The sequence below is a fragment of the Apteryx mantelli genome, chromosome 1 (genome assembly GCF_036417845.1).
Source record: "Apteryx mantelli isolate bAptMan1 chromosome 1, bAptMan1.hap1, whole genome shotgun sequence".
In the NCBI taxonomy this organism is placed as follows: domain Eukaryota; kingdom Metazoa; phylum Chordata; class Aves; order Apterygiformes; family Apterygidae; genus Apteryx; species Apteryx mantelli.
In genome coordinates this window covers 135,325,168-135,445,292 of record NC_089978.1, presented here as the reverse complement: position 1 = coordinate 135,445,292, position 120,125 = coordinate 135,325,168, and the positions used below count along the sequence as shown (strand labels likewise).

Below are 120,125 nucleotides of genomic sequence, written 5' to 3'. Positions count from 1 at the left end.
CACTACCAGGCAGCAGATAATAGGGTTTATGTGTATGTGTGGGTGAATGTCAGAAACTGAACTTTTGAACTCTCAAGCAGAAGCCTGCTACTTACTAGCTGTAACCAGTTTGGACTGGTTGTAAATTTTGATAACACCTGAACTAAGTAAAAGTTAATAAATTAAAAAAGAGACATGAGACAGAACCACCAATTGGGAGACCGATCATGTGTTGCGCTTCTCCACAAAGACTAGATTGGGAAAACTGGGGGCCTGGTGTTCCAGAAAGAAGAGCTGGTGCTGAAAACAAAGATTCCTGAAAAAGATAAGGGGTCTTGGAAAGAGGAAGGGGACCCAGAAGGAAGGTGAAGATTCTGGTTGGAGGAAAGATTCTGGAAGTGGGGAAAGATCCAGGAGGTCAGAGAGCTGCGCAGGGATGAATATAAGGGGATGCCTAGGGACCTTGGCTGGTAATGCTTGAGACAGCTAACTGCAGCACAGAACCAACACCACTTTCTGTCCCACCTTCACAGATCAGAAGTGCACTGAGGGGGAGCCAAGGGTAAAAGCTCTAATCTTGTTCATTCTTAAATAAATCCCAGTATCCAGATCCAGTACAGGTTGTCACTTATTCTGTGTCACCTGTGACACCTAGAAGGCTCTTTCTTCTGAGCTCTGTGTTTATGGAAAGAGATACATTAGTATTTCAGTAATACCAAATGCTGGTACCAGAAATCTAGTAATTGTGTGGAAGAGTGGAATCACCAACATCTACCTGTGCAGAAAGTGTTTGTAGTAGAACAGAAGATAAAGTAAACAAGATGTTTTTGTTTTTAGAGAAATAAGATTTAAACTACCAGCATAGTTTAATGAACAATTTAAATAGGTGGGATAGCAAGAAAATATTAACCGGTTTATATTTTGGCTTAAAAATAAAAGGTAAGAAGAAGAATGTTGAAAGTTTTGTTCTATTTTGTTTTGTGGAAAGGGGAGTGAAAACAATGAATGGAACTGGATTTAGACAAGGTATTTTACAAATCCAAATTGAATGAAAATCACTGTGTTAGTGGAACGATTCAGTAAATGAATACAACTAGTAATTTCAAATTGATTTTGTTTCCCCATTTGTCTTTATAAAAAGTGATAGATACTTAAAGGATTTGACTGTAAAAATAGCCATTGATCTTTTTTTTAAAAAAAAGATGTACAGAATGGCATTGAAAGAAGGCATGCTTGCAAAAACATCAAAAGATTTGTTTGACAATCTATAAGGTAAGGTATACAACATTTTGTAAAATAAAATTTGTGCCTAGCTGAGACTCCTCCTGTACACTGTTGACATGTTGCAGGCAGCAATGTATTGTGATATTCTTGTCATCAGGGTATGAGAATTCTTCACTACATCACCTCATTAAATTATTAAGCTTAACGAAATACAAGAAAAGAAAATACCGTCTATGTAATGGATCTTCTTTATTACACAGTTGTGATGTCAGCAGAGTATATGTATAGAAAAGAAGTTTCTTTTAAAGGGAAAGAATTATACAAGAATCTCCAGAGAAGTTATAATCAACCATTAGGCATTAGCAGCCTTGGTCTTGTTTAGCTTCACAAAGAACACTTGTAATGCTATTTGGCCTAGCGCTGTGGCTATTGCCAATTCAGCTTGTGGTTGTAAAGCGTCAGTATTCTTCTGTTGCCGTTCATCTGCTTTGGCGCCTTGCTTATGGTCACTGTTACATATCACTTAAAATGTCCTGGCTATTTTGCATTATTATGCCTGTGTACACAAATTCTTAAGAAGACACCTCCTGTATAATTCACTCCATCTTTCAAAGAATTCAGAGTTACATTCACACTTCTCTACCTTGCAAAAAATAACTGGAATCCTTGTTTTTTAGGCTCAACTTTTTTTTTCTATTATCACTTCTAAAAGTTATGATCTTAAGCTGCAAAATAAGCACAGTTCAGCTTAGACAGTAACATTTCTGTAGAAGCCATGCTTTGACAAAGATGAACATCTTGCTATATTGCGAAAGTATCTAGATTTTGATCTGTTATATATTCAGGTGGTTAACAAAAATACACAAACTAGCATGCCATTGGCACTCAGATGATCCTAAACTGGATGGAGTTTTTTGGAAAGTCTACAAAACAGAAATGACGTAAAGGGTTGGGGGAAAAGGTCACATGTAGAAATAATCCAAACTTATTTAATGCGAGGGAACAACCTGGGAAGCTATGACGTTGCCCTAAGTAGCTGGCTACTTTGCCTAGATATATAGATTTCCCTGATTGAAAAGCTTTACAGATAACAGAGGGAAAAACAGGTGTGGGAAGAGCTGTAGCCCATATTAACTGCTCTGCTGCCCACAGAGCTCTGGGCTTGCTGCTGCCTTAGGATATAGGAGATGATAGCTACCACTCAACCAAGAATGTAGCAGTTACCACTACTGCTCTGTGCTCTGTTTCTCAAGGCAGTAGTCCAGAGCAGTGCTCTGCCTCCACCCTTTCTCCTGTCTCTTTGCCCTCTTAGTTACTCCTTGCTTTTCTTGTGACAAAGACCCAGAAGACACAAGAAGGGCAGGAGGCAGGATCCTTACCTTATGCCCCTACTGACATTCCAAGATCCTCAAAATCCCATAATCCCTTCCAGACTATGCTATTAAGTAGCTTTGGACTAGTTTTAGCTATAACAATTTGGGTATCTTTAGCATCATTATTTTGTTGTTTCAACTTCCATATTTCAATGTAATCTCTAATCAAATATTATATATATATATATATATATATAACTACCCAAGGAAAATGAGAGACCTTTTCACAACAGTTCTAAGGAATGAGAGGACATGTATTTAGATGCTTACTATAGGCATTCTTTGCGGGGATCTGTATATCACTAAGAATGTTTCAAAACATAAAACTCACTTCTGAGGATGATGGGGAAAATTTTTAGAAGGAAAATTGAAATAACAATCTATAAGAGCTGAAACAGATACAGCTTGGCTGAGTGCTGGTTATGCCATTGGATGAAGATTTGGGAAGGTACAAACACTGGGAAGAAGAGGATTTTGCTATGGTGAAGTATCATGCCCAGAGAATCAGAAATAATGGATATACTTGAGACATGGTATAGACTTGAGACAAATTATGTTAAATGTGAGGACACCATGTACTTTAAACAAAGAATAGTCTTTCAAGGACTTCTGGGGAGAGCTTGCCCTATCAGGTATTAACACTTCACAAAGTTGTCCCTGAAACAGGTGATAGTAAATAATTCTTCTCAAGTTGCAAGAAGGTTCTCTCGTCTCTAATTTTGGTCATTCTTGATTTCCGTCTTCATCCCTAGTCTCTCTGTCATTGGCCCCCTTTCTCTCTATGGTCCTACACTTGACCACTTCCAAATGCAGTGAAGAGTCACACTGCCTGAGAAATGAGAGGAAAACCTCACCACCTGTTAATTTACTGAGCTGTCCCAGTGCCAGGGCAGCAGAGAGATATTAAAGCAGGGAAACGGCTGCTGTGTCCAAGCACAGATTGAACAGGAGGGGGCAGGGAGTCTCTGGTTACACTCTCCCTCTCTGGCTTTCCCTGGCCCATAACCTTCCCTCTCAGGGTGCTCTGTGGGCTTTTAGCTGAAGCCTGGCATCTACTTCACTCCATGATTTTGCAGAGGGGACCAGAAGGGAAGACATTGCCCTGAACAACCCCTGCTCTACAAGACATTGCTTCTGGAGATATGACTGGGGATGCCTCTCCAACAAAAACATTCCGATACCAACAAACTCTGGTGAGTACAATACCTGCAGGAAGACAGATCGTTCCTTACAGGACAGCTGTTCCCTTCTCTCCTTAAGGGGCTAAACAACTTCTTTCCTTACAAATATCCTTCCCTAATTTGTTTTAGGAAGAACTTGTGACAGTTCTGCCTGAGCAGGTGACCCAGTACTCAAAGACAGTACATTCTTCTCAAAGGCAGAAATGAGGCCATATTCTCTTTTTCTCAGTATGAAAATGGGAATAGTCCCTAATCCCCAAGGGTAACAAATTGACATCATTGAATTCACTGGACCAGAAAAAAGAATGCTGGAGAGACTCAGGGCTGAGCTGTAGGGACGCTTAGTCTGCAGAGTTGTATGGAAATGCAGTTGCTGGTTGTGAGCTAATTTCCTTTTTACAGACTACCACAGATAACCTGGATTCTTGTTCTTCCTTTCTTCCTAGAGCTGCAGTGCCCTCTGTCTCTTAGGCCCTAAAACCTTTCACCGCCCTTTCTTACGGCTCCCAAAAGAGGTGGTTAAAATTCTGAAATGCTAGGTGTTAATGAGTGCCCTGAGGTCATTACTCTGCCCTGAGAGTACAGACTATATTGGCCTATGACATGTTTTGGGCACATTTGAGAGGGATCCTTGGATGGAGACTGGTGCCTCACTTTCTGGTTCAAGTACTTTAAGAGATTACTGCCAACTGGGAGAATTAAGATTAATTGCATCTCTTCATGACTCCTCAGACTTCTCTGGACAAGCTGAGGTAGCAGTTTGCACTATATCTCAGAAACCACTTCCTTTGATATTTGAAGTGAGAATTAGCATCATCCCATCCAGTTTGACTAAAAAATAGCATGAATAGAGTCCTGGCCTCTAAAAATGAATGATGGTAGCCTGTTTGTACCTGAGCATGCAAAGTTTTGGTAGCAATGTATGAAGACAAATAAGACTGTGGTAGAGCTGTTGAGAATGAGATTTCATCTTTGAGTTAATACAGGAAAGATAGAGATCCTCTTTATATAAGACAGAACAACTGGTTTATGCAGGAGATTGTATGGTTGCCTGTGGGAAGAGCAGGCTGAATTGAAGACCAAGATGGTACCTTTCAATCCAGCATTGTCTGCTGTTAAGTCTTGCTCTTGTGTTTGACCTACTGCCCTGCAGATGAATGAAGAATTTTCTGATTTTTAGTGTCACCCTAGAACTCTTCATGGCTGAAAGCTTGATTTCAAATCCTGACGTATAATGGATGTAAATTTCTTAGAGCTTCATGAAGGCACACCACAAGCACCCACCACCTTGCTATTCCAGCTCAATAGAGTTTTACCAAAAATACTGTTAATCGTGGATAAACCCAAAACTTTTAGTTCTTTAACCGGAAAGATGTGCAATCTGAGAAGCAAAGGTTGAATTTTCAAAGAGAGTGCCTAAAAGTGCAGAAAAATACCAATAAGCTTGTCAAGTTATTGCCCCCTGAAGTCCTGTATTCTGTTCCTTACTCTAGTGTCTATTTGAATAACCAGTGCTTGGATTAGACAGAGTAAGTACTGCCTTTATTTCTTCTCTCTCCCCAAGACTATAGTACTTCAAATTCCATTCAGTGAAGTTGCATAGCTTCAGGACCTTGGGCGTAGGGAGTGATACCCCCCCCCACAGATCCTGATAGCAAAGGCATTCTCCAAGGATATGGGGATGGGATTTAAATCCTTTGGGAAAAGCAGGAAATTGAATTCAAGTCACACACATCCCAGATAGGCCTTATGATCAGGAGGCAACTATGCTACCACCTATTTCATTAAAGAGGTGGCTATAGATTTAGACATTCTTTGTAAATGATCATGTATTTGAGTCCCTTAGGGATCACAAAAAAGCAGCTAGTTAGTGGATCGATGCTAGCTAGGTGCTGAATTGCTAACCTTGTACTCCTCTGCATTTCTTGAAACAAGAAGAAATGAGGAACAGTTATAAGGATTAAGTAGCAGGTGAACAGGGAACTGTAATTCTGGATGTAAGTGCCTCAAGTGGATCTCAGACAGCAGCAGAGGGCATATGATCACTGCTAAACTAATGCTACAAACATTAGTTTTCTTACATAAAGCAGTCACATTCAAATGTCTGTCTGAGTCCATATTCATGGACAGCTGATACAGCCACTCTGCTCCTCTCTTCTGTTTTTGAAGTGACATTATTTAGCTTCTGTTGTTTTTGTTGGGTAACGTAAGTATTCTATTAGAGGCTTTAATACTGGTAGTTGTCAGCCATGTAGCACTGCAAGTGGATTTTTCCCTTTAAAAATAATTAGAGAGAATGATCTGGTGATAGATCTTGAAAGGAGAAAGACTCTCTGGGCATTCTGGCCTGTAAGTCAAAGAGAGAGGGTAAGTCATCACCTGGCCTCAAAAACTGTAGGAATTATTCCTATTTTTCTCTGTTTTAGAAAATCTATGGCGGTGTCACAATCCAATAATTAAGTCACTTACGAATCCTTTATCCCTTGGGATGAAGAGAGACCGTAGATTGGGCAGTTGCTGGCCAGCCTTTTAGGCCATGAATCATCTACATCAGAGTGCTGACAAGTCAGTTGGCCACTTCCTGTCCTTTCAGCCTTTCTGTCCTTAAAGCATCTCTGCTTATTTCCGTAACATGGCCACTTTAATCCATTCCTCTCCTCCTGGCTCATTCTTTTAGCCATTTTTCTCCCAGATTCTTTTAGCCTTTTCTTTCCCAGGTTCTCACTACCTCTTTGTCACTTCTTCTTTTACCATTCTCTTGTTATCCTCCCATAACTTTCTCTCACACTTTTCTTCTGCTGTGTCTCCTCAGTTTGTTTCTCTGCTGTTCTTGCTCTCAGTATATATGAAGCCAAGTGTTAGGTTTCACAGCTGTGTTTTTCACTGTGCCCTCCTCACATCACTGCCATTGGATTCTGTTCTAAAAATATCCCATGTGACTCTTTCCCTGTGCTGTCCCAAGGCAGTGGGGGGATTCTCCACAGCTCCCCTCCTCTTTTTCTTTTTGAAGATGTTGTCAGTCATACACAAAGTAATGTTAGAAGGGAGACCTGGGAAACTGAGGTCATGGGAAAGATCACTTGTGCAGAATCCTATTGCTAATACCAAAGCTGGGGAGGACAAAACAGGCAGACAAATATAGGGCCAGGCTCTACAGGCCAAGTAGTAGGCTGCTGACAGTACCAGTAGAAAAGAAAGGAATACTTCAGTTTCTTGCTCTCTGGTTTAAAGTGCAGTCATTTAGGAATATTATCTACTGCTATTAGGGAACAATTTTTAGCTTCTCATATTCAGCCTTTGGAGAGGAGAGAGTCACGTCTTGTACACTGGTGGTACTCACAGGGCAGCCTCTACTGAAACTAACAGTAGGGAAAAGAAGAGGTCCATTGCCCCTTTTCTCAAAAATCAGACTGGAATTTAATACTTACTGTAGCTAAAGGCTCCTCCCCTACTCACTCTGCCCTCTACTTCCCCTTGGTTCAGTATCTACTGCTGCAGTTCTGTAGGCATATTTGAATGTCTGCATTCTCTTCTCTCCCCACTTCCTACTGCCAGGATCACAAGAACTGATATCTTGCCCTGCCAGAAATTCAATGCAAAAATCAGGTCTACTCTTGGCTACATGGTATAAATACCTGAGGAGTTCAGAGGCATTCCCCTACAATGTACATATACCAATGGAACTCTCCCTGTAACTGTCAATCAGTCCCTGGGCAAAAAGAGGACTGTTTTTGTCCTGTGAGACTGTGTCTTCATCACTCATAGTCAAGGGAATATATCAGTTTTAGAATTCCTGCAAGGAGCAAAATGTTTTCAGTGCTACCATGCCTCCCAGGAGAATGGCAAAAGGGCAAGCCTGACAGACGCAAATCCATGGGCCCTGATGGGATGCACCCACGAGTGCTGAGGGAGCTGGCAGATGTTATTGCTAGGCCACTCTCCATCATCTTTGAAAGGTCCTGGAGAACAGGAGAGGTGCCTGAGGACTGGAAGAAAGCCAATGTCACCCCAGTCTTCAAAAAGGGCAAGAAGGAGGACCCAGGAAACGACAGGCCAGTCAGCCTCACCTCCATCCCTGGAAAGGTGAGGGAGCAGCTCATCCTGGAGGCCATCTCCAAGCATGTGGAGGAAATGAAGGTGATCAGGAGAAGTCAGCATGGCTTCACCAAGGGGAAATCATGCTTAGCCAACCTGATAGCCTTCTATGATGGAATGACTGGCTGGGTAGATGAGGGGAGAGCAGTGGATGTTGTCTACCTTGACTTCAGCAAGGCTTTCCACACTGTCTCCCATAACATCCTCATAGGCAAGCTCAGGAAGTGCAGACTAGATGAGCAGACAGTGAGGTGGATTGAAAGCTGGCTGAACGGCCAGAAAGCTCAGAGGGTTGTGATCAATGGCACAGAGTCTAGTTGGAGGCCTGTAGCTAGCGGTGTCCCCCAGGGGTCAGTCCTGGGTCCAGTCTTGTTCAACTTCTTCCTCAATGACCTGGATGAAGGGACAGAGTGCACCCTCAGCAAGTTTACTGACAATACAAAACTGGGAGGAGTGGCGGATACACCAGACGGCAGTGCTGCCATTCAGAGAGACCTGGACAGGCTGGAGAGGTGGGCGGAGAGGAACCTCATGAAGTTCAACAAAGGCAAGTGTAGGGTCCTGCACCTAGGGAGGAATAACCCCTTGCACCAGTACAGGCTGGGGACTAACCTGCTGAAAAGCAGCTCTGTGGAGAAGGACCTGGGAGTGCTGGTGGACACCAAGTTAAGCATGAGGCAGCAATGTGCCTTGTGGCCAAGAAGGCCAATGGTATCCTGGGGTGCATCAGGAAGAGTGTTGCCAGCAGGTGGAGGGAGGTGATTCTCCCCCTCTCCTCAGCCCTGGTGAGGCCACATCTGGAGTGCTGTGTCCAGTTCTGGGCTCCCCAGTGCAAGAGGGATGTGGCACTACTGGAGCAAGTCCAGCAAAGGGCTACAAAGATGATACAGGGACTGGAGCATCTCTCTTATGAGGAAAGGCTGAGAGACCTGAGCCTGTTTAGCCTGGAGAAGAGAAGATTGAGAGGAGATCTTATTAATGTGTACAAATATCTGAAGGGAGGGTGTCAAGAGGATGGAGCCAGACTCTTTTCAGTGGTGCCCAGTGACAGGACGCGAGGCAACGGGCACAAACTGAAACATAGACAATTCCATCTGAACATGAGAAAAAAACTTCTTCACTGTGAGGGTGACAGAGCACTGGAACAGGTTTCCCAGAAAGGTTGTGGAGTCTCCTTCTCTGGAGATATTCAAAACCTGCCTGGACGCGATCCTGTGCAATGTGTTCTAGGTTACCCTGCCTGAGCAGGCGGGTTGGACTAGATGATCTCCAGAGGTCCCTTCCAACCTCAACCATTCTGTGATTCTGTGTGATTCTGTAATGGCAGGGAACTAGAAAAATGAGAACAGAATTAGGAACTAGCTTTTTCTCAAAATACCATGGATTTTAAGTTTCTAGTAAGGTGGAATACACATGGTATCTGTTGATTCTGGATTACATGCAGGTTAAAGGGTGATTTGAGTCTAGATTTACTTCTCTACAGCACCAGCCCCTAGAGACAAATCATGTTTATAGCCGTCCTATCTACCATCTTCACAAACGAGTTACATAAGAATCTCCCCCACCAAATGACAAAGCAGTGCTCTGTCCATCGCCACATGGGAGAGATGTTCAGTGCTGCCCTACCTGTTTAAAACACGGGGATAGGATATTTTCACAAATTTTGCTGTGGCTGTAAGCTTTGCTGTGAGACCTGGCAGCTGCTGGAAGAATTTCTCATTCCCAGTTTATATTGCCAGCAGACCTGCTCTTTCCAATCCCACACAGCCCCGCTGGCCGTAGCCTGCATGGCAGTGGTACTGCTGCTCCAGGAGGTGGCAGCAGTTTCATGGGGACAGGCAGAAAAGCAGGTTTTCGCCCATTTCTAGCCTTGCTCAGGAACTGGGCTCTGCCATGAAGGAGACTGGAATTGTCTGTTTTAATATGTTATTTCCAAACACTGCAAGGATCCCAGGTATGAAGTGGAGATCCCGCACTCGAGGAACTGGCTAAAGAGCAGCTCGGCTGTCTCTCAGCACTGCAGTTGTCTCTTCTGGAGAAAGCTTTCACAGTAAGAACACCTTGATACTTTAGTGAGATTGCTCAGCTACATGTTCCTTATTTACAACGCCATAAAATTGAAGCTTTTTGGAGAATTGTACAGGCTTCCAGGTCAAGCAAAGAAATGGCTTGGGCTGGCAGGACGCTGATCAGTCTTAACTCTTGTCATGGATCTTGTCCTGGAAAAAGTAAAAAAATTTGCTTGTGGGTAAATGGCAGAAGGGGACATGCCACATCTGTTCGAAATCTAAAGCAGTGTAGCTGAATGTGGCATTATGCCAAGGATCATTTTGAATGTTCACTAACTTAAGGGAGACCATAAAACAGCAAGGACTCCAGGGGTAGCATGGATGCAAGCAATAAGTGTTTATTACTCTTAGATTAATTTCTCAGCCTAATTCGCTATAGCCGGGCAGCTAAATCTTATTCTATGCATGCTTCAGGTTCGCCACTAAGTTGCTGTCTTACAGATACTGATCCCTCGCTGCCCCATCAGTCGCAGAAGAATCGCAGTGCAGGTGTCCCCTTCTCACCAGGTGGAATCCTGTGGTCAGTCCAGCTGTCCGAAGCAGGATCCACACCATGTAGGATGGCATTAATCTTGTATAATTCCCCTGTTGTTTTCCCCCAAAGCAGCACTTTAAACCAATCACAAGCCAAATTGTCTTTTTATCCAATCAGGTTCTGTTGTTCCCTTACAATTTTGTTTCTATTTCTTATCGCTATATTCCCACAGAGCTCTACCAGAGTTGAGCGTTTCTGCAGTGTTATTTTATTTCTTATCACTACATTCCCACACAGCCCTGCAGTGTGGTACCTCAGGCCATAGACACCCCAGGTGATTGCCAACTGATGGGTTGCACTAGCATATCCTGCTGTAGTCAGGGCTGTGCTGTCCATGAGTCCCACTCTTGCCTGCAGGCCTGTGAGAGCTGAGTGCTATAAACTTTGTTATGTGGACAACGAAAGTACCTCGTTGCTTTGGCAGCTGATACTTGCATGCTAATTTGGCAGTATAGCAAATTAAATTATTGGAGACAAGTTTATGGTGGGGATGGAAAGACTGCTTGTAGTAGCATTCCTGATATTTCAAAAAGTTAGACCTGTTGCTAGTAAGACTGTCAACAATGGTGTAAGAGGAGAAACTGGGATGCAGAGATTACTGCCCAAGCTGTACAGCAGGTGGCATACAAGGTGTGAGAAATAATGCATCAATACAGAAATGAGCAACAAATACAAAATTTTCAAGAAACATTTGGTGACTGTCGTGAATCTACACAAATAACAGCGAACTATGTTGGTGTCCTGGAAAGCTTGATGTAATCACTGCAGAAAAATAAGCTATTTTGTTAATCTTTCCTTTAGTGAAGTAGCAGGAAGTTGCTGCTGAAGTTGCTGCTGTTAATATTGATAAACACTTCCACATACCTGCATGATACAATAATATTTTTTGTTAACTCGTCTATCACAGAGGGAGGACAAGCATAGGCTATTAATGTTATAGACTAGCTCTCTTATCTGAATCTGCTCACTTGAAGTGTTTTCATTTACTATTAAATGACTTTAGAACTACCTGAGGAAGCAGACCATGTTGCTGATTCTCTGCAAGAGAGCATAACTTACAATGGCATACTATGCCTTTGTATTTGATAATGGTACTGGTCTCTGCATTGAACATTCAATTAACGAAGAGATCACTTAGGAGTTGTTACTACAATCCACACTTCAACCATTGGATGCTAGTAAGAATACAGCTGAGTTAAAGGATTTGTTCACAGTATTAAAACTGAGCCATCTATATCTGTACAACAGACTGCTGCCGCCTGGTGAGGAAGTCAAATCTCATGTGCACTTAATGGAAAAAAGTAAAGCTGTTGTGATTGACAGCTGTCCATTTCCATAAAATATTTGTCAAAGGTCATGGATCAGGCATGTTTGCCTATCAGCTATTGGCATTGAGAGTAGATTCTAAAATTTCGTAAGAATACACAGCTACTTCACAGTACTGATTACCTGCTTACACAAGTGTGCAGGGCACCTTTACCTTTTCAAAGAAACTCATCACCTGCAGTTCATTATCATGAACAATCGGTTTAACCCCAAGACCTCATTCTTAAACAGTAAATGTCAGCTTAAATAGTAATACTTAGCCTGTTCTTGTGTATGCAAAGCTAGAACATCTGTTCCCCCAGTCATCACTATACATTTATCTAGACTGAGTTTCATCTGTCAGCCTTTTTAAGCTCCTTATCCAGGTCTTCAGTCAGCCTTTGCTTTTACTACTCCCAATAACTTACCAACAAACTGTCAGCCTTTTCCCAGATCAGAGAGATCTTTGATATTACATTCCTGGCATCTAGTTTATTTTCAGCAGAGGACAGTGCACTGAATATACACTGCTTTCAGTTCCAATTCCATATAGAATTAGGGCATGGTGAAAAACTCATTGCAGTTCATTGGAAGTCCACAAATGCTCTAAGCCCATAGAGTAAAAGAACTGCAGGCTCACCTAAGCTTTGCGGGAATGATAAAGGCAAATGTGAGATTAGACACATCTCTGCTATGCAACATAATAGTGATAGAAGAGACAGTCAGGGTGGTAGAGGGATTTTATTCCAACTGTACATGAAAATCTTTCTGTTCGGGAAGGTTAATCAAGGCCTCAGTAGACATCTCCTCTTGCCTAAGCATGTGTTTTAATGCTTCATGTGAAGGTGTACATTACAGTTGAGATGATCTGTTGACTGCCACATGCAACAGCTTCTTACTTAATGCTGCTTCCCTGACCTGTGATGAACTCATTCAGAGCACAGCACCAAAAAGTTAAGCACATAAAGACATGAATGCTTTTTTCACCCATTTACCTTCCAGAATCCTAAGGCCAGGCATACCAGAGCTGGCGAAAACATGAGAATGTGACTGTCCTTTCTTTATGTGGCTCACAACTGTGAGACAGCTGCGAAGGTTCAGTCCAACACAGAAAAATCTTGAATTGTTGTGTGTTCTCCCCTCTTTTTTCATAAGTGATCTGAGCTATTCTTACCCCTATGACCACTACAAAGTTCTTTCTTTTTTCTGACTGCCCTTATACCAAAGGATAAAACACCAAACTTGAGACTCTTTTTGGAAAAGGGGAATAAGTGAGAATAAGAAGTTCAAAGGCTGATACATCACTGGCTTTTGATAAGGCAAGTGTGCAGTGTGACAGGTAACCTGTTCTGCTTAGGGCTATGGTGAGTGGGTTACTCCAGCCTGACTAGCACTCTCCACCCCATGCCCACAGAGAGAGAGAGTCAGAGCATCTGCAAGAAGTAGGCCTTCTCCACTGTATCTGTCACTATCTATTCAGTTCTACCCTTGAGCTGCCCCATGTCACCTTTATTCTTTACTGTTATTGTTCTGTCACTTGGGAAACTGCTCCATTATTGTAGGCTTTAGAGCCACCCAAAGGAATAAATGTGTCAAGGAAGAAGAACCCTTAAAGCACAAATCCCAACAGTTTAAACTTGTGAGGCAGTGCCAACAACTCCCCAAAGCGCCCCACTGGGTCAGCATTGGTGAGCCTGGCCCCACTCCTTTATCTCAGCACTATCTTGGGAAACAGAGATATGGGTTGATGTGAACCCCAGGGATAGGACAAGTATTGAATTGACCTCTTTGATTTAAATGTGCCAGTCCTGCAAAAGAAAGGGAAAGAATTCACATATCCTCAATTGGTAGCAAGAGATTCACTGAGTACAGCTTGCTCATCATTTTTTAATGTGCTGTTTCTTCTATCCTCATTGATTTTATACACTATTCAGCCACCTAACTTCTGATCCCTTAGAGAACCTGATATCCTCCTAACGAGTACGTAGTATAGTGTATCCTACACTCTCAAAATTAAAACACCCTAAGATATTCTGGCACACCCTTTCCAAGTCCTTTCCCAAGGGTTTTTGACTCTTTCACAATCTCTATTTGTTTTTACTTCCAACACAATCCCTGTTTGTGAGTCTAGTCTTCTCCCTCCTTCTCACCACCTCCCCAGATCAGTGTGCTTGGATCTGTAGTAAATGGATCTTTTCTAAAGAAAAATGAGCAATTATCAGCTGATGAACATTTTGCTATGGAATCTGGATGATTGTGGGATTGACACAGGTGATGAAATAACGGTACACCAGCTAACTTTTTGCTTTTCAGGGTGAAATTTTAGAATATATCTAATATGATCTAGTGGCAGGTAGCTACTAAAGGGGCTTATTTTCTTCCGTCTGTCTTTGGGCATGCTTGGGCATATTGCCTCTGTCATGTTGGATCTCGCGACCGTGGAATTGCACGGCAAATTGGCTCAGGCCATTGATCAAATAGAAATCTAACCCATCAAAATAATTAGTTTTCCATCAATCCAGTTTGCTTACCATACATGATTGCTCAATCCCCATGCAAGGAATAGAAAATTATTTGGTAATACAACTTCTTGCCATGGAATGTTGTAAAAGGTGATTTTGAACAGGAGCGATGGACTTCAGCTACCAAAATCAGGCTGCTGATGCTGAACATCGAGAAAGCTATGAGCACACTTGTGGACTGAATAGGTAGGGGAAACTAAATAATCAAATAAGAAATAGAAAACAAATGGAGTGCCATTTAAATAGAGTGCCAAAACAGGAACCAAAGCAGTGGTATACCTGCTTCTATGCAAATGCTAGAAGCATGGAAAATAACATGTAGAACCAGTGTTTCTGGTCCTAACAGAAGATATCGATATACTAGGCATATTAGAAACTTTGTGGAAGACAATCAATGGGACATTGTAATACCAGAATACAAAATATTCAGAAGGATTAGGTGAATCATACTAGTGACAAAGATTTACTATATGCTAATGAGAACTTAGATCAAACTAACCAGCTCATTATCAGAATAGGTTGAAATTCCAGACCTAAATAGGAAGAGTATAGTACTGGATTTGTATCACCACTTTCTGAACCTAGACTGCAACAGTGTGGTATGCTGATAGAGATCAGAGAGCCAGCTAGGGCAGGAACTACAGTAGTAACAGAAAACTTCAATGACACCCATATAGATTGGTCAAAGTTCACACTGGGATGTGAAGTAGACACAGTCAGTGATTGTGGAACAGCCAATTAGGAAGTCCACAAAAGGATATGACTTGATACTGTGCTAAACATCCAGCTTGGTTGAAGTACCATGCTGTAATAGTGACCACAATGTGCTTGGAGTCAATATCCCTGTGGGAGCAACAACGGTCAAAAAAATCCACTGTAGTAGATCGAACAGAAAACCATGTAAAAGTGAAGAAGCCTTTTATAAATCAATTAGGAAGAGCTGCATGGCTAAAAATGAGAAACATTTACAGGAGGCATGGAGGTTACTGAAGGACACCATATTGGTATACAAAGAGAAGAGATCCACAAAGAAAGCCCTGAACTTGTCTCGCGTCTGCTCCAGATCCATAAGAATGCTGTCCTCTACCAGGATGTAGATAATGTGTTTCCTGGCATCCTCTTTTTCTCCAAGGTGTAGAAGAAATATGTGCTGTGATCCATCTCCCAAAGGAGCTGGATAAATGACCAGACAAAAGCATCCTGGGACAAGCAAATTTCCAAATCCTAGAGCTCATCCCACTTCTCCCAACATTCACTGCAGAAGGATGGCTCACACAGACAGGCAAGCACACATTCAGCTGCAAAACCTCCTGTTACAGCTGCCCTATTGCCATAGCATTCTGCTGGCAGCTGCCTCCATGTGTAGCTGTGGCAAGAAAGCCAGGTGCACATTCTTCCTATTTCCCCCAGCCTTTGGCCGATGGGAAGGATACCTGTCTTCCCACCAGGCCCTACAATGCCCATATTGAAATGCCAGTAGGCCAGTGAGAAGTGGCAGCAGACCTCAGAGAACAGATGGTTGCCTGGGAAGTACAACAGCCCAGTGTCAGAGACATGGGCCTGTGAAATGTTCCAGTGTGAGATGCAGATGCTGTGTAGCCAGGAGTGCCTGTTCTCTTCCATTTGGAAGTAGGTGAAAGAAACACTATTGTCTATTGGAGGCAGCAACAGGTGTCCGTCAGGGAGTGCTGATCTCCCATCTCCCTGGTGATATCTGCCTCTTATTTCCAGTGCAGCTTTGTGGTCCAGGGTAGAAGTATAACTCACAGCCGGGGTCAGACATTCCTGAGCACTGCTGAGGAAGGCCTCCTGATAAAAATCACATTGGAGGTCTGGTATCAGAACACAGATATTAAAGAAGTTAATGTACTTCCAAGCAGATCTAAATGTACAACAGTTGATCTAGCACAATCTTCATCTTCCTCAGTATCCAAGACTATAAGTTAAGAGAAGACAGGGTTGTAATGACCCATGTGGCAAACTCAACATGAAACTGTGTAGTCAGACGTGTGTCCAAGTGGTCTTGCCACAAAGGACAAAGGGCAACAGTTATTATGCCCTTATCATGTTTTCTGGGTTCCTCCTGAGTGGCAGTGACACTGTATGATCTTTGCAGCCTTTGTATTTTTCTCTGGACAAGAAAGGCTCAAGAACAGGTTGAACTGTATCACATGGTGTTGACTCCACGTCAGTGTTGTGGCTTTGTCTGTGGTATGTGCTTGGTGAAGTCAGGAACCCATACAATGCCTGCAAACTTCTTCCTGTTATCTGTAGATTTGGATTTCATGGCTGTTCTTAGTTTCTTGACTTCATGCACATGCACCTTTCTTTTAACTCCTGCTCTGCCATTTCTTCTAGTGCCTTTACATAAACACACTCTCATTCACTCTCTGTGCAAAGCAATGTAATGTTTCCGTCACAAATCTGTATAGGATTGCCACTCCAACAGAGATGACCATTAGGCAACTAAAGTAGACCACATTTTCCCCCTGCATCAGCTAAACTTGGCAACTGGATTCATGAAGGTCTCCTGCAAGAACACAGTGAAGAACCCCTCTGCCCAAAGGAAGGAGAGTACCCAGCCCCTACCCTGTTCAAAGCTTACTAAAGTGGTGTGGGGATTGGCTAGGGAGTCACAGGCCAAGGTCTGAGAAGGAGCTCCGTGGAGCTAGGGTTTGGAGGGGGCTGCCTTCCTGTAGGACTCACCTGAGGTAGGAGATGGTGGTATGATCTGGGTGTTCTACACTGTGTTCCAGGCAAGCAGTATGGGGTTGCCCCAGTCCCCCCTCAGCACCAGGCCCATCACCCCCTGACAGAGAATACAGAGGAAGGACTCTATGGTGTTGGAGCAGTGGTGGCTGGAATAGGGCAGCCCTGACTCACTCTCCACCTGAAGCCAACAGGACCCTGTTGAGCTTGAAGGAGCACTCTGTAGCAGTACACAACTGCTGGACCCCACAAAGCAGCAGTTGAACCTGAATGCCTTCAAGGTCCCTGTAAGATAGCCATCACCTCTGCTGTTAAGCACTTTCTCCTGGTTGGGTGACCAGGAGGAGAAGGAGGGCAAATGACAGACTGTCCCTACGTGGTCCTAGATCAGAGAGAGTTTGTGAAAGATGCTCTGGATTGGGATGGGATCATGTGGCTGTGGCCCGGGTGTATCACGTAAGCCAGCGCAGACCCTAGCCACAGTTAGGTGGCTTTTGCTATGATCTGTGCTAAGGAGTGATACTGGGCAGCAGTTCCTCGGTTTGCAGAAGACCCACTTTTTTTGGCAGGAGAGCTATCATGGCCATCTGGCATGAGAGGCAAAGCTCTTCACTCCTGAGAGGCTCAACCTGGCAGAGCCTGGAGTTTTGTTCCTGGGCATGTGGTGGAGTGTTTCTGAGATCTCAGCCACAGTGAGAAGGAGCTCCAGTGAGTCCTGGTCAGCCATGCTGACCACTGGGTACTTTTACTCAGCACATGGCAAATACAGAAATCAATGTTATCCAAAGAGAAGTGAGCTGCAGAGGAGGCCCTTGTTTGTTCTTGCATCTGCTCTGGATCTGCATGAGTAGTGCTATCCTTTGTCAGGATGCAAGCAATATGTTTTTGTCACCCCTCTTCTTCTCAAGATGTGGAAGAAGCAAGTGCCATGATCCATCTCCCAGAGGAGCTGGATCTGCAACCACGCAAAGGTGTCCTGGGCCTGATGTTCTTCCAGGACCTGAGGCTTGCCCAGCTTCATGTAGCACCCACTGAATTGCTGGGAAGCCTGCCTCTCCAGCCCCAGAACATCCTGTTCATTCTGCCATGTCCCTCCACTGGCTTGATGACTTCATGTAGTGGTAGAAAAAGAGTCTGGCCTGCAACTTCCTACTCTACCTTCTAGCACTGTTGGGCCAAGGGAAAGGCATGCCTCTTCTCTCATCTGTTGATCCAGAACTCCTGAGAGGCTGCTAGAAAGTCCATATTCTCTAACAAGCTGTTGTTAAAATGTAGTAGACCAGCCCCATCCTCTAGGAGGTGATGCTGACTGCCATGGGTGGTAACATAAGAAGAATAATCTTGACACATGTTGTGAAACATGTGGTGTGAAACAAATGCCATTCAGTCAAGAGTGGGTCACAGTCTGCTACTCAGATTCAGACGAAGGAAGTACAGTCAGCTGGGTGGAGTTTGCACCAGGATGAGATCTTCCCAGGGACACCTGCTGTAGCCTGATATCTCCCCCTCCCAGTGCTGTCCGCTTGGTGATGTTAAAGTCCCTATCCAGGACTAGGCACTGGAGGATCCAGACAAACAAGGAAGGCAGAGATATCAGTTGGTAGAATTATAAATGTTCTGGGCCTGGTATTGGGGTATGGACATCAACTGGTTTACTGACCAGCCTTTCTATACAGACTGAACAGTGCAGCAGGTGACTGGGCATAATCTCGGTGACATCGAGCATCTTGGACTGTATTTCCAAGGTGAACAGGGTTGCCATTCCACCAGAGAAGACCATGAGACAGCAAAAGTAGGCTGTGCTTCTCTACCCTTGCAGCAACTAGGCTTGGCAGTTAGATCGGTGAAGGTCTCCTGCAGGAACAGGATGGGGAGTACCCAGCCCCTACAGAGACCTACCCTCCAGCCCATGGGGTTTAGTGATACGATTCTGAGCTATTTCACTAGGAAGGAGAGAGAAGGGGGCTAAGGAACTTACTGGCCAATGGTGGTGGTGCCTGTGGTACCAGCAGTGCTGTGCACCAGCAGGTACTGTTGCCAGACCTGGGGGCCCCAGGGTACAGGTCATGATTCTGCCCCATGGGTCCCTTTCCCTCCCTGATGGGTCCCCATCCTCACTGATGAGGATGAGGTTGTAATCTCCCGTGGCAAGGGTCAGCTGCATCTTCTTCCCAGAGCAATGAGTCTCCAGCAGGTGGCACAGCTTGTCCCTCAGCATGATGGGGCTGAGGAGCCTTCAGACTGGTGTAAGCCCACAGTGCTTGTAGTGCCCCAAGGTCTCCAGATTGGGGCATTTCTGTCACTCTCCTGCTTAATAAAGATCCCCAGCACAGCACAGCCAGTACATTTTGGTCTGACTCCTCCCCTGATGCAAGGGCAAGCAGCTGAGGGAGGTGCGTAACTCTTCTGGGGATCCAAGGGAGCTCATGAACAGCACCCACCTCTAGAGGTTGTTTCATGTTGGGGAATATGTCCTTGGGGCAGCAGGGAAAATCATGGGGTGGGTTTAGGGGTAGGGGTGTTGGTGGCTGTGATACTGAGCTATGGCACCACCCTCACAGGCCCGGGGGTGGGTGATTGGGGCAGGGCTGGTGACCCTGTGCTGGTAGCTGTGCCTGGTGAGCTCAGCCCCTGCAGTCTCACTGCTGGCAGGTCTTTGGCACATTCCCCAGTTGCTTGTGGAGTTGCGGTGCTCTGTCTAGTGGGGATGGCCCAGGCACCACTGGCAGCCTCCTGGGATTGGGGATAGTTTCTCCCTCAGTGCCCTGCACATCTGGAGGGAGCCAAAGGCATCGTGGGAGCTGCACTGGCATCACTAGCATGGAAAGGAGGGTGTTGGTAGGGAGTAGAAGGAGAGGGCTTCCTGAGGTCACCCGGTAGTTAAAGGGAGAGGTTTGTCATCCGCCCATGGGATGGGGCCACCCCCAGGGCCTGTCTTCTCAAAAACAGTGGCCCATAAAGAGGGAACTTAGGAATTTGCCTCTTATGGCCAGTAGTGATGGCTATCAATAAAAACAGGATCTTAGAATGTGAATTGCAACTTGTTTTTCAAATCAGGCAGAAGAAACCTCTAAACTCAATAACCACAGAGACAATTTTTTTCTCAATCTTCCAAGTAAGGAGGTTATGATGGACCTGAAAACCCACTGAATGACTGATGAGCTGTATAGGCAGAAGAGATTTGCCTCTGCTTCCTCCATTTTCACCTTTATCTATTTCCTCTTCGTTTCTTGAAAACATCAGCTACTTCATGAAGGATCTGTGAAAATTTCATGAGCAACATCTGTGCTTTTTTTCTTTTCTGACTGATCCCTATCAAAATGTACTGTAGACTTAATACCACCTGTGGAATAGAATAGAACTCTGCTGCAGGTGGGAAAAAGTTGAATTACATCCCAGACCAAAGGCAGTGTCCAAATAAGAGACTACAAACATCCTCATTGTTTTTAGCTGACTCCACAGACCAACAAAACACATGACATGTAAGGTTGTGAGCACAGTAATTAAACATGCAAATATGACATCCAAAAATCGGTCATTTCTCATACCCAAACTGAGTTTAACAGCTTCTAGTGCTTATCTCAGTTGTCAAGTTAAATGAAATTTAAAATGGTTCCCATCACAAGATTTGTTTATCCTCTGCACTTTCTTTTTCACTGGTGCATTTTCCTTCCACCACTCCTGACTGTAAGCCTATCAGTCAATAGCTTCTAGTGTTGATCTACAGCCACTGCCTGGACTCCTGTTCCAGGTTTAATATTCTCAGACAGAATGGAGAGCAGTTGTCAGCCCTGGGACACAATTCCATTTGTAGGGCACTTCCAGCACTTTATTCTACCAACCTACCTTCGCCTGTGCTTGAAATACCAGTCCACTCACATACCTGTCCTTTTGATATCTGGAGACTGTTGCTCCCTCATGGCCCTGGTGTCCTTTTTGCACCTTCTTGCCTTTTGTGACAGTCAAAACTGGCTCTTGCTGGTAAGTATATAGCAGCTTTGGTTTAATGAGTTCTGCAGAGCAAAGACTTTCTTCAGCCTTCATACCAAAGTGCAACCCAGTACTCCAATCTGGATGCACTTGCTGCATGTACTTCTTTCCTTCCCCCTACACTTTCCCATCAGTCAAAGCAGGGGGCTAATAGGGAGGGAGTCCAGTGAATGTCATGCTGTCTCTCGCTATCATCCTTGTATCAACAGCTAGTGATAGCAGGAAAGGTTATCACCACAGGGAAACTGCTTTGGCCTTGTTTGTGATGGATTTATTATTCTGGCTGACAAGAGAACTACTTTTTTTCTCTGTTTGTGTTGGGCCTTATCTCTGGTCATATTACTACTGGGGATTGTGTTATGCAAAACAGGGAAGAGAGAAAGAGACTACAAGACCCCCAGTGTGCAATCTGCAGAGAAGAGGGGAGAAAGGAACGAATCATCTGCAGACCATGGGCTGCCTACCACCTCTCAAGGATATCTTTAGCTGAGAACAAAATACAGGGCCTGATAAAGATGGCCTAATAGGGAATATTCACCATTTCAAATAAGAGTTCATCATCTGAGTACACAGCTAAAGAGCAATTGCCCCAAGAGGCTGTAGACTCTCCATCCTGGAATAACAACAAATTCCAACCTTGGAGGCATCCCTAATGAGCTCGATCACTAAGGATGAATCTGCATTTCCTAGACATTACTTAGCCTCTTCTGCTACAACTGGCTTCAAGCTGATTACATCAGTAATGTTTGTGATGATACATTATTCTCCTAGAAAATAATGAGGGGTCCACTGAGCACACTTTAAACAGTTCATCGAGTGTTTGTTAGTTCTTACTGATTTGAGCTGCATTTGAATGCCTAATACAGCAGCGAAAAGCTTTCCAGACTGTCAGTGAGATGCAATCTAATTTTATTCTTTCTCTCTCCTTTTTGCTTTACTTTTTGATACTTGTATACACACTGCGTCTGTTTTATTTGTTCTCAGTTTATTCAGAGACAAAGAGGGCAGATCACATCTTACCCCCCAGTAAGACAGTGACAGTCGCCTCTTCCTTTGGAGAGCTATTGAGCATATGCAAGAAACAGATGATTTAATGAGACTACAGGGTGCTGTAGGGTGCTGTCATAGAGGGGACTGAGGGTTGTAATTTAAGAGGAGGGGCAGCTGTAGGGGAGGAGCTATCCAAGCCTTAGAGATGGTGGAAACAATTTCTCAGGCAATGGAGGGTGAGTGCAAAATTTTAACAGCTCAGAAGGTCATCGAGTTAATCACAGCCAAACTGGGCCTGGAAGCAAGAATGTACCCTGCAAGGTTGCAGTGGGTGGAGAAGAGTTGTGTATAAACTATGTACTTATTCCTGCACTGCCAGACTTAGACACTTGGAGTATTCTCTGTTTAAAAAATCAATTATTCTTGTTTTTATTCTAATAAAGACTGCTCTTTTTTAGACTTTAGAAGCCTGTTGATCTTCTCTGCAGAGCTCTCAAGGAGATCTAGGCAGATTCACCTTAAAGGTTCTGGATGACATGGGATCCACTCATAAACCCTAATTTTGCTGTCTGCTCTTTCATCTAATTTTTTGTGCCTTGCTCTGGCTGCTGGGCTTGTTAAAGTTCTCTCTGCTTGTTCTTTTTCCTCTCAGTTCCAAACTGTGGCCATACTGCAATGTAAGATAAGACAACCTCAAATTAACTAACGATCTATCTTAGGTACTAGCATCAACGCAGATATGGCTTTGTTTCATTTTATTTTGGGATGAATTTGCACAGTGCTCTATGCAGACCATCAGAGTTGGGTTGTTTCTGGGACCTAAACCTGTTGCTTTAAAGCTCACTTGGTTTTTGCTACAATCTGTAATACAGAATGTCATATCATGATCTGTTCAAGTTTCTTTCTAGGCTCATCTATTTCAACATCTACTTTAATGGCTCCTTTGTGTCCTTTTTTTGCCTATTAGTGTTTCTCTGGTTTCAGTCCTGAGATCTACCTTTTCCCCTTCCACCTCTCTTCTGATAACTTCATAATTTCCAAATCTGAGTTATGAAAGCTGATGATTCTCTAAATCTGCCCTGTTTCTGTCAATTCTCCTCTATTCAATCTAGTAATAGTGGGTACATGTCCTCTTGAATATCTTCATATCATCTTCTGCTTTCTCCATCATGAGAGCCCTTAAACTTTCTGGACTTTCTTTCTACTCTTCACCATGAAGTCTATCCATTTTTTAAGCTATCTTTGAGAGTCCTCTGTCATCATCTCTTCTTATTCAGTTTTGTTCACAATGTCCTGCTGCACAGCTTAAATTCCTCACTATTGCTACTGTTCAAACCTTAGTCCATGCTCTATTTCTTTATTCACTATAAAAGCTGTCTCTTTTCCCTGTCTCCTTCCCTCCAACTAACTCTTTTCAAAGCATTCTTTCTCCCCAAACCTCTGATCACATCCTACAGCTCTTTGAAGCCTCCGTGGGTACCTTGCCTCATAAAATGTCCCATTCAAGCCCCTTGTTCTCACCTACAAGATATTGCTTTATCTATGGCCATTGAAGTCTTTTTCCTGCCTTCCCATGCTTTTTTGCTCCATCTGTGTCTATTGCTTGAAGTGAAGTACACTTGTTGTGGCCTCTTCCTGTCCTGCATCACATCCCCTTCCATGTTCTCTTTGTCTATTATTGTTTCTGTCTTTATCCCTTACTGCCTCTGTTACTGTGAAGTAATCCTCCTTTTGTCACCCTTCTCCTCTTTCTCCTTCAAAACTCCCTTTTTGCCTTTCATTTTTACAGTTTCTTTTGTCTCACAACCACTCTTTTACATTGTATCTCCTTCACAACCTTATGGACCTCTTGGACTGAGTTCTCTGAAGCACAGAATATGGTTTGTTCTTTATTTATAAATTACTCCTTTCTGATCTTTATGCGTGATTCTGAGTAACAATAACTGCCTCCACAAATTCAACTCCTGTCAGTTTGGGGCAGTAAAGGAATCTGCGTCACTCTCTCTTGTAATTTCTGTGTATGTAGTATTGATGTTGGCTGTTAAATAGATGTTACGTTTCATTCCAGAGAAGTCCGCAATCTAGTGGTGGGTCATGAGGTCTGTATACAGTGAGGCCATTAAGTGCTCTAGATTTTTTAGGATGAGGCTGCTAGAGAAACATAAAAAGCACTAGTATAAACAGAAGGCTTGGAAGTTAGTATGCTGTCTGATAATTGTGTGGGAAAGGCACAGGGGACAACATTAACCTTGTCCCCCTTGATTAATAGCACTGTGATTTCAGGTGATAAATCTCCCTAGTACAGAACTATGAGACAAGTGCTGGTGTTCAAGGTCAGCCTGTATCTCCATCTCACTCAGTCATTTCTTTATCCCCCCCGCCCCCTCATACTATCAGAACTTTCACTATATAGGCAGTAGGGTGGGTAGGCTGGGGACTGTATTTCTGCATTCTGAAAGACATTCAGGAGAAGGGAACAGAGGCAGAAAGAGACAGGGAGACAAGGCAAAAGGGTGAGACGTGAGACAAAACTGGGAAAAGAAAGGAGAAAGATAGATGGCTGACTGGAGAAGAGACCCATCTGGGGTGAGACCTCTAACTTCTATTCCTTTCTTCTTATTATTTAAGACCCTGCTTTAGACTGTAGCTGTAGTTCCATGCATCATGAAGGTGTCCTGCTTGAAGGAAGTACAATGGAAATGGCACTTTAGTGTCCCTCTAGGGACTGTAATACATGAAGAATGAACTACTATACAAGAAGGTGGAATACCTTTCCTCTTGTGTGCTGTGGGGCAATCTAGAAACTGTCCTACTGAGGCCTTTGCATCTTTTGTGAGTTCTTTCAAGAGGTTTAGGTACACCTGTGGGGTTGTGAGAAGTCATATCTACAGGGGGTCTATGTTTGTGACTAGCACAAAGATGGTTATTACATCTTCCTCTGTCTTTCATGGTCATCTAAAATGAGACTTTTGTGCTGGTCTCCTGAGTCCATTGGCAACCTTCTAAGCAACAGCAATACCACCTTGCTGTGTCCTGCCAGAAGGGTAGTGATAAGTCTTGGTAGCCGAAAGGAGGCAGGGCAGAGAGTAGGATAGATGGGCAATAGAAAAGATATATAGAGAAATTATGGCAGGAAATTACAGAAAACATGAAAGGGGAGGTCTGAAAGCACCTGTTCAGCCACAGTGCAGAAAGGCAGATCTTTGCAGTTGTACTCAAGATTCTCTGTGCTTTTGGGACTTTATTGGTCTGAAAACATGGATATGACAATAGGTAGAGCCAGAGCAGTACCTTTCAGTAGACCAGCTGGGGCAGCTGGATAAAGTAGACAAGCTGTTGGCTCTACAAGTTCTTCTTCGTGTCTGAAATAGAAGCAGCATAGCTCAAAGCTAAATATTAGTTGAGAATAGTTGCTTTGAATTTAACTGGATTAGTATCAGTAAGACTATCTGTGACAGAAGGTTGTTGGTACCTTCTGGAATAGAGAGGATGTTAACAGCACCAAGAGTGTGCAGAAGATAGGTAATAATATGTCATAAAGCAAATAACTCTACAGATAGCATATATTTTGTCATTCACTGGAACTGTGAATTTCATTTCTCAGTCTTATCCTTGGAAGACAATGTCTGGGTAGAGAGATCAGAGGTGAAGAGATTGTTTGATGAGAAGTATTCTCACACGGGGAATTAGATAAATGTTAGGTCTTTAGCTGCACATGTAGGAGTGTATACATAAACCACTGTGTGTATAGTGATTGTTCAGTTTCATCTGCATAGTTATCATTCTACCATTTGGTGCACTGGATGAGGTGTATTACACTACAGAAAGGACAAGTGAGGATACACAGGTTTTGTGGGTTGTCTTTCTCATGATGACAGTAAAGGTTTCTTGTTCGAGTAACATCTAGAGCCATTTGCTGAATGCTGGGCCTTGGGGTCCTTCATGCTCTTAGCGATAAGTTGAGTGAGGCTGAGACCTGTTTGGAGGCTGAGAGGGACACAGTATTGGAAAATATCTTTCAAGGTAGGATCATCTTATTTTAGGATATAATAATATAATGATTTTCCTTGGGAATTCACAATAGGATCATATATGACAGGCAGTAGTGCTTGGTTAGCTGGCAATAGGAGGTTCTTTTTCTACTGAAGCAATTTCATATGTGTTATTCATGTGCATCTTGAAAAATGAGAGCTAGAAGAGTGCCCCTCTGAGTAAAGGTTCTCTTAGTTTACTGAGGTGGGTGTGATTAGTGTTCTCTTCCAGGAAATGTGATAGTGACTGAGGATCTGGTGCTGTATTACAGTTTTGATGTTTGCTGGATTTTAGAGTGGTTGGTCTTTAGGTTTTCCATATATCTGTATTTTATACACTTTTTCTATATTTTATACACTATATAATATACGCTATACACCATTTTTAATGTAAGCCACAGTGTCTAGATAAGTGACATTAGTCTTCCAAAAACATCTTGATAGGCTGAGAATGGTTAATGAATTTATGATGGAAATCAGTGAAGGTGTCTGGAATTTCTGTGCGGATAATAAAGATGATATCTCTGTATCCTAGACACAGTTACTTAGAAACTCTTCTTTTAAGTGTTTCATATCAAGTTTTGCCTACTGACAGGCCACAGTCTTCCTGGAAATATTGCATATTGAAAGTAAAGTGGGTGATGGTGAGAATGAAACAGATGAGCCTAAATGTTCAGGGCCAGCATTGATCTGGCTTTTGTAAGTTTTCAGAGCTTGCTTGACATGCAACATGGTGTGGGCTGTTAGTGGACAGACTAACAATATTGCATAGTGACCATATAGGTATTGATGGGGAGGTGAGGAGGTGGTTTATGGAGGAAATCAGGTACATCTTCCTCTTGAAGACTTTCTTTGTAACCTGCACTGGAGGATCAGGCAGAGTGAGAAAAAGCAAAATGCATCTCCAGGAAAGCTGTTGCAGGGATCTGCAAAATGGAACACTTTGGAGACACTACGTGCTGTGAGGCTGCTGTGTTGGACCAATGAGAGGATGTTTTGCCTCTTTCTCCTATCCTGCCTATGAATCTCTTAGCTTTCAATGCGAAAGTCTGGGGAGCCATAATTCTGGAGAGATGATAGTTTCTGCAAGAGGAAGAAGAAGGAGCTGGCAGTAGCTCTTTTGTGTTTGTGCCTGAGGCATGTGGGAGTCTTACTTTTTTGCAAACAATTCCTAGGATCTTGAACTCACTTCTCTGTGTTGATTAATAGCCATCAAAAGCCATGCAATCACAGGTAGACCACTGACAGCATGGGAGGTGTCTCTAGGCCATGTTGCTGGAAAATGATTCTCATTCTTATTACTGTTTGGTAGTTCAATGGCCTTGGCTGAGCTCATTGCTTTTCACCTGGCTGAGAAACAAGTGGCAGATGGAGAGGGGAAGCTGCTGAATGCTCTGATCTGTGTAAAAGTGAGCATCAAGAAGAAGAAATTTCTGCGTATACCCATAATTGAATACCCACAGAGCGATCTGGTTATATTCTCTAAAAGTGTTCATCATAAGGACAAGTGGAAATGCTGGGATTTAGTAATAATGCCCAGCAATTTATGGAGGTGCTGGAGTTCTCCCTTAGGACTTGCTTCTTTTGTGGACTGTGGACTTGAGACTTAGCAAAGGTGTCTTGGGTCACCAGATGTGCACCCATCTTGTTCTGTCTCGCCATAGCAGCTGGCATTATCATCTTTATGACTGCTTCTCACTCTTTTGGAAGGCTGGCGTCTGGGGAGAGAAAGAGGAAACCCCCTGAATTTTGTTCCCATTGCAAATATGGCTTGCTCAGGACAAGGAAGATGTGCAGGAAGAGATCTCCTGGAGAAGTACTCTTGCTTCCTCCTGTCTGCTTTGTGACTCTGTATTTCTAGCTCTCTCTTTCTTACTGCCTTCTTTTCTCCCCCTCCTCTTTCTCTCTCCTTCAGGAGTCCCCCATGGCACACACCTGATATTCAGTCCTGGCAGAGTTAGTGCCTTTTGCTCAGATCAGATGTGGCACTGGGGAATCATGTGACAGAGGAAGGTTGCTATAAATATAGTTAAGCCCTGCAATCACTGCCTTTGGGTGGGAAGAGAAGAAACTGAGAGGCACAAGAAGGAGGAGGGGCAGAGAGAAAGGGTGTGCAGGAACAGAACAAGTCAGAGTGGTGTGAGGAGAGAAAGAAAAGAAGGAGGGAGCAGAAGAAAGAGTGCAGAGGCCGTGCTCAAGGCCAGACCATGAGTTGGTTCTAGGTAAGGTCTAGAGTAGCAGCTCTGTTACAACTGAGCATGAGGTAAAGAGTAGAGGTATGGAGAGCTCAGAGCACAAGACACAGGAATCCAGATCGAAATCAGCTTTGTGGGGGGGCACACCGCAGTACAACTATGTCTGCTTTGAGAGATGCACCCGTTACGGGATACCTTTGGAGGCAGGACGCGAGGCCAGGGGGACAGGGGACGACCTGCACTATCTGGAGAACTCTCTCAACCACCCACAGGTAGGGCTGGATAATGGGGACCTTTATGGCAGCGCAGGTCTCACTGGGAACACATAGACTCTTGGGGCTCCTAGGATGGTGCTGTAGAGTGCAGAACCCTGTCCATTCCCAGTCCTACCAACTCTCCCCTTCTCTTCTTGGCTCCCAGGTCAGGCATTGACTTTTACATACTTACATCCAGGAATAATACTGGCATTTCAAGTCAAGAGTTATTTCCATCTGCCATGGCTAAAAATAGAGTTAGAATGGGCAACCTGGGATGCGGAATCAACCCATTAATGCATTTGTAGCATCAAAGAGAAACTGAGGCTGCCTTCAGCTGCATTGTGATATTAAGTAGAGAAACAGAAGAGTGAACAAAAACAGAGAGAACAGAGCTGTATAGATGGGTATCCATTGGCACAGCCGTATAGGTGAAGTCTTACAGAGCTCCATTCTGACTTTTCCGTGACCAGAGAGCAGTTCATGCTCACAGACCCATACATGTATATTGATAGTTCTGGTAGCTCTTTTGGGAGGTGTAAGTGAGGGATTTTCTAACCCTTACACCTGACCTGACTCTTGTTCTGGTTCATACAAGCAGTGGTTTCAGAAAAAAGTGCTTGGGACATAAATGGACTCTGGCTATGGATCTTTTTCCCTTGTCCTCTGTGTCTCCTCTATCTCTCCTTTGCGACAGCCTCCTGCAAAGTGCAGGGGTGGGAGGGTGTGTTTGTATCACAGACTTGGTGTCTTGTTTCTTACCACTCTGCTCAGACTAAGCTGGCATAAAAGAACATTATAACGATGAAGGAACTAGTCCAGTGATGAGAGAGAGAGAGAGAGAGAATATGTGAATGTGAAATTCATACAGAGAAAATATGACTGGAGGTTTCTTGAATCCCCTTCCACAAACATTTACGTGAATGATTGGGTGTGGGGGGATGCATAATCTCTGAAGGAGTTTTGTGATTTGGTGATAGGAAAAAAGCATATTTGCCATAAAGAAAATCTCTTCTAGAAGATAAGCATCCCAATGGGGATCATGGGTGCCATATTGCATGGATTTGGGAACCAGTCCTATGGCCATATTCAGGAATTTCTCTTTTGAAACTAGCTAAAATGACTGAGAGTTTGCAAATGTCTTCTGCACTAAACTGTTTCAAAGCCATTCACTGGCTGATATGGAAGCAGCAGCCAAAACTGGAAGGTGTCTGGAAAGAGGGCTGACTTCAGTAGTTTATGCTGTATTTACACTAACGTGAGGCAACAGTTTGGCTGCAGCTGTCACCCTAAGTGATTGAGTGCTGCCAGATGAGCTTGGGTAAGTGATGTGATGGAGGGGTGCTGAGGTCCTGCCAGCAAATGGGGTATGTTGGAATTCAGTGCTTGAGGAAAAAGCATTTGGAGTGAGCAGAGCAGGGACAGCTGCTGTCACCTGGCTCCTTTAAGAGCACCAGTGTTACCCCTGATGGCTAAAGCCAGCAGCGGTGGCCCTCAGTACCCACTGCCACAGGTGGGGCACCCAGGCTGGGAGATGCAGCCCTGGGGCAGGAGGGGCCTAAGTGAGTGGCTGCTCATGATGAGGAAGTGTCTCATCTCCATCAGCCATGCCTGAGTCCAGAGCTGGCTCTAGGTAGGTGTCACAGCTCTGCTGGGAGGATGGCACATGCCTGGCATGTGGAGTGCAAATGGAGCAATGTCTAGGGCCTGAGGGTTGCGGCAAGATGTGCCTTGTGTTGCAGGGACCTTTAGTGAATTATATGAAAAGGGGCTGTGAGGTACAAATTGTTTCTCCAGTAAAGCACAACCATGCACAAAATACCCCAGTTTACATATATCCACCCCATATGATATTCCCAAATGCCTAAGACCACTCTCACAAGCAGGCACAGATGACACAGTGAGGCAGTACAACCTACCTCCATGCTCTTGCTTCCTCTACAGAGGCATGCTGGTCACATGAATGTTGACAATCTCCTGCACAAAATAGCAGGCCATCAGATGCGTTCCCCATGCATATCTTCAACCAGTAATGTCCCCAAACAAGCATGCGTATGTGAACATGCTTTGCAATCTCGAACTGGGACGTACATAGATTTACTGAAAACATGCCTTAGAAATATATTTACATAAACACTTGCATACACGTGTATGAACATTACATTTATGTATACAGCCTTGTATGCAGACACATTCCTGCAAAACCAGGCTTGCTGTGCATATGTATATATTGTTATGTATTTGTGTACATGCAGATGAAGTATAAATATGCATGCTAATGTACACATCTTGTACAAACATGCACACTTATGCTATTTACATGGAAAACAACCTGCTGCACATGTTTTCATCCATTTCCATGCAAAGTAACTCTTAAGGTTTCTTTTCCCCACTGTGATGTGTCAATACCTGGCAAGAGAGAGATTTTAGAATCTGTGGAGTTCTCAGACCACTGCTTGTTGTTCTGATAGCTATTGTGTCATTTTCTTGTGCTAGCTATTGTCTTGTGTTTTATATGTAAGTTGGATCTGTGATTTGACTGGGTTTATGCAGGACCCAGCACAGTGGAATCTTGGTCTTTGACCTTGGATCATCTAGTAGACCTAGCAGATATTAAATAATAAAATAATAATAATAGTAGATAATAATATATACATAATTACTGACAATTAAGATAATAGAGAACAGGCATACAATAGATGGTAAAATATACATTGGTAAAAATATACAAACCGGTACATGGTAGGATTTGGGATGTTTTTTTTCTTTCTACATCAGAAATAAGAGCTTTTCCTCAAGCAACTGCAAGTGGTGAAGTATTTAGGTGTTATGTTATTCGTGACTGCAGAAAGGATGTTTATGGCAGAGAGCTCCCTTAGAAATGCACAAGTGTAATGCAAGGGACGTGTAATGGATAATTAAGCAGTGCAGTTTTATAGAACAACAGACTCTCAGAAAGATTTAGGTGACTTAAATACCTCTGGAGGTCTCTAGCCCTAACACCTGCTCACAGCAGGGCTGACTCCAAAGAAGATCAGGTTGCTGAGGGACTCATCCAGGCAAGTCCTGAACTTCTCCAAGAGTGGCGATTCCCCAGCCTCTCTGGGCACATGTGCCAGTGCTGAACCACCCTTGGGAGGGGGCAGATGGGGATATGTTTTCCTTACATGTAGCCAGACTTTCCCTTTGTTGTAAGTTGTGCCTGTTTCCTCTTGTCCTTCATTGTGCTCCTCTGAGAAGTCTGGCTCTGTTGTCTTTCTAACCCCGCATTTACGTAGAGGGAGCTGATATTAGATTTCCCCCCTTTGCCTTCTCTTCTCCAGGGAAAATCACTATTTACTTGCTGTCCCATCCCACCCTAGCTCCTCACATGTGCCTCCTTGGGTCTATGTCTAAGCAGTTGAACCTAGACTTTGTATGGATATTTAAATTTACTTATGAAGTGTGGTTTTTGCAGGTCTTAACTTTGAGATCAAATATAGCTACTCTTTTGCTATCTGCCCATAAAGAACTAAGAAAAATCATTTCAGGAATGGCAGCATGGCCGCAAGGCAGGAGTGAGAGGAATGAGCAGTCTGTAGAGCCCAAGGCTGCCACAATGGTCAGGAGGAGAAGATTAGAAACAGCATGCACTGGCAGTGCTGGAGGTAGGGAATTCAGCACTAGAGTATGCTGTGTAGAATATATTGTTTAGTCTAAATGGCATGAGAAATAGCATGGGCTTTGGGCTGAGAGGAGAGAGAAGTTTTATGCAGGTGTTGAGCATCACAATAGCTTCCAGAAAAATCTTGAGATCATGGTGGTGTATATATTTTTACCCTGAGATTCTGCGCAGCTTTTTCTCCAGTAACTCAAGTAACAAAGCTTCCCCGTCTTTTGGGGAAGACAAACCCTGCTGTTTTACAGTTCAACATTAATAAATGTTTCCTCCCTGAAAATGAACTTTACCCAAGCTGTGCTTTCTCCCTGGATTTTTTTTTGTTTTTTTCCCCTTAACAGTATTTATACCTTCAGCTGCTTGTATACCATTATTGTGTTCCCACTTACTCATCATTTGGCCAAGCTGGACATAATATTACCTTTCTGACTTATCCCTCTAGATAATAATTGGTATCTACTAAAATTCTCTCCTGTTTTTCTGATGCTCAGAAACTCCGTGTTCCATGTGTTAGAGAGGTAGCGTCAGAAGAACAGAACAGTGTAAGCCTTATTGTATTTTTAGTTCTACATGTCTTCTGATGGAATGGGTATTTCTGACCTAACCTAATTTTGCTAAAAGGTCACCTCCTGATTTCCAGATTCTTACTCTGTCCCACAGTCTCCTACAATTTGAGATAGTGCCAGAGTCCAGAAGCAGCAAAGCACGTGTACGAAACGTTCTTTTAGTTGAGACTAACTTGTACTCCCAGAACAAAATCTTCATCTAAGATCTTCTTTGTGTCCTGAGACAAACTCCTTTTTTTCCATGTCCTGAGTCAACCATTTTCCAGCCTGACTGAATGAGTGAATTAGGATGCTGTACCATGACTTTTACCCTTTGTACTATTATATTTTAATGCCCTCCCATGTGAGAAAAAGGTGGAAGACTCTAATTTGAACTTCATATTTGGCATGGATTTGAGTTTATAGTTTGAATTAAGTTGTATTTGATATGAACTCATCCCTTGTGAGCTTGTGATAGCAAATTAAACATTAGTTGAAATGACTGTTAATGTGAAGATGATTTATGCAAAATCTGTTACTGCTTGGCATTGCTGGCTGAAATAGGCATCGTGAGGGAAACAAGTTGCACAATCTGCTGTTTAAGACTGGATTTTATTTGTGACAGCCTACCTTGTATGTGAAATCTGTCAAGTCCTTCAACCTGATGTTTCACTGCCTTGTTCCATATTATGGGAATCAGAGAATGGCCATCCCTCACTGCTGAGAGTCTGCATTGCTTAATTTGGTGCTTGTGGTGATAAAAATGATGGAGTTAATAAATACATTAAAATCTTTCAGTTTCCAGTACAGTGATAAGTGGAAGAATACTTTCAGATAGATGTTCAGATAGGATGAATCTGTTTAAGGGACAGCAGGGAAGCTACCTCCCGGTGTTTTCTGGGAACAAACTATTGTGCATGGAACAAATGTCAGCTGATGAATATATGCAAATAAATAAACTGCTTAGGACTTTCAGTCATATTTGCTATCTGGAGATATGAATTGATTCAGCACTGGAACAGGTGCTCAGAGAAGCTGGGGAGTCTCCATCCTTGGAGATGTTTAGAATTTGCCTGGACAAGATCCTGAGCTGCCTGATCTAGTTTTGGAGTTAGCATGCTGTGAGCCCGGAATTGGACTAGAGACCTCCAGAGATGCCTTCCAGCCTAAATCTTTCTGTAAGTCTCTGAATCTATTTGATCCCAAATTCTCTCTCAGGTCAGCTGCATTATCCCCTTTCTACAGTTGATGTCTGAGATCATGGAAGTCCCAAGGGAACATGAGCAACATCTCCTATGTCACTTAGAAAGGAGATTAAGCAAAGCTGTCAAATATAAGCATCTCCTAAACACATGTAGCAATACTTCATATGTCTCAAATGTCTTGTGATTGTCCAGCTGAAGTGTCTAGTTTTGCTGATCTGAACATCGCTCGCTCTCCTCCTACAACCACTCAGAAAATCTTAGAGAAGCAGGTTTGTGCTGGGGAGGAAGCAAAGGGTCACATTCTGGCAGCTGTGAAGTGCCAAGACCACAGGCCATGCATCAGATGGGAACTTCAAACTCAAAGGTATTTCACTGAAGGTCATGTGAAGAGGAGAGGCTTATTCTGAGTTTCTCAAACAAACACCCCCTACACCTATTCCCTGAGGGAGGGAGGGAGGGAGGATGGCTGCTCCTGACGGACTCTGATAAATGAACAAGTGGGTATAGTCAGGATCCTTCAAGCTTCCTTGAGAACTCTTTGTTGAAGAGAAGGCACAGCTGCCAAGTTTACTGCAGATCCATGTGCAAAAATGTCACACATGTTCCTCAGTAAGCTCGTGTAGCTACTTGTGAATTGCATGTGACCGATTGAATTTCAAGATTAATATCTGATGACAATGACTAGATTAGGTAGTTAGTAATTTCAGAGGAGTTGGAGATACGTGGGCACTTAGGAGGACGATTTGGATAAATAATGGGAGGTATTGTGTGGTACCCTCTGATAACTCTGCGCTGATGCTGCTTCTTTTCCACTGTGTACACCATCCATGGCTGCATGCCTCATTAAGCATTCATTGGCAGCAGGATGAACACTTGCAGGCCATTCCTGCAGCCTGTTTGGTAGCGTGATACCTCACTAAACCTTCAGAGATGTTTGACAGTGTTGCCACAGTGTATGAGAAAGCCCTGAGGGTGGCAGCCTCTTGTGAGCAATTCTAACCTTCTTTTGTATCTCCAGAGAGCCTGTTTAATCTCTTTCCTTCAGGCCTGAGCCTGTTCTGACTCTTTCTGAGGATATTAGAAAGCGATTAGCATTCTGTGATCATATCTTGTACTCCCCAAAAGGAAATACAAAGATTTAGGAGAGATGGGGAGCAGGGCAAATGGAGAAAAACCTAACAAACCTCCACCCTAGGCAATTTTTCAAAAACTAGGAGCTAGCCATACCCATTCACAAATAGGCTGTAGGTACCTACAGTGGCCATAGTCATTCCCAAATTCCTAGACCAGCTGCCAATGGATGTTGGTCCATTAATAAGTCTATGAGTTTAGTGCCTGTAGAATAAATCAAACTGTAAGATAATGTCAAAAGTTCTACACACAGTTGTAATTTCTGCAGTATTCTTTTAGGAGAAAAAATCCTCTGTCCCTTCATTACTGTGCGAGACCTTATGGCATCAGTGACTGAGTAGCATATGAGGCATCACATAAATATCAGTGGACATCTGCATCTTTTGAAAGGGGACGTACATTTAACCATGAGAAATTTCATGTGCCTTTAGTATATCTTATAGTTCAAATTCACCTATTTCCTTTTTCCTCACTGTGTAGTATCTGACCTTCTTTTAGAGCTCCCACCTTGTACTGTCAGCTGGAGCAAACTAGAGTAGCTAATGACTTGTACAGAAATCACGTCTCTGTGTTAGTGGGTTAGGTACTGGCTGGTCATGCTGATCACAGTAATACTTGAGTGGGACAGGCATGCTCAAAGCAGGATTGCACTGGATGCCTCAGAGGCAAAGATGCTTACTGTTTGAATCCCAAATGAACCTAGCTGAGGAGGAGGAGGAGGATGAACAGTTTCACTGTTGCAAGAAGGCACCTCATCTTAGCCTGTGTAATTAAACCCACCTGACTTTTTCCCCCCTCCTCACCTTTTTTTTCTTTTTTTTGATTGCATGATTAAATTTTGCCTAAGATCCTTTGGCAAACTGACCCAGAGAGATCTGTGTGGCTTTTTTACAGAGAGAGCTTTCAGAACAGAGCTGCCCTCTGTTTCAAGAGAGAATGCAGCTTTAAAGTCATTGTTAAAGTCAGGGTACAGAGAACATTGGATTGGTACTGGTACCCTGATATAGAGGGAAGAGAGGGCACACTGCTAAAGATTTTTGCTGCCCCAAATAAATATCCAGATTCTCTCTGGAAATTAACATGTTAGCCATGCATGACAAAAGGTTGGGAAGCTCAGTCAGATGGTCTGTGTGCTATGTACAATATGCATGCAGAGCAGCAGATTAGCTGCTATGAGTATGAGCAAGACCATCTCCTTTCACTGTATTAGAACCAGAAAGGAAAAAGAAAGAAAGATGAGTTACCTCTGTCTGAGATTTTCTGTGTCCCTGTCTCCCTGCCAGGATACACATGAATCTGTACATCTGACTGTTAGTAGATCTGCCTTTTCATCTTTCATGCTGTCTGTGAAGGGATATTGGCCTTTACTTTTCATTTGATGTCTCTTGCTTTCTGCTCCTCTAGCTTTATGGCCAATACACAGACCAGATAACTGACTTTGCAGAGGAGGAAGCAGCAAAACTACTGAATAAGAAGCAGGTCCAAAAGAACAACGGAAGACCTCTGAATCGTGAGAGTCAAACAGAGATCAAAGAAGAGCACTATTCCAAATGTCAAGGTAGGGACAATTCATCTCCGCTTACACTGAGACCAAACATTGGGTAGGCCAGCCAAAGAGATGGAACTTAAACAGGGCAAAAAGACAAGGAAGCTTTGACTGGGGAGAAGTGAAGAAGGAAGGAAAAGGAAACACAGTGGATTGAAAAGACATTTCCATGTCCCCTTTCACGCTAGAAATATCCCAGATCTGTTTGGAAAGAAGTCTCAAGGTAATCTCTCCTTTTACAACAGATCTCTGTAACAGGATGAAAAGAACTTCCTTGTGTCAGATTTTTGCTGCCTGTGTCCAAGAGGTTAAAATCCCCCCCCTTTTTTTTTTTTTTTGAAGCTGCATAAGACTTTGCAGGACAGTGTAAGGCGGGGATGAGTGCCAGTCCTTCAACGCTATGCCCAGAGTTCTTCCAAATAAATCCTTACTGTTGTCAGTTCTCAGCACAGGAGAGGAGAGACAGACACAGGCTTCATTTGTGTCTCTTCACTGTTTCTGGTTTACTTTCTCCTCAACAGACTGTGCTAGATGCATCCAGAAGTATGTTACCAAGAAGCTTGGAGAGGACTGGATTTTCTTAATTCTGCTGGGTCTGGTCATGGCGCTGGTGAGCTGGGGAATGGATTATGCCAGCGCAAAGAGCCTACAGGGTGGGTTCCATTCAAATGCTGCAAAAACACATGTAAATCAAATTAATGTTTTACAACCCCAGTGACCAATGTTCCTCCTCCTTCAAGGTCAGTGTCCCATCCTCACTCCTTTCTGCCAGGGAAGTTGGAAGTACTTGTAACATAGTAGAAAGGAGGTTAACTGGGACATAGCTCTTTAAAGGGGTAGTAGGGAAAAATGTGGAAGGAAGTGGGCATGGAGCAAAGGATATGTGTGTGAATAAAAGACAAACCATTACTTTGGCATCCTTTCCCTCCTGCTCCCTGGTAATTGTAGGACCACAGGGAAGTGGTAATCTGGTCCTTCCTGTTATACTGATTCCCATCTTCTCCAGGTTTATGTGTTTATTTTCACATGATTGAGATGGAGGAGAGGGCACTAGCTGTTGATGGACCACTTTATTGTGATCCAGGGCACACATAAGGCCTTCATGCTGCCAAATGAAGATCCCCATTCAGTGATTCATCCCCCCGACTACATGCAATGTAACTCTGCTAATGCCATGTTAGGATACAGGTATTAATACTGACTGCAAAGAGAAGGCTGTTTCTATCCATTCTGGCAGAATGCTGTTTTATCTTGAAACCTGCACTCCAAGGCATTGTCCTGCTTCCCTCAGAAAACTAGAACCTCAGGACAGCATTTCTCAAGGAGGTTTAGTATGGGCAGATTTAGCAAGTGTGTGATTCCTTGATGTTTACCAACCTGTTTGGAGCAGCTGCGGTTACTGACAACTTCTTTGCTTGTCTGTCAACAGCCTACAAGTGGATGTACAGAGAGCTGCACCCGAATGTCGCTATGCAGTATTTGGCATGGGTCACATACCCACTTGTTCTCATTCTGTTTGCGGCCATTTTCTGCCACCTCATCTCCCCACAGGCTGTTGGTGAGGGCAGAAGGCATGGAAAAATCTGTTTCTGTCTGTCTCTTTTTCTTGTTCAATTTGCCTGTTGATTGTTTCTTCATGCCCTGTTCTGTTGTTGTTTTCAGGGTCTGGGATTCCAGAGCTGAAGACAATTATGAGGGGAGTGGTCCTCAAGGAATACCTCACTCTCAAAGCTTTTGTGGCCAAAGTTGTGGGCCTTACAGCTGGGCTTGGAAGTGGCATGCCCGTGGGGAAAGAGGTGAATGGTGCTATCTTCATGTGCAGTGGTTGCCAGGGTCTGGGAGGTGGGAGGTGTTGTCTGTGGAAGAAGAGTCTATAAATGTTGTCTTTCCTTTGCCACCATTCCTCTTCTCAAAGCTCTGTTCTTTCCAGCAACCCTTATCTCCCATTGGCCATTTTCCTTTCTCTATGAAAGGCTTGATATAGAAAAGGTCAGAGACTCAAGTCAAGTAGTCTTTGAGAGGAAGAAGAAGAAGAAGAATGAAGGACAGGTTAGGATAGTCAAAGAAGTTGTGAGATCTGCAATGACTAAACGGTGGTAGAGGGTAACCCCCTCTGATTTTCTCCTGTTCTTCTCTTGCAGGGTCCTTTTGTGCATATTGCCAGCATCTGTGCTGCTGTACTCAGCAAATTCATGTCAATTTTCTGTGGTGTGTATGAGGTAAGACACATGTCTCTGCAAACAGCTCTTCTACACATCAGACTCCTAAGACACACTAGCTGATTTCTCCTGTGGAGGAAGGATAATATGGGTAGGCCACAAGATACAGAGGGAGCATACTGATTGAAGTTCATCATACTGCCATAGAGCAGTAAATTACAAGCCAAAGAAAATGTGGGAGGCCAGATATACAGCACAATAACTGTGTAGGACCAGCCAGGTATATTACCCACTACATTGCACAGAGGCTGGTTAGGAATATGGGTTTCACAAGTTTTCTGTCTCATGATGTGGAAACCTTTGGACTGCAGTCAATGTCTGCGTAAAAAGATTTCTTAAGTAGCTGTAGACAAAGATCAATTTGTCTTTAAACCAGAATGTGTAGTGCATTGCTAATTATAGACACAGTCTCCAGGCTTTTGCTGTTGTAGAACAGCCTGTGCGGGGAGATCACTATATTGACTAGCTATACAAAAAAATCTGTTAACTGTATACATAGCTATATGTAGTAATTGCTTTACATACAGGCTCCTAGAAGAAACTGGATGCAATATAACAGTAGGAGGTGCTGTTGTACTTGAGTAGATCCTATCTGTGCATAATGACCAGTTCTCACTGTTGGAGACCAGCTGACTGTACTAAAGACTATACTAAAGTGTGTAGAGGCTGCTATTTAGAATAGCAATGGTTGAATCTGCTGCTGGCTGTTGCTTTGTTTCAGTGTTCTGGGTCCTAACCCCTTGTCTTTGCTCCCTCTAACCCTGGCATGCCCTTCTTTGGCTGCACTATCTGTTTCAGAATGTGCACAGGCAGCTCGATCTCCTGGTGGCAGCTTGCGCAGTTGGAGTTGGATGTTGCTTCGGGGCTCCTCTTGGAGGCAAGTGTCTTCCTATATGTGACATTTAACATACACCTCATCTCGCCTCTCGCTGTGTGATCTCCTGCTCTCGGACAGGTTTTCCACAAATGTCTCTTCCAGTTCTGTACCATCATGAGCTATTTCTTTCCTCATGTAACTGGTGGCAATGGAAGAAAGAGAGAGCTTTATCCTGCAAAGGCCATAGGAAAAGCGACACCATTTAAGGTGCTGATTTCTAATGACACAGCTTGTTCAGTCCCTGCCTGCCTTCCAGGGACATTGTTCAACTTGGAGAGTACCAAGGTCTGTTCACAAAATAATAAAGATTCAGTAGAGAACAGAAGCTAAAAAACACTTCACATAAGGAGTGACACCATTTAAGGGCAGGAGATGACAGCAGTTGATGAGATGACAGGAAGTGATAGCATCAATAGTGCACGACTTTACATATATTTTTATCAGTGGACTGGAGAATAGAAAACTCTGTGTGTAAAGTTTTGGGCTCCCCTGTGTAAGAGACATGCAGAGGGCCAATAAGATGTTTGAGAGGCTGGAGCAATAATATATGGAGAGAGGCTGAGGGAGCTGGTTTTGATCAGCCTGGAGGAAAAAAGGCTAAAGGGGGATAGTCTATTTGCTATCTTCAGCCACCTAAAAGGGGATTTTAGAGAAGATGGAGTCAGACTCTCCTCAGAGGTAAATAGTGCAAGAGGCAATGCACACAGTTTGCAACATGGGAAATTTGGACTATGTATAAAGGAAAAATGTCCCCCTCCCCTGAAGCTGGTTCAGCACTGGCATAGATGCCCAGAGAGGTTAGGGAATCTCCACCCTTGGAGATGTTCAGGACTCACCTGGACAAGATCCTGAGCAACCTGATCTAGCCTTGGAGTTAGCCTAGCTCTGAGCAAGGAGTTGGAGGAGAGACCTCCAGAGACTGAAGCTTGAAACTTGCTATGAGTCTGTGATTACATTGTAGTAGAGGAATTGGAAGTTATCATAGTTTTCATAGCCCTAGTTGTGTTCCTCTTATGGCTTCCCACAAGCTTGCCAAATGTGATTTCTATTACCTGGGAGACGTAATCTTTATTTTACTTTAGTCCTGGATATGGCTTGCAAGTTTATATCATATCACCATGTATATTTTTTTGGTATTATTGCTGGTGAACACCAGCCTCTGTATTTACAAGGAGCCCTCAATATGTGTTTGAAAAGCCAGTTTAGTCCTTGGCAAGCAAACGGTGTGCAGGCCTGCATTTTCTGAAGGTCCTCTAGTACTCTTTGTTTTTTTTGTTTCAGTCTCTCTGGATACTTCTATGCTGCTAGAAGCACCAGGGAACAAGCCAAGCTCATCCTCCATACTACTTAAGCATTAGCATGATTCCTGGCCTGGTTTTGGCCTGTGCCATTCAGCAGTCTGATACAGTGCCAGGTTATGGTCTGGGGGATGCCGTGTGCCAGTGACCATTCTCAATGGCCAGTATGGATAAGACTATACCATGCTTGGGTCTCTCAGTCTTACATTGTTCTTACACTATCCCATCAGGCTTTGCACCCTCTATTCTACATATCTATTGCCACACTTCAGGCCATGTAACATGTATTCTCAGTTTCAAGCTGTGAATCACCATGCTGGTGGGCTGCAGCACAACCATCACCTTACTCCAGACATTTTGAACGGAAGCCCCTGTAATGTCATTCCTTCCCACCCCCCACAAATGATTATATCACAGGGGCAATACACAGTGCTCAGAGGAGACCCAGGACAAAGCTATGGATTTGGCCAGACTATTTTGGGTCAGGGAATGGTCCCCGGCCCTTTTTTGTTGGGCTGTACAGGCCTAGACTTGACACATCTCTTGGCTGAGGCTCCATCAAACACCTGCTCAGGTAAGTGGGACTTCATGGCCTTTGGCCATTAGAGGTCACCTTGGCCATTTCTATTCCCACAGTAACACAAAATCACCCTGTCTCAAAACTCCACTCCTGTGGGAGACCTAATAGGCTACTTTAGGGATGTGTGATAGCAGGAAGTACCAAATTTACTGGCTTTAACTCTAGTGTTCTTTATATTAGAAACCACCTAAGATATAGACAACACAAAATAAAACCTATCTGCTCCCCTTTCCTAAGGCTTCTCACCATTTTCAGGCACTTTGGGGTCCTCAGGTGCTCTTCCAAGTCTTGGAGAAAGAGTGGAAGGGGATTTTCTCCCTTTCAACAGCTCTATGTCCTCCAAAACAGTCTCAAGAGAGATTCTACCTTTTATAACATCTATTCCACTTTAGTATCTTGATTGCTTTCACCAAGAGAGTACGATATTTTACTACATGATCTGTTACCCACTTACCTACTCAGGACGTCAGAATGTACAGCAGCTGTCCGAGTTCAGTTCTGGATATGCATGTGCCCTGTGCATCCAAACTCAGAGGTTTTTTTTTTCTTTGAGGCACTCTCTGGCACATGCGCATCCTGAGATTACCTGCCAAAGTAAAAGAGATGGAGCAAAACAAACGTGGGCCTCCAGCTTCCCAAGGATTTTCCATGAGATGTTTCTTCAATAGTGACAGAAATGTGCATGTTTCAATGAAAGATAGGATGCTGCCTTCTCCATGTGTCCTGAAGATGTGACTCCAGGCATATGCCTGTCTTGAGCCAAGTCTTTTGAATATTTTGAAGGCATCCAGGAGGGAGAAGCAAGATAAGCATAGCTATAACTCTAAGACTGGTGACAGAACTAGATGACACCATGTGGCTGTACCTGCTAATTCTGTTACTCACTCTTTCCTTTCTTTCCTTCTTTCTTCTGTTTTTTTGTCTCTCTTTGTCTCTTCCACCAGTAGCAGCCATATTATTACACAGATGTCCTGACTGTGGGTTGTGCTGTTGGGGTCGGCTGCTGTTTTGGGACACCACTTGGAGGCAAGTGGCTTTTCACTTTGCTTTCCTTTTTCTCAGGTACTTAAATCCTCTCTTGCCTAGTCCTAATCTCCTTTTCCCCTTTCCTGCACCCTGTTCTTGGTCTGTCACCTACCTTGAACAAAGAAACTTGCCTTTAATGTTTCCAGTCTCCCCAGCTTCTCTGACGCAGTGTTTTCTCCATATGTTGTCAGCCTTCTGCAGGCAAGAGGAGAAGACTCTTTAGAAGCCTGTCTAGGAGCCTCTCTCATGCTTCTGACATTACACTTCTGACAGGATTTTAACTTTGCCCCCTTTGCAAACTCTCTGGTGTAGACACTATGACCACAGCAAGAAGATGACAGCAGGCTGGGATGTGAAGAGTTTGTGGGTTTACTTACAAGTGACTACATGTCTGGTTTTTTCCAGGGGTCCTTTTCAGCATTGAGGTCACTTCCACTTATTTTGCTGTGCGCAATTATTGGAGAGGTTTCTTTGCAGCTACCTTTAGTGCCTTCATTTTCCGTGTACTTGCTGTCTGGAACAAGGATGCAGGTAAGCTAAGAACCATTTCTACTCTCTTTGTGCCAAAGTCGCTCTATTAATTTATTATTTTCCATCTTTCTCAAAGCCAAAGTTTGAAACTTCTGCCATTCCATGTGACTTCCAACAGTAGAGAAGGAAAGAGAAAAAGAAGCATCTTATGTCACCAGTTGTCTAGCTTATCTGTTCCTAGGTGTATGGGGCATATGACCCAAAAATGACTGAATATGACTCCTCATCAAGTAAGAGGGCCCTTAAGGTGAGATTTTTGCCCCTGGTCAACAAAATGTCAAGGCTGCAAATCTAAAGATATCCCATCACAGAGAAGATAGTATATACTACAGTGTATGCTGCTCTGGTGCACTAGAAATGCCATGGTCAGGTTTGGTCATCTCTTCACCAGAAGCATAAAAAACAGGACATAGTTTAGGAAAATGAGGTGGTAAAATGATTAGGAGGCCACAAGATTAGTGAGGTCTGAAGAAAAAGAAGACTGAAAGGTCCAAATGTACTTGCTTCATGGTAGCTCTGAAGGAAAAAAATAACCATCCTCAATTTACTGAAAAAGACAAGTGAAACTTTTGTGCAGACAGAAATAGCACAGAGCAAGCCTGTTCAGGAGAGCATTTTGGATACTGTGGGAATGGAGTTCTAGCTGATGCAAGAGGCTGTCATTTCTTTGTAAACTTCTTGCTTATTATGCCCTTATCTTTTATCCTTCTACTTTTCTCTGTTTTATTGATCTGAACTACATGTGGGCCCTTCCCTTACTTAAAAACTGCTATAGTTTATGTCTGTGTTGACTTCACAAGATTGGATTTCTCTATGCTAAAACATTTCTATTTCGCTTGAATGTGCTTTTGAGTCCAGATATAGAAAATGACTACATCTTTGCCTGTGGAAACACTGCCTTGTATTGAGGGATATTCAGCCATCAGATCCATCACAAAAACACGTGTTCTGTTCTTTCCAGAGAAATATACAAGGAATTTGAAGACAAATGATAAAAGATAATCTCCTATACTTCACTTTATCTACTTTGGTTCCCTCTCTGATCTCTCAAATCATCAGAAATTAGCTTAATCCTGAAACATCAGACCTACTGTCTCTTCTTCAAAATCATCTGGATGGCCTTAATATCCATATTAATGGCTCCTTACATTCTGCTTCAGTGACTATCTGGGTTAAGAAGTTCCATGATCCAACTGTCTGTGAAAATATTTCCTTATTGTAGTTCTGAATTTGCTTTGTGTCACCAGTCTCCTTGTCCTAGTATTGAGGAACTGGAAGCTTTTGCCTAGACTAGCATTTATTATTTTGTGACCTTTTATCATGCCTGTTCTAACTTACCTCTCCTTGCTCACTTCCTTTTGAAAGTTACAAGTCCAGCCTTTTCAGTCTTTCTTCATGCAAGGGTTTTTCTTAGGCCCACTTTCTGATGTCTTCACAATTTCTAAAGCCTTGTCTACTCTCAGAAATTATGCACTCTGTAGATAAGCTGATGACTTTATGCTAGTTTCCTGTGTGGACACTATTATCATATAGTAAGAATACTTTTGTATGAAGTAAGGTAATGTACTTGAACGTGGAAGAAACTGCTTACCCTACTGTGCACTATGCACATCTGCTTGTAATGTTCATGCAGAATATCTAAACTATTGCAAATTCATACATAATCCGTGAAGTAATTTTTCTGCTTAGGCAATTATTTGTCATCTTCCAGAAAATTTTTGAGATAAAATGATCAGAGTTACAAGCAGATGAGATGAGTACTGATTTATTTGAAGGTATTACAATATTTTTTGCATTGTGTACCCATTTCTTACACAACATTTACACATTTCTAGCAGCTGAAATTAAAAAAAAGGAAAAAAAGATCTTTGTGTTAGAGCTGTCTACACTGATACAAATCTCTTTCTTGAAATGTTATCATTAAATTAGATTTCTTTATCATGTATCAATAATCTTCCCCCACTGTGTGCATTACTTTGCATTCATCAACACAGAACATTGCCTTTCTTACATGCTCTTCTCTGCTCCCAGCCAGGCTAGACCAATTTAGTAACATGTACACATTTTGCTACCTTCCACAGAATTATTATTACAGAATCATAGAAAGATTTAGGTTGAAAGAGACTCCTGGAGGTCTGTAGTCCAAACTGCTGCTTATAGCAGGGCCAACTTTCCACTGCCTCTCCGGGCATCTGTTTCAGTGCTGAACCACCTTCAAAAGAAGCGTTTTTTTCCTTAAATATAGTTAAAATTTCCTTGCTGCAAGCTGTGCATATTTCCTCTTGTCCTTTCACCGTGTTTCTACAACTTTCCTGTTAGGTACAGGAACCTCCCTTGGCCTTCTCATTTCCAAGCTGAATAGAGCTAGTTAGCCTTTTCATGTGCATCGTGTGCTCCATGCCTCTGACCATTGCAGGACGCTTCCCTGGACTCTCTCTGGTTTTGTTGTATTTCTTTTATACTGGAGAATCCAGAATGGTTGAGGTATGCTAGATGTGGCCTCATCACTGCTATATGGAGGGAAATAACTGCCTTCCTCAACCTACTGATTGTGCTCTTGCTAATGTGGCCACAAGGGTGAACATTGAACCAGGTCTCCCAGTCTTTTCTGAAGAGCTCTTTCTATTCACTAGCTCCCCAGACTGTACTGATGCACCTGCTATTCCAGGGGCAAGACTAAACATTTGTCTTTGTTGAACTTACGAGGTTCCTACCAGTCCAGTCCTCCAGTTTGTTGAGGCCACTCTGTATTGATGGCTGCCCAGCCCTCCAACTTATTGACCATGCCCCCTCCTTCCTTCAGTTTGGTGTGGTCAGCAAACTCACTGATCATACTTTACATCCTATCACCCCGGACGTTGATGAAAATGTTAAACAGAATCAGCTCCAATATTGACCCCCTGAGAAAATTCATTCAACACCACAGAGCCCCAAGACAACAATTTGCAGCCCCTATTACATGTCTATTGTGACAAACCCACTTTTTTTCCCTCTCTGGGCTAGCTTCTGATCCCTGGTAACATTTTCTCTTTTTCCATTTGATCAGTGGACCTCTGTATATGGCTCCACAGCCTCATGTGAGACCTTTCAATAATCTAAATAGATAACATTCCCTTTAATCTTGTTTTACAGCCTTGTTCAAAAAACTCCAAGTGACAAACTTCCTATTCATTTGAACTTTTTGAGTTTTTTTTTTTTTTGCCTTGGCTTTGAGGTTCAAAACAAGAATTTCTAGGTTTTTACTTGCTTTTAAAATCTATACATATTTTACCAATTTGCCAGATACTAACACAAGCCTCTGTTTGCCCTTCACCGCATTGTTCCACAGCCTTCTTAAAAACATATGCTTCCCTCCAGTCACAGCAACCTGTAGTGCTCATCAGACAAGGTGACTGTTTTTTTAAGTAGCTCACATATCTATTTCCTAATCTGCCTCAGAACACTTCTCAAAGGCATAATCTCCATGATTTTATTGCCTTCTAAGTCATCATCTTGTTCTAACATCTCTTTAATTGACATTTTTTACCTCCAGGTTGCATCACTGCTGCCAGGAAGTAGAAAGTAAGGAAGCAATATCTTTAGAGTAGGCAGATGCAAATAAGTTGTGTAGCTTCTGAACAAAATTCTTTTTTTTCTTATACCCACAAAATCCAGGCTTTTGGATACTGCTGTCTTTGTTAGTTGGCTTTACGTCACATCCTCTCCAGATAACATCTGGCTCATTCTGCTTGGCTGTTGCAACTTCTGCCCCTGTTAGCTAATCATGGAAGACTAAAGTGCAATTGTCAGGATTTCTATTTGGCCACATCTTGAGCCTTTGTCTTATTTGTCACAGTGCTTTACGCCTTGCCTTTCTTCTGCTCTTTCTGGTCACTTCTATACCTGGCTTATTGTTATTTTAATATCCACAGATTTTTTTAAGTAGACCTTTCCATTTCACAGCAGTCTCTTTTGCGATGGAACTTTTCTCTCTTAACTTTCACCAGGTAAGAGTTGGGTAGCTACTCTAAACTACTCAGCTGGCTACCTCTGTAGCCAATGGAGAGAGATGGATGCCTCTAGAAAACAGCTTAACCATCCAGCTTCAGGAGATAAGCTGAAGGTAGATGGGCTGAATCCTTCTATGGATGTCTCTTTCTATCTCTTTGGAATATAGAGAGAACCTAGACTAAGTGCTGTGACCTGTTTCCCTTCACCCTGGTCACCTTTGCCACCTTGTCATTATACTTGGAAATTGAGGTCATTTGTCACTGTCAGTTGGTGACTTCGACTGTCTGTTTCCTAAAACTAAATTAAGATTACCCCTTTCTTGGGCTCATCTACAAAAAAGGGGATGTCCTCCTTTTCACCATCTTCTGCCCTCCCTGGTCCCGATCCAGTCTTCTGCCCTCACTTGTTCCATTTCTGCTGTTCAGTGGACCTCTCCATTCAACTCACTACCCTGACAAAGGACTAAACCAGGAAATAAGAAGATAGGTTTTCTAATGTATTAATGAGGTGAAAGAACTCAGTGAAGGCTTTGTAATGTGTCAGTGGAGGGGAGGCGCAGAACAGTGCAGCCAGAAGGGGAAGAGGAGGGTGAAGAGACAGGGAATAAGAAATTCCTATTTTGGACAGTAACATGCTGTTAGACAGGCTCATCTATCTTAGGTAATGTAGTCCACAGAGATCTGATTAAATCATTGCTCTAAACCTGGTCCTGTCTGACCAGTTAATAAGTAATTAAAGTCTCCCATCGCCATCATATTATGCTTTATTTTCACTGCTTCTTTTCTTTTCTTACTGCACATATAATTCCTTGATCCAGAAGCCTGTAAAAGTTGGTGGGGATTTATATCTATATCCATTCAGCTATGTTTCCACCTTGTATTGGCTTGGTATTTTTGACTTCACCTATTGGCATACGGATTTTTACCATTTCCACATAATTAGGCACCTCCATGTAAAAGCAGTGGAGGTTTCACCATTTGAGTTATTTTTGCAGTGCAGCACTACAAGGAGAGGTGAATTGGAGAAGATGGGTCTTAGCTGATCTTTTCCATCTCTGGTTTCTAAGACCGTTTTATTCTTTTGGTACCACTCATAAAAATTGCACAGATGTAACTTCAGAGAGGATCTGAGCTGTGTTTTCAGAAGGTAATCGCAACTGTATGTGACAAGGATTCTCCAGGGATGTAAGCACTGCATGCCTCTGCAAAAAGGGTTTTTACAGAGTCAGTGAGCAAAATGGGAAGACCTTTTATATTCTAAAGAAAAGCTAAAAGAAAAAAAAAAAAGGAAACCCTTCAAAAATCTGGGATTGTAGCTAAAAACATGCACATTCTCTAAACACAAACCTATACCATCCAGACTACTGGGGTCACAAGTGCTCAAAAATAGTCAATACCAAAATCAGAGCAGTCTGCACATCTGTAATATTGTACATAACAACATGCAACCACACATGTGTATAACTATTTCCCCTTTCCCTACCCCCAGCTTTATGGCATTTAGCATCTCACCTCATTCTTCCCCTTCCTTCTCTACCTTTTTCTTCTCTTACACAGTCACCATCACAGCCCTGTTCAGAACTAACTTTCGCATGGATTTCCCCTTTGATCTGCAAGAGCTACCAGCATTTGCTGTAATAGGGTAAGTCCACAGGGACTCAGCTCCTTGCACTAGAAAGGATGTCCAGTGAGCTCTGTTAGGAATTCTTTTGCAAAACAGAGTCACACCTCTTTACAGCATTTTGACCATCACTAGTAAGTCCTCTGCTTGTTGGGATTCTGCCTTCAGAAATGGTGCTCATGTAAACAGATGGGTAAAGAAGGAAACAGGGGTAGTACCTAGGTGTTTGTCATTTCCTTTCCATATACCTTTTTCAGATATTAAGTTCTGGAGAGAAAAAATCTAGCTCAGTCTATGTTCTGGGTATAGATTTACTCAAAGGTCCTTTAACCATCTTGATGACATTCTCAGATGACCTGAACAAGCCAGTGTGGCCTTTTTGCTTGACAGTAGTTCTTTTCTTTACCTTGAGTTTATTTGCCCAGATTTTGAGGAGATGAGGGCTGTTGGTGAAGAAGGAGAAAAGAAAGTGGTGTTTCTGAGACTTCTGCTATGGGAAGGCCATCTCCAGGCAGAAATGTTCTGTCAGCCTGGGTTGGAGAATGGGAGGAATGGGTTGGAATAAGTTAAGACTAATTTTCATGTCGATTTTCTACCGTTTTGGGGCAGGTCTGCATTAGAAATTAAGGCCAAGTCTTTTCTAGCTTGGATATCTAGAAAGTTATATGCAGTTTGTTAAGGTCTGGGCAATCAGTACGTTCCAACCTGATGCTCCAATAGCAAGCAAGGGAAATCAGAGAAAACACACTTCAGAGGATCTGGGGGGATGGGACAAAAGATTTAACCGTGAAGTTTGACTTTTACAAGGACAGAATGATTATCCTTAGAGTGGAAAGGCTCCAGGGAAATCACTGCAGAACAGTAGTGAGGGGAATACAGTGTAGGAAAAAATACTTGTGCTGGCATGATGCATATATTCTGTTAGGGGGGGGCCTGGCTCCAAGACCAGAAATATAGTTCGGGTTTTCCAGCTGCTTTGGATTTTCCAGCTCCTTTTGGGATGCTGCTCACACATTCATTTACTTGGCCTGTAGAACTCAAGGGGGATTTTTAAAGACTTCAAATACATTTAAAATCTATCAATATCCAGGAGCTTTTGCTAATCATATTTATCCACTTTGTTCTCCTTGTCCTTAAACAGACTTGCACACTTTCACTTGCTTGCTGAACATGAGGGAATCTGTTTGTTTAGATAGGCAAGAAAAAAGATAATCCTTTTGATTTATAACTAATAAAGTGCAAAACTTGTTGTCATTGTTTTTTGAACTGAATTGGCAGATCTGTTTTTTGTGGTGCTGCACATAGGCTAGGAAAGGAGTGTAGTGTATGATGGATGTGAAATACTTTCAAAGGCCAGGAAGACCAATGTGGCTTAAAAAAAAAAAAAAAAAAGTTAGAGACTTGGAATGCTACAAATTCTCTCAAAGTTCAGTCTCTCCTCAAAGCTAAACTCTCTATTCTATCTATCTATCAGCTTACTTCTTCACTTTCAGGTAGCACAAAAAGCTGAGCCAGCCTAAGCAGCACAGACAGGGAGATCTTGTCCTTCTATGCCAGCAAATGTTGATAATTTGCAAAACTCATACAGGAGAAGCACTTATATGTTTTTGGCAAATTGATAAGCAGGAATGGAGGGATCTACTTTATTGATGCAAAGTATTATAAAGAGATTCAGTTCACTGCGCAGCTACAGAATGCTTATGTTGCCCAAGGGACTGGTCTAGTTCAGCAGTACTGCTGAGTAGTGCTGGCTTAAATTATTTAAGAGAAGTTCATTGGGCACATTTTGTTTTCTGTGAATAGTATTATGTTAGATGTAATTTGTTTCTATACCACTTTTAAACAGCCAAGCCCATGGCAAGAATTTTTCAAAATGTGATTTTTTTTTTTTTTGAAGTAAGCTAAAATCATCTTTGAATGAGATTTTTTAAAAGCAAAAACCTGCAGAACATATGAAAAAAAGAAAAAATACATTATTTTTAAAAAATAATAGAATGAAAAAGTTGTTTATTTATTCTCAGTACTCTGTGGCTTAATTATATGCCACATAAAGTAATACTTCCTCTTACCAATTTTAAAAGGAGTTCTTTTTTTAACGTCATCTTTGAGTATCAGGCCCTATTTACCCAGGTCTCATTAAGATAGAGAGTATAAGGATGAAAGGCATTTCTTACAGCCAGCTATACTTTTTTGGACTGATTAGGATTAGAAACATAGGCAGAGTGATTAGGAACATATGCCTGACATAATTAGTTTTAAGCATAAGAAAAGTTACTATTCCTTTTTATATATAGTATAGAAAAATAATTTTGCTGAATCAGAATCAGATTCCTTCCTTCCTTCCTTTTTTTACTATCCCCTCTTCTAATTTGATGTCTAAGTAAGTTCTGATGAGACAGGTCTTTGCCCAGTTGCCCTTCTCCAGTCTTCTCTGAGATCTATCAGTCTTTCTTTATAGATTCTGATACTGTTCTCATCACCCAAGTATTTGAACAGTTAAAATTAGAAACAGCCACAGAAATGCATGCTCTAGTTAGTTTTCAGTATGTTAATTCTGAGTGGAACCATTGACAAACCCTATATTCAACCAAGGTGTAGCTGAGATAAAAGTGTCATCACATGATATCTGTCCTGCCAACAGAGTCATAGTTTATTTCTCCACTGGTTGCACGTGTGTGTGTGTGTGTGTGTGTGTGTGTGCATTTACAGGAGGCATCTTTGGAAGCTTTTGTAGGCCAGGGCACAGCAAAGAAAAGGAGAGGAACAGAAGCAGCCTTATTGTGTCCTGGAATTGGACATCACCTCCTGACATGGGATTTCCCCCATTTTAGCAAGCAGAAATTTAAGCAGTAAAATGGGAGTGTGTGCATCAAGGAAGTCCAAAGTGGTCTCTCCCCTTTCATCAGGAAGCTAGTGTCTTCAAGTGAATTGCTATAGGAACAACCCTCTAGGTAACATTTAAAAGGCTTCATGAACAGCTGAAGAGAAAAAATACTACAACTCAGTTTTCTGGTTGATCATTTGCATATTGTGTTTTGTTTTGTATGATTTTATTTCATTTCCTTCACTTTAGGATATGCTCTGGATTCCTTGGAGCATTTTTCGTTTATCTCAATCGCCAAGTGGTCCTATACATCCGGCGTCATACAGCTCTAAGCCAGTTTCTCACCAAATAGTGAGTGCATTTGAGGATACTCGCTTTTAGGGACTAGATTTGATGCCCTACTGGCACTGGATAGTAACAAATGCTTTCTGGAAACTAGTAGAACTATTTGAGATGTGAGATGGTAAAAGTATGAGAATCTGAGTTTATCTGAGAGTAATATATCTGTATCTGGAAACATAAATCTGTTCTAAGCTGGATTTTCTTCTTGACCAGCTCCAATAGTTTCAAATAGCATCTTGATTTCAGAAGGAGACTCTACTGCAATGTTTATTAAGAGGGTAGGGGAAACAGCTGATTGAACAGGAAATGTTCTTAATTAGAAAATCAATGATCATGTTTTTTTAAGAGGTACTGCTTATTTTTTGGAATACATCAAAGAAAAAAAATCAAAATTTGACACAGGAATTCAACATTGTTTATATTTTAAGAAAATTAGATACAACTGAAATGCAGCTGCATCTTAAGAATCTAAAAGAAAAGTTATTTTTTTTAATCAAAATGTATAAAAAATGTAAAGAATCTGCTGCAGCATTCCAATTACTCACACTTAAGAACCAATTATTCACACTTAAGAACCAAAACCTGAAACTGATAGTAACCAAATGATATGAATTGCTCCATGGAAGAAGAATGTGAAACAAAATAAAGAGCTTAGTAATAAAGGTTTTACAAAGCACTTAAATATTTTTTGTCCTTTCTAATAAATCCAAAGTTACTGTTAATAACCTGAAAAAGAAAATGTGTCTAATTTTAAATATCTTCAGTCTCTTTACAGAAGACATGTGATGCCATGAGAACTTTTGAAGTTGAGAGGTGTGGAGGACCTACATTTGTTAGGAACTTGCAGATCTGAGCAGAAAAAATTCTGTAGTTAAAAGGAAGTTCAAAATAGCTTCATTTATGATGTGGAAGAAAAAAGGAATTTGCTTTAAATTTTTGACTAATTTCTCAGAATTTCATAGGTTCTTAGACTGCAATAAGTTAAAGATTATGTGTTATGTCTTCTTGCATAACATGGCATTTCAGCCAGAAACCCCTGTAATGAACCCAGTAACTTGTCAGGGGAGGCCTAGCAATGCCAATCAAGCATGTGGAGGCAGCCTAGGTTCATGTTGCCTTAGTGCCTGTGAGGGCTCACAGCATACCCTTGCAGAAACCCAGCCTGGGGTTGGACACACTGGTGGCAAAACATGGATGGCTTCGACCTGCTGTCCAGCCATGCCCCGCATGGCCCAGCACTACCAGACCCCCAAAATTGTGAGAGTCAGCAATTCAAGAGAAAGTAAAGCAATTTTTCCCATAAGAATTAATGCAATGGGGCAATGCATGCAGAAATCTATGAAATATCCATGTTTAAATATCCACATTTAATAGCTATGTTTACCCAGTAGGACATAATATATGGCATGGGGGATGGAGAGACAAAAGTGGAATAATCAGGACAACTGGAGGAGGGGCTAGCTTTTGGGAATGGGTCAGCATGCCATTGTAAATGCACATCATCCTTGTATATTTAATTCTGTGCATTTCATACATCCCTGCATGCATCCATCTCTCCCTCCCTCCCATTACATTATCTGTGACTGGAAAAAAATTGCTTTGCTGTCAGTTAAATTCTCTATGACTGATGATGATCAGTGGAGCAGGGCATTAAATTGTCAGCAATAGAACTCCAGAGCAGATGTAGCAGATACCATTCATAGAAATAGCAGTCATAGTCCTGAAGTGATAGCGCTACAAGAATGTGAGGTTATATTTTAATAAACTTCTCTTATTTATTTTCAGCCGCCTCATATACCCAGGGATTATAACCTTCCTTATAGCAACAGTGACGTTTCCTCCAGGGTTTGGGCAGTTCATGGCAGGAGAGGTGAGAATGGGATGTGCGTTTGCAATTCTGTGTAATTCTGGGGAACAGTCTCCCCTTCTCCTATGCCCCAAAATGCTTATATCATGGAAAGAGGAAGGAAGATTTGAGAGCAGTTAGGACTAGAAAGGGACTATATTCTGAGACTTGTGATCTCTGCTATCCGCTTCATATAAAACCTGTAAAATGTGCACTCTCCTAAGCAAATTAATAAGGAAGATGTTACCTCATGTATATTAAAGGTGATAAAGTAGTTGTTATCCTTTCAACAGTTCAGGTAAAGTCCTGTCTCTCTTCCTGAAGATTAAAAATGTCAGTAAAGTCTCATAATCGTGATATGTCTAAAAGTAAAAATCTCCTCCACTTTGTAGGAACAGAGGTAGAACGTTACTCCATCTAATGTCATGGCTCATCACTATTTTCTTGCTGTTTAGTTGATGCCACGGGAAGCCATCAGCTCTCTCTTTGACAACTATACCTGGGCAAAATACACAGGGGACCCCCAGATCCTAGGGAAATCTGCTGCCTGGATCCATCCCAAAGTCAGTGTCTTCATCATCCTCCTCCTTTTCTTTCTCATGAAGGTAGGAAACACAGACCACCATAACCTTTCTCCACTCAGGGTGAAAATTCTCAATCCTTTTTAAAATAATTTGTGCACTGCCAATGAGGAGCTGCTGGGCATTGAATGAAGCACTACAACTAAGTGGGGTCTTGCATCTTTTGATGTGATGTTTGCCCACCTTGAATGCAAAATGACCAATATTATTAGGGAATAGTTTCCTGGCCTTAATTTACTGACCTCCTTCCCTCCTCCCTAGTTCCTCATGTCTCCTACTGAATGACCTTCAGGATCTGCTGTGTAGTAGCTGGTAGTGAGGACGCAGAGGTCAGGAGAGATTTCTCAAGGTCCAGAAAAATAAGTTATCGAGTAAAAAGTTTTCCGGTAATTTACATTTGGTCTAAGTCTGATACTGTGTGCTTCATATTCCTGACTACAGACAGGAGACTAATAAAACCATGCAAGCACATTTTTTATGTGCATTAGGCTCCAGGATTCGCTAATCGCAGTGAAACTTGATGGAGAAATTCAGCTGAGACCAGTTTTGCTCACTTCTGGGAAAGCAACAGCAAATTAAATGTTGTGAGCTGACATAGTCTTAGGAAACTGCAACTGTTCAGGCTCTGAAAGGATCAACTGTATAATATGGCATGATAATATGACAGAGCAAGACAAGAGATTTGAAAGAAGAAAACATTCTATTCCAGTGTTCAAAATACAAGTAGCAGGAAAAGTTTTCCTAAGAGTAAAAAAATAAAGAGAAAAAGGGAAGAATATCATAGAAATGGTGATTTATTTTGTTACAAAGGAGTGAAAGAGCAGAGGCAGCCTGGCAATATCAGTCAAACATTTTGGTAGATCAGAAATTAATGTTTGATTGACATGGCTGATTTCACCTAAAGTAAAACACTGTATCAAATTTCTGACAGGCAGTTGAGGGTTCTGTCTCTATGATAACTCTGATTAGAGCGTACCAAGTAGATATGGTCTTATTTATTTGAATGAAAAGAGGATGGACTACAGGGTCTATCTACCCTGAGTCCATCTGTTCTCCATTAGAAGATCCGTATTCTGAAAATCTGGGTTTGTTGGCCTTGTCCCATATATTATTGCTATCACTAGAAAATCACTAATGCTTGGTCAAATGACTAGATACCTGCTCCATGCCATTTATTTTTTTCTGAAGATATTTGAGCTCGGATAGATCATATAAAAAAAGAACCAGCTGTTTTGACTCTGGGCAAAGACTTGGCATGATTATCCACTGCACTGTAGTCCCAATTCTGAGCTGCATCTGGCCTAGGTTTGGCACAGGAGAAGAGGGAGCTGAGTTAGCAGTGCTCCCCTTTTACAGCTTCCTGGACTTTGTGGCCAGCCAGGAACTTTCCCACTAGAAAATTCAGATGGATTTTGGATAGAAGAGCAACAGCCAATATCAAGTAGATGGTCCAGCCCATTGTCCCAGCATGTTCCTTGATCAGGGGCTGTGATAGATGTTGTGCTTGCTCTTTGTTACCTTTGTAGAGGGCTTTTATAAAGGGCAAGCTATCTCCTGGCTTCTTTTTCCCTTTTATGCCAACCATCCTATTAGAATTACACTGGAAAAGCTCTCTTGGCTGTATTTCCTCTCACCAAAGTGACTGTCTAACGAGATTAGCATCTCATCTGTCTACAGCTACAGAGGTGTCTGCAGAGGCATCACCTCCTCAAAAGTGGACCTTGAACAGCAGGAAGGCAAGGCATCTCTGAAGAGAATACAGCTCTCTAGTTCCATAAGGGAAACCTGAGATTATCATTCTTGATGTGCTGGACCATGGTTGCCCCTTTCCTACAGACAATACTGCTGTAGCAAGGGAGATCTTACCAATACACTCCTTTGTACAAGCTGTTGAAATAACAACATTCCCTGTGGATTCCTTGACTGTGGAAACTGCTTGCTACATTGTCTGAAAAGGGCTGAGCTTATTGGCCTTTGCAGTGTATGTGAGGTTAGGCTGTTACCTCCAGAAGAAAACTACCTGTGCTGGGCTAAGGCAGGATTCTGCAGGGCTTCAGCACTACCAGGCCAGATTTTTATCATTGTGCCCAACATAGTAAGAGGACAAGAGGCAATGTACACAAGCTGTAATAAAGGAAAGTCACTACAGTTGGACATCAGGAAAAAAATTCTCCCCTGAAGGTGATTCAGCTCTGACTTAAGTGCCAGAAAGGCTGGGCAATCTCCATCCTTGGAGATGTTCAGAAGTCACCTGGACAAGGCCCTGAGCAACTTGATCTAAGTTTTGAGTTAGCCCTGCCGGGAGCAGGGAGTTGGAGGACAAACCTCCAGAGGTCCCTTCCCACCTAAATCTTTCTGTAAGTCTATGAAATTTTGACAACACTGTTCTATAAAAAAACAAAGCTGTTGGGAGCAGTGGGAAATCCCACCTTCCAAATTCCTAGACAAAGGAATTCTTCATGTTGATTTATCTCCCTTGTGACTCAGCTTCGCTACCATCATAGTAGTCACCCAGAAGTCCCCTGCCACTGTGCTGGTGCGTTGCTGGAGTTCTTTGAGCTCCCCTTCGCTCCCCACAGTCCCTTTGCCCTTCACTTTCTTCCTGAGCTGCCAGATCTCTCAGAATGTATCTCTTTATAGATTCATAGGCTGGGCAGTAGAGTGGGACTGCAGGAAATACTATCGCTGCTCACTTACAATCACACCCTCTACTTCTGTTCTAGTTCTGGATGTCTGTCATTGCCACCACCATGCCAATCCCCTGTGGAGGTTTCATGCCTGTTTTTGTTCTGGGTGAGTTTGAATTCATGTTGCAGGGTATATGTCTAACAGATGGAGTGGGTTAGAGAGGCAGTGCTTATGTACACAGCAGGATTCTTCAAGAGAATGAGGAGTCTGGTTATCATTTGGTGTCTGTGTCAATCTCTGTGAACAGTCCAGATGCCAGCCCCTGAGCCTCTGCTTCTGTCTTTTTCCCGGCCCCCAGGTTCAAATGCTGAGGAGGAAATCCCTATCCTTTTACATAGTGAAATCCAAGCTGTGGGAAGCATGCTGAGTCATGGCCTTCTCATCTCCCTGCCTCTTCACCTACAAAGGAACTCTCATAACTACAATTAGTAATAGTTGCTTCTTTCCCCCCTGAAGACCAGCTAGAAGGAATCAAGCTCAAAACTAGTACCAGCAATGTAATCCACCACTTATTCATTACTTCTGACTGTAATATGTTGACATATGGCAGTTTATTGATTTTTAATTATTTTTAATTCCAAGGTCAAAAAAAGAAATACTGATGCTGCAGTTAAGAAAGAAAGGCTATTTTAGATTAAAGTATAAGAATACAAGTTCATGAAATTCAGTGTTAAGTATCCATAACTCAAATGAAATCAAGTGTGCTAAGGACCTGTGGGTTCTGTTAGACAGCAACTGAACATGAGTCAGCAGTGTGTCCTTGCATGAAAGCTAACCACAAAGTGGGCTGTATTAGAAAAAGCATAGCCAGCAAGGCAAGGGAAGTGGTTATTCCCTTCTATTCAGCCCTTGGGATATTATTCTTGAATACTGTGCCATTTCGGGTCCCTCAATACAAGAGGTGTTGACCAAGTGCAGGAGTAGTGATGTGCCACTGAGATGGTTGGGGAGCTAGAGCACCTAACAGACAAGGAGAGGCTGAGGGAGCTGGGCTTGTTCAGCATGCAGAAGAGAAGGCCAACAGGGGATCTAACTGCAGTTTTTCACCACCTAACATGGGGGCAAATAGAGCAGATAGACAGATTTTTCTCAGAGACACACAGTAAATAGACAAGAGGTAGCAGGCATGAGTTGCAAGGGGGGAAATTCTAATGAGACATAAGGAAAAAATTCTTTCTCTGGCTAAGGTGCTCAGAAAGGCTGGGGCATCTCCATCCTTAGAGACTTTCAAAGCTTGCCTGGACAAGGACCAGAGTGGCCTGATCTCAGGGGGTCAGACCAGAGACCTCCAGAGGTCCCTTGCCACCTAATGCATTCTTTGAGTCAGTGATTTTAATGTCTTGACATTCATAGATTGAGTGCATGAAGAGCCTTAACTGTGATCTGGATTGACATTACACAGAATATTCCAAAATTTCTAATGTCTTTAAAAAGATACTTCCTCCTCCCTGAAATACAAATATTTCTGTGCCTGGTGTACCTAAGTGGAGGAATAAGAGGTTTACAACTATATTTATGCATCTTTTTCTCTTTTTGGAGTATAGCTTCTCTTGTAACTGAGCACTACTCTTTAGCTCCCAGTGTCATTTTAATATAAGTTTTGGTTTTGCTTGTGTTAGAACATATGCTAGTGATTGTCCAGCATAGATGCACAGCACAGACACTGTATTCCTTAGAAGCTAATTCCATAATCCCTGGTGATGCTTTCCAGGTGCTGCATTTGGCCGTCTTATTGGGGAAATCATGGCATCGCTCTTTCCCAATGGGATTCTCTTTGATGGTATTGTTTATAGAATCTTACCTGGAGGGTATGCTGTCATTGGTGAGTCTCCACAACTTTCTCTTTCTTTGTCTGTTCCTGTTCCCATGACTGTCCTGGTTGACATGACATTCTGTTTCTATATGACAGTCTTTCCTCTTTTCTCCTTATTCCTCTTCCAACATACTGGGGTAAGGCGCAGCAGCTCTGACAGGAGCAGTAAGCCACACTGTCTCCACTGCTGTAATCTGCTTTGAGCTGACAGGTCAGATCTCTCACATCCTCCCCATGATGGTGGCTGTCATTCTTGCCAACATGGTGGCCCAGAGTTTGCAGCCCAGCCTCTATGACAGCATCATCCAGGTGAAGAAATTGCCCTACCTGCCAGACCTGGGCTGGAATCACATAAGGTGCGGTACAACAGAGGTAGAGGTGGGGAGTGGTGGAGAAATAAAACAGAAGAGGGTGATACTGTGGGAGAATGAAAGGTCATAAAAAAGCGCTAGGACTAAAAATAAAATAAAAAGGCAGAATAGGACTAGAGTGAGAAAAAAACAAAAGGAGGAGTGGAACAAGGTTTCATACACAGAAATGGAGAATATTCTTTTTCTTTTTTCACTGAAAGGACATGTCTGAATCATCTGCAACTTTATTGACTTTGTGTAAATATTATCAAATTGCTTCAGTTAAAAAAATCAAATGTCTCATTTTCATTGTTTTCTGAATTTTTTTGAATTTTTTTTCCAAAAAATGTTGAAACATCATTTTATTTGGATAGTTGGCTTAAGAGAAAATTCAGTCATTCATATACATCTCTATATATATTTTTATATATTATATATATATGTGTGTGCATTTTTTTGGTGAGGGTCAATGGAATGGAATGTAACTGTAATGAAAATCCAGTTATTCTGTGTTGATCACATTGAGCAGTCTTCTTTGCATATTCTCCCAGAAGATTATTTACCAAACCTGTAGAGAATATTTTTTAAATAAATGGTCATTTTATATCTTTCTTTAGAGAATTTATCTACTGGATACTTTTAATATGCTAACTCTTCTCCTTATTGTCCATAAATTCACAGCAAGTATAATATCTTCGTTGAGGATATTATGGTCCAAGATGTGAAATTCATCTCCTCCAACTGTAAATACCGAGACTTGCAAACTCTACTCCAAAGCACCACTGTCAAGACTTTGCCTTTGGTGGACTCACCAGGTAAGCTGTGTGGAGAAACCAGTCATTTCTGAAGATTTAAAGAGCCAAAGAAACTAGCTCTCAAATTACATACTTTGAAGGAGGCAGTGTGACCTGCTGGGTAAAAAAAATCATCCTAAAAAATCTCCTCTATGGTCATGTATGACAAAAGAGTGTTTCAGATGGTCAGACAGGTAGGATGGAGCATGGAGAGTGAAGCAGATACAGAAGGTAGGAGAGGTATGTGAGAAGTTTGTGGACTGAACTTTGGCAACAGGGAGGGATCTTGTATAAGTAAAGAGCCTGCTTTTGATGTGGTGCTGAGGAGTGGTGGAGCTCAGGAATGGTTAGCTTCCCACAGTGTACTACCAGTAGTTAGCAGGGCTGGTCAATGCCTCTTGTACAGCTTGAGACAGTATGAGTCAGCACACTTTGAAGGGGTTGGAGGGAGGAAGGGGCAGAGTGTAGAAGGGGATTTTCAAAACCTTGAGGGCTGACATGATCTAGAGGGTGCTTAATGGCTTCTCTGTTCTGTGTCCTCCAGAGTCCATGATCCTTCTGGGGTCTGTGGAGCGATCTGAACTGCAGGATCTCCTTCAGAGACATATCAGCCCAGAACGGCGACGACACCTCCACAGAGAGATGCAGCAGAAGCTGGCTGAGGCACCCTACAATGGGCACAGCAAGGGACCACGGTCAGCCCTGCCCAAGCTGAAGCATGAATCTTTTGCTTATGTTGATGAGGATGAGGATGACCATGAGAAGGGAGAGGTGAGGGAGAAGAGGAGAGACTGCAACACAGAGACTGCTCAAGAAGCAGTAAGACATTGGGAGAGGTTGAAAAAGGAACAACTCAGGGTAGACCTTATTTTGTTTCCTTTCCATAACAGTTGCCTCAGCCCCCCAGTCCCACTCCCAGTCACCCAGAGGAACCCAATGGCCCGACAAGTCCTCTTAAACAAGTTCCAGAACCATTGGGGCCACAGCAACCCCCAGGTATGATGACCTCTGGCATGCACCAGCCTTATCACACTAGCCAGCTTGTGGAAGCTTTAACACTTACTGTGCGTACATGCCTGTGTGAGGTGCTGGTATCCCAGAAACTGAAAGAACAGATTGGTCACTGTCAGCTTTCTCTGCTGTTCCTGTATTAAAGGCACTTTGTTAATGCACCTCAAAATCAGAGTAACTAATCTGGAATTATCTTCAGATTGTGATCCCTCAAACAGCATAGCAAAAGTAGGCCCATCCAAGCTGCTCTCCCCCTGTCAGTACTCCCCACTCCATCCTTTGCAATAATATCTCCTCAGACATGTTCTAGAGATTCTGCATGGAAGCATCCCCTCTCTTGCCTCCCTTACCCCCTGAATGAATTTCCCTGGGAAGAGTAGCCTGACGGCTAACCAGCCTTTTTTTTTTTATGAGTAGCTTAGACTGTTTCTCAGCCATCTTCCAAAACTGAACAACTCCTCCCTTGGACACACACCTTTTTGATTCAGCTGCATAAATATGGTGGACAAATACTGATGTACTGTGTTCTCTGTGTGCTACCCCAGCCTATATGAGCTTTGCTTCCAAGACTGTACTCATATCCCATTTCTGATTCCTGTATCATGTACATTTCATGGAGGACATTTTCCTTGATGTGTCTTGAACTATGCAGAGAGGAAGTGAACACAATGGTGTAGCAAAATCTTGAGTGTGAGTATGGAAGACAGGGCTCTGGGTAGTGCTTTTAGCCACCCAAAGGTAAAGAGGACATGTAATATAGCATGTAGCACAGTTTTGTTCTTTAACACCACTCATGTTTCACTAAGCCTTTAAGGCATAGGAAAACCCACTCAATGCTAGCCATAGTGGTAGAATGGTGGGACAGCCATCCACCTTCCTTACAAAATCTGACAAATAATCACATCAAAACAAGCACATTGTGTGAGACATTTTAAGTGAGACTAGCACTGAGTGACTCAGGAGTACAAGAGCAGATGGAGCAGAGGAGATTTCACAAGGCTTTCCCTGCCTTAATTTGGTTCACAGCTGTCACTGTTTGTTTCTGATCTACCTTCCTCCACAGCCTTATTCACTTCACAACAGCACCAAACCCTATCTCCTCCCTTTTGCTAAGTTCTGTCTGCACGGTCTGAGAGAATAATTCTGCAGTTCTTTTCATTCCCACCATTGCACTGTTGGTACAACCCGTGGACTTGTCACCCTTTTGCACCTCTCATGTTCAGGCTGTTGATATGTTTCGTCTTTGAAGTCATTTCCAAATCTTCTCCATCCTCATTTCCCAAACTACGTTCTGTTTGTGGACTGCAGAACCCTCTAGTCACCGCAGTTTCTGTCTGTTTTCCTGTCATTTAATCCATGTTTCAACAAAATCATTTTTCTCATCCATTATTCTGACTTTGTTACCCCCTTTCAAATATTAATTCCCCTCCCTTGTGTTTAATCTTTTGCTGTGCGAGAAGTCTTGTTTCCATTTTTTTTATCAGGGACACTGATCTCCAAATACCATCTGTGAGGGCTACTTTGTAATGGTTTATTTCCGCTTTTTGAGGATCAGATATTGCATGGGAATATTCTGGCATATCCCAGCCACCATTTCACAAATCGAATGATGTGTTTTCACTGGCTGAACCCTGTCATATACCATCTAATGTGTCCCTCATATCATTTCCCAGTCTGCCATGGGCAAGGAGATGGACATGGGGTTTTGTATTTCTGTCTCCTACTTGTTCTGATCCATGCGTTTGTTTTCATCCTTCAGGTAATTTCTGGAGTTTGAGACAACTGATACAGCAGCTCTTGTGCTATTACAACTGTCCACCTGAAATGGAGAGGGCTGTCCAGGTTAGGGATCCAAAAAGCCTAGCAGTACCTTGAAGAGGGAAGGGTTGCAATGGAAATAGAACCTGCCACACAGAGCCATTCAGCATCTGGCCAGAGGGTGGACATGCTTATGCTTCTGAACTCTGTCAAGCTCAGTGGGGAACTCCCTCCAAGGAGAAAGGGTGTGATTAATATAAAGTATGTAACCTCTTAAAGAGAGCCATCTGTTCTCAGGTGTCAAGGCTGCCATCATGACTGAGTCTGGGAATCTTTTTCCCAGAAAAAATCTTAATGCTATTTTGGTTAACCTGGAAAAAAGTGCAGTTCTTGTCCATGTGGCAAATAATTTTGGACACATAAAAATGGAAAAATATTTTTGCCTTGTGCCATGTTAGATGCCCTTGTGTATCTGAGCTATCTGCACAGGGTTGGTGGATATCATACCAAGCTTATGGGAGACCCATCCAGTCTAGGGCAGTGGCTGGACTCCATGTGGGTTGTCCTAGAGAATCTAAAGCAACACTAGATGCCTATGTTTAGGCAACTGAATTGCTCCACAAGTGTTCCATTGTCCATCTTTGACAAGGGAAGGACAGCAAGTATAAAGAAAATCTAACCATTCACTAATGTACTGTTTAGAACAAAAAGGGGACCGCAAGGGCTGAGGAGACAGTGTGCATCTTTCCTTTCTGTACTCTGTGAAACTGTGGGCTCTGTCTGTATTGAACAGTGTTTTCTCCTGCAGGAGCTGGCAGAAGTTGTTGATACAATGAGTCCAGAAGAGGTAAGACTGGATGCACAAAGGGAGTGAGGGCTCATTCCCTATCATTTGTAATTCTTCCTGTCACACATAAAACCATTTTCTTTTTAGAAAGTGTGGGCAAGCTTCACCAAGCAAGAGAATGAGATTTTTCGGATGGATGGGCTGAGCAGGGCTATGAGTAACCTGATCTAGCTTTGAAGTTAGGCCGGCTGTGAGCAGGGTGTTGGGCTAGAGACCTCCACAGGTCCTTCCTCACCTGAATCTTTCAATAGGTCAATGTGCCTTCATTCTTTTCATAAAGGGACTATTATCTTGCAGTCACAAGGGGAAGGTGCACTCAGAAAGGAAAGTTAAGACGTTTGCTCCCCCTTTAAGCAGGAAGGAGCAAAGCTTCACCTTCCCAGATGATTTTCTGTCTGCTGAGGTCCTGAATTGCTGTGTTCTCATAGGGATTTGATATCTGGCAAGGAAAGAATGTGATACCTGAGGGGGATGATATAACGGGCAAGGCAGATGGATGAGCTGCATAGCAGGGAAGCAGCATTAACAAGAGAATGCTAAGGGTCTGGTTTGGGTGCACAAGCTAGGGAGACTGCTGATTACTCTAAGAGTGATTCCTCTCTTTTCTGTGTCAGATAGATGCTTGGGAACAGGAGGAGCTGGACAAGGATGTATGCTTTGACAGCTGCTGCATAGATCTTTCCCCTTTCCAGCTGGTGGAGAGAACTTCCCTGCACAAGGTGGGTGCAGATGTCCTTCTCAGCCACAGTTTTTTTCCACTGTCTGTCATTGCAAGTCTAGCCTATGACTTATTTCTTCTTCTTTTCTTCACCTTCCACTGGCTCACCTTGTCCACATCTAGTTATATTTCTCATCAGCAGCTTCCACATCCAGCTACAGAAATCATTTGGCGCCTGTAACCCTCTGCACATACCTCCAGTCTCCTGGAAAATGAAAGGCTTGTTGATGAGAAGCTTGAGTTCATTTATTAAAATAGCTTTTGGACACCACATAGGTTTTTCCAGAAGAGTTATATGCCCTGCTTCTGGGGCATTACACTGTGATTTACACTCTGGTTTGTCAGTGTGCAGCACTGGAATGAGTACTCATTAATTTTTCAGAGTGTTTTTGTCAGGGTGTAGTCTGCTTCAGTGTGTGAGAAGAGTTGCATGAAACTGGCATGAATGATAGGCTCTTCATTGATCTGAAACATAAGCAAAGAGAAAGCTAGGTCATATGACTTTTAGAGTCAGCTCAGGATGACTCTAAAAGACAAGCACAGCAGGCAGGGACAAAATTGGAAGAACCAGAGCACAAAATGACTTGCAGCTAGGAGGGGACAACCTGGGGAATAAGCAGTCATTATTTAAGTACATCAGGAATAAGAAATGATTGGGCTTTTACTCAATGTAGAGGGAAAACTGCCCAGTGAAGCAAAAGGGTACAGTGCTTTTTTTTTCATCAATATGCCTCCCACAAAATTAATTAATTACTGTTACCAAAGGGGTAACATCTCAGCCTTGGCAAAAAAAGAACAAGTTAGCATATACATAAGATGAATCTGGAGTTTTCTAAAGGACTGGCTGTAATCTGAAAACAAGCTAGCAGTTATCTTTGAGAATATAGGGTGATAAGAAATGATATGTGAAGATCACAAGTGGAGAAAGTTCATACCTCTCTCTGAAAAGAGAAAATTAGAAGCTCTGAAATAACAGACAAATCAGTCTAACCTGTATGTACAAAAAATGCTGGAATAAATAATCAAACTATTTGAGGCTTGCCTGGTTGGAGCTAAGTGTGATAGTACTGACAATGGAAAGAGTAGCCCAGGTTATCAAGATGAAATTATATCTAACCAGTCTGATTTTCTTCTATGTTAAGGTAAAATGTCTTGTGCTTGAGAATTGAGATTATCCCTGGTTTACACTTGAACATGGCATTTAACATCTCATGTGAGGTTAAAAAAAAAAAAGGCAAGCATCAGCTCTGAAAGAATCACTTCATGTAAGGCCACAAGTAGAGTCCAGCTGGAGTGCAGCTTCAGAGAAGGTATAAACCAGTTAGAAATGATCCATAGGTGAGCATTGAGAATGCTGAAAGTTTTTGAAAGTCTCATCTATGAAGAAAGAGTGAAAGAATAAGGTATATTCAGGTTGAAGAAGCAAAGACTGATGAGCAGCACAATAATCTGTCTTTTTAAGAAGGCTTTGTAAGAGAAAGGAAATAACTTGTCTTCAGTGTTCCCACTGAACTGGATAAGGAGTAACAGGCTTAAATTTTAATGGGAAACATTCTGGAACAGAAAAAAAAGTCTTCTAGTGGTAAGGAAAGCCCTGGAATAAATAGCCTAAGAAGGTTCTGACATCAAGAATAGATTAGTCCAAAAATGCCAAGAATAATGTGGGCATGGTTAATATTGCCTTGGCTGAGCAGATGGATGGAAGTTCCTGGGATGAGTGGGAAGACCCCCAGAAGTTTCTTTCAGACCACTTTTTTTCTGATTCTGTGATCATCACATCTAGAAAATAGATCTGTATATTAATATATATAATTACCTGATACTCTTATTTCCAGCACCAAAATGAAATAGGATCTGCACAAGTCTCCAAATGCACAGCTAGTTGCATGCTAATCTCAGTTGCCAGATGGAGGATGGGAATGTCCTTGAGAATTTTCCCTGTATCATCAACACACTTGCAAATATGGGTACACAACAGAAGGACAAGTATTTGATAGTTATGAAAAAGGAGTGGAAGAGGTAGTTTTTTACTGGGATGACTGCAGAGCTGTATGCTTTTGGGAGTCCCATTTCTAAATCCTGTGTTCTAGGTCTACTGCAAAGTATCACATTATTAGCCTCCAAAGTCCTGAAACAGTCTTTTGTATTTTTGCTCATAGACACATACATTGTTCTCATTACTGGGCCTCAGCCATGCCTATGTAACCAGTATGGGGAAGCTGAGGGGAGTGTTGACTTTGGAAGAGGTAAGTAAAGATCCTCCCGTCTCCTCCTACTCAGCTGCAAACATTCTGTGGATCATTGCAAAACATTTACACCTGCTGGGGATCCAGCTTGGAATATAAATGACTGTGATTGCTATATTTTCAATCCAGTCCTGAATTCTGAGTCAACCCTTTGGTAGCCATGTAGGGGAACTGGATGAATGTATTTTAGAGGAGGCAACAGATGTTGTTTGCATAGCTGTTAAATGGTTGGTCCTTTTTGTGAAAGTAGGGCTCTTAACTAAGTGGCTATTACTGTCTCTGAAAGTGCCATGGAATTTGTCATTTATTGTGGAAAGAAAAATCACCAATGTAAAATATGATCTCCTCAGGCCCAGGAGGTAGAGCTGTGATTCTCTCTGTGTGTGAGCGCTTTACCCTGAAGAGTAGCTGAACTTCTGCTGGGTATGGCTGGGTCAGCTTCCCTTTTATCCATTTTTTTCTCTGATCTTTTTCTCTTCCAACAGCTTCAGAAAGCAATAGAGGGCTCCACACGCTTTGGTGTTCACCTCCGCCCACCCCTTGCCAGTTTCCGTGATACCAGCCGAACTTCAGTCAGCAGTGAGAAGGTCAGCCAGGCCACTCAGGTGTGGAACCGGCAGAACAACTGCATGGTGGCATCACAGCAAGCAGCAGACTTGGGGGCAGAGAGCCCACTGCCTCCCTATTGCCATTCCCCCCAGCCCTCACACTTGTGTGATGAGGGGGAAGGCCTGTGCTCCACCTCTGCCACTGATACTGACCTGGAAGAGACGGAGTTGACAGGGCCAGTTGCTGAAAACATCTCAGACATTCTCAAGGACCTAAGCCTACGCTCCACTGACCTGGATGAGGATGAAGATGAGGATGAGGATGTCCCCTTATAGCTGCTGTGAGGGGAGCAGTCTTGCACTCTTCAGCTGAGCCAACCTTATTGAGCGCACTCTTCAAAGAGAAGTGTGTGGATGCTCTCTTTAAATCCCATAGACGATTGATCCATCTGGGGGAAGGGGCATAACACTGACCCTTCTTTCTGCTGCTTTCTGTGCCAAGACTGTTGGGCTGTCTGGACTATATGAGTGTGTGCAGGAGTGAGATGTGGACTGTAAAGTGGCTAAGAGCAAGTTCATAATTTAAGGCCTCTGCTTTCATTTGTGGTGAGCCAGTGTATACATAATGTGGCAGAAGGAACCATAACAAGACATGGATACTACCGGACACAAGCAGGATGCTCTGGGTCTATCTGCCAGGTGGAAAGTAGGAGAGCAGCTCTTCCCATTCTCCATTGGTGTCATCCTTCCAGACTCTCCTGACCTACACACACCAGTGTAAACACAGCTAGACCTTCAGCCTAGAAGCATATTGCTGCTTCTGCCTGCAATCCCACCCTTGTCGCTGCAGATCCTTTTGACTAGCTCTTATCTTGCACCCCCAGAAACATTCCCATGTAGAACATTTTGCCTCTTTCTCAATTTTTACTCTGGGATTTTCTTGGGTGGGGGGGCAATTAGAAGCTTATCCTCTGTCCTTTAGCTGAGCTGTCCCCTAAAAACAGGTGGAAGGAAAAGCAGTTGGTCCATGTCTCATGTCTTGAATACAGCCAGGGCTTTAAGAAAAGCATTGGAAGGGAGGAAATCCTTTTTGGTTTCCCATCATCTATGGCACTTTTAAACAGAATGGGAAAAGCTTAAGCAGGGAGATCCTCAGTGTTGGAAGGAGAGGAGTAAAATAGCATGTATGTACCTATATTTCAAATATCTGTGTTTGTCTCTGAATCACTGTTCACAATTTTTACAAACTTATAGTCTTAAAATATAAGAACTCCAAAAAATGAATCAGGGAGTGTTAACAGGCCACCAAGTAACAGAGCGGAGAGGCCATATTCTCCACACTTTCGTAACAGGTTTCTCTCTAAAACTCCTGCTCTCTTTCCTGATAATTCTATACTGCCTACTTTCTACATATTTTTGCGTACCTCTGATCCAAGAAATCCAGCTCTTATTTTTGCCAGCTTGTCTCAGTTGTGACTAAGAGCAGAGACTTCCACCCTTGTCTGCAGCATCTCTATTCCAGTTCTAGATCTGGAAGATATCTTGATCTGTATCTTGACAAAACATGTTTCATCAGTTCATGTCACTCATGTGAAACCGTGGCATCCAAAGATAAGATGCTGTTTTGTTTAACACACTGTCCTCGTGAGTTTGTCAGTAAACAGGCAAAATCAAATTCTGTTTATTCTGCACCTTTTCGCTATTCTACATCTCTTTCTATCATAGTTTTTGTGTGTCTATATGCTTAGATGCAGTCCCAAGCAGTTTGTTGGGAGTGCTTCTACTTATCAGCATCAGGAAAGCAATCCAGGCACTAAGAATATGTTCTCAATATTCCCCTGGTTGTTGGACCACATGCCCTTTGCTGATATTTGTAAAGCATCATCTGAATTAGAGTGGCCAGTTTCATCTTAACAGGTGGGTTTCCATAAGCTCTCTTAGAAGCAAGTCAAAAATATGGTTGCCTCTAACCTGGTCTTGCTAGGAAAATTCCATCCAGGCTTTAATTCCAAGGATTGACTTTGTACCAAATCCTCTCTGGTGATTTTCATTGATGGGGGGGGGAGTTTGTGACAAGCTGATGGTAGGGGGAAATCTCCCCAACTATTTTCTTGGAGAGGGTGATATTTGCTTTTGTTCCCTGGATTTTACTGGCCTATTCTATATTCTCTTTGACACATGATCCCTCTGTTTAAGCTAACAAGGGACAATCTTTCCCTGTTTTCCAAAGTGATCTTTCACTCATCTGAGGGTCACCCTGTCCTTGTGAGAAGACAGTAGCAATCTGGAGGCAAGTATCTCATTCACACCAGGTGCCTCCTGCTACCAGAGGACTGTGTTATATTCCTGCCTGCCAGGCAGTAGGACACAAACAGCCTGTTACCTTTGTGTCACCTTCCCCTCTGCTTGTGGAAAAGAGACAGAATCACTACTATTTTTTCTCAAGTAACTGTGATAAGCCTTTGTGTAAGAAGGGGAGAAAGGGTGTTCTTTTTAAATATACATAAATGCATAGTGTAGTCCAGTCAGTGGCAGCACTGTGAAACCAAACTGATCTGGCCACACACCTTCATAGAGTGCAAAGTTTCTCCAAGTTTCTCTGCTCTTGCCATATTAGTAGCATGTATGGACTTAGTTCCACCACATTTTTTAGCTTAGCCAAATGGTTGCACTGAGACAGATGAGACAGGGAGAAACCCTGAGGCTGGAGTTATTACACATCCCCCACCCCCCCCTGAATACAGAGATGTGCTCTGCTCCAGTACTGCATTTCTACTATGGTGTATTACAGAAGGACTGGATGAGACTGGATGAGAAAGCAGATGGAGTCTAAATCAAAGCCAGAGAGCGTATGAGTCATGACAGACAGATTGTGAGCTGGGGGAAATGAAATGAGGCCCACAGAGGGGCTGGGGAAGCTCAGAGTAAGATACAAGATACACCAGAAAATGTCATGAGGTTGGTCACCTGTGGGTACAAGGGCACACATACACATGTCCACACACATGCACACACATGTGCCTGTATCTGTCCCAGAGTTATCATGAAGAACTGGACTGCTCTCTATGGTGAAGCAGAAAATCGGGATCTTGAGTAAACCCCCCCTGCTCTTTGGAGGGGTTATTCCAGATCCATTCCATGTGTGCCTCCACCCTTGGAGTAGAAACAGCATTCATCTGCACCAGTTTCTCACCTGGAAAAAAGCATGCATACATAAATGTGTGTAGGAAGCCAGGAGGAGACAAAAAACATATTGCAAAGATGGTTTGGGATTGCTGATGATGTTTCTGCTTCCATTTTTATTAATAAAATCTGCACTGAGTTGATGTCACATACTTTCCACATACTTTAGTAGGTGTGAATTGTGCAGTAATGAAGATACTGAACCTTTGTCAAGAAAACTCTAAGCGTGCACCCTGTCAGGCAATCCCGAGATGCCCCCTCAAAGTTTAAACTTGAAGCCTTTGTCCTGCAAATAAGGTGACATTGAACTGCCACTCTAAAACATGCATCTCTCATCCTATCCAAGCAGCACAGACTTGGCTACCTATAGGCAAAAAAATGCTTTTTCTCAAACTAAAAACTTCCCAGAATTTACATCATCACTAAGACCTTCATATTCATCTAGAAAGTCAAATCTCAGATCTGCCTGCAAAAACCCAAATACAAGTCTTTGAAAAACAAGCTCTGAGGATATTTTGAACCACAGAGGCTTGCTTTCCTCCTAAATAGCCTGTGGAGTTGCTTGGAATCACTTGTTTTGGGCAGAGATTCATGTTACATCAGGCTTGTCAGCTACCACTCAAAGCAGTAAAATAGAGCTCATTTTACTCAGCATTCTCAACTCTGAGCACCTGCTGAATAACATTTAGTACCTGACATACAAGGAAATACTCTGAGAAAAACAGAGTAGTTAAAAATCTCCATCAGAGTACAAAATTTTGGCAACTCACCACCACCACCACCACAAATAAATAAATAAATAAATAAATAAATTCCTTTACCTTGTATCTTCAGGTGAAACTTAGTCTTAATCTCATCTAATTGCCAGTTTACTGATATTCAGTTAATGAAGACAGGAAGTTATATATAAAATTCTAATGTAGCAAAAAGATGAACTCTCCCTTTTACATGATATTTAAATGTGAAAGCAGAAGTCTCATTTTTAGACTAGTGAATATAAAGCAGTGAAAAAAATAAGAAAGAGCTGAGATTGACAAGACTAAGGATAGAGTTTTGGGAGGCTGTGATATGGCTCAGAGGCTTAGTCACGATTTGGCTGGGAGGATAAAACACTTGGAGATAGACTGCTGGATAACCACAAAAAATGCCTGAAAAAACAACATAAATTTTTTTGGTTGGCAAATTCTTTCAGACTAAAAATTTGCAGATTGCTAACCCTATGGACAAAACCAATTAATACAAGTGATTTGAAGTAGAGAGACACACTGAATCAAGCGTTCACAAAAATAACCTTCCTTCCCTCCACCGGCTCGAATATACATACACTATATAGAACTTTGTGTTTTGTGGCCAAAGGGTATAAGCCATGGCAGTAACTAGCTGAGCCAGTAAAGATCCCTCTTTGTCAAATTAGTCCAATACTAATAAGGCTATAAGTAAGAACATATTATTAAAAATACTGTCACAACAAGCAGTAAGTCATCCATGTCCATATAAATCTGAGCACAGCTCTCATAACAATTTTGTCAAGACTGGAGACCAATCATTAATATTTCTGGATAAAACAACACCTGAGCATTAGTATCCTCAAGTACAGAAAAACATTTTTTATCTTAATCCATGTAATGCAAAATTTTTTGTGGCTTTATTTGTGGGAGGCAACTGATCCTGACTATAAACCACAGGCTCTCATTGTGCCCCTCTCCCAAATAGGGCAGGTAAACCTGGGCATGTGCGCACACGCGCACGCATACACACACACACACACACACACACACACACACACACAATCTTTGTTAAATCACAGGTCTGCAAAGTGTTTAGTAGATAGCTCTGCAATTGGATTGCATGTGTTTTGAGCCACATCTCCCCCTCCCTCAGCTTTCTGGGAGTCAGTAAACTCTGATCTAGCCTCACAGTGCTAAAGAAAATGTAGTGGATACTGCTGGAAGTAGTGCACCAGTTCTTGAAGCCAGTCGCAGCCAAACCTGCTACTGCTTTGAGCACTGAGCTTTCAGATGAGCATTTGCTCACATCTCAGCAATTTTGGTGCGCTGGTTGTACAGACATCCTGAGCTCTGTAGCAAAACCAGTTACTGAAACGTATCCAGCCAACTTGAAGGATTGCATCTGATTTGGAGGACAAAATATTGTGAGAAAATTCCAATAGCAAATTTATAAAGGAAATGGAATGTAGAGAAATGAAAGTGAGAATTGCCCATTTTATATGAACAGCCATCTAAAAGCTGCTAATATCTGGCTATTCACTAAATGGCTATTTATTTAGTCTGAAGATCAAATGGCAAAAAACCAAGACCTACTAAAATGGTGTTCAGAATTAAAGTCACACAAACTCAGGTTAGAAGGTTTTTCAGTTTTCTCCCCACAGAAACAAGTGCAAAAGACAGTAATGGAAGGTTTATGAGGAATATCCTTGCCAAAAAAAATCATCTGCTTTTTTTTCCCCCTCAAACTTCTATAGTGCACTTAAGCAAAATGGGGTGTGAAAAGAAATGGGAGTTGTGAGATGGTTGGATTATGACCAAACATGTCACAGAATCTTATGCTCAATTTGAATTTGCATTTTCTCTGGCACAGAGGCTGCCTGAAGAACTGTATAAAAAATACCCCGGCAACTGGCAAAGTATGGAGCCAGTGAGATGTCAGCAAGAATTGTCTTTAGCCCTTTCTACTTAATGTTTTCACTGATCACTTGGAAAAGAAGGTAACATAGGAGAGCTTATAGGAAAGCAACATGAGAGAAACATCTGGTAGACTTGCCATCTGGTCTAAATAGAAAAATAAGAAGGCAGTGCAGATCAGAGACTGGGGAAGATACCACAGAATGAGGTTCATGTTGGGGCTATGCAGCTAATTTATCTAGGGAAAGAAATCCATACTTAACCAAGGATAAATCTAGACTAGTATGAAGGTAAAAGACATCTGTAGGTGAAGCACTCAGCAGCTGAACAGCATCTTTCTGGCATAATGTGAAATGAAGAAAAAAAGACTTTTACTATACTGAGTTATTACTTCAGGGCTCAGAGACATGTTCTTTTCCCAGAGGCTCAAGTCTTAAACATATGTGAAATAACTTATTCCATTCAGGACACTACATTTCAAGAAAAATAGTGACAAACTAGAGGCTATTTGGAGAAAAAACAGGAACAACTACTAGGGGGCTTGCAGGACTGAAGAAAAAGGAAAAAAATACCTGAAGGAGTTAAATATGTAAGTCACAACTGAATTATATGAACAAAAAAATGCAGACATATGTACCAAGGGATGGCTGGAACTATTCAGTAGCGAAGGAATGTAAACTGGGAGGAATCAGATCAACTTCCAATAGAGCACAGAGAGTACAGATCAGCTAAATATCCCTGACTGTGAAACATGTTTTAAGCAGGACAAGCGACACTGCTTAGCCCCTGTAAGAACTAGCACAGAAAGTGCAAGCAAGTACCTTCACAAGGAAATAGGTATCTTTCATGTCTAGAGCTTAAAATTCTCATATGATAAACAAAGCACTGCTGGATCTGGCCTAATGTCCTCAGTTCTTTTAGGAATAAGCAGATGATACAAAAATGTTGGAAGTGCCAGAGGTACCCCTTTTCCTCGGGATCAACCGACTCCCCAACCTACTATGAGGACAGCAGGCTGAGAAGCGCTGATTTAAAAATGAAATGTGAAGCCAAAGTCTTGTTACTTATGGTTGCTGCCTGTGCCACCACAGCATCAGCTTCTTCTTGGTGTCCTGTCCAAACCTGCTGTTGTGAAACTTCTGTTAGACCCTGTATCAAAGGTGTCTGCATGTCACCAATACCTGAACGACTCTTATATGTATCATCTGTAAAATGCTGTTCCAGCATAACAAGAAAACTCATTCTGTCCTAAACTGGAAGATCCCACTGATGTGATACTACCTATCATCAAATCTGTCACAATGGCCTGGGATTTGTGGCATGCTAGCCACAGGCACTCACAAGTTTTTATCCTTGTATAGCGGAACATGAGATATTCTTATCTTCTCAATGAGAAATACTGCATCACATATTTCCTACTCTGGGATGCTTCTCCAAACCACCACAGATTCTTTTCAAGGTCCCCCATCAGGCTTTGATCCTATCTCATTGAGACCCACCCTTCTTCCTAGGATCCTCCTTCCTCAGACGCAACTCCCCTGGAACCAGTCCCACAGAAATAAAACACTTCCACCAGCCAGGACAGCAAGACCACATTCTGTTTAATAACAACTCCATAAAGGACTGTACATGCTATTTTGAACTACCTCCCCTTCTTTACTGTGGTTGCTGCCACATACAGGCATGGAGGTGTATAGTGTCATATAGTTTCCTAAGTCTATATGCAGAGTGTGTACATGTATGTATGTGTTTGTATGTGTGTGTATTTATATATATCTTTGCAGAAGTGTTATCTCATAAGTCACATTATCAAAACATGCGAAGAATATCCAACAAAAATTTTCAGGCAAACATGTTTTGGAGCTGGAAGACCAAAGGCAAATCAGACTCATTTTAATTATTAAGGGCTTGTGTGGGACAAGGTAGGGGTGAAAGATTACAACAGTGGGCCCCCTTTCTCTTTCTATTTTATTTCCATTCAGTACTTTCCCCTCCAAACATTAATTCACCTCTGTAAACACTAGCTTGAAAGAATGCAAATAATCACCATTGAGACTCCCCCTACAGAAAATGTGTACAGATGAGGGAGAGGCTCTTTAAATTGCACAGCTGCACACTCCACTGTCCCATACCCTGATGCTAAAGCAGTTTCAAACATTGAAAATGCAACATTTGAAGCCCCAAACCTTTAGTTACTTTTAAACAGACTTCAGGAATTCATTCCCTGTTCCACCCATGAGACCCCCATCCACCACCCTTGTACCTCCCAAGCTCTCAGTTTGTACCCTTCCATCTATGGAAAGAGCCAAAACAAGAGAAATCCTGTTCCCTGTAAAATTACTTTTGAGTCCCAACTCTACAATCTAGGGATTTTCAAAGACCTCCAATCATGCACAATACCCACAAACCGGAGAAGAAAAACTGAAGCCAAACAAGACTATGTACCTGCAAAAGAGCTTTTGGCTTGCCACATTGCTCACACATACAGTACCTGAAAAGAAGGGAAGTCTGCCTGTATTTGCCTCATGAAAGCTCAGCAGAGCTCTAGAACAGGAGTTTTGAGCTTTTGACCTCCAATTCATGACTGGATTTCCATGCCCAGTGAAAATCAGTCCAGCAGGCAAGTAAACCCGGACTAAATGCTTTTATCTCCCTAGAAGTAATACTTGGTGCATGATCTCATCTTCATGATGGAGAAAAACGTTTTTACAAGTTTTTGTCTGACTAGCATGGACATTTGTTTCCTTAGGGGAAAGCAGAAACAGGGCTGGGTTTCAGAGGGCATTTAAAATGGGCCTGATCAAAAGAGGACAGGAGGATGCTTAGTAATATTCTTTTCATAGAACACAGCAACCCCTCTTTTCCTAGAAGACAGCAGCTATCATTCATCATCAGGCAAGTCCCTTGATGACTGCACCAAAAAAATTCTTACTTGAACTAGATTTCATTATTTTAAGAAAAAAGTCCCTACAAGTTTTAGTAAAAATACTGTTTCTCCGAGAGCCTTGGCCTGACTGTAATGTTTACTCTTCCAACAACATGTATCTGCTTTGGCAAAATACATTGCATAGTCTCTTCTGGTCCATATTACACATGTGCAGACGAACACTGAGGATCATAGAGCTTATCTTGATTTCCAAGAAAAGGACTACACTTTATTATGCTTATGCTGGGGAAAAAGTCAGTGCAAGGGCATAAATAGACCCTAATATTCTAAGTGCAGCTCTTCCATGTCCATTTGCTAAAATAATAGCCATTTGGTCTTTATCCCTATCCAGTAAATTCATAAAGCTGGTGGTGCTGCTGAGAGCACAATGTCCCCAACAGTCTTGTCCAGGCTCTGTGACATGTTCTGAGAGGAAGAGAGACCCTGATCTGGCACAGATGTCAAACTGGTCTCTTCTGCTCCTATGCAGATTCACTACTATTTAGTCTGGGAAAAGCCTGTGACATAAAAGAGGCAACTGATGTTGACTTTACAGCTTGCATTCTTTTTTGAGACTGTGCTTTAATGACTGTAGACTATGCTCCACAAACATTTAGTTTTAATAGGCACTGTTTTCCTCACATTTTCCCTGTTTGTTTTTCCTTTCCCTGAGCTGCAATATAGCAATCTTTCCCTGTCAGATTGCTACAGGGGAGTGGGGATCCAATTCTCAGTGAAACTGTTGCTTATTTATACTTTTCTAGATGTAAGGGCACTAGCTGCTGATAAGCTCTGTATTGGAATGGATTTTTTTTTTCTATCCTTTCTTTTCCTTTCTTTTGGTTAAAGTTAGTTTAAGGGAAATGCCAGATTGTTTTGAATCATCTGAACAAGAAATAAGGGAAATTTGCAACCCTGGACTTCAGGAGAGCAAACTTTGGCCTCTTCAGGGACCTACTTGGAGGAATCCCATGGGTTAGGGCCCTAAAAGGAAGGGGCGTTCAAGAGAGCTGGTTAATATTCAAACATCACTTCCTCCAAGCTCAAGATCGGTGCATCCCTATGAGTAGGAAGTCAAGCAAAGGGGGCAGGAGACCTGCTTGCATGAGCAAGGAGCTCCTGGCAAAACTCAAACAGAAGAAGGAAGTATACAGAAAGTGGAAAGGGGGACAGACCACTTGGGAGGAATATAGAAACGTTGTCAGAGTATGCAGGGATGCGACGAGGAAGGCTAAGGCCCATTTGGAATTAAATCTGGCAAGAGATGTCAAGGACAGCAAGAAGGGCTTCTTCAAATACATCAGGAGCAAGAGGAAGACTAGGGAAAATGTGGGCCTGCTGCTGAATGGGGTGGCTGCCCTGATGAGAGAAGGCAGAGTTACTGAATGCCTTCTTTGCTTCAGTCTTTACTGCTCAGGCCAGCCCTCAGGACTCGCAGACCATGGAGGCAAGAGAGAAAGTCTGGAGAAAGGAAGACTTTCCCTTGGTTGAGGAGGATCAGGTTAGAGATCATTTAAGTAAACTTGACACCCACAAATCCATGGGCCCCGATGGGATGCACTCACGAGTGCTGAGGGAGCTGGCAGATGTTATTGCTAGGCCACTCTCCATCATCTTTGAAAGGTCATGGAGAACAGGAGAGGTGCCTGAGGACTGGAAGAAAGCCAATGTCACCCCAGTCTTCAAAAAGGGCAAGAAGGAGGACCCAGGAAACGACAGGCCAGTCAGCCTCACCTCCATCCCTGGAAAGGTGAGGGAGCAGCTCATCCTGGAGGCCATCTCCAAGCATGTGGAGGAAATGAAGGTGATCAGGAGAAGTCAGCATGGCTTCACCAAGGGGAAATCATGCTTAGCCAACCTGATAGCCTTCTATGATGGAATGACTGGCTGGGTAGATGAGGGGAGAGCAGTGGATGTTGTCTACCTTGACTTCAGCAAGGCTTTCCACACTGTCTCCCATAACATCCTCATAGACAAGCTCAGGAAGTGCAGACTAGATGAGCAGACAGTGAGGTGGATTGAAAGCTGGCTGAACGGCCAGAAAGCTCAGAGGGTTGTGATCAATGGCACAGAGTCTAGTTGGAGGCCTGTAGCTAGCGGTGTCCCCCAGGGGTCAGTCCTGGGTCCAGTCTTGTTCAACTTCTTCCTCAATGACCTGGATGAAGGGACAGAGTGCACCCTCAGCAAGTTTACTGACGATACAAAACTGGGAGGAGTGGCGGATACACCAGAGGGCAGTGCCGCCATTCAGAGAGGCCTGGACAGGCTGGAGAGTTGGGAGGAGAGGAACCTCATGAAGTTCAACAAAGGCAAGTGCAGAGTCCTGCACCTGGGGAGGAATAACCCCATGCACCAGTACAGGTTGGCGGTTGACCTGCTGGAAAGCAGCTCTGTGGAGAAGGACCTGGGAGTGCTGGTGGACACCAAGTTAAGCATGAGGCAGCAATGTGCCTTGTGGCCAAGAAGGCCAATGGTATCCTGGGGTGCATCAGGAAGAGTGTTGCCAGCAGGTGGAGGGAGGGGATCCTCCCCCTCTCCTCAGCCCTGGTGAGGCCACATCTGGAGTGCTGTGTCCAGTTCTGGGCTCCCCAGTACAAGAGGGATGTGGCACTACTGGAGCAAGTCCAGCGAAGGGCTACAAAGATGATTAGGGGACTGGAGCATCTCTCTTATGAGGAAAGACTGAGAGAGCTGGGCTTGTTTAGCCTGGAGAAGAGAAGGCTGAGGGGGGATTTTATCAATGTGTACAAATATCTGAAGGGAGGGTGTCAAGAGGATGGGGTCAGACTCTTTTCAGTGGTGCCCAGCGACAGGACAAGAGGCAACGGGCACAATTGAAACACAGGAAGTTCCATCTGAACATGAGAAAAAACTTCTTCACTGTGAGGGTGATAGAGCACTGGAACAGGTTGCCCAGAGAGGTTGTGGAGTCTCCCTCTCTGGAGATATTCAAAACCCGCCTGGACATGATCCTGTACAATGTGCTCTAGGTGACCCTGCTTGAGCAGGTGGGTTGGACTAGATGATCTCCAGAGGTCCCTTCCAACCTCAACCATTCTGTGATTCTGTGAATGTCATCCTTGCCCTGACTCCACAAGTTTAGAGGTGACTTTATTTTATTTATCATTTTCTTTCCCTTTCTAGGCAATTACCAAGGCAAACTGAGCTAAATTTAGAGATTTTGGGGTTCCCACTGAAGACAGAATTCACATTAACTTCATTTGGACAAGGACTGAGTTCTTTTTGGGGGGTATTTCTTACATGAATCCCCTGAAGAAGTAGAATTTTGTGTGCTGTGAGCTGTTTTTTAAAGCCAGTAGCTGCCCAAATTCAGAGGGTTCTCTGTCCTATCACTCTATCTTACAGAAACAAGTATGGCTTGGACTAAGGAGTACCAAGAGCTGTGCCAGTCCTGGAGTTGTAACTTGTATAGTAATTATCTGCCTGATCCCATTCTTCCTAGAGTCTTCCAGGAAGCCTTCTACCTCTGTGTAAATATACAGCTTCAAGCTTTTCTTGGTCTTTTCCCCCAAGCTTTTCCCTCAGTATTCTCCCTCTCTGGCTACACTTCCCCTCGCTACTGCATGGAGCATACACAGCTGTCCACAAGTCTGTCATGTTGCACCCTGCCTTGCCCCATTACCATACCTCTGTCAAATGAAGAGAGTAGTTTTCTTCTCTCCAGTCATCTTTCGTCAGCCTGCAACTAAATTTTATTTTTTTGACACAGTTTATCACATGGACTCTGCCTAGGTGTGAAGAGCCATTCTGAATCTCACACTAGCTTGGAACTGGCTTAAAGACATGGATAAGCCTCACCTCCAAGAGCTGCCCTCCTCCAAAATCCCATAGTGTCTCTCATTCCTTAATATGGCTCTGCCTCTTGCAATTGCAGAAGAAGATCCACCAGTATCTTCATCTGCTGTGGACTGTAATCACTAGGTGCATGTCAGACTTGTGCATGTTAATTTTATGAATTCCAGATGCATGTCAAGTTACCCATCTCCTGCTGCCTGATTGCAAAGGGTTAACCCAGAGGAGCCTGTGGAAGGGGAGGGAACAACAAGGGAAATTACAGGGTGTTAAATAGCAGCAAAGAGCAGTTCAAATAAGGGAATACTAGAAATTCTAAAGAAAACAGGAGGGAAGGTACTAGGCGATGGATACATTCTCCATGGTAGCTCAGGTGGGTTTATTATTCTCAGATAGAAATTTCATGATTAGTTTAAGCCATTTAAGTTGCATCTGCAGCCAAAAAAGTATCCTTTGACATGATGTTTCACCTGTCCTCAGTGATACTTGCCTAGCCAAGTGAACCAACACAAGGAGCTGATCCCACTGAAACCTCTTTTTTGGTAGAGGACTGCGTTGGTTTTCAATGGGACCAGTTCCTGGATAGATAAATGAATGTTAGTACTGGTGCTACTTAGGCAGCAGAAATATCCAGCTGGTGGTGAGGGAGCAGAGAATAGACAGCCACTTTTGGCAGCTTAAACTCATCATGAAGATGCCATTTCAAAGTGCAGCTTCACAATTTATCTAATCTGATATAAAGGCCAGCTGCTGCTGAAAACATTGCGCTCTCTCTCTGCACCAGAGCTCTTCCCTCTTCACTTTTACAGCAGGGTTCACTTCTACCATCGTGACTTTCTGCACCGGCTTGCTGTGGGGTCAGTTGTGCATCAGCATCTGCACAAGGACTGTGAGAAGTGAGCACAGTCAGGGCAGGCTGCCTCTTTCACAGCAGCTTGCCATCTGATCAGCTGAGAGGTATAGCTGAACTCTTCTCTTTGCTGCAAGCGTACCATGAAAGGTGATGTTAAAGTCTTTGTGTGGTAAAGAAAAAAGGGTGAAGGGGAAGGTGAGTGGCTTGTCAGCAGCTTCCTGGAAGAAGATGCTGATTTAGAGGCACAGAAACTGAAAGAAGCAGATTGACTTCTCCATCCCAGAGCCTGAGGTAATGGGGTTGAAGAGAACTCACAAGGCTTGTAAAGAAAGCTTTAGATTTATATAAATAAAAGCTTATGTAAGCTTCCCTTGTATGATCCTTGACTTTGAGTTTTAGAATGAATAAGCAAAATGCTGGATAATTTCAAAGATTATCCAAGGCATTTTAATCCCAGGCTCCTGAAGGGAGCAGGGAGCAGGGCCTGTAGACCTCATGTGACTGAAGCACAGGAAGGGTGCCTGAACATGGAAAATTCCACTAGATTTGGATAAAGAAAGTGAGATCTGACCTCCCCCTGAGTTGTACAACCACAGGAATAAAAGCATTAATTCTACTTCTTTCCCCACAACACAAAAAGCACAGAGGGGTCAGTTAATCAATTTCAGATTAATCAAATCACATATACAGTCATGTAGGGAAGTGTTACAGCTACTCCTACATGGGTCTAAACCAGTGACCTAGGAGGGTACCTCAGTTCCCAAGCCACCTTCTTCTATCAAGGTCTTTAAGATAAAATCTTTCATGTACCACTGAGCACTTCCTCAATTCTCCCAGTTGTCCTCAACATATGGGAAATGTGGAGCTATACCTTAGAAATGAAAGATCCCCATCTCCTATGCTTTGTTTGCTCTGAGGCAGTCACTTCCCGTGTTTTATTAGGATATATTGAAAGTGCTGGCTCCAATTCTTAATATAATAATCCTGCTGAGACTTTTCCAACCCTGTGTCCCCATTCCTCCCTCAATTCACTTTCTAGGTTTAAATGCAGTACTGTAACTGATCAGATATAAGCAACCAGTGGAAAGGAACATGAGAGAATTTTCTTACACTGGAATCTGCAATCTTTTTCAAATAGGGTCACTTGTGTTTAAGCGTTCATTCATATTCAGCACAATAACAGCAGCAGCTCCTGTTGAAGACAAAGGCTTTAAGGTGAGAAGAAAAAAAATTTGAAATCTTCTACCTCTGCTGCAATTTCCCACATTTTTTTGTAATGTAGCTGTGTTCTACAAAGGGTATGTATAAATGAACAGCAGGGCTCAGTTTCTTAGTAACTCTAGATCAAGCATATTCAGCTTACCTTTCCTGCTTATTGCCAGCCTCACAAATTCAGTTTGGGCTCTGAGTATTTGGCTGGACTCTCTCCAACTCATCCATCCTCACCAGGATAAAGGAACTGCAGGCCAAATTTTGCTCGCAGAGCACCTGTGCCTTCCATATGCTTGAAAAGGTGTAGCTATATAATAAAGGCTTTTCTGGGAAATGTACACTAGGTTCCAGGCCCCTCCCTCTGATATTGAATACACACAGGCAGCAGGCCTATTACATAAGAAAAAGTCAAGTTATACAAATCATTTTTCCATTTTCAAAGAGATTCGAACTGCCTTTCCAGTTCAACTCAGGATGCTCATGGACATAGCAAGTGGTGATACACAGCACTGCTCTCTCCAGTCAAGCTCCTGGCAACTGGAGAGGCAGACACATTTCTCTTTTGGATGGCGGAGATGACATGAAAAACAATTTTTCCCTTTTTCAAAAAAAAAAAGGAAGGAATTTTATTCACAGAAAGGGAAAACCTTTATGAAAAAGTCTTACAGAATTTAGTAAGCTTGAAATTAATAAGTTTATATAGAGATTATTTTTCAAACTAGGCAAAAAGGGTTAAAAAACCCTACAGAAAGGTTTTCTCTTGCTATTCAATTCTGTAGAATTATCTGTAAGGTCGGGGGAGGGGGGGGATTCAGGCTTTTTCCCATGTAGTATAATGATTCCCTGTCACTCCCTTGCTTGGAGAAAATGTACATCTTTTATATATTGATCATATATCTCAGTAAATGTACCACACGTACACATTAAAAGAAAAAGAAGCCCTGGGCAAGCTGACCCACTTGTCCCAGTCCTGTAAAGGATACGGAGGGAGCAAGATTGTTTGAAGCTACACTGAAAGTTACCATAAACATCCAGATTGGTCCTGGAGAGACACATGGGGACAAAATAGTTCAAAGAAAAAAGCAACATGCCACCCAAACCTTCTCCCACAAAGGAACATACCAGACCATTTTTGTTTCCCTGAAGGTTTAGGAAAAAAAAAAGACAATAAGAAAAAGTTAACACTTACTCATTTGTCATGTGCTGAGGTGCCCTTTGCATTTGCCCCATCTCCCCTTTCTGGCTAGTTGATTTCCTAAGCCCTGCTCCACAGCTAGACCCAAACCAGTTCAGCGCATTGAGCTAGCACTGCCCCTGCAAGAACTGTAGGAGATCATCTTCATCAAATCCTCCTGCCCGGAGGAGGTTAGCACCTGAATGTGTAAACATCTTTAAAGAGATATTGAAAGGTCATCATTCAGGAGAAGAGCTACCTCCAAAGAAAGATGTAGGCAAGCCCAAGGAAATGGGGGAAAAAAATGTGGTCACAAAAGCTTTTATCTCTTACCTACCCCAAATTATCAGTCTTACTTAAGTCTCCCAAAGGTGTTTTCCTTTCAGGTGCAATGGAGAGGAAAGACAGATCCGTTTGAAGTGGAGTTGGCTGGCAATACTTGGGAGTTCGTGAAGGAGTTCCCTCTTCATGCAGCTGCACGTGTAAGTGGCAGAAAGCTGAGTGGGCTAAAATCCTATCTGAGAGTCCCATTCACACTTCTTATAGTTCCTGGACATAATCTGCTTTGCTTGCCAGGAGCTGTCTGAACTCTGAGCCTTGATGATATTACCTTGGTCACATTTTATTCTCCTCAGATTTTCTTCCTGCAAATATGCTGGGGTCTAAACCTGAATCAAGAAAGGAGCATGTATCACTCTCTTGTCATCCAAGCAATGTATCAAGCCTGAAGAGAAGGCAAAGAAGAGACAAATGTATCATGAACTGAACAGAATAGATATGAGTTGGAGTAAGTGAGAAAGAGGTGCCCCTGGGATAGTGTGGCAGTGTCCAGGCAACTTCCTTTCCCTAGCTCATCTCTGGCATCAGATCTAAACCCATGCTTTGCTGAGGCTTCCTTGCAAGTGGTACTGCAATTAAAACTCAACACTTGTGTAATCTTTGCTGGTTCTGTTCAGTTCTCCAGCAAAATCAACAGCCTTATACTTTTTTTTGGTTTGATTTGATTTTGCTCCTATTTATTTTCTGATGAAAGCTTGAGTGGAGATGGTTTGTTCAATTTCCTTTCAAAGCCCCTTCCCCCAAAAAGAATGTCTTTAGAAACATGGCAAGGAATTGTGAGAGAACAGACGCCCATTGCTCAATGAACCATAAGCTTTTTTAACAAAAAAAAAATTTTTGAACCCGTACAAACAGGGAAACTGAAACCAGCTTTCTCCACTCCTAAAGAAGAAATGGGAGAGAAAAAGAAATGGACCAAGTACTGAGGATTATTTACATTGTTTGGGGGGAGAAAAAAAAAAGAAGAAAATATAGGCAGGAAGAACAGAGAAATAGGAGAAGAAAATTTTCTCTCTCACCCCTTTTCCTCCATTTACGTTTGGCACTGCAGAAGGAGTGGCAGAAATGGGAAAGGTGCAGTATTTATGATCAATAATGGCTGGAGCACAGGCCTTTCCCAATATTAACTGCTTTGTTAAGAACGCTTACCCAGCAGTATAAAAAAAAAAAAAAAACACACAAAACTTCCAAGGCAAACTGGAAATTTGTGATCTTATAGCTGTACACACTGTTCCTGGATCTGCTGTCTACTCTCTGGGTCTTAGCGCTGGCAAAGGAAAAGACAGAAGGATACAGCAGCAGCACCAAAATGGACATGTTCTGAAGCCCCCTGCAAGAGTCAGCTTTTTATGACTGTCTCTGTAGCTGAAAATGTCCTTTCCACTGGCATCCAGTGCCCAGCACCAAAAGGACACACAAGTCTTGCCAGTTCCTGGGCAGGTAGAAATGTCAAAGGGAGAAACAAATGAACAAAAGATTAGAAAGAGACCAAAGCATGAGTATCTGAAAGCAGGGTTAGATTCGTATCCACATCCATTCCTCCATGCCACAGTAGAGACACGCCCACAGAGCCACAATATCTGTACTGCAGCACAACCTGTGTCCATGGAGTGTAGCCTGTATCCATTGAGCCTACAATTTCACATCAAGGTGCTATCGAGGATCTGGTTACAGAGCCAGTACTTCATCTCAGTACAGTCTGTATTGAATACAGCCTTATCCTCTGCATCAGCCATGATCACTATACTAGTGCAATCTATATTTGTAAAGCCATATCTTCAGTTTTAAACAGTCTATAGTCACATATTCTATCAAAGGGGACTGCATCCACGAAGCAACATTCATTCTGCCAAGATGGATCCTAGCCACATAGCCACTCCCCATATCAAGCCTGTTTCATCAGCCACATCCCCAGTACCAGAAGAGTTTGTATCCAGAGCCAAAGCTTTGTATTAAAAAGATTTAGAAATGATTTACCAATCCAGATTTCTCCAAGCACCTCATGTGTATTGCACAGAGCAATGAAACTTGGAGATATGTGTCCACGGTAAAGGGGAAGAGGAGGTCTTCATCTGTCAATCACTTTCAGATTTTCCTCTTATTTAAAAAATAATTACATGTCAGGAATGGAAGGTGTGTCTGCTTGGAAGTCTGGGAAGCTGGAGAGAAGAATCCCTGTCATTTCATTCCTTGCCACCCCTTTCTTTGTTTAGCAGTGATGAGAACTTTACAGAAAGCATCAGTTGTTTGTTTCTCCCTCTTCCTCATCAAAGGACTGCACCCCAGAAGAGGTGACATCTGAGACTTTGCGGCTCAGTGCAGCATGCTCCAGCTCCTCCCTAGGAGACAGCGATTCTAGGTCCCGGCACACTGCATCATCCTCCTCTGGAGAGGGCTTCTTGTTTAGGAGAGGAGCCTTCTCCAGCCGTGGGTTCCCTTCGTCCTCAACATGGTCCTCCATATAGGTGCTGGACTCAGCCCCACCCCCACCCTGAGCAGTCTGCAGGGGCCACACGTGGACCAGCCCTGTGCTCTGGATGAAGTTCTGCTGCTGTCGCTGTTGCTGCAGCTGTTGTTGCTGAATGAGGCTGCTCTGAATCAAAATGCTTTCCTGAAGGTTTGTCTGGGAGTCATCAAAATTCTGGCCTAAGTAGGAACCTGTTGCTGGGGAAGCAATGAGGGACTGGTCACTGGTCTCCCAGGCATCAGATGAACCTAAGCAATACATGCCCTGTGAGACATAGGAATGAGGCCAGCTATCATACTGCGTCTGGGCCATGTGCTCTGCAAGAAAAGGAGGGAAACAACAAACAGTTAGACACTGTCTCTAGGCCAAGCCTTCTCATTCAGAGATAGCTTGGGTGTCTACACATGGCGCTGTATTGTACAGGGAAGGTAAATCCTTTAGGGAGCAGAAGAGTGAAGAGGAAAGGCAGCTCTAAGCAGTAGATATTATACCCACTACTGACTGTGAGAGCTGGTGGCTCTCCTCAGTTGTGCCTAAGCAGCCAGAGGAACTGGGCTTTAGAGCCTCTCTGTTAAGGTCAGATTCCTTGAACAGCTCCACAAATAGAAGATGCATCTGCTAGATCCCGATCATAAAAATAAAGGCTACAGTATAAGACAAGGGTGGAAGGGTGAAGAGCAACATGGCAACAAGAGCAGGATAGGGTGTTTCAAGATTAACAAGGTGCTGGAGCTCACCTTGGCTCTCCATTAGCTCCTGATAGTTCTCAGAGTAGTTGCCTGCTGGATTATCCTGATTTGAGTTTACACTCACATCCTCACCATCCATTGAGGACCAGGCCATGAGAGTTGCCTCAGAAATAGCGAATTGCTCCATCACTCCTGTGCCAAAGGAGACAGGGAGAGGAAGCAAGGACGTGAGAAGGTCTCCACTTCTTGCCACCCTCTTTAACCTCATCTGCTGGTCACACTGTACCACCCTAGTCTCAACAACACCCATCACCCACAGTTGGCTGTCACCCTCTCTACTTTGCATTCCATTGGCAATACTCCAGCCACAATCTCTCATCTCTTTTTGCCATTTGAACCACCCCCAGGCTCTCCAGAGTGTGTTTTTGTGTTTTTTTAAGTTTTCAGCACTTAGGTCGCTCAAGAATTCTGCTCTGGGACACCCCAAACCAACCCAATCCACATGCAGAAAAGTCAGAGTTACCTGCAAGGAACCGGGCCTCCTTTTCACCGTCACTCAGGTCTGAGTAGGCATCGGCATCTTTACGTGCTGTCTCATGCGTGTGCTGCTGCTGCTGGCTGTTAGCTTTACCCCAGCCTTGCCATTCAATCATGTGAGCCACACGGCCTTGGCCCATAGCCGTTGGCTTTGTGACATGGTCCTTCATGCTGCGGGATATCCCTAAGGGGCCAGACATTAGAAAACAAGGAGGGGCTATTACACAGCTCCAGGGTTGTCTGTCACTCTGCTCACCCCTCTTCGGAAATGGGATTCTCCCTTCCTTTCCTTCTAGGATTCAGCCTTTGGATTGGATGTCTCCTGCCTTTCACTGTATCACTCTCCAAGGGAGTTTCTCCATCTTTCCTTGGACTGGCTCTCAGGAGAAACCCAAATGTGAAAGACCTGGAGAATTCATTTTCTTCCTTGCCTACAATCCATTTAGGACAAAGCTGGACATGAATGGTGAAACCAGGAATTGGATGAACTACAAAATGGAAAATGGGGTTAATCCCCAGCCAGTTTGAGGGGAAGCAGTTGAAGACATCTCAGCTGCAGTGCACAGTGAAAAGCCAACAGGCATAAGACAAATCTGTCCTTTGAAGGTGCAACAGCTAAGAGATGTCTGCATCTAGAATATGTTGGTGTGGGTTGCTCTAAGACCTAGACAGGGCAAGAGTCAGAATGGAGCAATTAGGAGACCAACAGGAGGAGCAATGGGGAGAGGCACAAAGGCATGTGGAGGGAAGCTGCATAGGATAAACCCAAGTTTTGAGGACCTCACCAGAGAAAGATGATTTAGCCAAAGCCCCAATCCCATAAGCATTGGAGTTGCGTTTCAGCTTGGGGAGGATGGAGGTCGTATCTTCCATGGAGAGCTGAAAAGAGAGAGCATATGAAGAAATTATATATGAAAGAGGGAAGGGATGGATGGAAAAGCTAATGGGAGATAAAGAAGAAGAGAATGAGAAAAGGAAGGGAATGGAAGTGAGAGATCAGTTTAAGGATTCCAGAAGGTAGGTGGAATATGAGGAGCAGAAGCAAGCAACAAGAAAAAGAACAAAATAGGGGAAGGAAAAAATAGAGACGATTTAACTGGGACTGGATACTGTGGGACTGAGTGAGGCAAGGTTATGGGGAGAGGCAGGCAGGCTGAGAAAAGCCTCCCTTTCACCCCCACAAATCCTCCATGAACATGCTGCGCTGCTCCCAACTCTTTCTTAGAGACGCAAGACATGGCTGACGGACAGTTAGGGGAGCTTAGAATGGGGAGCTGACAATGTGATAGGCAGGACACAGTAAAATGGATTATACTACAGATATTAATTTGTTACATATATATAACTTTCGTTGTTCATTTTCCCTCACATTTTTAAAGTCTTAATAAAAATGAGCATGACTGTATCAGTGATAAGTCCTGTTTTATTCAAGCACCTACAGCTATGAATAAAGAAATGAGGTCTACAGTTCTGCTGAATTCCCTTTATTCTCTTCTCTGTGTTCAATTTCAGTTTCCCTGAATAACAAGGACAGAGAACTATTGGGAGAGGTAGCAGTCAGAAACATCATCATAAAAACACAATCCCTCAAGACAAATTCCTTGGACTTCTTCAGAGATGCCAGGCATTGCATTTTAGGCTTCATTTTCACAAGCATTAAACAAGCATTGCTTCTGCTTTTCATTTCAACCACTCTAAAAATCAAGTCCAGTGTGTTTCACACTGGGCATCAAAAACAAAGATACTCAAAAGCAGTGACCATAACCCTGGAAATTTTAAACCCTCACATGAAGCAAGTATTTGGTCTACAGGCACAAACCTCATGAAAGCTGAGAGGAGCACTAATTAGGCAGTCAAACAGTTGGAGGTAAAGGAAGCCATTACAAAGATATTGAATTGCAAATAATCCCAGTCAGTTGTTGCACTATAAGAGGAGAGTTTCTCTGAAAACTGAGTGTAAATACAGTGGCTGAGACATCCTGTTACTTTGGAACCAGAAATGTCTGTGTGTAAAAAGTGAGCTGAAGCAATCAGAAAGCAGGGGAAATATAGCAGAAAGTAAAAGATGCAGCTGAGAACACAGCCCTCATTCCATGAGAAGCTTCCTTTGGTGATGAAGCTGGTTAACGAATGTCCATCCATGCCACCACTGGTCATAACTGCCTAGGCACTGCTGTTCAGCATCCATTCATTTGTTTCAAGACAGGCTGGGGTCTGTGCTGTGAGTCACCTCATGGAAATGACCCAGAACGGAAAGCAATCTGCAAGAAGGCTGTACCACTATGGGGGTAGACATCTATGGTATGAAGGCAGGAATGAATAGGAAGAGAAGGAAATTCATAAGCCAGCTTTGATACCAAAGAAGTTATATGAAATTACACTGAGAAAGAGTCTCATTGAGAAAGAGCTGTATGGATCCAGAATGGGTTGGAAAATGAGAAACTGTAAGTAAGGAAACTGTCTTCTACTATGTTTAAGGACATAGGGCTTTGTCTACCTTACTTTCAGCTAAAAAGAACTGCAGTGAGGAAAAAACTGACAAATTTCCCCTAGACAGTAGCTGCATGCACTGTAATTTTCCTGCGCAATTTGTTTCTCTAACCAAGCCTAGGCACAAGATTCCAAGCCATGTGAGATGTCAGTCATATGAAGGTTAATGAAAAATATAAGTCCCACTGAAAGTCAGTGGCCCAAGTGCTGTGAACTCAGAGAGGACCAGAAAAATGACACTCATTTAAAAGTTTTGAAAGCAGCTGGAATTTGAAAATGTTTGTACCTACAAAAATGCAGCCTCTGATCCTGCCTTTCAAAGTGGACAAAACTATCCTCTGGTAATTTATATGAACTGAACATTGTTGAAGAAAAAGCAAGATGATGGTTAGCATCATATGAATTTAAGTGAACACACTTTTTAAGCTTCCAGAGCAAAAAATAGTTTGGCTGTACTAATATGTAGTGTTCTCTTTTCAGAATTCTGTTTTTCATTATTAAACAAAAAATAAAAACTTTTTTTATGCCATAGGTATTAAGAGCAACTAGAAATACGTTTTATTAAAATGTTTGCTTGCTTCCTCCACTTGTTAACTAAGGTTAACTGGTGCTGAACACTCTCCGAGGGACATGAAAACTCCTTTACTTCTCCATGCAACTGAATACGAGGGACACATTTCTTCCTAACTCCTAAAGAAGATCAAATGATGCACTGGTCAAAGACTACTGATTGTTTAAAAATGATGGAGAGACACCTTTTTTATCTAGCAGTGCCCAGAAATCTCAAAAAGAGAGCATCAGAAACGACACGCATTTGCCCCATAAGGGCCAAAGGCAACTTAATAGCCACTTACAGATTTAAATCACCACAAAACAGCTAAACAGAGGTAAACAAAAATTCATCAGCATCTCCTGAATCCTAGTCAATGAAGAGAATTTCAGTGGCACTGAAAGCTTTCAGTCATATTTCCATTCTGGTTTCCATTATATCCAATGGCAGAAAAATCTTCCAATGGCTAGAAATTTGAACAGTAGCGTAGTGTATACTCACATTAATACCATCCCAGGAAAAATCTGTCCGTGTTTGCTAAAGAAAGAAAAGAAGAACATCGTGTTAGTGTAACAAATAAACAAGCTGCATACTGCCACGTATGTCTCTAGTAGTTGATCATAATCAACAGCCATTTATTTAGCTGATAAATTAAAAACTTCTGTCTTTCAAGATGAGAAATCTGGCTTCCTTCCCTGCTCCTTGTGGTGTCTGTAAGCATCATGGTATTTGTAGGTATGTAAGGGAATAGGATGATACAGAGAGCACGAGTGAGGGAGAAATACAAACACCTTTTGGTAGGAATCCTCTTCACTTATTAACAGCTCTTCTTTGCTAAATACTGCCACGCTGGCATGCCTGTGTGGGAGGTGCATCTCCTGGGGTTAACCAAGGAGGAGCTAGACTACCTGTGTATTTTGAACATAGAGGGTTCAGTAACAAGTTATGGAATGATTTTCTCCTGGAACGATTTTCTCCTGCAGTGTTTCAGTTTGTCCACTCTGACTCACTTTCCCTTTGCAAATCAGATCAGATTTCCATAACAACCATTACACTACCAATTCAGTGTGCATCTCCTTCAGCTAGGAGGACTCACCTCTCAACTCCTTGGTTTTGCAATGTGGACACTCAAGAAAATTAAGGTGGCTCAATTACAGGTATAGTATCCATTCACAAAAATCAAAAGGGCATTAAGCCCCAATATGAGCACTCTCATTCAGGAGTAAAGAGGCCTTAGATTATTGTACCTTAATCCTCTGACAGCACCTGTACAGTTCAGTGAGGTAGAGTTTATGTTCATTGACTTTTAGATCTGTATTTGATTTAACTGAATTTTCCATGCAAGGCTGGGCCCCACAATTTCTCCCAGGGTTTCATGAAACTCCAAGCATTACAAGCCAGAAAGATGTTATCAGGAAATAAAATACCTATATATTAATACTTTGTACAGTTATGTAAATTGTATGATATTTGTGAGTTGTTCATGAGCTTCATTCGTGTTTCCCAAAAAGTTATTGGTTTAAAATAGCTTTGATCTTTTTCCTAATCATGACTGCATACCCTGAAACTTGCAGAGATGAAAATTCAGGTATCTAAGACTACAGAAGCTGCAATAATTCAAAACAGGAAATGAATCAGCCTTTGAAATGCCGCATGGTAAATCAAATGGCAGTGAGTTAATAGTGAATGGATCCCTAAAAACCAAAATGGAGACAAATGTGTTTTTTCAGAAGATTGTAAGACTGTGCTGCAGAAGGTGGGAGAGCCATAGTGCTGGACATTTCAATGAATCCAATATTCAAGGAGTGCAGACCTAAAGGCTTGTCAGAACTGCCCCATTTTTTCCATGTTCTGGTCTACCCTACTTGTGAGAGCTTTTAAGTAAGAGGTTTTTTGCAAACTCTTGCTCAATTTGAATACTTTGAAGTGAGTGACTCCATTCTATTCAATGCAAGCCAACTTTCCAAATATGAAAGTCTGATCTTTGGGTACACACTGACTTTCTGGTCCTCTCCTAGATGATGCCCCAGTGATGCATAATGCTCATTTCTGAACTCAGAAAGAAACAAAACTTTCCAGTTTCCCTGTGTGAGTGGGTACAGTACAGGTACTCACCTCAGTGGAAGGCCGATGGAAGCTGCTGCCATGCAGTGAACTGGTGCTGTCCATATTGATTTGGTCCACATCTTTCAGTCCTTTCCAGTCTACTGCAATGACCTCGTTTCCTGTAGAAACATACCTAGTCACATTTCTTGATGCCACCACAGTGTGTTTTCCCAAGTCAACTCAGCCAAGTGTTAAGCCAAGTCAACTCAGCATATTGGAGAATCACTGAGTTTAAGGACGCAATGGCTGGAACATTTAATCACACCTTCTGTATATCATCAGCTATTACATTTCACCCTGTTATCTTCATGTCAAGACCAGTCATCTGTGTTCTTCTCAAGCATAATGTATGCTTGGCTAAAGCATAACTCCCAGAAGAAAAGCATCTAGTCATGATATGTGATTGAGAAATAATCACTTCTTTTGATATCCAGTTCCAATATTAAATCATCATCACTTAAAAAGGCATTTCTCCTTTCTAATTTGAATTGGTCTGGCATCAACTTACAGCTGCTGGTCCTTGCTTTGCCTTTCTCATAAAGATTAAAGAGCTTTTTAATACCTGTCATTACATTTCATGAAAGTTATTCATACACTTGCTTTTCTTCTTGACAAACTAAACAGACTGAGATCTTTAGGATTCTCACTGTAGAGCATTTTTCTACCTCCCTTAATAAATCTATGTCTCTTTTTAAAAGGTGTCTCAAATTTGTCAGTTCTATAAAATGCGGGCATAAGAATGGACATGGTACTGCAGGACTGCTCTCACCATTCTGTCAGTAAAGTTAAAAATCACTTACTGCTTCTGATCACATTTACCCATTCTGGTATAACCTTGCAATATATACTCACATTCAGCTGTTTGTTCACTGTGATTCCCTAAGCACTTTGCACAACTTTCTGGGATTTTTCACCCATTCAAAAGCAGTCTGTGCTGTTTGGTTTTAGATGCATTTTAATGAAAAACAAAGAATCAAATAAAATTAAATGCTAGTAACATAAAATAAAAGTGATAAAAAAGGAATGAACAAAAATAAAAAAAAAATTACATAAGAATGATTTTTAAAACAAGTAAAACTAAACACAAAGTAACAGTCTTTAAATAAAGTCAGCTGAGTAACAGGGACTCCCCTGTATGACTGCTCTGTCCAGATAACTATTTACTATGCCTTCAGCCCTTGTGTCATCCTCAGACTCTGTTAAAAGTGATTTTATTCCTACTTCCATGTCATGGAGGAAAAAGTTGTATTGTACTTAAAACTGAGATTTTTGGAACCTGGCAAGAAATTCAGTACAGTAATGATCCCCTATTAACAAGTAATTCCTGGGATCAAATGAGCAATCTCCAGTCCATTTGATATACATGCTATTGAATGTGTGTGGTGCTATTTTCATCAGCTTTCAGCTTTTTTATTTGTTCTTTATAGGAAATTTCATCTCCCCAAACATTTGGAAATCCTCTTGCTTGTTCTAGCAATTCTGGCACACTTATACCTGCTCATCACTACACTTTCAGTGGAGATCTTCTGACAGGCAAAAGATGCTGCACAACACCCAGCCCTACAGAGGCCTGCAGGAGACACAAAGGAGTGGCAGTTCTGAGGCACTCATCAGCTGGAATTCAAAAAGCAGAAAACCAATTTGGTGTTAAAAAGGCTAAACATGGTGAGCTGAAAGCCAGCAGAAAGCAAATGCTATCTGATTTGATGTCCATCACACCTCCCCTTCTCCTCATTCTCTGCTATGCAAGAAGACCTCACTTTCTGGAAGAATCAGGACATATTTTCCCCCTCACACTTGAAATATGTTTTCTGCTCATCAGGATAATTGGAACTGAGTGTTTTAATAGCATCCCCCATATGCTTCTGACTAAGCTGAATAAAGCAGAAACAGTTCAGGGATCTTTAAAAGAACAAGGAGATTCCTGTATTGTATGACACTATGAAGATGCACATTAGAAATCAGACAGAGTCAGACTACAGGAGGAGACAGGGCTAGGCTGTGATGAGCATGATAAAGACCACCTCTCAAGGCTGTGATCCTCCTGGCTAGCTTTGAGCTCAATTAATTATTATTAATTGTGATTATTATTAACTGTGGTCAATTCATGAACTCCAAGTGTAGAGCTGAATTTGTGTTAAACTCTGATCAGGTCATTTGGCTCCCATCTGCAGGCAACCCTCTTTGCAAGGCTTAAGGGTGCTTCAAGTTATGCACAGAGTCATCCCAATAAGTCTGGAGACATCTCCACTCTTAAGGCTATGCCAGCAAGTTCCCAGGGATGGGAGAGAATCGTCAAAGCTTTCTCTAAAATCCTGGCACAGAATTTAAAGGCATGGATGGGACCATTCCCTCATTTCCTCTGGCTGGTGAGTACAGCTGCAACTAGCCCACCTTGAGCAAACACTTCTTTTACTATTATTGTATTTGATATTACCCTGCAACATCATCGATACCTTCTACCCAGCCTTAGATTATGTTTTGGCCTCTCCAATTGGCAGCAATTTCTTTTCTTTTTTTTCTTTTTTTTTGTTTTGTTTTGTAAAGCTGTGGAAGACTGCATGACCACCTATCAAGCTGGCAATCCTGAAACCAGGAAAGTGAGAGAGGGAGGTTTGGTATGTGTTTGGACCCAAAAGAGAGAGACAGAGCCTTACTGGGCCCACTAATGGACATGTTCCCAGTGCTGCAGGAAACTTTTTGGACTTGGGGGTTAAAATCAAAGCTATCCATCTTCTAGGGCTAGAAATATCTCTAGCAAGGGGAAGTGCCTGCTAGAGCCCTGAGAAGCCTTATTGTCACAGTGCATCTGCTATAAGGTCCAGTGATGGCTTAAAGTAAACGTGTTTGACCTCCCTTGATCAGGAAGGAGCAGAAGGGAGAAGTGAGTGAAGGACAGGTAAGGGACATTGTAAGGAGGTGCAGATCTGGAGAGGCCAGATACAGGAATGGGTGGAAGGATTGAATGTAGTCAGGGTGAGGTGAAGAGTCAATAGAAGTCAGCGGGGGGCTGAAAGTGGAGTTAGGAGTAGGGGTGGCAGCTTGGGAGATTTGAGTGGGCATGGGGAGCTGGGAGGCATTGAGGAGCTGCAGGATGTTTTGGTGGAGCAGGTCTGTCTCCTCCCATTCCCCTTGCCTATGCTTGCTGGGGTCCCATTGCCATCTTCCTGCATAGGTAGTCCCCAGTCCTTTCCTGCCTTCTCCCACCTTTCGGTGACACTAGAAGAGGAGGGCTAGGGCCTTCCTGCCGAAGAGCTGATCTAGACAGTGATGCTGGAGAGGCAAAGGGTAGCCATGGATGTTTTCAATACAGGCAGCAGAGCCATGGCCATTTTACCTCCATTTACCCTAGGTCTCTTTCCTGTACTCTCAGTTGTTTCTGAGCGCAGTGGTGTGGCCCTCCCTAGACATCCAGACATGTTCAGCATGTAGTGCAAAACCAGCTGCAACACTGCTCTGCAAACACACTGCAAAGACCCAGAGAGTGAGAGGTGGACATTAGGGAATTTGGTGCTCAGCGTGTGCAACTTGACAGCTCCAAAGTTTGCAGAATGACACTCAGTTTTTGGTATCCATACTGCTAGTGCAGTGACAATTTCCAGGAAGTGTTAGACGGTGCAAAATATAAATATTATTCTGGCAGATGGTAGCATCAAATAGCTGAAGCAAACATTAACATCAAAATCTTATTTGTCTCAAAGTTTATACCTGTTCCATAATAATAGAACTAAAGGCCTATAAAATGTATTTATTACTATTTTCCTCCAGTTGAAATATTTCATCTACTAGATAAGGGAAGAGAACCAGCAATGTATGATCTTGCATGCACTATGAAGACCAACTAATTATTTAAAAGTCTTGCTCTACACAGTTTCACAGGTACTGAGGAATAAGAAATATGTTGGGAGAAAATACATGTTTAATATCTGTTATTTAAATGCTTTTAAATGCAAAAATACATGCTGAACAGTTACAACATGATACACTGTGGTTGAAAAGGAAATCTCTGGGCTCTGATTGGCATTGGTCTTGGGGCAATGTTACTTCCTCTTAATGAAAGTTGGAAACAGGTTAGGATTTTTTTTTCTCTTCTGCTAGAAATTGCCAGAGCAATATCAAACCACAGGCATGAAAGACCAAGTTCTGCTCTGACAGATGGCACAAAAGGCACAAGACAATTCAGAAAGAAATATGGTAAGTGAAGTGGGAAAAGAGGAACTGAAAGCAGTACACTATATTTTAGTATTGTATTTATCCAGCATCTTGTCAAAAATTCAACTGCTATTTCCCTTGGCATTACCTCTGTTCAAACTCTTCATTCTCCATGCTGTCTTCTTAAGCATTTGAGCTGTATTCGTCTTTCTCCCTTCCATCAGTATGTTTTTGCCTTTTTGATATTACCTTTCTTCTCAAATATATTTTCCTTTCTCTTATCCATCTTCCATCCCAGCTTCTGCTAACCATTATGTCTATACCATTTGTAATTCTATCATCAATCACCTCTTACAGAACAGGATTTGCTCCTCTGTGTATAGAGCTGAAGAGAGCATTCTAAAGCATGAGTGGGTCATAAAGATAATTTTAGAGTGGGATTTTTGCAAATACATGCAACTCAATTTCTTACTGAAATGTTCTGAAATGAGATAATGAAAGGAAAATTGATTTTCTGACTTTCTTGCCATTGTTTCTGTATGGTGTGTATAGAAAGGATGTAAAGGGCTTTGCTTTTCTTTGCACTTAAAGAAGATGAGTGATTTTTTAATTTTATTATTTGTTTTTCTGGTTTTTTTTTAATATCAGAACTTCCATCCTTGCTCTGGAAGACTCAGTGGATGACTGAAGAACAAGTGGGAAGTTAATTACAAAAAGCAGTGAAATAAAACCAAGGAATTGAAATATATAAATACACTAAGCCACATTGTTTGCAGACCATAGTTGCTTTGTAATTTCAATACAAATTTGACTAAAAAAACTCTGACAAATTCATCAGAAAAAGAGCTCTATGTTAACTTCCAGTCACAACCAGTAACTGAAGTAATATTCCATCTCAAGTCCTCTAAGCCTTTGGGGGAAAAATATTACCTCTCTTACTGTTACAGTATTATTAAGGTAAAAATATATTTTTTTTAACTCAGCCCTTTCTAAATCATAAAGAAGAAAAACATTTAAAGAGAAAAAAGGTGGGAGAAAGAGAGTGTCAAAACCCTTTATTCTCCAGGGTTTTTTTTTTTTTTCCGAGCATCTATAACTATGGACTCTCAAAAATTAGAAAATGTACATACTAAGATTCCCAAGCAATATGAAATAATGCCCTTTTTCATGAATGCACTGGGCACATTCAAGGATTAGTTTCAATGACTTATCTCACTGTGTTGATTTAGTGTTACTTTTTCTGTATTACAGTAGCTCAGATTGCCACATACTTTGTATCATGTCTTTACGTTCTCCTGGAGAAATACATAGAATTTCTTAGTTGCACATATTTTCTGGTTTTATTAATTCATTTTATCTTTCTTTTCATTTCTGTGATCATAAGAAATTCACCTTATTTCGTATTACTTATCTGTCACAATGTTAAGAAGTTCATTGTCTTTGGGATTCCTCTGGACATTTCCTCAGTTCTTACTACCACCGTGTATTCATCAATTTGGTACGTGTGTCTGTGTTTTGTTCATTTAACAAGGTACATGCTTGAGTCAGGTATATGCCTATAATCATCTGTTTTGTTGTAACTTTTGTGCTAGATACACAATATCTTCTCTTATTTGTCTTCTCTATTTTGTTTGACATAAAATAGAGCAATACAGTTTGAGAATCTTAAATTTTCAATTTTCCTTCCAATTGGAAATGTCATGAGGTTGACATGGTGCTGTGAAAACGTGGACTATATACTAACATGTATTTGTGTCAATCACTTTGTGATGTGTCAGGTCAATTACCACAAGAAGAAACTTACTAATTACAGTGAATTTCCAGCACTGCTGTTATTCACTGTTAGTGAACTTTCTTCTGTTTCTCAAGTTTTACTTTCCAGCAGGGAGCAGAAACATCATCATTTGATATTGGTAGCCAATGTTAATGTTGGTGAAGATCAATATTTAGAGTAAATGGCTCAGTTATTCTTTTCCATTCCCTTCTCCTTTTCCCTGAACAACTAAGAAAACAAGAAAAGTAATTAGGGTAATTATGATCAGTCTTTAAATGGTTCTTTCCCTAATATCCTTTTTCATGATACTCGTGGGAGTTTAGTATCTTTGTCAAATGTAACATCATAATATCTTGTCAAATATTGTTGAAATCAAAGAAATAGAAAAGCTATTGAGAAGGACTGACAGACAGACAGATAGTGTAATTACAGAAACCTTTTTTTCCTTGAATGCTTCACAGAGGGTCACTCAAAAGAAGCGTAAAGAGCAACACTGAGGAAAGGAATAAGCCCCTGCCTAATAGTTCCAGGTCACCTCAGGGAGATGAGAGCATTCAAATTCTCCCAGGAAAAGCTGAGAAATGAACCTGAATTATCCACATACTCTGTCAGTTCTCTAGCTTGTACTGCATGAACAAATGTAGAAACTAGACACCTGCTGTTGACTTTTTCAGAGTATAACTAACAATTGAACCACCTGCAGAAGATAAACAGAAAAATGCCTGTTTTTCACAGATGAGGTAGGGCTGAGCAGTTTGGTGCTCATCAAAGCAGAGAAACATCTTGGTCTGCATGAAACATGTCTTGGAAATTTTCAATCAGAAATGAAAACACCTACAGATCTGAGGTATCTTCAGAATTCAGTATCAGATGAGCAGTTCTCAGGATCTCTGCTTTGGATCTGGGCAATTTAAATACTGCCCCAGTCCAGTCTGCCTCTTTCTGCAGACAGGTCCCTTTTTGGTCCATATCAATGGTTTTAACTTGTAAATGCAATAGAGCTGTTTAGGAAATAGAATTAATGAACAAAGCTCCAAGAACAACAATTTCCTTCTTGACTAGAAACTTTCAAACTAATTCTAAAGGCTACTGCATACCATGTCCTTGCAACTGAGCGGAGATGAACACAGAGCCTAGTGTTAGATACAGGCAGTGCTGTTCTGAGAAGCAATCATGCCATTTAAGCTAAGGAGGTACTGCATCCAATTAGCACAATAAAAAAATTCTCAAAGCCCTGTCCCAGCTGCAGAACATTAGCCAGCATGAACAGCAGTGACAGGTTTATCCTCATTCTTCACTGTTTCTCTAAAGTGCAGAGAATGTGTCCCCAGGGACCCCATTCAGCACAGTAAGTATGAACACATCAGTATGAACCAAGGCAGCATCCCTCTTTCGCTGGCCTACAGCCAACATTACAGAAGTAATATGCAGCAGGCAATTTCATATGTTGTTCTCCCTATGTGTTTAAATTTTAATCTCTGTGGCTGGATGTCACATGGGCACTGTCTTAGAGCATAAGAATAACATTAATTCTGACATCTATATTCTGTAGATTCATCTCTACCAGAGGGGAAGAAACACCATCCAAACAGCTCCCTAAGAGTCAACAGGCAGACTGCAACACAGCCTTCTCCCTGAACTCCCTTCCCTGCACCCTGGAGCAGGGAGAGAAAGCTGTCACTACCCAGTGTTACCACCAGAACTATTGCCACCACTCTGCTGCTGACACCTCCATCTCCACTAATAGTTGGAATGTAATCCTGCACCATCCCACACAGCAGGAGCCAAAGGTCTCTGAGGGCCCTGGCTTAAGTGAAATAGGGCCCACATCCCAGTTACCTCCTGTGGTTCCCAGGTCCTGCAACACACAGAAGGACTCAGGGAGGGGACAAAATGGAGCCTCCCTCCCATGCACCTTACTGCTACCCTTCTCCCCTCCTTTATCCTTCTCCTCCCTCTCTCTGATGTACTATATATATATATATATATATAAACACACATGGTCCCCCACCCTTCCTTTTCCCATAGGGTCTCCTGTTCACACCATTCCCCTCCCCAGGATCTCTTCTCCTCCTGAGCCCCTACATACCTTTTCCATGCTCCCTTTTTCTGCCCCTGCCCCTTCTTGTCTCCAGTCCAGCCCTGCTCCAATCCCTGTCATCCAGTGCAGCCTGTGGAGCCCATGCCTTTTCCCCTCACTCAGCCCTCTCCTCCCTTCCCCTCTTTCAGTCCCCTGCACCCTCCTACTGGACAGTCTCCCAAGCATTATCACAGATAAATACTCACAAAACATCCCAGACATACGTTCCCATTGACCCGCCTGTATGGAGAAGCTGAGACAGACTGAAGAAGGAGGGTCCCTGACCCAAGGGACATTCCCAGTCCCTCTCTCCCCACATAACCCATGGGGTGGGCTGCACGACTGCCAAGATGATGTCAAGAGGCCAAGGTGGGACTCCACTGCCAGCAGAACTGTCAGCAGTCACTGTCAGCAGAAGGGGTCAGGAGAAGAAGAACAAGAGCCTTGCTCCAAAACATCAGCATATGGGGGCAGCTGCAGCCTGACTATCAGTTTCAGGCTCCCCTCTCCTTACTTGTCCCCCCACCAGCTTTGGAGTATGGCTCTGGCAGTGTACAGCCAGGTGGCTTTGACCTTGCCCAACACAGCCATCACATACTTGGCCATGGTGTCCATCAGCCACCACCTTGTGGAACAGCAGCAATGGTCAAAGCCTCTTCCTTCCACAGCCAGGAGGCACAGAGACTGCTGCCTTCCAGTCATCACCCTCCACCCCAAATTGAAAGTGTGGGAGTTGCCAGAGGCAGTGAGGCTCTGGGCCATGACAATGGCCTCCAAGCCTTAGCAGATTTCTTCCGGGCAACACAGACCACCATCTGGGACACAACAAGAAAGGGTCTCTCAGTGGGTGTGTTTCCATTCTCCCCAAGCCCAAGCAGGACAAGGGTATTCAGGTGGTACTAACTTCTGTTTCGCAACCCTTCACAATGCTCGTCTCCTCCTCATCCTCTCCTGGTTTGCCCTGAAGAAGCTGGTATTCCCCATCAGCCCTCTCCTGCAGGGCTGGAAAAGATGCCTCCCTCCATCGTGTGCTCCCCCTCTGCCAATGAAGCCCCATCCATGTGCTGCTGGCAAGATCCATTGTTATTCCACATCAGGAATCTTCTTGTACATCCTCCAGATGTCCAGGGCACAAAGGGAGAAACTGTCCCCAATCCCAGGAGGCTGCCAGTGGTGCCTGGGCCATCCCCACTAGACAGAGCACCGCAACTCCACAAGCAACTGGGGAATGTGCCAAAGACCTGCCAGCAGTGAGACTGCAGGGGCTGAGCTCACCAGGCACAGCTACCAGCACAGGGTCACCAGCCCTGCCCCAATCACCCACCCCCGGGCCTGTGAGGGTGGTGCCATAGCTCAGTATCACAGCCACCAACACCCCTACCCCTAAACCCACCCCATGATTTTCCCTGCTGCCCCAAGGACATATTCCCCAACATGAAACAACCTCTAGAGGTGGGTGCTGTTCATGAGCTCCCTTGGATCCCCAGAAGAGTTACGCACCTCCCTCAGCTGCTTGCCCTTGCATCAGGGGAGGAGTCAGACCAAAATGTACTGGCTGTGCTGTGCTGGGGATCTTTATTAAGCAGGAGAGTGACAGAAATGCCCCAATCTGGAGACCTTGGGGCACTACAAGCACTGTGGGCTTACACCAGTCTGAAGGCTCCTCAGCCCCATCATGCTGAGGGACAAGCTGTGCCACCTGCTGGAGACTCATTGCTCTGGGAAGAAGATGCAGCTGACCCTTGCCACGGGAGATTACAACCTCATCCTCATCAGTGAGGATGGGGACCCATCAGGGAGGGAAAGGGACCCATGGGGCAGAATCATGACCTGTACCCTGGGGCCCCCAGGTCTGGCAACAGTACCTGCTGGTGCACAGCACTGCTGGTACCACAGGCACCACCACCATTGGCCAGTAAGTTCCTTAGCCCCCTTCTCTCTCCTTCCTAGTGAAATAGCTCAGAATCGTATCACTAAACCCCATGGGCTGGAGGGTAGGTCTCTGTAGGGGCTGGGTACTCCCCATCCTGTTCCTGCAGGAGACCTTCACCGATCTAACTGCCAAGCCTAGTTGCTGCAAGGGTAGAGAAGCACAGCCTACTTTTGCTGTCTCATGGTCTTCTCTGGTGGAATGGCAACCCTGTTCACCTTGGAAATACAGTCCAAGATGCTCGATGTCACCGAGATTATGCCCAGTCACCTGCTGCACTGTTCAGTCTGTATAGAAAGGCTGGTCAGTAAACCAGTTGATGTCCATACCCCAATACCAGGCCCAGAACATTTATAATTCTACCAACTGATATCTCTGCCTTCCTTGTTTGTCTGGATCCTCCAGTGCCTAGTCCTGGATAGGGACTTTAACATCACCAAGCGGACAGCACTGGGAGGGGGAGATATCAGGCTACAGCAGGTGTCCCTGGGAAGATCTCATCCTGGTGCAAACTCCACCCAGCTGACTGTACTTCCTTCGTCTGAATCTGAGTAGCAGACTGTGACCCACTCTTGACTGAATGGCATTTGTTTCACACCACATGTTTCACAACATGTGTCAAGATTATTCTTCTTATGTTACCACCCATGGCAGTCAGCATCACCTCCTAGAGGATGGGGCTGGTCTACTACATTTTAACAACAGCTTGTTAGAGAATATGGACTTTCTAGCAGCCTCTCAGGAGTTCTGGATCAACAGATGAGAGAAGAGGCATGCCTTTCCCTTGGCCCAACAGTGCTAGAAGGTAGAGTAGGAAGTTGCAGGCCAGACTCTTTTTCTACCACTACATGAAGTCATCAAGCCAGTGGAGGGACATGGCAGAATGAACAGGATGTTCTGGGGCTGGAGAGGCAGGCTTCCCAGCAATTCAGTGGGTGCTACATGAAGCTGGGCAAGCCTCAGGTCCTGGAAGAACATCAGGCCCAGGACACCTTTGCGTGGTTGCAGATCCAGCTCCTCTGGGAGATGGATCATGGCACTTGCTTCTTCCACATCTTGAGAAGAAGAGGGGTGACAAAAACATATTGCTTGCATCCTGACAAAGGATAGCACTACTCATGCAGATCCAGAGCAGATGCAAGAACAAACAAGGGCCTCCTCTGCAGCTCACTTCTCTTTGGATAACATTGATTTCTGTATTTGCCATGTGCTGAGTAAAAGTACCCAGTGGTCAGCATGGCTGACCAGGACTCACTGGAGCTCCTTCTCACTGTGGCTGAGATCTCAGAAACACTCCACCACATGCCCAGGAACAAAACTCCAGGCTCTGCCAGGTTGAGCCTCTCAGGAGTGAAGAGCTTTGCCTCTCATGCCAGATGGCCATGATAGCTCTCCTGCCAAAAAAAGTGGGTCTTCTGCAAACCGAGGAACTGCTGCCCAGTATCACTCCTTAGCACAGATCATAGCAAAAGCCACCTAACTGTGGCTAGGGTCTGCGCTGGCTTACGTGATACACCCGGGCCACAGCCACATGATCCCATCCCAATCCAGAGCATCTTTCACAAACTCTCTCTGATCTAGGACCACGTAGGGACAGTCTGTCATTTGCCCTCCTTCTCCTCCTGGTCACCCAACCAGGAGAAAGTGCTTAACAGCAGAGGTGATGGCTATCTTACAGGGACCTTGAAGGCATTCAGGTTCAACTGCTGCTTTGTGGGGTCCAGCAGTTGTGTACTGCTACAGAGTGCTCCTTCAAGCTCAACAGGGTCCTGTTGGCTTCAGGTGGAGAGTGAGTCAGGGCTGCCCTATTCCAGCCACCACTGCTCCAACACCATAGAGTCCTTCCTCTGTATTCTCTGTCAGGGGGTGATGGGCCTGGTGCTGAGGGGGGACTGGGGCAACCCCATACTGCTTGCCTGGAACACAGTGTAGAACACCCAGATCATACCACCATCTCCTACCTCAGGTGAGTCCTACAGGAAGGCAGCCCCCTCCAAACCCTAGCTCCACGGAGCTCCTTCTCAGACCTTGGCCTGTGACTCCCTAGCCAATCCCCACACCACTTTAGTAAGCTTTGAACAGCTAGATGACATGCCTTGAGAATATATCTATGTATTCATGCATCAATTGCTTAATTTCCTCACCCTCACATCCCATCCAGACACATGGTAATGAGACCACTCCTTGTCAGTAGAGGATGAGGAACCCTCCTGTCAGCAGAGGATGAGGAATCCTCCTGGAAAAAGCCATTTTCTACTCTGAGCTAATTCCCTGGCCCCCTGGGGGCATCAGCTAGAAAACCTCCATCAAGCAGAAGGCACAAGTCTGTTCACAGGACCCCCTGACTCATGTCCCTCTTGCTAATCCTTTTTCCCTCCTTTACCCAATTACTTAATCATCTCCAGACCTTCCCTTTGATACAACAGCAGATTCTCTTCAACAGCCTGTGGTGTCACCTTTATAAATGTGCTTTGGAAATCCACTGGATCTCCTTTGTCAACATGCTCATTCAATGCTTCTAAGACTTGTGTGGCATGCTTTCCCTTAACAACAGCAGTGTTAACTTTCCACAGCATATCTTATTTGTCCATGCATGCACTAATTCTATTCTTTGGAATAATGTGTACTAGTTTGCCTCGTAGGCACATCATGTTTACTAGCTTATGGTTTCCCAGATCTCAAAATCATTTTAAAAACTGGCATCACATTAGCTAGCTTCCAATCTTGTTGTACTAAACTGATGTAAGACATCACACATAATAATAAATACTTCTGCTCTTTCAGCCCTGAGGTCCTCCAAATATCTTGCATGAATGCCATCTAATGACTTATTACCTGCTCTGTAACCTCATCTGCTGAGGCTTCGATTTGAAGCTGATCTGATGCATCCCCAATAAAGAAAGGTTACAGTAGATGAACCTCCACAAATTCCAGCACAAAAAGCACAGATCCAAAAAAGTATTCCTTTTTTTTCTGCTATGGTCTTAAATCTCTCTGAGTCACCTAAAACCTCTTTAAAAGTAACTATGCACTAAGTCCTGCTCACTGCACAAGGCCATGCGAAGAGTCACTCATCTTTTATGGGCTCCTTGACTGGCTCCTGAAGTAAACATTTAATCTTTGAACATGACACTCAGCCAATCAACACACAGGGTTAACTGAAGTCTCCTGTTACTACTGAGTTTCCTGCCTTCACAGCCTGTCTGATCTTCCTGTGCCTGTCACAGTTTCCTGTCACCATCCTGGCCAGTGTTAACAGTATAAACCCTAAAACTGTTTTTCCCTATTTAGGTCTGGAATTTCAGTTCACATGCTAGCCATCTGGATCACTGAACTATTTTTCTATAATTAATAAGGGTTTCCCCATAAACCATATCTGATCAAGCTCTATGGATACAACCACATCTTCCCAGAATGTTTCAATTTATAAGTTTCCTTTTTATAAATACATTCCTGTACTTGAAAACTTGTGGCTTAAACTCACCAAAAATAAATAAATAAATAAATCTGATGGTCTAATCTAAATTCCTTACTATAAGAGGGGCCAAAATTATTCCCTTTGTTAATTATAATTTCAGTTGCTATGCTTAACTACAGGGCATCTTTAAAAAAAAATCATGATTTTTACATATTCGGGTGACAAAGAATTCACTACAATTCTTGGCAAATTATTCCAATAGTTAAGTATTTTTACCATTTGACTTTGTGCTGTATTTCTAGTCTGAATGTATCTGCTATCCATCCATTGTGTCTTAACTGTTTCCTGCTAGGTTGTAGAGTCAGATGGTTTTAAGCTTCTCTTCTTGACTCAAGTACTTAAAAACTGTCATCAGATCACCCTTGTAAGTTTCTACTCACGGTTCACACATTTCTTTTCTGACCATTCTTCAGTTTTGCAGCACTCTCCAAGAATGGACACTGCACAACCTCTGCGGAAAACCTGTCCCAATGCTCGACTGTCCTCACTGTGAAAAAGTTTTTCCTTATATCCAGTATGAGCATTCCTAGTTTCTCTTCCCCCTCACCACCAAATACTATTTGGCTGTAATTTCTTTGAATATTTTGCAACCATGTGATGTCACTTCACAAAACACATTTGCTGCAGGCTTCTGTGAAAAGACATCAGAGAAATCAGAGCCACCATTGGAAAAACTGAGAGCATGCATGAGCATAATAAGCTTTAGCTTTCTATTCATTTAAATCCATTCAAGGAATTAAAGAAATCTTGCCACACCAGTGAGAACAACCCATATTAGGATATGTCTAAATTGTAGTCAAAGGTACAATTGCAATGCATTCAGACTGGAACTACAATGCATTCAGACACACAGGCAGGCCTGAACGATCTTAAAATCAGTTAATTCAATTACTGACAATAACCATGCTGGTCATTGCACGTAGTTGACACTTAAATATCTGCTAAGATCCCACCTGTATTTTACAGACTGTACTGTCCAGCAACCTCAGTCAAAACCTCCTTTACAATCATTGAAACTGAGTCCCAGCTGACATGACAGTCACTACACAGCTTTCCAGGAATTACGATGGGGCAATTATCCCCAACAGACCTGACTGCTAGCTGTGATCAGGGGCAGAAGCCAGTTGCGATGCTCATGAGGTCTCCGGTTTGTGGCATACCTGCTATCATGCTACGTAACACAAAGCACACTGAGGTGTGCTACAGTGGGTGCATGTGCAGAGAATGTGACTGGGTACCATCTTAGTCTTTTAAGATCACTTTTCAGCTTTTCTCATACCCTAGGAAATCCAAACCTGATCATCATCATTGTGATTTCTGGTGTCCTCTCTCAGACTGAAAGATGTTACATGACTCCATTTTGATTTTATGCATACGGAGCTACTCTGTTATGACCCTCTCGATTACTTTTTCCCAGGGAGGGAATAACTAGAAAAATCACATTTAGGAAATAAAATGTAAAGATGCATATCACTAAACATGTGCAAACTCTGACATCTAACTAGATCATAGCAAAATGTCTCTGCGGGAGATGGATAAATCATGTGGTTTGCGTAAAATTGGAATGGAAAAAACCCTGCAGCAAGCTCAGGGCACAATCCTGCATTGGACCTTGTGTGGTAAATAAACTAAATCTGACTGATTAGGAGCTTTCTAGTACTAATTTCTTCAAGTTAAAGAACCCAAATTCTGAGTTCAAGTTAAAGAAACCAAAATCTGCTACATGCAAGTTCAGACGTAAAACCAACAGAAGTGTACCATCCTTCTTTTATCTCTAGAACCTGCTTCGTCTTGGGAAGTCAATACAGAGCCCATAAATTAAACTAATTCTGCAAAAATCTAATGAGATATACGATACAGCAAGAACACAAAGTTCTATGTCATGTTTGAGGTTTAGTTTCCAAACACATCCTAGAGGTCAGACCTAGCACTTAAAAGCACTGTTTTCCTAAAATAGGCCTGAAGAATCCTCCCAATAACTCCCAGACAGCTGGAGTGTATATTCTATGCTATCCAACAAGAATTGTTCTGAACAAACCTGCTTATGTGAAGGAGTCCAAGTAAAACCCAGACATCAGTCAGTCCAACCTCTAGGACTCTAAACCCATGAAGTGAAGCAAAACAGTGTACAAGTTTCACACAGTGCAGGCATCAGGCACCATTCCTACATTCAGATCTGACTGACATAGAGATTAGAATCATTGTCTTACAATTCCCCTAATGCAAACCTCCATAACATGAGCTCAAGGAAAATTCCTCAGTTAACTGTATAAATAGGTCCCTTATGCCCACTGTGCTCTCAGCATCAAAAATGAGTATCTCTTGTAGAAACAAAAAGTCAATATAGTCTGAAAAGTCCAGTATCTCTAACATTAAGGGCCATATTTTAGGAGTACAATTTGCACCCAGAAGGTGAATTTTCCATCATCACTATCCCATCATCATTTTAATACACAGATGCTCTTTTATATTTTTATGTATGCGCACACATCTGCATAGTATTTATATATGCACATGATACTTGCAACAGCTCAACTGCATAGGCTTTTTGGCAACTCATATTCCAGGTCACGGATCATAAAAATGCTGCCATATATAGGAACAAATATCTGGGTGGTTAAGTATGAAAGCTGTGTGTCATTCTGCACAGTGGAGAGTGGGTGTTTCTAGATGCGTTTGTTATTTTTTTGAATAGTACTGTGGGAAGAGGGATTAGAAATTAATGCTACTAGTTCAGACATTCATTGATAAAGGCAGTACAGATCATTTGCTAGCTAACGGGATAATGATGACCATGGCAGTTGGTCCAACCTGATGTGTACGTATGTGTGGAGGATTTGGGAAAGGCGGGAGAGGGAGGCAATACATGTTTTGACATGCTACAGACACACAGATCAGGACTCTCCAGATAAGTATGAAGAATCTCAAGGGAAATAATGCAGTTAGCTGCGCCATGTGGTCGTTACAGAAGACACAGGAAACTTCTTTAGGCCATGAGGACAGCAGAGACTGGCAGGAGACATTGGCTAGACGTGGGAACTAAATCTTAAGGTAGAAACTGGAGTTCTAGTTTAAAGTTTGCTGCTACGGGAATACAGGGTTCCTGGAAGTGCTCACCATCAGCGAATGGCTTTCCTATTGAGACAAGAAGAGGTGTCACAGCATCAGGCTTTAGCACGGTCCCTCAGATTTAGTCTGGGTAGGTGGTTCAATCCCCCTTGCCTTCAAAGGCTTCATTTCCTCATAGATGACACAGGGCCTGTGTGCTTCGTGGAAAGGCATAAGAGAGGGAGGTGTTCTATCAAATGAGCTTCTCTCAGGGGCTGTTTTGGCGGCTTGAATGCCACATGCCCGTATAACTCATGTCTGTACATGTGATTTGCACAGAAGGAAAGTCTCCTGTGGGGAGGAAAGTGTGCCACAGGATGCTGTTTTTCCCTGTAGAGACCTGTGCTCAGTGATCAAGGGATCTTTTGGTATCTGCATGTGTGTAGGAGGGGAGAGCTAGGTTACACAGCCTGAAGGCTTGAGATCCTCTGCGGAAGGAGAGGATGTATGTGGCCCAGCGAAAAGACACTATTCTGCCCACTGTGTCCCCTTGCAATGGCTCTGCGAGGGGGGGGGAGAGATTCAGTTTTATTTGCTATTCTCCACTGAAGTCTGGGTAGAGGGAAGGGGGAATGGAGAAGACGTGCAGATCATGCAATGTTATGGGTATACTCGGATAACAATAAGCCCACTACTGAGCAAAAGAGGGAGCCGCTAGCCGCCTGATCCTGCTTGGGGAGGCACGCCCCGCACCCCACAACCGCTTCCCCGGCGGCACTGCACTGATCCACATGTTCCCCGACCTTCCACCACGAGTGACACGGGGAGATGTCCCCCCCAGGCCAGGCATGCCCCGGAGCTCTGCGCACCGCTCGCCCCGTCCCGTGTGCCAGCACCTAGGCCAGCGGCCGGCGACTCGCCCGTGCCCCGCGGCCGCCCGCGCTGCCCGCCCCGCCGCGCCGCGCCGCGCCGGGGCCGGGGGAGGCGGGGAGCCGCCGCGCAGCTAATGGCGCTGGACGGGCCCTTGGCACCGAGCAGGGGGGCCGTGAGGGGCGACCCGCGCCCCCCGGCGGGGGTCGCGATCAGCCAGCGGCTGCGACTGCCCGAGCATCCGCTAGCGCTGTCCCCGCCAACGCCTTACCCACAGTCCGGGATCCGATGCAGCCCATCACTCCGTCAGGTCGCCGGGGAGAGGCGACGGCCTCAGCAGCGAGAAGGAGGAGGAGGAGGAGGAAAGGAGCGGGGCAGGTCGGCAAGAAGCCGGTCCCTTCAGCGGGAGACGCCGGGGTGGCCCAGCCGGGACCGGCGCAGGGTCATGGTCAGGTGCGAGCGCGGGTCGCCCCCGCCGGGGAGACGCAGCCGGGAGGGGAGTCCGCGGGCCAGGCTGTCATCGGCCCCCGCGCCGCGCCTCGGCGCTTTGTTCCGCTCCCCGCGCGGCGGCCGCCTCCCCGCCGCGGCCGTGCTCCCCCTCCGCCCGCTCCCCCCTCGGCGGCGCCCCGACGGGGAGGCGGGCCGAGACCGGGTAAACAGCTCCGGCCCGACAGCGCCGCTCCGATTGGCTGCCGGCCTCCGGGGCCCGGAGAGGCCGCGCCGCGCCGCCCTCGGGGAGCGCCGCACCGGCAGCGGGCCGGGCGGCGCGGAGGCGGGGGCCGGCCGGGCGGGCGGACCGGGGCGGGCGACGGGGGCCGAGCGGGCTCCGCGGGGGGGAGCCGGCACAGGTAGCCCGCGGGCGATGCTGCTCTGGCGGGCGGCGCGGGAGGCTGGGCGGACGGGCGGGCAGGTGGGGACGGGGAGTGACAGGAGGGGCGAGAAGGGACGGCTGGGCGGACGGGAGGGGAGGGCGTCCCCGGAAAAAGAAGAAGCGAGGGGCGCAGAGATGCTCGAGATGGAGGCGGCAGGACGGGCGGGCGGAGGGCGGCGATTTGCGAGGGTTTCTCGGTAACTACACTTCCAAACTCGATTCAATTAAAAGAAGATCCCCTCTAGTGGCCAGCGACAGCAGTGGCAGCCGGATCCCTTGGGATGGGCCTGATTCGCTCAAAGACACCCGCTCCTGGCTGAGCCGAGGTATCCTCCTCGAGGGATCCCAGCCCCGGCGCAGCCCTGTGGGGACTGCGGGAGCCGCGGAGGGGCGGACGACTGAGGCTCGCAGAGTGACCCTGGCGACAGGCGGCTCCAAGGGAGCCGTGATCCGCTGCTTTATGTGCCTCTTCCAGAGCCCTGGGGGAGCTGGACTCCCTGGAGGACTCTGGATGTGCAGGATGCAGACTTGCGTCATCAGCCTCATTCCATTGCCGTGCAAAAAGGTAAATGAAGCAAGTCCAGCCCTGTGGAAGACTGTTCAGACCTTTCCCTTGTCCTCCTCACTCACATGGAGGTGGAGAGGGATGTCTCCAAATGGAGAACATGCTCTAAGTCTGTCGCTTCACAACCCAAATTCTTTCTCAGCTGATAGCAGCAGCAACAATCAGTGTCCTCCTGCTGTTTCCTCAGCAACACTGACTCTTCCCAGTTTCCTTCTTCCATCTTCACTTTCTGAAATGCTCCTGATTTCTCCCAGACCCTTTGTGCTTCCTTCACCCCAAAAGCCTCACTGATCTCACCATCCTCCTTCTACCAATCTCTCCTAACAACAAGTCGAATTTTGCTGTTGATCCTAAATGAGTTATTTTGTTCCCATCCTTTGGCCTGGAAAATTCAGGTTTGTCCACATATAGCTGAGAATTGACTCAAGACAGCCCAACAGCCCTGATTATCAGCACTAATGGGGAAATGAAAAATCCATTTTTCCTCCCACTCACAATTTACAATGACCCTATGCAAGAAAAAAAAAAAAAAAGGCTTTCCATAGAGAGGAACACATCTTGCCTGCAGCCTCTGAGACAATAGGCAGGAAGTCTACTCACACAAAGCCCATTTCCAAACTAAAAGTTATGTAGGGAGAACATGTGCAGACAAAAAGATGGCAGTGTATGAATATAAGCAGCCATTATATCTTTTCCCCTTCTTTGTGGTATTAGAGATTTACTAGGTATTGTAAATGTGGAACTTTGAAGTGTAAGAGATCACAGTCTCCTCTTGTCTGGGTCACTGAGGCCAATGAGAGTATGCTCTGGCACTATAATACTTATCACTGGATGCAGCACGTTATATCTCTGTTGAGGATGAAGTTTTTTCTCTCCCTCCCCTCCTTCCCCACATATTTTCAAACCTATCAGTTTTCATCCAGTCTTTTTGATTACTCACTAAAGATATTTTTCTCCACGTGCCTGCATTTCTGGAACCTAAGATTTAAAAATGCTAGGAGACCATAGATCTGGAGGAAAATCATGTTAACCAAAGGTGTTTCAGCATCTCTGAAAAGCAGATCCTATATTGACTTCGAACTTTAAATGCAAGGGAAGGGGAGAAGAAAACAAATTTATACAGGGAAAGTGATAAAATAAGGAATAGGGCCTGGCTCAGAGAAATGTTTTGTAAGTTAGTGGCTGCCCAGCCAACTGTTGTCCTCTACAGCATCATGCAGATGGATTGATCAGAACAGCTGTTCTCAGGAGTTTCCCTGCAAGTTTCACCAAACAGCATTTGTATCTTATCCTAGCCTGAGAAGATATGTTACTGACACAGCTATGGGTATTTTTTTTCTCTTTCATAGTCCTTTCCTCTGTTCAGAGAGATTCTGTTTTCATTTTAATCCCCTCCCACCCCCACCCCCACCAATCTAAAACTCTTAATTCTATGAGCCTTCTTTCTTTACTCTGAGTGATATTGGCTTTGATTCCCTTTTCAGTGAAAATTTCAAATGTGGGCAGATAAGTTGCATTGACTTTCCTAATTTTATTCCTTGTGCTTGACCCTTTGGCTTGTCTATTGTTTTGTCTCAAGCTCACAGTCATACTCCAGGTCCTAGCAAGGGCACATTTAGCTTTCCTTTCCTTCATTAAGCTACATCACTTACATCAGTCTGTTGTGACTTCTGCCTCAGGGTGTCATTCCACAGTCAGGCAAGCAATCCTAGAGCTTAGCCTGCCAGAAAAACTGCTTTCCAGTTCTTGATGGGTTTGTCTTTTGCTACTTTAGTGAAGTAGTAGTTTACACAAGGATCTGGTAAGCACTTGTGCTGCCACAAGGTAAGTGTCAGGCATGCATACCTGAGAGAGAGAGCTGGAAAGAAGGAGTTCTGCATCCCAGGGAGGTGAACTGTCCATCATTCTCATGAAACTATACCCAAGCGTCTGTTCATTCACTCCATAGAACTATTATCCCACCTCACAGATGTTTCATATGTCCTGATGCCACAAGCTCTCTTCTTTTTTATTTGGAATCAATATCACCCAGTCACTGGAAGAATCTTATATGCTGTCTTGATATCTACAACCTCACTTTGTCTGATGTTTTTTAATATCAATTTAATCAAAGGATAGACTCACAACTGTCTTTTGGTTCTTACTGGTACGTTTATTCATTGTGGACCTTATGCACATAAACCTACATTTTAAAAATAAATTTAATTCTCATTAGAAGTTCATAAGATTCCATAGATAATCAGTATTTCTGAAACAGCTGATTGGTTCCTCCTTACAGTAGGTTTGTAGGTAGCTCACTATCAGTGTACAGTTTCTATTTTTTAGTAAGTTAATACCTAACTTTTACTTCCTGAAATCAGTTAAAATACAGTATTTATCATACAGTAGCATAAAAGCAGTAGTTATTTTACATTCTGAAGAAATACAGCAGCATCTCAGGTATCAGATATGAGTGTTAACTGTTCTTAAATACTGACTTTTAACATATACCACTGTAAGACAATGGCCTACAACAGTCATACACTGTATGTGAGAGACATTTTTGCTGTTCCTTCTGACTGTTGAGTCAAACGAAGATCATATCAAAATGGTCGCTAGCAGGATTCTGGTTTTGCTCTCAAATGTAGCAAGATGAAATTCTACCCAATTCCAGCCATGTTTATTAATATCCTTCAATGACATGTTCCCCACACAGGGCAATTTGGTTTCCTGAGTATTATCCTGTACAAAGTGGGTAACAGGACTGAATCTTTGAACAAAGGACTAGAACAGAGCCTAAAGCTAACTGTCGCTCCACAGTGTCTGTCCTTGCTTTCCCTGAGCAGCATTATTCCTGCTGCAGGCACAAGAAGTGAATGACAACAAAAAAATTGTTTTGCTTTACTTTAAAATACACTTTTTGACAAGCTCTGAATATTTTCCATAAGCATTGCAAGTACTTTCTTAAACATCAAGGCTGTAATTTCATGTAGGAAAGTGTGTACAAAATATATATTGTACAGTGCTGATCTAAATGCTGGTCTGAAAGATCTTTGTAAAGGTAAGTTTTCACCCAGGATTAGGAGACAGGGGCACTGAAGTATCTAGAGAGAGGAAATACAGATCGATTCTTTACAAAGTCAGGTATCTGAGAGGGAGGGAGCAATAGAAACAGCCACTTGCAACCTCCTGCATGATTTGTATGATGGGCAGAAGTATGTGCCCCTCTGTTATTGTTCAGCTGTAGAGTTTCCTCTCCACAAACCCTGTTAGGACAGGCATGCTGGCAGGAGAGAAGGACGAACCTGTCTGTGCTCTGGCTGTCATGAGTCCTTACATCACTGCCCTTAGCAACTTCTTGTTAGCAGCTTTGGGGCTTCTCTAACTTATTCCAGCAAGGTCAAGAATTCAACTGGTGGAAGGGTGACTTAAAATTCCTTTGGCCATTTTCTCCCCCATTCCTGCACCTTACACCATGAATGCCACAGAGACATTGTTGTAGTAACCTAGATAAGCATGTGCTCCTCAATGAGTACTACTTGGCTTCGGGGATGAACACCGAGGTCAGTTGTGGAGTAGGGAATCGAGAAGGATTGTCCCCTCCAGCGGTCCAGTCCCCCCCCCTTCCTGCTCACAGGCAGAGTCTGATCCTAGGTCGGAGCAGGGATGGTGGGGAGGAAGACATACTTCCAGCAAAGTCAAAAATAATGGCCTCATGCCCAGGAGAGGGGTCAGCGATAGCCGGGAGCAAAGCAGTTTCAACAAGCTCTGTTTTTTAACAGTTTGTTCCAAATCCACACTGAGGTGCTTCCAACATAACCATTAACACAGGCTTATGCTATAAATTGATAATTATTTGTTTGTTTGCTTTTTAAGAGGTGCCTGTTCAGCATTATTTATCTTCTCTATAAACCACTGATGAATCACATCTACTAACTCTATTTTTCCAGAGGTATTATAAATATAATGTAAAAAATCTTATAAATTATAAACACTAGAACAGCTTCTTAATAAGAAACACTACTTATAAATTACAAAGCTATTGTCACCATCCTACCTGCTTAGTAACTTTATTCATTTCATCAGTTAATTATTAGGGACACAGATTATATCTCCATAAGTGATATATGCCCTTACCTATTCCATTAGCTGCCCTTCAAACCACTTAAAAAGAAAAGAAAATTACAAACAAATCTTGCCACCTAATGTTCCACTTTTAGCTAAAAATTGCCAATTTAAAATGTCATCCTTCTGTCTATCATTCATGCTAATATTAGTTCCCATTTCCCATCCCCAAAGGCCTAACTGGCAACCATGTCTATCCATGAGCCATGAAAGGGCTCTGAAAAATGATTGTTCACTTTCTTTTCCTTCTCTGATCCTTTCTAAAATCCTTATTTAAAGCTCTGTGGCCTAACCGACTACTATCAGAGAAAGATACAGAGAGGCTTCGGACATGTTTCTTGCAAGATATATCTTCAGCTATGGAAAATATACAGAGGCCTGCTAGCTTCATTTGTAGAAGATATTTGCAAAAATCATATCTATATTAGATCTATAGAGGCAGGAATCACCCTCCAGGGACTGTTGCTCCAATGTGCTTCTCTGCTGGCCTTCTGCCACTGGCAGTATAGATTCCCCGGTAAATGTTGCTTCTGGCAGAGCTCTCTATAATTGCTTCATAGAAGTAATGGAGTAGATGCCACAAAAGTTAATTCTGCATCAAGCTGTATTAGCTACTAACAGAATTTTCATGTGGACTGAAGAGGAAATGAGATAGCAAAATGACTCATACCATTCTTCTTTCTTGTTCAGAGCTCCTTTGGTGCAGAAGACAAACAGAAAGGCTTTTTATGAGATTCAAAGAATGAAAAAATCATCATCAATGTAGTTCAGATCCCAAAAGTGGTGTAACATATCTGACATAAGTGGAAGGCTGGATCCTCTCAAGTTGGGAAAATATTTGAGGCCATGTGAATCAACTGAAGATTAGAAGGGACAAGAGGTGGAGGTACAGACATAGGATATGTTTGCATTACACACTGGGAGTACGAGTGAGCTCATGCTTATCTACACTTGCATCCAAGCAGATGTGATCTTGTTTTGCCTGCATCCAGAGTTCATAAAAAACTGTCCAAGAGTGCATTAGTGCAATGCTGAGACAGAACTAGTCAACCTACCCTCTCAGTAGGAGTATTTGTCAGAAAATCCTCGTGGTACTCAATGGTATTTTCTCCCATATTACTGAAGAGAGCTAATGCTGGTCACCAAAAGATTATTTTTCCTCTTCCCCTGCATCATGAGTTCTCAAAGTGGTTTATGATGCCAAAGTAGAGACACACCCTTTGGATATCTTGGAATTATCTATTGACAACTAAGCACTGCTGGAATGTCCCAAATTAAAGGCTAACGAACTTACTCAGAGGGATGAAATACTTCGATATTAGCCAGATACCTTAAAATTACACTTATTTCAACCCACGTTTAATTTTTTTAAGAAGGCATTTATTTATAAAATTTTAAAAGTTTCTACAGTGGAGAGGTATGGCATCCCAACACATAAAGAGCAGGCAATTAGTGGGCTAGCTGTAATGTAACAAGAGCACTCCCACACCTGTTCTGCTGCAGATCCTGGTTGTGTGATCTTGCTAATTTGATGGTGCTCCCTGAAAGCACAATCAGCTTTCTTTGAAAAACACAGGTTTGGCATGTTGGTGCACACCTATATAAATGCTCAGTATTCAGTGTTCACCACTGTTAGCTTCTCAACTTAATTTCACATTGGTGGTGTTAATTTTCTCACCTTACCTTGACATTTGCCTTCAATTAGTTTTTCTCCAAGATTTCTAGCTTTCTGTGTTTTCAGAACAACACTGCTGTGTTACAGCTTTTTAATAAATGTATTACTCTCCCAACATCTTCATCCATGTCCGATTTTTATCTAGAGTCATGCAGAAGTGTTAGGTTCTGTTCTATGCATATTACATAAGATCTCATCTTTCATACAGTTCCCATTTCTAGACTTTACAGAAGATTCACAAAAGGAATTTACCATATGGAACTTGGGGGATGCAGTTTGTTCAGTTAGTATTTCAGGGATGCATGTGCAACACACTGACCTGCTGCATGTGATTATGTATCGCCTTTCACTTGGGCAGGAGGAACCATTGCTCTGTGGAACTACAACTCAGTATCACAGAATTAGTGAGTCCAGCCTGCATCATTTGCTGCAGACTTCTCCTACTCAACAACATCATTCTGGCAACTCTCTTCCATAAATCTATTCTGCATCCTTGTATGTACATACCTTGTCTCTGAAATCAGCTACATGCCTACTCACATGGAAATGAGACTGGAGGTAGACAGGGTCATGCTGTGAAATTCTGGTTTCTCCTGCAATCGCCTGGAGCTTTGCAAGTGGTGTATTCAATGGGGAGATGAGTGAGCTCAAAGATAAAGGAGTCTTTCCCACCCCCACCTTGCCGGGAAGGGCTCAGCAGATGCCAGGAAATGAGAAAAAGGTACAGGGAAGTCTGGGAACGTAAGAGAGAGGAAACTTGGTGAATCTGTGGTAGCAAAACTGTGAATGCGCAGGTTTCTCACCATCAAGTATTTAGTACTTAGAGGGGAAGTCTGAGGAGTTGGTTTGGAGAGTCAAAAGAGGGAGGTGATATGCACTAGGAAGACACTACCAATGGCATAAACATGAGTTGTATGTTAGGGTGCCAATATTTTTGGTAGACTCTGAGTCCTATTTGGCTTTTTATTATATTTGCTTCATTCCCTACTGAATATCTGGTTCCTAAACAGTGAAACAGCAGCTACTTCTAAATGTCAGTTGAATCTGTACTAGTGGTGTTGCTCAAGCTGCATTTTTAAAAATAGTCTTGAAGCAGCAAATGTGCTTTTTAAATTCTCAGTGTTATGTAAAAGGCACAATATTTTTAGCCTTACAAAATATCAGTTGTCATCTTCTCACTCTCTCTCTCTATGATATATAGGGGATGGTGGCTGGAAGTTCTCAGATTGTAGATGATTTTTCACAGCATGGTTTTGGAGTTACACAAATCTTAATAAAAAACTTATGAAAACACCCAAAACCTTAAAATGAAGTCTGATCAAAGAAGTTATTGTTCATTGTTATTGTATCTCTTACTATCTCTTATCTCTTACAAGTTACTGTATCTCTTACTGCACTGGAGAAATGCAGGCTGTTCAGTGTGTTCAGCTTCCCAAAGCAAGTAGACAACTGGAGCTGACCAAGAAGGCTTCTTTGCTTTCAGGGTGTTCCATCTGAGAAGGCTGTCATCATCCAGTACCTATCTATACACTGTGTGGATATCATACATGGCTCTTGCACTGTTTTAAATTTACCACAGCCTTGCACAAATCCACAATCATCTTTGCTGTTTTGCTTTACAAACATTGCCTGTTTTCAATACAAGTATATACTTTCTTTTCTGTCAAATCTCATTTTTGTTTTATATTCTTAAGATGGAGGCTTGATGGGCATGCTTGGGAGGACACTTTTAGAGACCATGGCCATAAAGGCCAGATAAGCAGGAAGCAAAAGGATTATTGCTGGTAGGCCCCAGCAATTCTTTTTATGAGATTGAACACCAGGTGTGAAGGTGTTGGGAAGAAAGCTGTCGGTGGGAGGCCCAGGAAAAGCAACACTGATCTGGAGAAATAGCTTTGTAAATACCCCATTTATTTCTTTTGGCAGCAGTAAGTCTAACACTGTCTCTGGAACCATCAGTCACTCTGCAGAAAATGGTTTGACAGAGCTTTCCTCATAACATGGCCCATCCTGTTTTCATTAGCAACCTGATGAGATCCCACTGGCTCAGTTTCACAGGCATGTTTCACTGCCTGCTGTTCCCAGCTTTCAGCGAGGACTGTTACAGATATCACTTGGGACTCAAGAATCCCAGGGAAGAAGTATATTTCCATAGGAAGTCTGACAACAGATGATCTCCATGTAGATTTCAGCTGGCCAAATGCATACCTAAAGCTGCTTACCTGGTAACTGAAGTGTTTTGGATAAGGGTAAAAGTTCCAGATAACTTGTTTCATGAGCCATGGAAGCAAATGGTCAGGAGGTTTACTGAGTACCTAGGAGATACGGTCATTCTATTGACCTTCATCAAGACAACTGGAAAATGCCCTGGTTGAAGGAAGTGCCTCTCCAGAAATGCACATCAATAGCTGAGTTGTTTAATGCTATGCCTCAAGCCCTTGTCCAGGCCATCTACCACTGACAGTGGTGACAAGCAGCGATGGCTCACATTTAACAGAGGAAAATCCCTTCTCATTGCAGTGAAATGCTGACAGCACACTGATCCAGAAATTAGGCTATGCCTCTGTCAGCCCAGCACACTTTTGGAGAACTGAATGGGCAAATTGTCTACTTTGTAGTACGAGATGAGCCACTTTTTGAGCACCTCTCCTGCATTTTAAACAGCAGCTCTGGCAACAGATCTCTCAATATCACACTGACTAGCTACAAAGTGCTGAGATTTGGTGGCCTATAACTACTACTCTCCTATTCTCCACAGTCAGTGGCTCTCATGCAGTGCTTGATCACTTTGCTAGAATGAACTTAGTACACATCTTCAGTAAGGCCTTTCACACCCTTACATTTTCAGCCTACTGAAAATCATAATAGCTTGAAGGACAGCTCTCTCCCATATGTTGTCACTTGTCACAGACCTGTAGCTGGTGCTGAAAGGACAATGCTTCCCCTGCAAGGTCCTGATAATTATGCCCCCAGGCCCAGGAAACAGTCTAAGATTTGTGTCTGGTCTGTAATCATCCTCTTACTCATATTGGCAGTAAATTAATCTGCCAACATAATAGTAGTCACATGTACCAAGACTGACAACTGCAGAAAACTTCATATAGCTCCATAGTTCCTGCTTTTGCAAAGCAAGGTCTTGAGGGGCTGCACCACTAAGTTGTACTCAAAGTGTGTTTTATTGTGCAGTTTGTAGATAGTGTTTGTCTTAATATTTTCTGCAAGCAGACTGTTAGACCATGTGCCTATATTGTCTGTTTGGTTTGTTTCTTGTTTTGCTCCGAGGCCTTGGTCCCTTCATCATCTATGCTGTGTACATTTTAGTTTGTGCCAGGACTTTAGTCTGGACTAAACCGACTATTTGTTTTGGTGAGGCTCAAAAGAGAGGGTAGTTCGTTTCAGGGTCCACGCCCTAGAGATAATATAGGTGTGGACTACACCAAGTTTCATTCTTCCTGCCCAGAACAATCCTTATGTACTCCTAGTGTTCTCACAAGTCCAGTATGCTTTCATGCCATGCCCTGGCACATGCGTTGCACATCTTTGTTAGCATGCT

The 120,125-nt window shown here is 43.0% G+C and overlaps 2 protein-coding genes across 10 annotated transcripts; one reads left to right on the top strand and one right to left on the bottom strand.

Annotated features, from left to right (window-relative positions):
- The first annotated feature begins 27,319 nt into the window (after positions 1 to 27,319).
- Positions 27,320 to 67,380, top strand: CLCN1 (chloride voltage-gated channel 1). The gene is made up of 24 exons (XM_013958137.2): positions 27,320 to 27,412; positions 28,237 to 28,470; positions 36,396 to 36,549; positions 37,059 to 37,190; positions 37,967 to 38,095; positions 38,200 to 38,333; positions 38,679 to 38,756; positions 42,459 to 42,537; positions 42,943 to 43,068; positions 48,615 to 48,699; positions 51,752 to 51,853; positions 53,630 to 53,714; positions 54,146 to 54,295; positions 56,995 to 57,064; positions 58,671 to 58,781; positions 58,915 to 59,128; positions 59,804 to 59,937; positions 60,461 to 60,687; positions 60,807 to 60,912; positions 62,687 to 62,769; positions 63,494 to 63,532; positions 64,147 to 64,251; positions 66,410 to 66,496; positions 66,982 to 67,380. The coding sequence occupies exons 1-24, from the start codon at positions 27,320 to 27,322 to the stop codon at positions 67,378 to 67,380; spliced, it is 3,156 nt and encodes a 1,051-aa protein (XP_013813591.2).
- Positions 64,500 to 109,797, bottom strand: FAM131B (family with sequence similarity 131 member B). 9 transcript variants are annotated; one of them, XM_067303501.1, is made up of 12 exons: positions 109,629 to 109,797; positions 92,035 to 92,144; positions 90,421 to 90,456; positions 87,665 to 87,758; positions 86,866 to 87,063; positions 86,391 to 86,534; positions 85,164 to 85,970; positions 82,863 to 83,515; positions 81,825 to 82,063; positions 81,572 to 81,653; positions 70,012 to 70,237; positions 64,500 to 64,715 (listed from the first exon to the last, which is right to left on the bottom strand). In XM_067303501.1, the coding sequence occupies exons 1-7, from the start codon at positions 109,654 to 109,656 to the stop codon at positions 85,426 to 85,428; spliced, it is 1,155 nt and encodes a 384-aa protein (XP_067159602.1). In that variant the 5' UTR covers positions 109,657 to 109,797; the 3' UTR covers positions 64,500 to 64,715; positions 70,012 to 70,237; positions 81,572 to 81,653; positions 81,825 to 82,063; positions 82,863 to 83,515; positions 85,164 to 85,425. The 9 variants fall into 9 exon arrangements, with proteins under 9 accessions (XP_067159602.1, XP_067159616.1, XP_067159633.1 ...); XM_067303515.1 differs by having other exon boundaries at positions 81,825 to 83,062; positions 83,181 to 83,515; XM_067303532.1 differs by having other exon boundaries at positions 83,185 to 83,515.
- Positions 109,798 to 120,125: the final 10,328 nt, after the last annotated feature.

Coding starts and splice junctions, on each gene's coding strand:
- CLCN1 (XM_013958137.2), top strand. CDS start 27,320: ATGGCCTTGGCTGAGCTCATTGCTTTTCACCTGGCTGAGAAACAAGTG. Junction 38,757..42,458: donor TTTTCTGTGGTGTGTATGAG/GTAAGACACATG, acceptor TTCCACCAGTAG/CAGCCATATTATTACACAGA. Junction 42,538..42,942: donor TTTTGGGACACCACTTGGAG/GCAAGTGGCTTT, acceptor GGTTTTTTCCAG/GGGTCCTTTTCAGCATTGAG.
- FAM131B (XM_067303509.1), bottom strand. CDS start 109,656: ATGGGCTGCATCGGATCCCGGACTGTGG. Junction 87,064..87,664: donor GGCTAAATCATCTTTCTCTG/GTGAGGTCCTCA, acceptor CTGGCCCCTTAG/GGATATCCCGCAGCATGAAG. Junction 86,535..86,865: donor GGAGGCCCGGTTCCTTGCAG/GTAACTCTGACT, acceptor CCTTTGGCACAG/GAGTGATGGAGCAATTCGCT.